General features: G+C 34.3%; 3 protein-coding genes across 8 annotated transcripts; all 3 read right to left on the reverse strand.

Annotated features, from left to right (window-relative positions):
• Positions 1-8,624: 8,624 nt before the first annotated feature.
• Positions 8,625-59,419, reverse strand: LOC128234611 (centrosomal protein of 164 kDa-like). 5 transcript variants are annotated; one of them, XM_052948948.1, is made up of 37 exons: positions 59,385-59,419; positions 58,424-58,556; positions 57,934-58,045; positions 57,224-57,357; positions 56,503-56,564; positions 55,992-56,144; positions 55,596-55,610; positions 52,991-53,125; positions 52,551-52,625; positions 52,331-52,381; positions 51,738-51,818; positions 51,143-51,258; positions 49,404-49,430; positions 47,679-47,796; positions 45,428-45,525; positions 44,646-44,765; positions 43,699-43,816; positions 42,899-43,075; positions 42,327-42,446; positions 41,808-41,930; positions 38,078-38,221; positions 37,047-37,112; positions 33,809-33,892; positions 33,487-33,555; positions 33,054-33,247; positions 32,502-32,692; positions 31,780-31,835; positions 29,140-29,222; positions 28,596-28,749; positions 27,691-27,855; positions 25,119-25,260; positions 23,829-24,044; positions 22,388-22,505; positions 20,949-21,037; positions 20,157-20,232; positions 15,751-15,966; positions 8,625-14,090 (listed from the first exon to the last, which is right to left on the reverse strand). In XM_052948948.1, the coding sequence occupies exons 2-37, from the start codon at positions 58,488-58,490 to the stop codon at positions 13,961-13,963; spliced, it is 4,095 nt and encodes a 1,364-aa protein (XP_052804908.1). In that variant the 5' UTR covers positions 58,491-58,556; positions 59,385-59,419; the 3' UTR covers positions 8,625-13,960. The 5 variants fall into 5 exon arrangements, with proteins under 5 accessions (XP_052804908.1, XP_052804909.1, XP_052804910.1 ...); XM_052948949.1 differs by lacking the exon at positions 55,596-55,610; XM_052948950.1 differs by lacking the exon at positions 49,404-49,430.
• A 5,334-nt stretch (positions 59,420-64,753) lies between these two features.
• Positions 64,754-78,028, reverse strand: LOC128234612 (WD repeat, SAM and U-box domain-containing protein 1-like). Its single transcript, XM_052948954.1, has 11 exons — positions 77,983-78,028; positions 77,032-77,158; positions 76,542-76,653; positions 74,355-74,488; positions 74,002-74,049; positions 73,497-73,558; positions 72,150-72,243; positions 70,977-71,171; positions 70,677-70,757; positions 67,641-67,712; positions 64,754-67,054 (listed from the first exon to the last, which is right to left on the reverse strand). The coding sequence occupies exons 2-11, from the start codon at positions 77,090-77,092 to the stop codon at positions 66,906-66,908; spliced, it is 1,008 nt and encodes a 335-aa protein (XP_052804914.1). The 5' UTR covers positions 77,093-77,158; positions 77,983-78,028; the 3' UTR covers positions 64,754-66,905.
• A 4,978-nt stretch (positions 78,029-83,006) lies between these two features.
• Positions 83,007-107,083, reverse strand: LOC128234613 (WD repeat, SAM and U-box domain-containing protein 1-like). 2 transcript variants are annotated; one of them, XM_052948956.1, is made up of 11 exons: positions 107,036-107,068; positions 105,086-105,142; positions 98,385-98,503; positions 97,915-98,026; positions 91,040-91,173; positions 90,257-90,318; positions 88,915-89,008; positions 87,723-87,917; positions 87,242-87,322; positions 85,795-85,866; positions 83,007-85,217 (listed from the first exon to the last, which is right to left on the reverse strand). In XM_052948956.1, exons 3-11 carry the CDS (start codon positions 98,449-98,451, stop codon positions 85,069-85,071), a joined length of 966 nt encoding a protein of 321 aa, XP_052804916.1. In that variant the 5' UTR covers positions 98,452-98,503; positions 105,086-105,142; positions 107,036-107,068; the 3' UTR covers positions 83,007-85,068. The 2 variants fall into 2 exon arrangements, with proteins under 2 accessions (XP_052804916.1, XP_052804915.1); XM_052948955.1 differs by lacking the exon at positions 105,086-105,142 and having other exon boundaries at positions 107,036-107,083.
• Between the last annotated feature and the right edge of the window lie 31,901 nt (positions 107,084-138,984).

Here is a 138,984-nt window from a genome sequence, read left to right on the forward strand (position 1 = left end):
TCCAATTATTTGTGACAATATTTTTCGCATTAGTTATAGTTCAGAACAGTCATAGCAGCTACTCAGTCAAGTTAAATATTGTTCGTTCGAACAACATTCACTTGTCTATGTCCGATGGAGCTTGCTCTTATCTTCCAAGTGAAACGTATCGTAATAATGCTTGTTTTGCGAAACAATTAACGGATTTTTTATTTTCCACGGTTATACTAGCTTGGTTGTACACTATTATTTTATTGTCCAGAGATATTCACCCAAATCCTGGTCCTAGTTCAAGTCACAATTCATCCACAGTCAGTTTGAATGGTGAAAGTTCTCTTAATATTTCGAATTTCTTGTGTAGTCCAAACTACCTGTCCCTTATACACTACAATATTCAAAGTCTTTTACCGAAACTGGATTTACTTACGACTGAGTTAGCCTCCTTCGATATTCTTACCTTTTCGGAAACGTGGTTAGCTTATTCAATATTAGACGACCAAATTCTTATTCCTGGATTTTCGCGACCGGCCCGGCGAAATCGTTGCGGTGATTCGTATGGTGGTGTTGCCGCTTATATCAAAGAAGATATCAATTTTAAAAGAAGAAACGATATAGAACTAAATGATATCGAGTGTCTTTGGTTGGAAATTAAGATCCGCACAACAAAGCGTGTTCTGCTTGGTGTCTTCTATCGTCCTCCTAATTCGGGTAACAATTACTTTAATAACATTGAAAACTCAACAGGCTTGGCGAGAGAACGCGGTATTGATGATGTTATTGTAACAGGTGATTTCAATCTTAACATTCAAGTTAATAATTCAGGGCGTAAGATTCATTCTCTGTCACAGCAGTTTGGCTTTGAGCACTGTATCTCAGAATCAACACATTTTACTGAGCATTCGTCCTCAATTATTGACCTTTATTCGTCTCTAACTCAAACTCTCTTGTCCATAGTGGCGTTGGTGAGCCTTTTCTCGAGCAAAACATTCGATTTCATTGCCCTATATTTGGAATTTTTAGATACCAAAAATCAGTACAGAAGTTCTCTCGTCGTAAAGTATGGAAATATGATAATGGCAATTGTGTACAACTGTTAGAAATGCTAATATAGATCTGTTTACCTCTAATCTAACACAAACTATTACTGATTTTGCCAGCAGTTGTATTCCAAGCAAGGTAGTAAATATTTATCCAAATGAACCTCCTTGGATGAACGCTAGCATTAAATTAAAAATCCGGCAGCGAAAGCGTGCCTTTAGAAAAGCTAAATACAAATAATCCGACACATTGGACTAGGTTCCGCAGCTTGCGAAACGAAGTAGTTGCTATCGTTCGTAGTTCTAAATCACTTTATTTTGATAAACTTGCTTCGAATCTCAAATCCAGTGAGCTCAGTTCAAAGGACTGGTGGAAAACTTTAAAATCATTTATCACTCCGACAACATCAATGGGCATTCCGTCACTAGTCAATCCACTTGATGGTGAGCTTGTTACGGATGAAAAATATAAGGCGGATATTCTCAATGACTTTTTGTCCGCCAAACATACGTTGACGACTCTAGTCAAGCTGTTCCCCCACAATTAGAGCTGAACAAGGAAAACTAGAATCCTTAATCATTTTACCATCTGAGGTTGAGGATGCAATTAATTGTCTCAAGACAGGTAAAGCATCGGGCCCAGATGACATTAATAATCGTATCCTACGTGAAGAATCTGTCCAACTTAGTAAACCTTTATGTGAATTGTTTAATGTTTCGCTTAATTCTTCGGTTATGCCATTAGAATGGAAATGTTCAAATGTCTGCGCCGCCTTCAAAAAAGGTGATCCTTCCAACCCCTCTAACTATCGCCCAATCTCTCTTCTTAATACAATGGAAAAGGTCTTTGAAAGAATTGTATTTAAACATGTATTCAATTTTCTTCGTGATTCACACTTCTTTACCAGTTTCCAATCAGGTTTTATGCCCGGTGACTCTACTGTTAACCAGTTAACTTATCTATATAATACATTTTGTCAAGCTCTCGACGATGGACTTGAAATAAGAGTTGTCTTTTTCGATATAAGTCAAGCGTTTGATAAGTTTGGCATCGTGGTCTAATGTACAAACTTGAACAAGCAGGACTTTCTGGTCGCATACTGTCTTAGTTTTCCAATAACTTAGGAAATAGGTCTCAGCGCGTTGTAATTCCAGGAGCTACTTCCTCATTATCTGAGATTAAAGCTGGAGTCACACAGGGATCAATTCTAGGTCCTCTTTTGTTCCTCGTATACATCATGATATTGTTAAGGAGGTTGATTCAAATATAAACCTTTTTGCGGATGATACGAGTCTCTTTGTTATTGTCGATTCCCCTCAGTCTACAGCCTTAAAACTACAGAATGATATTAACAAAATATCTCTCTGGGCCGACAAATGGCTCGTTAAGTTCAACCCATCAAAATCAGAATCAATGGTCATATCTCGTAAAAGAAATAAACCCATTCACCCACCAGTGAATATGTTTGACACAGCTATTCCTTCTGTTAAAACTCACAAACATTTCTCTCTCTGATGATTGCAGTTGGCATGCTCATATTAACTACATCAAAGATAAAGCCTGGTCCGGAGTTAATATAATGAAACGTCTTCGTTATCTACTTGATAGGCGGTCTCTGGATGTAATATTTCTTTCCTTTATTAGGCCTATCTTGGAGTATGCAGATGCTATCTGAGATAATTGTACACAATACGAAAAAGACGAACTGGATAAAATACAAAACGAATGTGCACGTATAGTTACTGGTTGTACTAGACTTGTTTCTCTGCATTTACTACAAATTGAATCTGGTTGGGAAACTTTAAGTACTAGACGCAAGAAACACAAACTTCTTCTCTTTAAAATGAAAAATGGTTATACGCCAGATTACTTGTCGGTTTTGGTTCCCCAGACAGTAGGACAAGCTTCATCAAGGACACTTAGAAATTCATCCAATATATCTAGTTTCCGAGCCCGCACATCTTTGTATATGAATTCATTCCTTCCTTCTACAATATCTGCATGGAATTCTCTTCCAGTTGACGCAAAGGCTATAAACAATATTGTTGGTTTTAAATCATACCTCTATTCTGATAAGCCCAAAACACTTAGAATATTTTATTACGGGAAACGCCGGCTTCAGGTCCTGCACACTCGCCTACGCAACGATTGTAGTTCCCTGAATCACCATCTCTATGTTAAAAATATTGTTCCCTCACCATTTTGCATGTGTGGAAGACAGGAGACTACAAACCACTATCTCTTTATTTGTCCTCTCTTTACTGAACAAAGGCAAAATACGTTTAATACTGTTCAATCTCTCACTGAGGTTACCCTCCGCTGCTTACTATATGGTGATGACACAATGACTGAAGAGCAAAATAGTACTATGTTTGATGCAGTTCATCGTTTTATTTATTTGTCAAAAAGATTTGAAAGCCAGTGATCGACTCAAACCACCAACACTAACACATCTTTTACTTAGCCTCTCCTTCTTTTCTTCTTCGTTCTTTCTCATACTATATATTTTTCTAATTCAATACAGTTTTTCTAGTTTTTTCTACAATAAAGGTTATTGCATTTAATGTCTATCATTCAATTGCCTAAATTTTAAACATTATTTAATATGAGCTTGTATATTAATATGATTATAACTCCATCACTAGTATCCGCCTCAAATGCTAATTGTAATTTATCATAACAGGGAAAGGAACCCTATTAGTTTATTTCTACCGTTCCAATCCTGAAATTTGATTATGTATTTGTATTGAAATGTTGATAAAATTTCACGGTGGAGAACCCACGTGACTTATTTGGTAAAGTGCACGGCAACAAATGTCAAAAGTAAAGTACACGGACATTTTAGGATGATAAAGTACACGGTCATTTTAGTTTATGTTTGAAAGTAGAGTGCGGTTTACAAACTAATAGTTATATAAGCATTTTCTATTCGTGAAGTCAGAATGTATAGTGTTTAGTTTTTATTTAAGTTGTATCAATAAATTTTGCATTATAACGCACACCTAAATAACTAAATATTTAGCAATTATATTTAATGAGGAGTTGAAAGATAGTCTATGGGATAATTTAAGAGAAAGTCAGCCATTATAATTTCGATTACTTTTTAATATGCAGGTCAATAAATCATACATACATTTCTTCAAAAATCAGATAGTTTTACTTATAAATTATAATCTGGACTGACGGCGAATAAAACATCTCTGTAGTTAGCGGCCCGTTTGTGGTGATAATAAATTTCATGAATGTTCCTATTTTGATGTGATATAAAACAATAAAATAGGCACATCACAATTAGTATATATATATTTCCACATTTAAAGCATATTGCTCATACATTTCAGGTATCGCTGAATCTTTTATTTGGTTCAGTCTGAACAATTATTATCTGATTTACATCAGTAAAACTGCGGTCGTTCGAACAATACAGACAGGAACTCATTGTAAAGATGGAGGCTCGGAGTTAGATGGGAAACAGCAAGGAGGAAGGAGAGCACACTATATTACCAACTTACAGGCTAGGACTAAGACTATAACATCTAGATTTAGAGCTGAGCATGGAACATTATAATGTTCTAGACTAAAGGCTTAAATGTGATTACAAAATAATTGTGTTTCAAAGCTTGCTGAATTATATAAGATACATGCAGTTTATAGGGCATCAATGGGAAAATGACAACAATGCATCTCTAAACCTTGTGAAAATGTTTTATGCTCAATCCGTTTTCATACTAATTTTACACAGCGTTTTTTTCAGTACTGTAAGACAAACGAACATTTTGAAAGAGCACCATTTGGTAACAGTACGTTTTACTATTTATCTTAATAAAATGTTAAACTCATCAAAACGTTATTTTAACTCGGCAACATACTGAAATGCAGTTGATGTCCTGATTAGGTGTGTTTCGCCTTAACGTGCCTGCTTGAATGCAGAGCAACACTGTAGACATTTGTGACGTGTTATTCCCCTGTGTCTAGTAGAAATCTGGTCACTGATATTGGTCGTGTCACCCAATTTGAACCCACACACATCACAGGTTAGCTTCAATTGGCCGCTTTCGCGTCTTTCGTATATCTTTAAGACTTGCAAGAGCAGTTTTGCCACAATATTTGCAAACGTGCAACTTTGTCTCGCCGTGATTGCTGCACCTATAAAAAAGACATGTACTGTCACAAGTTAGCGATAAATGCTGGCAATGTTAGTACTTGAATATAATTTATAAAAAACACTATATTACTGCCACGCAGTGAGTGTTTGATCGTGTAATCAGCACCATAAAACTAATAAAACCCTGTCAACTGAAACATGGACCACATTATTATGTGAAAAACGCAACCCCTAAAAAACGTTGAAACACAGTCAGACGACGGCAAATCTTAACTTCTACACGAGGGGAGTCATAATAAAAGTATAACTGTTAGTATATTCTTATTTCTCTGCGAAAAAATAAAGCTAAAAACTAACCTGTGTCTGTGTAAACACTTTCCCGCAAAAACGATGGCAATTGACCAGAATGCCTTCTATCGTAGTCTGCTAGATGTTTTTTTTATTTTGAAATGCCATTCCGCATTCTTTGTATAAAGTCGGAGTCGTCATATTCTGAAATGAAGCAAATATCACATACTTATATGTCTTTCAAATCAGTTAGCAATCGAAGACATTAAAAGTACAAGAACACTTTTCTTTCTCAAAATTGACAAAATGAAGAGCTATTATGCAGTTATGTGTTACTGTTTACCATGTATAATGAATACAAACACGTTCTACATATACGATACGAAAAAGAAGTTGAACACCCTTTACAAAAACTTCAAGCCCTTTATATGTCAATTGGGAATATATTGTTAAAATACGGGACTGAACTTCAGTGTGATAACACATGTTTCCATGATTCATGAAAATGAGTCCATCATTTAGGCGACTCCGTCGGTCTAAATGTTAAAACGCGTTCATTCTTCCATTGCCATTCCATTACAATGCGTCTTTTTAAACATGGAGCAATGTTCAATAATGAATTTGAAGAATAGAAATAATAAATATATTTATAATAACTCGTTTAAGCATCAGTCAGTGAAATAATGAGTTTATACACCGAAGGTTGTAAACGACCGTATACTTTATCAAACCTAAAATGTCCGTGTACTTTATCAATTTGGTTTTAGTTCATTTTCGCCTTTGAAATAACTATAAGAAGTTCAATAATACACGCTGAAAACTTTGAAATACATACACTTTGCTTAAAATAAGATTTTTGTATAAATTATTTACGGCTAACATGAAATAAAGCGATAGATTTGTCAAAAGCCGTGTACTTTGCCTTAGATTTCAACCCTGAGAAATCAGTTGGTCAAGATTTTCAGGAAAACTTTAGGATATTAGAGAAAGTTCTTTATTACCGTGGATAGAGCTCTTAAATGCGGGGTTTATGGTCTTAAATCACAAAAATTCTGCAAATATTAAGAAAGTTATCTTTAAAAACCTTACCTGAATCGAGACTTGTTGACATTTTTTGCCGTGCACTTTACCAAATAAGTCACGTGGGTTCTCCACCGTGAATTTGCTCAATAAAATATGTTTTGACTGTAATACAAAACTCATATACCAGCAGCATTGTTGTTCGAAAATGGTCATTACAATGCTGTGACAAATAATCCCAATTCTTGACGAATGGTTCTCCTGAAACCAGTGCGTTTTTTTTTGATTGTCTGGGTGAATATAAATCAGTCCAAGTATGCTGAGAACAAAAGGTTAAGTCAGTAAGGTTATAATGGTAATTGTTTTGAGAGGGAATCGAGAGACTCCAGCTAGCAATTGACGGCAATATCATTAATTTTCATGATTTCATCTCATGATTATCTCATAATTTTATCTATTGGTGAGTAATAACAAGATTTGTTCACTTTCTCCTTACTATTGTATGATGGTAACATTGTAAACAATTAAATATTTCTAGGCTGTGTTTCCCAAACCATTCTAAATCGAATGATTAAGTTTATGTTGTATATATATTTATATTTTCTACTTATCCTTGAGGATTAATTACAGTGATGTTTAACAGTATTATTTCGAGGTGAATTCAACAACATAGAAATAAGGTATCTGGCCCCAATTTCTCGAAACTTCTTAAGCTTAACAGGCTTAAGTAGCTTATTTCAATAAGTCAAAGTACATACTGAAATTGATTTTTTATAAATGAAAAAATGGTAAATTTTGATTATCATAAACATAACTCCTCTCTTAAGTATAAAAACTCTTAAAGAAGTAAATATTATACAAATTATAGGAAAACAAAAATAGTGAATTAGCTCAATCCTGTTATAAGGGACTTAAGAAGTTTCGAGAAATTGGGGCCTGGTATAAGAAAAAGGATTGAGTTTCGGAGTATATTTTGAAATTCCATATAAAATGTCCATAAGTTTATATTGAATAGACATGCAACCTTGTATAAGCACATGCAAGTTTGACCCTTATGCATACATGACCCCGATGCAACCTTGACCCTAAGGTAACCATAATCCTGATCAAAGCCTTACCCTGATGCAATCTTTACCCGATACCCTGATGCAACATTAACCCTGATACAACATTAACCCTGATGCAACCTTGATCTATATGTAACCATGATCCTGGTGCAAAATTAACCCTTATGTTATCATGACCCTGATCAAACACTAACCCTGATGAAACATTAATATGGATTTTACATTGACCCTGATGCAACCATTACCCCAGTACAACCTTCAAGCTGATATAACCTTTACCTGTGCTGATGGAACCTTAACCCTTATGCAACCTTGACCCAGATGCAACCTTGACCCTGATGCAAAAATCACCCTGATGCAACCTTGACCCTGATGTAACAATGACCCTTATACAACCTTGACCCTGATGCAATCTTTACCCAAAGGATGTATAAATCATACAGATATGGAGAACATGTTTTTTTAATATATTATCATAATTGCTTCAAAATATTGAACATTTGGGTAGGGTGTGGAATAGCATGATTGAACAGGGCAGGGTATTTTAAAGTCCTAGGACAATATGTTCCATACCAGTTTTGGAAGAGACATGTATCCTATCAGCAAATGGAACTTTCATCCTGATGCAACCTTATTCCTGGTGCGAACTTGACCCTGATGCAGCCAGGAACCTGAGGCAAACCTTACCTTGATGAAACTATGACCCTGATACAACCTTGACCCTGATGCAACCTTGACCATGATGGAACATATACATTGAGCATATTGCAAATTATCTAGACATGGTGATTTTTTTCACCATATTTTACTTAGAAAGTGTGTCGTTCCAATACCATAGAGAGGACGGACATAAGAATTGTATACGGATACAAACAGATCGGTCAAACAGCAAATTTGGTAATCAATTTTCTGAGGAAAGAAATACATTTCTTCAAATGAGATTGTCAGTTTAGGTCTGGGGATGGTATTCAATTATATTGGTCAAATTATGTGACATTTATGACCAATAAGTCAATAATGTATGCCATAAAAAATGAGTTTGTTGCATTTTGAATACCTCCCTAGATTTTATTTACAGCACAGAAAATGAGTAACGTTCATACAGCGAAATATATAACAACAAAAGGTGAAAATAAGTATTTATTTTGCATAGTAGTTTGATTTTATTCTATTTTTTCTAATTACATTTATATACAATAACATATCAACATATTCATCATCAGCTGTACAATTTATCAAAAATCAATCATTCTGTTTCAAATAAAAAATAAAAGAAAAATAAGACATAAAAATATCTCAATAGGCCATGTTTGACATGTTGTTTGAGGTCTAAAATATACAGGAAAAAAATGTAAAATAACTTAAGGTATACGATGCACAAATAAAATCATCATTATATTATGCCACTGGTTGCTTTTGTAAAACAAATGACTGAAAAAAAAACATTGATAAAGTTACATCAATTTGTATAAAAAAATTAACTGAAATTTGGACGTGAAATGACCTATTCTGCTAACTTCCAAAGTCAAAGATATTGTTTGTAACGTTATTTTCAATTGAACTTTCACAACTTCTTTTTCCTTTCAAGTGCTATCAATTTTTTTTGGACTTCCAGACAGCCAAGATTTGTACATTAGATGATGCATTTGTATGAAATAATGAACACACATGTGTGAAAATAAGTGTTTTCATTATTCTCATGCTTGTAAAAAAAAAACTATTTATCATTACTATTAAAAGGAACAATTTCACATAGGCCTAATATCATTTTTTTTATTGTTTTTCTGATATGCACTATAATTTTGCAAAAGATAACAGTAGACAATGAAATGTCATGCAACATTTAAGGATGTGATTGACCTGGCAGCTAAAGGGCTGAAACCATTTTAGCGATGGGTTTAGGGGGTTCTTTGAGCCCCAAATGTCTCTTTAGAAGCCCTCTCAAGGCTCTCTTGACTTCATATTTGAAGCAAACTTGAATGTCAAAACTGACATGAAATAAAGTATCAACCAAATATTTACTCTTTTTTTTTTTAATCTTGAAATACAATCTTTTTTTTTTTGGGGGGGGGGGGGGTCTGGAGCCATTATTAATAAAAGTATTAATATCACCTTGGCAACCTATGAGGGCTTTTTAATATATTTAGTTTCAGGAAATCATCAAACAGATCATAAATTTTACTAATTAATCTAAAAATTCTCCTTGATTACTTTGTACACAATTTAATTATGCTCTGATATTTTGCTAGGAAGGTATTATTAATTAGTCTAAGGTAAACACAATGAAAGATAAAAAAGCCTCTAAAATGTCAATGAATATTTTAATATATAACTAATTTTTTGAATAGTTCATATTTCTTTATGGTATAGCAGTCAAAGGGAGTTGGGAGTACAATTAATTTCACTGCAGAAAAAGAACAAAAATAAAATCTGGGAAGAATGAATATTAGATTGAAAAGAAAAAAGACAGAATTACTTGAATTTCAAACAAAGGGACAACAAGGGGATAGTTTTATATGAACAGCACTTACAAGAACCGTTAGAAAATCTTCATTTGGCATTTGCACTCTATATACATATTTACAGGCATATATACAAAACGTAACACTTAAGCTTTGAATTTCTGGCTTCAATTTATCCAAAGTAATATGCTTCTTTTATTATATGAATGTTGTGCGATATCTAAGTGTGGTCAACACTTAAATAAATAATCAGTAGAAGGTAAAGTTTAAATGGTAGAAAATAAGGATGATAAAAGAAACATCTACATTTCTTGCATTTACTATAGGGTTTCATCTAGAATAATAGACAATAAGTATGTTTTGATAGGTAAATTATTAAGATACAAGCAGCCTTTAAAATGCTGTGATATTTTAGAAAATTTGATAGATACTGTCCAACACAATCAAATGCCAACATTCACCTGCTTTTATCAGTTAACTATTGTCAAAAACTTGATACAACTAAGGCCAATAACTAGATATAACTAAGGCCAATAACTCCACTTTACTGAGGCCAATAACTAGATATAACTAAGGCCAATAACTCCACTTTACTGAGGCCAATAACTAGATATAACTAAGGCCAATAACTCCACTTTACTGAGGCCAATAACTAGATATAACTAAGGCCAATAACTCCACTTTACTGAGGCCAATAAATAGATATAACTAAGGCCAATAACTCCACTTTACTGAGGCCAATAAATAGATATAACTAAGGCCAATAACTCCACTTTACTGAGGCCAATAAATAGATATAACTAAGGCCAATAACTCCACTTTACTGAGGCCAATAAATAGATATAACTAAGGCCAATAACTCCACTTTACTGAGGCCAATAAATAGATATAACTAAGGCCAATAACTCCACTTTACTGAGGCCAATAACTCAAGTTATCTAAGGTAACTAAGGCCAAAGACTCAAAATAACTGAGGACATTAACTCCTGTTAACTGAGGCCAAAAACCCAAGTTTACTGAGGACAATAATTCCAGTTAACAAAGGCCAATTACTCCAGTTAACAGAGGCCAACAACTGCATTTATCTAAGGACAATAGCTATTTAGCCATGGAAAATAATGCTACCTAACAGCCAATAACTCCAGTTAACTGAGGCCAATACTTCCAGTAAACTGAGGCCAACAACTGCAGTTAACTAAGGTCAAGAACTCCTGTAAATGAACTGCAATAACCCCAGAATTTTGAACTATATTAATGGATCTTGCTAACTCTTAAACTGGTACCCATTGTTATTGCCTGTATTCATGGTATCATGTATATATTCTTACAGTCCTTACACCTTGATATGTAGAAAATTGTCAGTTATTATTCCTGTATGCGGCCTACATGACCAAACTCAATCACTTCTTTTACAAAATGTGTCAAACGGTAAATCTGTTATCATTCATATTTTGAATTTTATGGAAGTAATTACGGAGCTAGCTACGCTTGCTTGTGATTTATTCCATAAAACTCAAAATATTTTGAGTTATGGCAAAAAAGACCATGACCTCACCCCTGAAGATGTCAGCAAGTCTAGGAAAACATCTCAATTTTGTTTATCTTGTAAAATCAGACCAGCAAAAAAGTAGCACATAAAACATAAATATAGGATCTGACACGAGTTGTCATTTAATACAAGATTTTATTAAATATGTTCATGAAATTTGTTAGTAAGCGAATCTCTGGCGAGCTTACTAACAACTTTCATGGACGAGTTTAATAAAATTCTTGAATTAAATGACAACGAGTGTCAGATCTTTTTTATCACATGCTTAAAACGGAGTCTTTATTACCAATTAAGTTCCACTTTCTGAACCGATTGTTTGACAACCAAAGTACTCAGAGTAGAATGTCAACGATGCGCCATATAAATAGTTCCAAATTAAAATGACAAAAGTAACTAGCAAATTAATAAATAATTATCATGCCCATTTAAAGTAAAGAATTTCAAAAATGATACGCTAAATCATAAATTGATATTTAGATTATGAGAATTAAAAAGTCATGGACGGTAATTTGTAAAAGTGTGACAATGAGATTCATATAAAAATACAAAGAAATGCAATCATAGTTGCGATATGTGCAATATTTACAACCTTTGAAAACTATTTCAGAGAGATAGATCCCCGAGATATGTTAACTTTATTTTATTGTCTTAAATGTAAGAATTAACCAGATTTTTTCACTCTTGATCTCAAAATTCATAAGAAAACTTAAAAATAGATATAACATATCAACATAAACATATCACATAAAGCTAAGAATTGAAGACCTCACAATTTTGTTTGTACAATATTGTTTAAGTCTAGACCTAACATAAAAATAACTGGCTTTTACAATTTACCCAAACAAAAATCACAGATTTACATCAAATGAATAAAATATCCTTGTCGATTATATCTGTTGCACAACAAACTTATATAAACTATTGTCTTCTAGTATAATTTACAATATAATAAATAGCCATAATATATGGCGTGATTTGACTGAACTACATGTACAAATTTGTCAAATTCCTCAAATGGCGCTTATACAAAAGAATACCGAAACGAAAGATATTAACTTCAGCACAAGACCATAATTATCTATTACAATATTGACAGTGAACATGACGCCAAACCAGTACAGTGGATTCAAAACTGAATATGTAAAATGTATATATTCATCATTAACTGTTTATTTTGCTGAACTCTTTTTGGCAAAATTGATGTTAATTTTAATTAACAAATCAATATGTTACATAATTCACTGTCTGGGAGCCTTTCAATGTTCTCACATCATCACAACCATTAATGAAGTTATAACACATTGTTACTTAGGCATTATTGCAGTGCAGCACCAAGTTCACACAGACAGTTCTGACTTATCCCAAGTGATATTTAACATATCTATTATGTGTTTTACAATGAGGTTTGCTGAGCTATCAGTGACAATGCATGCCTGAGTGTCAGAGTTTACCATCAGCACCAGAAACACTTTGATTTACACTTTTTCTTGCATTACTTAAACATTCAAATTTGTCAAATTTTAGGTTTATTACAAGCTTTCTCATGCGTCATTGTTCAATGATGTTTTGATGCGCAGTATTTGATATAACAGTTGACGTCAAAATAATCCTTAAAAATATTACATTCTTGCAAAGTTGCAATATTTTATATAATTCTGATTTTGATCCTTCTGTTATGAAATTTCATGACTTAAAATCATATACAACCACAACCACTCATCTTCCATGGGGGGTGGAAGAGCGATTTTTACAGCACTGGTCACATGACCAGAAAAAACATATATCTGGTATCTGAGAAAACATAACATTCAGATGTATTTGTCATAAGCAGTGTGTTGTTTACCAACACCATCAAAACAGGTGCCTGGGCCAGTATTCAATATTGGTCTTATCCTTAGACATGCCTCAGTGATTCCATTCAGCCTATTGGTCAGCTAAATATACAGGCCAATCAAAACACTCAGTTTCTAATATTAAATTAAAGTCAAACAAAGTTGCTTATTGAATACGCTCCCTCGCTGGACTGCTACAAAACCCACTGTATTGAGAAATATGACTTTACAAATAGCTTTTTTAGCACTGAGTGTGAACTAACACAAAGCTGGTTGTCATTCAGCCATTCTTTTTTATACTTGGTTAATAAATACTAGCACATGGTTGTATAATCCAATGGATTACTTTGACCACCTCTGACAAAAACAACCCCTAACATGAGACCTGGCAAAATGAATGTTCATCTCGCATCATGTTAATTCTACGCGCTAACCACCTTTAACGTGTCTATTCAACATCTGCTGTACCATTTTCTACAAACTAGTGTGTTTTATGCATATAAATGTGACATAAGCACTTCGCATGAAAACGATACCAATGCCAATTCAAAATCTGACATGCTTTAATCAGTAAAGCATTTAATAAATAGAAATAAAACAAATGACAAAGTGTTGTAATGCTAGAATTTTCGGACTCGTATTTCATCGTTTTCGTCCAATTCCAATCGAACTCCGCCTGTTCGTCGTGTCGGGGTTGAACATGATACAGGTTCCGATACTTTATTATCTGAGCCTCCGGGTAAACTTGTGCTAATCAAAGGTTAAGGAAAATATATGCATATGAAAAAAAGCAAAAACATACGGAAATTTACACCTTTTTTGATAAGTTTTAGCCTGAACTTGGATATCCAACAACAACTAATCATTATTGGGTGGGTACATTTTGGTATTGTAATAGAGCTAGATTTTTAATGATGTAATGTTCTTAGAATTAATGGATTAAAGCTTTTCTTTTTGATAGTACGTTCTTACAATTGTAATGAATTAGGGCTTTTTATGAGGTAAAAGTTATGTTTTTACAATGCCATGGATTAAGGCTTTTTATGAGGTAGAAGTAACGTTCTTACAATGCAATGGATTAGGGCTTTTTATGAGGTAGAAGTAACGTTCTTACAATGCAATGGATTAGGGCTTTTTATGAGGTAGAAGTAACGTTCTTACAATGCAATGGATTAGGGCTTTTTATGAGGTAGAAGTAACGTTCTTACAATGCAATGGATTAGGGCTTTTTATGAGGTAGAAGTAACGTTCTTACAATGCAATGGATTAGGGCTTTTTATGAGGTAGAAGTAACGTTCTTACAATGAAATGGATTAGGGCTTTTTATGAGGTAGAAGTAACGTTCTTAAAATGCAATGGTCTAAGGCTTTTTATGAGGTAGAAGTAACGTTCTTAAAATGCAATGGTCTAAGGCTTTTTATGAGGTAGAAGTAACGTTCTTACAATGCAATGGATTAGGGCTTTTTATGAGGTAGAAGTAACGTTCTTACAATGCAATGGATTAGGGCTTTTTATGAGGTAGAAGTAACGTTCTTACAATGCAATGGATTAGGGCTTTTTATGAGGTAGAAGAAACGTTCTTAAAATGCAATGGTCTAAGGCTTTTTATGAGGTAGAAGTAACGTTCTTACAATGCAATGGATTAGGGCTTTTTATGAGGTAGAAGTAACGTTCTTAAAATGCAATTGTCTAAGGCTTTTTATGAGGTAGAAGTAACGTTCTTACAATGCAATGGATTAGGGCTTTTTATGAGGTAGAAGTAACGTTCTTAAAATGCAATGGTCTAAGGCTTTTTATGAGGTAGAAGTAATGTTCTTACAATGTCATGGTCTAAGGGTTTTTATGAGGTAGAAGTAATGTTCTTACAATGTAATGGTCTAAGGGTTTTTATGAGGTAGAAGTAATGTTCTTACAATGTCATGGTCTAAGGCTTTTTATGAGGTAGAAGTAATGTTCTTACAATGTAATGGTCTAAGGCTTTTTATGAGGTAGAAGTAACATTCTTACAATGAAATGGATTAAGGCTTTTTATGAGGTAGAAGTAACGTTCTTACAATGTAATGGATTAAGGCTTTTTACGGGGTAGTAACATTTTACAATGTAATGGATTATGGCTCTTTTACTTGTTTTTATCAGTTATGGCTAAGTGTTTGCACAGCCATGACAAAAACAACAATCACCAAAAACACGAAGACTATGACAATAACTCAACTTTTTTTCTTCCAAAAAGCAGACAAGCTTAGAATGGCATTGCATCCATTCCTTATATATAAGACCACTCATATAATTTTCCTCTAACTCTTCCAACCCCTTGGTATTAAATTTGTTAATAAACCAATGCCTTCTCTAACAAGCTTGTATAACATTCAATAATCTTCCTCAGAAATAGTCATAATAATAATAAGGATACACAGATCCTGCATCAGATGCAGGGGCCTTTGAATAGGTTGGACCGAAACTCAAATCCTGCTGGAACTTCCTCAACCAGTCTTTCTGTTCCGCTAGACGTTCGTCCGTTGAAAACTTGGACTGGAAACCGTTCGTTGTTGACGTAAAGGGGGGTGGGGTGACTGAGTGGCCTGACGGACCGTCATACAGGCTGGAGCGGAAATTACGCAGCTGCTCTCTGAAAGACAATAAAATGATTTCAGTTTTGACACATTTACATTACGCTGTAGCGTAAAGTTGTCCAGTGTATTCTTAAAATTCTTACAATGAGACTATCCTTTGTTTTTTTAAGATATGATTGAGTGATGAATGGACATAAACTGCAGAGGCTCGCATAACATATTTGCTTTACTTAGCAGGTCAACTGCACTTATAGACTGATAGTTTATCATAGAACCTCAGGTTAGAAGATCATTAAGTACCAGGTCATGGCCATATATATGAATTGACTCAGTCACGTTTGCACAAAATACTTGGCTCATTTGATTGGCCTGTTGTAAAATTAATCTCTTGAAAACCATCTTTTAGTTTATCACACAAAGTCACAAAGTACTCAAGAGTAAATTATTTTCTCAGGTGGCAATTCCGAAAACATGACGTGAATTACCAATGTGGTTTATTTTCCCAGAATTTAGCTCTGAAGTAAATCTGCAACCACTCTTTTTAATGATATTTAATGGTTTTTTTATCACGTTATTGTCCTCTACATTAAGCATGTTTTTACTTTGTATTCAATAAATTTAAAAACCCTCAGGTGGTGATCATTAATAAGATTGAATATAAATTTTCCACATCAGTTGAATTTCCAGGAAAATGTTTCCCGATCAGAAATGTTAAAAAGTGTATATTTGTGTCAACTTTATATCCTCAGATTTTTAGTACAAATTGTTAAAACAAGAAGGTCATGAGGGCCCTAGATTGCTCGCCTGAGTTCAATAGCTCATTATTGCTTTCAAGCAAACACTAACAACAAAGTTGATGACTCTTCACTATTTATATAGTTGAGTCTTATACAATTATTTTTTTAGCTCAAAGGTGAAGAAAACTGCGAAATTATAGAAACACTTTCCAGGCCACTTCCTGGGGAGAAAATTCTCCTGGATGCTCAGACCAACAGACAGCTTAAATACTAGACCCCTTTCACTGATTAATTAAAGTTTCATGCTAAATAACTAAGCTGGTGAGATGGCTTTATCATCATTGGAATATGCTAATGTAATATACGAGGGGCTTTCAAAAAATGCGTAGAGACAGTACATAAAACATCTAATGGAGGTACAAATTATATAATTATTTATACACCAAAAGGAATCTTCAAAAAAAAAAATCTCTCAATATACAAATTTTCATACAGGTTCAATTTTGCTTGATGTAGTTATATTTTAAAAAAGGTTAGGTAGAGCAAGACAGAAAATTACAATGACGCCAGGCAACATTGTTTTAGTTTGTAATATAACGTTATTTCATTTTCAGTTTTCACTCATGGTCATTTTGATGGTGTTAAAAAAGCAAGATTTTCTATGACACCTTCAAACTTTGACATTAAACAAATATACAAGTTGTGTGGTCCTGTCACCTGTATGTAATCTTAGAGCACTTTGGAACAAAAAGTTTACAGAAATGATATTTTTATGAAAAATATACTACTGTTCTGTATACATTTCACCATCATGCATTTCTATCAAGCTTGATTCTTAGAAAATTTGGGTCAGATTTGTTTATCATTTTTATATTTTACCAAGAACGTATTAGAGCAGTCAGTCATAGTTTGGTGGCATTGTATGAATGTATATATGTATACCGGTAATCTAAAACATTTACATACAACCCCATTTTAGCCTTTTGTATTCAAACAATCTTCAAAATACCAAAGAGTCAATGCGTTTGACATTTTTCTTGCAGTTCATATAAAATAATAAAGAATTTGTATTCTCCCCAAATCTCATTAGAAAACTTTTTAAGGTATTAAAAAAGTCTGCATATTTAATTGATTGCCCTTGCACAAAACCAGCTATGTGGACATATTATCAATGGATCACAACATCTTGATCAGTTTGGTAGAGTGAAAGAATATTTCTGTGGGATTGTTTCAAAATTTGATCAAAAATCTCTAGTTTTTCACAATAGCCATAATGGGAAAACCAACCCTTATGCCTGTGTTGGCAATGTTTAACACAACGTATAAATAACAGAATGCAATCAGTTAAGGTAGATTAAAGCAACTGTTGGCATTATGGACAAGGGATGGATGACAAGCATCCATGAACCCATACCTTGGTACCTTCTGGTATTTATCCCACACATTCACCCCTAAAGCACTCACTGACACTTAGTGCACAGGTGAGCTAAAAATGACAAAAATGCACTGCTGAAAAATAAAATTCTTAGAAAATGCTTATAAAACTAATCTGTCATTAAAACCCACACACTTAGCTCCACACTTCCAAATTAAGAAGAACATCAATCAAAGTTATTTTTTTGTGTTTTGAAATGACAATGCCAGAATTTATGCTTCACATTATATTTATATTATGATTAAACATTATTTTTGTATATATTTGCACCACTTATTTCTTACCTCTTCTATAAAAAGCAAAAAGTTAATTTGGTAATTTAAGAATCACAAAGTATCCATAATTTTCTTAAATTGACTTTCCAATGACACTAATATTTCAGGCAAACTACTTAAATCATGCAATTTTAAATGACCTCATTTGTTAAACAATTAAACTGTGCATAAATAAAATAAATAATCAGTCACTCTTAACTTAAACCTATGAATAAGATACAATTCTACACGCTATAAATACTTAATAATTTTCTTGAACGATTTTGATGAAACAAAATTGCATAATCACCGTATTATTTTAGGAAATGAATTTGGTATTTTGTGGTTTACACACCATGTAATATAGACTGCGTAAATAACAGTTTAAAACTGTAGTAACTGATATGAAAATGTCTTCTGTTTTATTAAGCATAATTTGACACTGCATCTTGTTGGCATTTCTTGTAATCTAAACTAAATTGAGGTTGAATTTCATTTTCTCCCAAAATGTCCCCACAATAATAACAAAATAAAATTACTTAAAGTAAATTATCTTGAATTTAAATCTATTAGGAATGAGAATGATGTAACAATGTTAATTAAAGTTAGCAAATTTGTTAAAATAATCTATTTTTTTTTCTTAAAAACGTTGCAAAATCCATGCATTAATGGTATATTAAAATAAGAACAGTACTTATATTACCACAAGTGTTGTTGTTTTTTTTACCTTTTCTTTGTTTGATTATGTTAGCTGTACTTAAAAACCTAATCGCCTGGATGAACATTTTATACCTGTAATTTGTATTACATGTATTTACCTCTGTTCTCATATTGTATGTGTCGAGTGTAAAATAAAATAAAACTGGTAAAATAATAGAAAAATGTACTACATGTACACAGAACGTTCAAAATCCAAAATAGGTGAATGTAAGTCAAAATATGCAAGTACACAGAGTCATGCATGCATTCGAATGCCTGTTTGAATGCCAGGGCACTTCTTAAAATAGCACAAGCAAAATGAACAATTATTGTTTTTAGTGCAAAACTAATAAGATAAGCATGAAAAATAGTTAAAAGCTTGTTATAAATCTCATAAATATAATCTAGGAAGTTTAAAGGAAAAAATATTACTATTACAATGATTCTGAATTGTGAGAAAAAAAAATGACATAGGGGAAATAATACAACATAGACTTTGATTGAAAATATATCAAATGAATAACTGACAAGGTGCTGAAAAGCAAATAACAGAAGTATTAAATTTGCACGATGCCAATTTTAATGAACTTAAAATTCTTTTTTGTCCAAATGTGAAATACGTAGCCTTACTATGGAATCATGTTTTCTTACCGTAATGTGATTAAATCTCGTAGAGAGGGATATATTGTCAAAATCCTTTTTGCAGAGTAACAAAGAAGAGAATTAAAGTTTTCAATGAGTATTAATGTGAATAACTAAAAATACTGCTAATTTGGTATCTATAGATTCTGTCGGTGTTTTTGATTTTTTTCCACCATTTTTTCAAGGTTTTAAAGTCATGTTTAAAGTTTGCTTACAATTATATTCTTATGTTTTTAATGAGTGCTACTTCAAAAATTGATAAACAACAAAAAGTCGCAATCTTATGCGTAGTTTGATAAACACCTAAATACAAGTTTGTAGTCACTGCATAATTCAACATCTTTATTTGTAAAACAAGGCACATTTGTACCCTCTAAGAAAATCCCACTACTGTTATTACCTAAGTGTTAGAAATAATATTATACTAACTAGTATTCAACTAGCATATTTTGTTGAAGGGTAACTAAGGGTTACCTTACCTTACAGGGGTGTGGCCAAATGACGTTCCGCCCATGGGCACAAAACTTGTTGAGCTGCTTAAAGGAGGCTTTCGATCTGAAATCATACAAATTGAAAGATTGATTATTTATGAACTTTTGAATTATGTCCAACCCTGTTGTTTATATATATGCAATAGACCAGAGAAAATGTTATTAAGATTGTCATCCGGATTGATTTATCAATTACAACCAATTTTTCCACCATTAACTTTACCTCTTCACTATAATGCAGAATTTAAGGACATATAAAATTTGGGAGAGCTAGTTGTAAGATTATCATATTAGGTTTTGGAGCAAAGTGTTCAGACAGAATGTTATCCTGGTTAGAGCTGTCCTGGTTCTTAAACATGCACCAGAGTATAGCACTGTCAAACTGGACCCTAATTAAACATTCCTTATAGTGGACAATTATTTTTCTTTGGATTCATCCAAGTTGGTTAATGAGAACTGCCCATGTTTCATTGAAGGATCTTAGTCGCAACTTCAATAAACTAACATCTGTATAAATGTCACATTGGGGAACAAGTTCATATTCTTAATTTTTTAATATTTGAGATCGTTCCTAATACTGGCTAAAGTTCAATTCATGCCAATATGTAGCAAAACACACAAAAATATGACAATGAGATTAAATTTCAATTCAAGATTCAGATAGACTTAGACCTTTATTGAAACAAGCCCCTGGTTTCTATGCAGGAAGGGACTCGAAAGTGATTAATATCAACAATATCAACAAATTAGCTAAAATAGGTAACAATACTTAATGCCAACCTCCAAAATATTTTCTCCACTTCCGTTCTAGTGATTGTTCCGCATTCAAAACCAGGCTTGCATAGTCTACTTTATGTTGTGGATTATATCTGAAACAAATCAAGCAAAATCATACATGAAGAGCCACAAGATGTAGAATACATATTAATTTCACAACGTTTTGTTTATATAGCAGATAGGAAATAAATCACTGTAATGAGCTTTTAATGAAGAGGTATCAAAATCGAGACAGCTTATTGATCTAAAGCAGGAGTGTTTTAGGATCTTACCCAAGGGCCAACACCAGCGACTGATTGAAACATGCAATTAATAACTTCTGGTCTCGTTCTGATTATTCCTGATCTTTTTTAATAAATCATAATTTAAGGTCGATGAGTACAGAATTTACCCATTCTTTTTTCCCTCTGTAGTTATTGTCATTAATAATGGATGAAGTGGAGAGCTATCAGTATACAATCTTAGAATCCTCATAAAAGTTTCATGTAGGTGATGAAAAAAATAAGACAGAATTTTTGTTTAATTAAGGTTCAATTAATGATTGATTTGTATTATTTGTGTGTTCGTGCAGTTTGAAATCATGAGCATGTTATCTGTAGATTTTAAATAATAAAGAATTTCAGGTAAAATTAAGGAAAACAATCGGTTATTATGACATATTTAACATCTGGAAAAAAGGAACTAGAAACATCATTTTCTATTGGTCAAATAATGCCACACTTTTCAAATCAGAGTGCAGCAATGAAATAAATTATTATGTCATAACACTGAGCAGATCATGCAAAGCAACTGTCAGTTTTCTCTCCATGGAATAGCCATGGGATATGTAAATATTGCACTATAATGGCAGCAGTATGAATGGAAACTTCACTGCAACTGGTGGGGCTGGCTTGAGTCTGCTCTAGGTATCAACATTATGTATAATAATCTGTCAGATCCCATAGGCTACCCATTATTTCATTTAACCTGATATTAAATTTCATAAATGACGTGGCAGTCATGAAATAATGTCTTTTTTAATTTTAATATATAACTAAATTACCGTACCTAAAGTACCGTAATAACTTTTAAGATAGTCATAAATGAATAGTGTTTAAGGTAAAATGATCGGTAAACTGTCTTCATTATAATTTTAGTGATGTTTTAAGTTGTTGTCATAAGAAATCATCAAATAAGTATTTAATGATAAAATCATAATATCATATTCATCTCCATTAAATAAAAGATCTATGGTTTTGCTAAGGCTCATTTTTATCAATTTTAGATTTATTATTTTAATATTGTGCTAAATAGCCACGTGTGAGGATCCTCTTTATAGAGAGAAAAGTTATAATGGCGTCAACTGGTGGTAGGGATGGAGACTGAATTATATAATTACTACACATGTATAAATGATAGTATGATAATGCAGAAGATATATAACATTGAATCCAACTACTTACAGGTATGGGTTAGAGCCCATGTTTGAGGTGTTGTTGTTGTTGGGTCTCCATGCCTGGATGGGCAAGGAGCTAGCCAGGGTGCTGTGAAGGGAGGGGGCAGCTGGGAGATGGTTACCTCCTGAAATACAGATGCATATTGAAATTGCTATTCTCTAAAAATAATCCAAGGGGTTGTTGTTGTTTTAAACAGTATGTATGTAGAGGCTGAATAGGCAACAACCTGAATAGATATCAGCCTGAATGGGTAAAATTCTGAATAAATAACAGCCTCAATAACCAACAGCCTGAATAGGTAATGACCTGAATAGATATCAGCATGAATAGATAACAGACTGAATAAGTAACACCCTGAATGAAATCACCCTGAATAGGTAACAGCCTGAATAATAACACCCTGAATAGGTTACAGTCTGAATAAATAACACCCTGAATAGGTTACAGTCTGAATAAATAACACCCTGAATAGGTAACACCCTGAATATATAATACCCTGAATAGGTAACAGCCTGAATATATTACACCCTGAATAGGTAACAGCCTTAATAAATAACACCCTGAATATGTAACACCCTGAATAGATAATACCCTGAATAGGTAACAGCCTGAATATATTACACCCTGAATAAGTAACAGCCTTAATTAATAACACCCTGAATATGTAACACCCTGAATAGATAATACCCTGAATAGGTAACAGCCTGAATATATAAAACCCTGAAAAGGTATCACCCTGATAAAATAACAGCCTGAAAAGATAACAGTCTGAATAGATAACAGAACTTTTATTAGGCATAAACATTAACATGTCCGTAGCCAAATGCATATATATATATACATTCACTTTGAATAGGTAAAACCCTCAATAGATTATACCCTAAATATGTAACACCCTGAATATATAATACCCTGAATAGGTAACAATCTGAATAGATAATGCCCCGAATAAGTAACACCCTGAATAGATAATACCCCGAATAGGTAACAGCCTGAATGAATAACACCCTGAATAGGTAACACCCTGAATAGATAATACCCTGAATAGGTAATATCCTGAATAGATAATACCCTGAATAGGAAACAGCCTGAATAGATAATATCCTGAATAGGTAACACCCTTACTAAGTCAATGTCAGGTTTTGCTGCTTAGTGATGTGCCATCTAAACAGGTATGACCTGGACTTCACTTCCTTATAATATATAAGGTTTTGAGAAACATAACTGGTTTGTGTGATTTCTGATATATTCTTATACACAACCAAATCCATATTAGGTCAAATTTATTATTTGTTTCTGATTTCATTGCCATAAGTATAGGGTACAAAGGTCAGGATAGTATTAATTAGAAAAGTTGTGTCTTAATATCCTTTCCGCTCAGAAAAACAGTTGCCATATTGTCTGGGCACATTCACACAAACCACATTTTTACTCTGTTTTGCCTTACCGTTAGTATTTGATACAGGTGGTACAGGGGTACTGGAGGCACTGTTACTCCCCATGTGTTGTATCACTCTGGACAGTTCCATATTGATTCTCAACAGGGACTTAGCCAGTGGATCATTTTGGTCCAGTCCATTTCTGCCATCCATAGGGGGGACACGTCCAGTGGACTGGGCAGACACCATGGCACCTTGAGATGGCTCGATCTGCTTGTGTAATGCTGAAAAATAAGTGAAATAGTAACTGTTTTGTTAAAAAAATAGGTGAAATGGTGAGTGCTATGCTGAAAAATAGGTGAAATGGTGACTGCTATGCTGAGAAAAAGGTGAAAAGGTCTCTGTTTTGCTGAGAAGTAGGTGAAATAGTGGCTGTTATGTCGAGAAATAGGTAATATAGTGAGTGTTATGTTGAAAAATTGGTGAAAAGGTGTCTGTTATGCTGAGCTATAGCTGAAATAGTGACTGTTATATTGAGAAAAAGGTAAAATTATAACTGTTATGTCAAGAAATAGGTAATATAGTGACTGTTATGTTGAAAAATTGGTGAAAAGGTGTCTGTTATGCTGAGCTATAGCTGAAATGGTGACTGTTATGTTGAGAAATTGGTGAAATAGTGACTGTTATGTTGAAAAATAGGTGAAATGGTGACTGTTATGCTGAGAATGAGGTGAAGTAGTGACTTTATGTGAGGAAAAATAATAGGTGAAGTAGTGATCGTAATGTTGAAAAAATTGGTGATATAGTGAATGTGAAGCTGAGCAATAGTGACTCATTAAGCTTTTATGTTTAATGTAACTTGGAAATGTTTTGCTTTTAGTATTTTACAACGATTGTGAAGAAAGCTATGATAGCTTATACTAAGTCACTCTCGTTGGCACGATGTTACGCAACATTATGGTCTAGTGTTGTGGGGAAACCCGAGTACCCGAAGAAAATCCACTTGTCTGGCTTGGTGAACACTTACCAAACTCACATGCGCCAAGGCCGGGAATCGAACCCGTTTTGCTTTTACCCTTAATAATGAATGGATTGCACTTTAGGGCCACAGTTAATTAATACTTTGTTTGGTATTTCCCCAACCCCATTTTTAGGTGTGGGTAAGTAAGTCCTTTTATCGTTTTTCTTCTTAATTTTGTAATGAATGGGGAAATAATATATGAGCATCAGAGAAGCCAGAAATATTTGAGTAATTTCCACTGAAGTAATTTCCATTAGACTAGAACTCAGAACTGTGGCCATTATTAAGAAGCTCACATCAAAAATTATTTTGATGAATCTTAATCTCTCCAACGCACCTTGAAGGACGTTATCGAGGCTATTATCTGTGCTACTGATCCCGCTACTGGCCTCATCATCACTCAGATCAAGGTTTGGTATCTTCGCTGGCTTGTAGTTGTGCTCAAATGGGCTCCAGTCCAGGTCTGAGTCACTGTTGTACTGTAATAAAGACAGTGGCTCTCAGTCAATATCTTTTTGTAACACAAGAATATTTCCTCAAATCAAATCTACACGCCTGTTGTGAATGCAAAGGTCATTACGATCTTGACTTTAGAAGTACTGACTTCAAAATCAAAAGCTTAGGGGGGTCAACTACGAACATGATAAATGTTCACGCCAAGTTTTCTAAAGCAAGTCATTCCAAAGTTCTATCAATTTGATATGAAAGTGAGGACCCCACACTGTGGATATTGTCTACCTACAAAGTTATCCCTATGTGTCTACCATGCTTTGGGTTAACACAAAAAGCATCAACTATATGGCTTGGAGTTAAACATTTGGCTATTTAGGTATGAGACATTATTACATTATATTACAAATATATGGTAAGTAGTTTAGGATGTTTCGCTGCCTATGTAAACTACGGTTCATTTCTGAGTCAAACTTGTAAAATTTGTAAAATAGACAAGGGCTTTTCAGGCCTGTGTCAGATCAATGATATACAGATAAATGGTTAACAAGTAGTTTGGTATCTTGGCTGCTGTGTGCCGGAACTAAAATGAACTTCCATTTGCTGTTATACTGTAGCAATGAAATAGACGCTATTACCTAAGCCATCTTTCAATAGAATAACTACAGAACAAGAAAGCACCCAGGTGCCAAAGAATGATATAGAATGAACCTATAGAGTTTCATTATAAAAGTGAATAGAGGGCATAAAATGTCAAACCAAACCCCAGATGTACACCTTTCCTTGCTTGACCATACATGTATCATATACACAAGGTTTCATGAGTGTAAAGAAAATACTTCCAGAAATAATTATGCAACCAACTAGGTTATTCTCATTTTTAACAAAGTAAAGGGCCATAACTATGGTCAGACTGAATGGAATCCAATGGGAAAACTAGGAGAACATAGAACATTTCTAGTATTTCTGGACAGACATGCAGATGGACATACAAGAAGCAAATCGCATGACCCCCACCACCTCCCTCTTTAATATGGGTATATAAACATCAGTATTACATTAGTGGTTAAATTAACGTTATAACTCATTATAAATTTTAAATAAACATATATCTATTTTTCAAATGAAGTATTAACAAGCCTAATCTATTGTGTGAATGTAATTCAAGTTCCAGGTTAAGTAACATAGTAAAAAGTATTCAATAAGAAGATATAATATCAAATCGAATCTAAATCACGCTTTTAAATACTCATCTTTCATTAAAGTAAAAAATAATAAAACCCTTCTTAATGACCATATTTTTTTATGAAACCCATAAACAGCACTGATATTTTTTATTTTCATTCTTTAATCTGTGAAAATTGAGTCACTGATATATCTGCTGAATTTACACAGATGCTTCCAATAAGAACTGGTGAAAATGGATCCAATATATCATATTTTGTGACTTGTATCATTTCCTGACATTACAATATATATCACATTCCTACATTTCATCATAGTTCACAGTCATGTACTGGTGCGAGTGTAAAAAGTTTAGTAAGAAAAACTCTTTATAATGGATGAATACCAGGAATTTATGTTTGACATGCATAAGTTACAATAATTGACAGGTGATGACATTTTACTTATTTTATTTAACATGCACATGTTTAAGTTTACTTGGAACACAAGGTGGGCCAACTATATGACTCTGTGACAACTAACAAGAGTGTGGTTAAATGAGCACCAATGCATGGTACTTTGTTTTAGTCAAACATGGGGCATAACTCATTAGCTAATTAAGCCAGAGTTTAGGACCTTGCTGGTCTCTTGCAACATATGTACCAAGTTTCACATAAATATCTTTAACAGTTTTTGAATTAAGGCCAATTTTAAAGTTTTTGCACTATGACAACACAGATGACAAAATGGCTACAATGTCCCAATTGTTTTCTTCTAGAAACAAAGATTCTAAAATTCATTCTAAAAGTGACATCATGAGCTCTTTGCTTAACATTCACCATAACAACTTTTGAAACTAACACACTTACATACAGATATAGCAGTAATCACGGTGCCCATTCAGTCTGCTTTGGAAAACCTGAACAATATCCAGTAGACCTACATCAGGCTCTTGAGCCTGTCTAACCTAAAACCTGGGACAATGATGCAATTTTCGTGTTAGGGACCCCCATTTTCAACTTGCTGTTCATCCCTTGAACCCCTTAACTAAACTTTGAGTATAAACCTTTGCATTGGGACCCCATAACATTTCAAGAGACCCCTACTTTGGCAGTCATTAGAGTACTAGCAGCCCCAACTGAAAATCCCTAGGGAAAACCTTGCATTTGGTTTAACACCAACTTATATTTATATGAAATTTTACTTAAAAAAGCATGTGGGTACCAAACCTTTGTCTAATTCCCTAAGGCACCACTAATAATTCAAATACTTGCAAATATTGAATGAAAACTTACATCATTTGAGGCCCTGTTCTTCAGCCTATTAAGGTATCGCTCTTTCTCCTTGACAAGCCTGTTACCAGCGTTCATCTGGGTTGCAATACGGTCAAGCTCCATCGCTTCCTTCTCCAGGTTCTGTTTGACGTCGTCCAATACATGGGCACTTTCAGGGGACAGGGTCTGAAATAAAAGAATTATTAACAGAAGCACCCTAAGTGGATAGCAGCATTTGGCCATTTGTTGCAGCAATTGTAAGTGGCCTTGCAAATGCAAATATTGTCACTGGTACCATATGCACTAATTTCCCAACGATTTTAAACAGTTTTGAATTTATGGCCAATTAGTATACAGATTTTGCTTCATATTGACCGCTCAAGTTTTAACACTGTTTGTCAACTAAGCGACAATCTTTATGGCTATTTGTTAAACAATTATACCGACAACTAAAGAATAAACATCAAAAACTCATGCCACATCTTCAAAGATGAAGGATGATATAGACCAACATATACATGACGGTTAAATTAAAAATTTAAAACATAATAACACTTTATTTGACACTACATTATAATACTAAACATGGTAACAAAACAAGCTCAGTATTCTTAACGTCAAAGCATGTGAATTTCACAATAAATTTAAACAAGAGCTCCACCACAGGAAGCCAAACCTTGTCTATTTCTCTTTTGGTTAAAGATAGTATCTCAACAAATATTTTTAAGGGAGTTATAGGACTTAATAAAGACATGCGCTCTGTCAACCTAACTTCAAGTTAGTATCTTTATAAAATAATCCCTGTTTCTGCCAGCTGATGACAACAATGACGCCATTATCGATGATAAAAATGGCAATAACATCAAGCTGACAATGCCTCCACCATGTTTTCAGAAAAACTGACAAGCTTATTAATAAATTCCTACCCCTTGTTTTTGTCTGAGAATATCTTTCAACAATTCCTGTTTTGCTGCTTGCAAAGCTGCCTGGCGACGTTTGAGTGACTTGCGCTGTTTTCTCAGGAAGTCTTTTGAAGCTGATATGGCGTTTCGCTCCTTGGACACTTGTTCATAGAGTCCTCTGAAACAGGCAACACAACTTAACTCAAACTCAAATTTCGTAAGTTTAAACATTAGGGGCCAACGAGCCTACAACAAAATATTGTACAACCAAGCATTTCGGTAAAAAAGGAGAGAGCTTCAGTAAATAAATTGAACATTTTACTTGCAAAATCAAATAAACATTGCCTTAACAAACCAATAAAGCTTTTACTTATAAAATAGATATTCTAACTGCTCAGAAATATCAATTCTTAAATATCTAAATATTGAAACATGCAAGTCATATCAAAAATCAATGTATTATATTCGACATATTGTGTAGCATGAACCACTTCTATGAATGTACAGTCTCAATTATACTTTGGGTCATTTTATGCTTTGGAAAAATGTATCAATACAGCAAACCTACCCATGTTTGGGAGGCAGTATATCATCCATGCTGTCATCTGATAGTAGCTCATTCCACATATTCCTCTCTGACGCTGAGCCATCCTGAAAACAAAGCACACATTAAAATACAATGCACAGTTTAAAATAAAAAGAGTTCTTTAAAATACAAAGCACACTTTAAATTACAAAAAAAAACAACTTAAGTATAAAACAGTGCGATCTAATTTTTGTCAGCAGTCTTATATAACTGGTTTCCATGGATTTTCGCAAAAATTGGCTCGTTCCAAGACAAAAAATAAAAAAGTTGTTAAAACACTTAATCTCTGAGAGTGCAGCTTTAATATAAAGCATGTTAAAAATATAGGAATTTAACAAGTCAAAAATCATATTTGGCACTTTATAAACAGTATACATTAAAATGGTAAAATAACTAGAGATTGCTTTTTTGAAAAAGCGCTTGTCTCCCCTATTGTGTGGTCGTAGCTGAGAAAAAATAAATGATGGACATGAAATTTGTAACTTTGGACTGGAGACAAACCAACAGTGAAGTTTGGTTTATTCGATTATATTAAATAGTGAAGAGAAGAAAGTGTTGTTGATTAATCATGGAAAATGTAAACGAAGTTTGCATTGTATGAAGTTCCTGGGCGCAAGCGTTATTCAATTATTGATCGGAAACCATTTTTCAGCTCACAGTCATCGTGACCATGACCTTTTACCTACTGATCACAACATCAATAGGGATCATCTACATAACCAACTTGCATACCAAGTATTAAGTTCTTGGGTGCAAGTGTTCTTTAGTTACTGAGCGGTAACCATTTCTTCAACTCAAGGTCATGGCAACCTTGACCTTTGACCTACTGATCTCAAAATCAATAGGGGTCATCTACTAGTCATGACCGACTAGCGTACCAAGAATGAAGTTCCTGGGTACAAGCGTTCTTAAGTTATTGAGCAGAAACCATTTTTAAGCTTAAGGTCACCGCCAACGTATCATTTTTTACCTGAAGGTAACCTTGACCTTTGACCTTTTGATCTGAAAATCAATAGGGGTCATCTTCTAGTCATGAACAACTAGCTTACCAAGTATGAAGTTCCTGAAACCAAAGGATCTTTAGTTATTGAGCGGAAACTTTTTCTTCACTTCAAGGTCATGGCAACCTTGACCTTTGACCTAGTGATCTCAAAATCAATATGGGTCATCTTCTAGTCATGACCAACTAGCATACCAAGTATGAAATTCCTGGTTGCAAGCGTTCTCTAGTTATTGAGCGGAAACAGTTTCTTCACCTCAAGGTCACGGTGACCTTGACCATTGACCTACTGATCTCAAAATCAATAGGAGTCATCTACTAGTCATGAACAACTATGAAGTTCCTGGGTACAAGCTTTCTTTAGTTATTGAGCAGAAACCATTTTTAAGCTTAAGGTCACTGCCAACATAACATTTTTTACCTGAAGGTAACTTTGACCTTTGACCTTTTGATCTCAAAATCAATAGGAGTCATCTAATAGTCATGAACAACTAGCATACCAAGTATGAAGTTCCTGGACCCAAAGGATCTTTAGTTATTGAGTGGAAACCGTTTCTTCACCTCAAGGTCACGTTGACCCTGATCTTTGACCTAGTGACCCCAAATTCAATAGGGGTCATCTACTAGTCATGACCAACTAGCATACCAAGTATGAAGTTCCTGGGTCTAAGAGTTCTATAGTTATTGGGCGGAAACGAAGTGTGACGTACTGACTGACTGACTGACAGACTGATGGACTGACTGACGGACAGGGCAAAAACAATATGTCTCCCCATGAATGGGGGAGACATAAAGATATTACACGCAAATGATTTTTACATGGAAGGTCACCACGACCTTGACTATTGACCTTGTTACCCCCAAAACAATTGGGATCATCTAGACATCATGACCAACCTCACTTCAAAGTTTGGTGAACCTAGATCAAAGCATTCTCCTGATATTGCACGGAAATATTTTTTTACATTAGAGGTCACAGCGACGTTGACCTTTGACCTTGTGACCCCCCAAAATATAGGAGTTTTCTAAACCTCATGATCAACCTCCCTACCAAGTTTGGTGAACCTAGGTCAAACCATTCTCAAGATATTGAGCGGAAATGCTTTTTACATTGGGGGTCGCCGCGACCTTGACCTTTGACCTAGTGACCCCAAAAACAATAGGGATCTTCTACACCTCATGACCAACCTCCCTACCAAGTTTGGTGAACCTAGGTCAAACCGTTCTCAAGATTTTGAGCAGAAATGTTTTTTATATTGGGGGTCGCCGCGACCTTGACCTTTGACCTAGTGACCCCAAAAACAATAGGGATCCTCTACACCTCACGACCAACCTCCCTACCAAGTTTGGTGATCTTAGGTCATGCGGTTTTCCAGTTATCGATCGGAAACGAAGTGTGACGTACGGACGGACTGACGGACTACCGGACAGGGCAAAAACAATATGTCTCCCCCAGAGAGGGGGAGACATAATAAGTGTTTTTATGGATGTTATATGATTATCAAATAGTTGTATTAACTTATGGCAATCATGCAAATGGACATTACTCAATTAGCCCAGTAAAATAGGAAAACCATGATCACTGCCAATGTAGAGGTAGATTATTATATATATGTAGTTACCTCGTCCTCCACAGGTCGGTGTTTAACTCTTGCACGCCTTTTATGTCTCAACAAATCTAAAATGTAGAAAATGTATAATGTAGTTGCAAAAGGTTCAAGTGGAAACAATCTCTTTGAAATTGAGTGTATGGAAAAGCAAACTGTTTCCTTGTATAAACAAATTTTCACCTGACTCAAGAAAGAATATGTCATTTGCATTCTTTTTGAAGACCATACTGCTTACTGTACTTGGAATGTAATGGAAATGGAAAAGGAAAAAAAAGAAATTCAGCTATCCTACACTCAAAATTTGGTATACAACAGAAGAAATCAAGGACAAGTGAACCTTGTCTAATATCATCCTCGGCACTTGATTCATCATCCTGTCAATTCTTATACAAGTCATTAGCATTAAACAAGCCCCACCATGTGGAATTAGGAATTTGCGCCATACTAGAAAGCATTTAACCCGTAGGTTTGTGCTAATTTCAACCACAATTCTACGATCAAGAATAGGGGGTAATTTCAATAAAGATTTAAATCATGAATTGAAATTATCTTTGTGTTATATTTTCGTTATTTTGCTACATATTTCAGTGAATTGAACTAAAGCCAATATTCAAATGAACACCAATTTGAGGACACAAAAACAAAACAGTGTATTGCAACTTGCACCAATACAGATTTAAGATTATTGAAGGTACGACATATCCCTTATTTGAAAATGCCCCCAGAAGCGTTACCTTGTCTGGTATCATCCTCGTCACTCTGTATATCATCCCGTCCCCGTCCATTTGTCATCACAGGTTTCCTCTCTGTAGCACTTCTAAGGCGCTCCTCTGCGATTGTCTTCTCCTCTTCAACGGCATCTATCAGCTTCTGCTGGATTCCCTCCAGTTCCTTGTCTTTACGACCCACTCGCTCATGTATGTCCCTGAAAAAGTCAGGTACATATCCTGATTTCTGATTAATACTTTTGAACTATATTAGAATTAATAATATATATATTAGAATTAAAAAATTTATGGAGATGTTTTATCACAGCTGTTATTCTGCTTCAACTCTGGTTGAAAACTTATAAAACCAATTTCCCACCAAATACTAAAATGCAACTGTGGAAAAAGCTTTCCTAAAACCAAAGTTAAAACCTTAAAATGAGGTTTAAGTACAAAGAACCAACTTTCCTTAGGCCATGAATGTTTTGTACATAAAATATTACCTTATTCCATGATTGTTTCTCAAGTACATGCAAAATGATAAGCAAACTCAAATGATAACACTTCCAAAGTACACACCTGAGTTTTTTAGTTGCTGTATCCCTGTTTAGTTTCATTTTGAGAAGCTCCGCCTCCAAGGTTCGCCTCTCAGCCTTGATATTTTCTAGTGCCTCGTTCTCAGTGCGGAGTTCCTCATTCAGCTGTTTACGCTCCGACTTCATTCGTTCCAGCTCATTTGCACTCAGTTTGACTGTTCTGTTTGCAAATGCCTCCTGTAAAGGTTGTATGAAAATACAAGAAAATAATTAAGCAACAAATCTTCAACAGAACATCAATGATTTAATTTAATAACATTGTTTGAATCAAACAATGAAGTCCTTCTTATTTTCCTGTACAAATGTGTAACATCACTATCTTCTTCAAAACCTTAGTTATCAACTCTGATTTTTTTGTTGGATCTCTATTTGAAATATTAATACAATGATTCCACAAAGTAATATTGTGCTCTTACATCTTGTTCCCCTTCAAATTTATCCCGGTCTTCTCTCAATCGTTTTCTCTTCTCTTCTAGTTTCCGCTCCTAGAAAGATGGATCATCATGATAAGTTAATAAACAAATTCCAGTTGTATTAACAACAAAATCAAATACTGTCCAAAGTCACAAACTAATTTTACAGGCATTCATTATGCCTCTTGATAAATAATGTTCCTTTGAAAAGTGGAAATATAAAAAAACGCCATTTTTTAATTTCTTTTCTATTGAAAACCATTGATGTGTTCCTTGTCCATGTGGACTTATTAAATCTTGTATTATCCTATTTTGCTTCACCCACCTGGTTCTCTAGGTTCCTCATGGACTTGTCAATCTCAGCCTTCCTTCTCTCAAACTCCGCCCTCTTCTCCTGTAGCTCCTCCTCCTGCAAACAAAATCAACCAATCAGATAATGCCTTGAAAAGCATGCAACTAATTAAATCATTTCTGCAGAATCAAACAACCAATCTGGTTCTGAAAAGAAAATATAACTGATCAGAATTCCCTTGAAACAACTTATCAAAATCCTCATTGAAAAGTGACCGATGAACAAAACAAACCTTAAAACAAATTTCATTTATAAGTTCATTAACAATCCTAAACTTTAGAACAAAATTGACACTTTTATTAAATAGTTTATTAATGTATAAAAAACATGAAATAAACAAAATAAAAAATGATGAACAGGACATAATTGTAACCTAAAATATATTTTGTTTTACTATTTCCGAGGCTTACAGGACAACCTTTTAACAAGAGATTAAAACAAGAGCTGTCACAGTATGTGACGAATGCCCCCGAATGTGACATTGACCTATGAACAAGGTCAGTACATGAAAAGTTAAAGATCAAACAAATGCATATGGTAAGTTATTTTAAATTGCCTCTGAACATAAAAAATACCACACATACTTGACAACCTACATTCTTATGTCCTTATATTCAGCATTCCATTGTGAATAAACACTAAGTGTATCTTTCGCCTTAGAGGTAGGGACATGGGTCTTGCACGTGACACCTCGTCTCGGTATGTCGAACACATGTGGCAATTTATTTTAAAATATGTCCATACAAGAAAAAGTTACAGCCCAGACATAACAACCAATACACTGTATACTTATATGCAGCACTCCATTGTGCTTAAACACCTAAGTGTGACCTTGACCTTAGAGGTAGGGACATGGTTTTTGCACGCGACACGTCGTCTTGGTATGTCGAACACATGTGGCAAGTTATTCTAAATTCTGTCCATACAAGGGAAAGTTACAGCCTGGACACGACAACCTATACTCTATGTCCTTATATGCAGCATTCCATTGTGAATAAACACTAAGTGTGACCTTGACCTAAGAGGTAGGGACACGGGTCTTGCACCCGACACGTCGTCTTGGTATGTCAAACACATGTGGCAAGTTATTTTATAATCTGTCCATACAAGGGAAAGTTACAGCCCAGACACGACAACCTATACTCTCTGTCGTTATATGCAGCATTCCATTGTGAATAAACTCTAAGTGTGACCTTGACCTAAGAAATAGGGACACGGGTCTTGCACAAGACACGTCGTCTTGGTATGCCGAACACATGTGGCAAGTTATTTTAAAATCTGTCCATACAAGGAAAAGTTACAGCCCGGACACCACAATCTATACTCTATGTCCTTATATGCAGCATTCCATTGTGAATAAACACCTAAATGTGACCTTGACCTTAGAGGTAGGGACACGGTTCTTGCACGCGACACGTCGTCTTGGTATGTTGAACACATGTGGCAAGTTATTTTAAAATCTGTCCATACAAGGGAAAGTTACAGCCCGGACACGACAACCTATACTCTATGTCCTTATATGCAGCATTCCATTGTGAATAAACACTAAGTGTGACCTTGACCTTAGAGGTAGGGACACGGGTTTTGCACGTGACACGTCGTCTTGGTATGCCAACAACATGTGGCAAGTTATTTTAAAATCTGTCCATACAAGGGAAAGTTACAGCCCGGACACGACAACCTATACTCTATATCCTTATATGCGGCATTCCATTGTGAATAAACACTAAGTGTGACCTTGACCTAAGAGGTAGGGACACGGTTCTTGCACAAGACACGTCGTCTTGGTATGTCGAACACATGTGGCAAGTTATTTTAAAATCTGTCCATACAAGGGAAAGTTACAGCCCGGACACGACAACCTATACTCTATGTCCTTATATGCAGCATTTCATTGTTAATAAACACTAAGTGTGACCTTGACCTAAGAGGTATGGACACGGGTCTTGCACGCGACACGTCGTCTTGGTATGCCGAACACATGTGGCAAGTTATTTTAAAATCTGTCCATACAAGGGAAAGTTACAGCCCGGACACAAGTTATTGAGACGGACGGACGGACGGACAGACGGACGGACAGAAGGATGGTGCGATTTTAATATGCCCACCTTCGGGGCAAAAAAACATTAATATCAAAATAAAGCAAAATGCAACATGATTCAAACAAACAAATGCTGTTTCAATAAAAAGTAAACACTTTCAACTAATATCATAACTATAGAACTATCCATGCATTTTTTCACCATAGCAACCAAAGTCAGAAGGTAAATGGTCTTCGTTCCACTGAAGTCCTCAGAATTCCTGTTTAGCTAAAGAGAATTATTAACGTGATGAATATTCTAATGACCGTTCATGATGATGATGATGATGATGACGACAACGAGGATGACGATGATGATGACGATGATGATGATGATGATGATGATGATGATGATGATGACAATGTTGATGATAATGATGATGAATGTTATGGTGTTACTGCTACAGCTGCTTTTGCTGCTGTTGCTAATTCTGATGACAACAAAATCAATGATGATGATAATAATATTAGAACATGACAACAACTGTTAAATATCTGTTAGTATAAACAAGTCAATGATGACAATATTTATATTTTGATTAATAATACTAAAAGCATCCTGGATATAAGTAAATTAGTAAGTTACGTTTACAAAAATCTGAACACACTCATATTTTCAGCAATAAAAAATTGTTAGTTTTAAAGCATATTCAACCATTACACAATGTTCATACATGAACCCCATGCATCAATATATATCCACCAAAGCATTGTGGGTTTTTTCATACATATACATTTATGTGAATACATCGTGATAGGCCATCCTTTCTGTTGCATCAAAAATGAATTATCCAGCATATTTTTACGGATGAAATTTCTATCACTACATGTATCGGTGTTCATTTCTTCTTAATCATATTTGCCACACACCTAGATTTCCATTGTTTTTCTATGAATATTTTTCTAAAAATAAGCCTCTTAACATTTTCAAAATTATATGAGTAATTCAAGAAAAGTACTGATCTCACAGGAGATAAAATGTATACTGGTACGTTAATAATAATAAAAATAATAATTTATATTAAATTGCTTTAAAGTTCAATGTCATAAAAACATACAACCATAAAATACCCTGATTTCGTAAGACTAGTTAGGATGGCCTTTTTTACAACATATACATGCGTATTTCACCTCTTTTTCTAGGTCTTTCATTGCAGACTCTTTCTTGGATTTTAACTCTTGTTCATACTGTTGAAGCTAATCAGTAAAGGTAATTAAAAGTCAGAGTGAATAACATTTAACACAAACCCAGTAGAGCTTTTTAGGATATGGATTTTTTTTAAATCAGCCATGGGATTAAGAACCTTTTACCATTCCTAGGTGATAACCAGTACTTATCATATCAAGCTCTGAGTGGGGATCGAACCCAGCACACTCTGATAAAGACTGTGATACCCTAACTACTCGGACGTTATAACCAAATAACAACATTATAATCATTTGTTTCTTTCACACTTATAATTATCTTCTCACTCAAGCTTAACTGAAAATTTACATTCTGATTCCAAACACCCCAAAAAGTATATTTTAGATACAAACAAACAAAAAATGCTGTGAAAACAAATTCAACATGAATTTAACCAAATGATTATGAATGTGATGAGAATGTTATCTTGCTGAAAAAACAAACCCTGCTTCATAATTTTACAAATTTTGATAGTAAAACATACAGGCCCAATCAAATCAACAGTTTTATGACAACACGATCTTATAACAAAATAGCGTTAAGTTAACTGAATGTGAAGAAATTTTGACAAACTAAATCAAAAGTTTAACTTGCAAAATAATTACCTTAACTAACCACTACTGTTAAAGCTCTCTGTTTTATGATAAGTATTCTTACTACTCAGGAATATTAATTTGAAAATATCATACATTGCCGTTTTTTTCTGTAAAAAAAGGTAAAACTCAACAAATACCACCAGATTAATGAGCCTTGCTTTATTTGTGTGCGTTGTCCCTGGCAACATGTGTACCAAGTTCCATGTCAAAATCTTCAATGTTTCTTTAGCCATGGCCAAGGCTTAAGTTATTTACGGTCGCCACCGCTAATGCCGAAGACAACAACAATGCCAAGACCATGATAATACTTAAAACTTTTGATTCTTCAGAAAGCCAGCCAATAATGCAAATTCCATGAAACAGTGTAAACTATATCCCACCTCTTCCTCCAGCTGGTCGGAGAGAGTCTCTTTCTTCCTGGCGTGTTCTCGTTTTATCTCATCCATGTCCTTGTCTTGTTGTTTCTGCAGGCGACGTCTCTCAGCGTCCATATTCTGTTCTAGCAGACGCTTTTCTTCACGTTCCTGAAACCCATAATAACGTGAGTTTCCCAACAAATTAACTGCATGTATTTCTATTTGAGAACTTCGAACAGTCTTGAAAAGATACTCCAGATTCTAAAGTCATAAAAAACACGGGATAATATAGAATTCTAAGTAAGGGCTGTTCCAGGAAAAAAGGCCTGGGGGGGCAAGAACGACAGTCCAAAAATGGGGCACCACCAACACAATTTTAACTGCTTTTACACCCCCCACCAACAGAATTAAAATAGGTAATAGACCCACCAGCACCACATTTAGATTAAACTCAACACCACCCTACAACACAATTGAAATTAGTATTTGTTCATGTCATTCAGTAAAACTCTCAAGTCTTCTTTTTTATTTTACGCCTCAGTTTTGCTCTCAACCCCACTTCAGGTATTAATTCCTTCAACAAAATGTGATCTTCCATCACAGAAAGCAATGCTTCGCCATCAATCAGATTTTCTGAAATGAGATAAATACATGAATTGATTAATGTTCTCTAGAAAATGGTTGGGCAATTGTGCCTTAATGTTGGATATGAGACTTCACAATATAACATTATTGTACATGTACTTGCCTATTTGGACAGACAACTTGGGATTTGTACTCGCTCGAATCAATTTTGACTTGCATGAATAATGCAATATAATTTGTAAAATACCGGAAGATGCATCTTGTGCAAAAATTTTGATCAGGTAAAATGTTTTAAAAGGATTTTTCTCATATTTTTCACTTGCCCTTTTGACAGACAAGAGAAACTTAAATTGACTATTACACCAGAAGTTTTACTTGTCTCGGGCTTCATGCAAGTGGGTAATTCCTTCAACAAAATGCTGTATGTACTAAGTGGTGGTTTATGTACAATGAAACTCTCTGGATTTTTGTATTTTTTATTAAAGGGCAAAATACCAATTTGTATTACTAGACTTCCGTATCAAGCATGAACCTTAGAACGCTGATATTCATTTTCATTATATTGGTTTCATCTCTGTCATACCTTAACACTAAGCTCTTATGCAGCAGGTTAATAATTATGCAATTCAACACAGTATAAATTTTCATTCTTGTCTTGGATATGCAACTTCTGTCAGATTTATTACTACTCATTACTAGCCGGAGCCAGATTTCAACTTAAACTTGAGCAGCAGCGTCTGCAAATTTTAAAGATTGTGATTGAATTCTATTGTGTGACAGTTGTTAGAAATCTTGACTAGGCAGCCAAGTCTATCCCTCTTCACAGAGACAACCTGGCATAAGGCAAAGTCCAGGCCTATGAAAGGTCATTAAACTTAAAATGAGATCAGAATTTTTCTTTGTGCGTCTTTCTAAAAGTAAATATTTGGTAAAGCACTTCTTTATCTATTTTGCAATAAGCATGGTAAGATTAGCATAAACATTGTGCTAATGCAGTTACATGTATATTCCAAAAGATAAAATCAACACGCCCAAGCCCAATTTAATTTTTGACTCTCTGGCTTAGAGTAGCTTTGTCTGGCAGTATAGAAAAAATAATACATGGTACCATATAGAAAATGAATCAAATGTTAATGCAGCGCTCATGCATACACGAAAAACTTCATATCAAGGTAGCACAAAATGGTATTTTTGGTCTAGTAAAACATATTTTTGGTCCGGTCAAATGCATTCAGGCAACTTTAACAGAAACTTCTAAAAAAACAGACACATCTCTCTCAAACAATTCCAGATTCATTAAAAATGCTTTCTAAGTTTAAAGAGTGTGGCTGTAGACAAACTTGTTAACAGAAAATGCAGTCATGACAGTGCAGTATAGTATAAATTATATACAGTAACTTAAGTCAGTAAGTGATTGATGTGCAAAGAGGGATCTAAGAAGTTAATTACGAGTGTGATGGTATGATTTACATGTGAGAACTCTGAATTGATTGCCAAGTTCATGCACCTAGGTCCAAGTTGAAAAAAATCTATACCAATACATTTGAGTTAATACATCTTTGAACAGAAAAAAGAACTAAAGATACTGAATGACAGAAAAAAAGCAGGTTAAAAAGCATTCCATCACCACTGAAAGACAGAAAAAAAACAGGTTTAAAAGCATTCCATCACCATTTCTAATCTAGGGTACAACACAGTTATTACCTGTCAGACTAATTTTCTTCTACATGTAAGTGTCAGAGCTGTAAAGAAGTAAACGGTAAATATTTCAGCACTATATAGCAGCCGCCTTTTAAGCTATCAGAATAACCAACAAGTAGTAAATGTTGGATGGTTTTTGACACAAGTGACCTTTACCTTAGTTATGGGAGGTTTGGGATCTCGGTTATCAGAACTTAACTAATGCTGTCCTCTTAAATTAATATACAGTTAGTGAATTGGTTCCGACACTGAATCTATTCCGGTACACTTAATCACATTATTTATTGTACAAACGAAAATTGTTTAACTTGAAGATTTTTGGGTTATGATTTATTGAAATAAAGTATTTATGTTGTTATGCATCATTTTTCACTTGTTTGTTTATATTTGTGATTAAGTGTCCCGGAATAGATTCAGTGCCGGAACCGATTCACTAACTGTAATTTATCACAAAAGCTCGATAAATATACAAAGTAACGCGTCTTACCCATGTTAAAATGAAACTGATATGAAAAAATCATGTTTTTGAAGCGTAATTAGTGACTTTGTTTTTGCTGTCCCGTTTGTTTACATTTTCCCCGCCTATACGTATGCGGCCATCTTCCCTTTTGGTGACGTAATGATTGTCTAAAAATAGCCATAATCATAACTTGGTCAACATTTGTACAGAAAATGCGGTGATATATATATTTGCCATTTACTTTTGCGGCAACGTGACATGATTGTATCTGTATACCTTCAAAGGTCGTGGTTAGCGAGCTTAGGTTACGCTCCATCAAAAACTGGCGCACGTCTGAAACACTCATAGCCTCCATGGTGTTACCGTAAGAATAGCCGCGTCGTGAGAATAGCATTCGGACTCGTTTATTTCGTACCAAAATGCCGTTTTCGATCGCGCAAAGTACGCATAAAATGTCATTTTAAAACAAATTTATACCTCATTTTTGGGCTCTTACGAAGAAAAGACCCACCAACAACACAATTAAAATACGAATTTGCCCCCCAAACAACGGAATTGGAATTTGAAATTTACCCACCTACAAGACAATTTCAACACTAGTTGCACCCCCCACCCACTGAATTTTAATTCGGTTTCGTTCCGACCCCCCCAGGCCTTTTTTCCTGGAACAGCCCTAACACAATAAACTATAGAAGTGTTTTTTTAGCATCTACAGTTACACTAAAATTAGACTATATAGCTAGCCAAGCTTTGCTCCAAACTTAGTTCAGCTGGTGTGAACGGCTTTGCTCCACCCACATAAGTTTATTGACATTTGTAACATATGTAACATTCTATAAATAATTTGAACATTTATAAGTAATGAACATTTAAGATTTCACATGACACCATCTACTTCAAGGTTATGACGACATTCATCTTTTATAAACAACATACAAGGCTAAAATGAGATAATTATCACTATGTTTCACACAAAGAGGAGTATCTGATTTATTTGCAATCCCCCACCTTTTCAGCATACTCGTCACGTAGTTTTCTCAGCTGGGAGGAGTGTTCGTCCTGTATTTTCTTCAGTTCCTTCTGATGCTGGTCACGTAACTCCTTCTTTCTCTCACTTAGCACCTCATCAATCTGTGAATCAAAGGTAATTTAAAATAAAATAAAAATTAAATAAAAATTAACGAAATGAACATTTAGCATTTAAAGCTTGTCCGGTATCTTAAGAATTGATGAACATCACCTTACTCATTCTTTCACATAGCAACTCATCAAGTGGAAAACAAGTGCTAAAATCATAACAGAAAGCAAAGAAATAAATGGAGAGTACCTTTAAAGGAGCTTAATTCAAATATGTGTGCCTGTCTATCAATGACAATACCTTCCAGCAAATGCTCATTTGACATGTCAAACACAGCAAACAATGCAATGATAAAGTTACAGTTATGTTGACTGTGAAATTTCATCATTATTAGTATGTCTTTTTCCTTCAGCTTTAAAAAATAAACAATGACTGTACTGCCCACATACCCCTTTCTCCATGTCGTTGATGGCCTCCTGCCTTTTCTTGGCCGACTCCAGCTCTTGTTCCATCATAGCCTTCTCCTGATCCTGAATATGTTCTAACTCAACCTTTACACGCTTCAACTCCTGAAGACAGAAATATCATAACATTAATACAAGCTGCTGATAAATATGTTCCAGCTTCTCATTCATTTATTTCACCTCCTGAATACAGAAATGTCATAAAGTTAATGCAAGCTGTGTTGAATATGATCCACTTTCTCATTCACTGTTTTCATTTCCTGAATACAGAAATATCATAAAGTTAATACTAGCTGTTCCTGAACACATTCCAGCTCCTCCTTCACTAGCTTCAGCCCAAGAATATAGAAATATTAGGCCTTCCATTTTCATATGCCAAAATAATTACAAAACCAATTTATTGCACCAACAACACTGCATGTGGATGCCAACTCTTAACACATGTCAATTTTTCTCAAAGTTTTCGAAGCTATGACACACATTATGTTGATGACATTCAGGCTATTCCAATACCATGTCATTATCTTGGAAAATCAGACAACCACAACCTATCCCACCTTCTCATGGTTTTCTGTGACACCATCCTTCATTTCCTGAATCTTCTCCCTCTGTTTCCTATCCGCCTCGTCCTTTATCCTGTCCAGCTCCAGTTTATATTTTGCTTGCATTGTTTCTATTGCGTGTTGCTTGTCCTGTTCTAGTCTCCTCTGTTCTGCTTCTGTTGCCTCATCAACCTGTTCACATGGAAATATAAAATTAATTTTATCAGGAATTTATTAAACATAACAATGCTTTTGATAGTATCTTTTATATCTTTATCTGTTAACCACACATGAAACTTGAGGTATAAACCCACATACATTTATATGTGTAAACCAACAGTAAAATTTAAGATGCAAATCACACAAATAATTTGAACTAAAAATGCATCCATTACACATTTAGAGGTGAAATTCATTGATAATGCCATTTGAAAAGCAAACCCATAAATAAAATTTGACGTCAAATTTGCACATACAATATGAGGGTGCAATCCTAATCAATTATTCAAATGCTTAAATTAATCTGAGCAGTGAATGTTTCGCATTTTACACACTGCTTGAAAATGTCACATTCATATAAGAAATAAAGACAATTTTAGATTAATACACATGAACACACATGGAAACTCACACAGTATATTAGCGATGTTGGATAAAGCCCCACACATGTTTTGAGTTCAAAAATCATACACAAACATTTAGAAATGCAAACCAACACAAACATCTCAAGATGGAGACCCACACATGCAATTTGAGGCACAAACCTCAGAAAATATTTCAAAATGTATCAAGGGAGATAACTCTCATGCACTCACCATTCTATGGAGCCTCTCCAGTGCTCTCCCCTTCTCCTCCTCCAGTTTGCTCTCCTCCTCTGCCTGCAGTGACCTGACCTCTGACCTTAACTTCTCAAGGGCATTCTCCATCTCTTTTCTGTCAAGGGAGATAATTTTAATTACTATTTTCCTATTTTATGAAAAAGAAGGGAGGTCACTCTGGTCACTTTCTTATTGATATGTTAACATGAAAAAGTTTATTCAGAATTTTATCCATGCATATTTAATGACTTAATAGATTGTTTATGTCAGTGAGTTCAACATTTATTACATATTAAATATTAGAGCAAAAGACAAAAACATGATATTTAAGACTTCAAATTAAATAAGACCCTGTATGTACTTCTCAGCAATGATTATATATCTTCAACTTTGAAAGCCTAAAAAACATATTTTTTTTATTTAATAATGTATCCAAATATACATTTACATAATTATGTGTAATCATGGTACTTCATGCATTTCCCTTTCTTGAATACATAACAACATGCATCTCTTTTAAACCAAAATAGAATTCCGCAAATTGGATGTGCCGCCTGCCGGAAGACACATTTTTTTAAGTAAAGGTCACCATGACCTTGACCTTTGACTATGACCCAAAAACAAATATGGTTCAATTACAAACCATGGACAATGTGCATACAAAGTTTTAAAATTACAACAAGTCAGTCAAGTTATTAATTGGAAATGGAAGTGAAACCACAAAGTAGATGACGACTCTGGACAAAGTCATCCAAATGTGTCTGCCATGTTTCGTAGGTGACACAAAAATTGAACTAATGTTAAAAAAAAATTGAACTAATGTTATTCTAGCATATGAATAGGCCACAATTAAATGCTTCAAATGTCATTTTACAGTCATTTATATGCGTATAATTTTACCAGCACTGCTTAAATTATTTTGTCACCAACAAACATGAAATTACCGCAGATCTTCTTCCTGCTGTTTCTGTTTTTCAGCAAGCTCCTCCCTATACCTTTCAATGTTTTCACCGTGTTCATTTTCCAAGAGTTGTGTCCCTTTCTCCCCCTCCTGTGGTGAAGAGCTGTGCACAAGGGAGGCAATTAGAGAAAAGCATTCACTACAAGCAGTTAATATATTGGATGCAGAAATCTCACAAGCCAGTCTGGTGCATATGATATAATATGATATTTAGAGCATTTCAAACATGATCAGACAACACAAATTTATACTATGATGTCATAGGATTTTGCGAGCTTCTAAAATGGTTGCCTACTTAAACTAAATCGCTAAACAACATCGCTGCCAGCTTCAATATACATGTTCTTTAATGCCATATTTTTTTCTTGTGTTTCATTTACAAACCAAAGAAAGCCTAATCATATTAATTAATATTTTAGCATTAAAAAATCCAACAAATTTAGAAAACACAAATAATGTTCTAGAGATCATTCTAAATTAAGATGCAGGATACAAAATGTTTTAATTACAGATAATTTAGCGTCCTATATGAAGCTCTACATTCATGCAATGATCTTGTCTACATTGCTCAAATATATTTTGAGTAAATATGTTCCTATACATAATATGATAAATGCATGCACAGCACTCAAAGTGTATAAAATATTTTTCAGTATGGAGGGTACATACATCGTAGCTTTCAAACTAATGTTTTGGTGATTGGTATAACTGCAATTAACAGCAAAATTCACTTCAAATCCTGGTGCAACTTCTACAAACACTTACTTGACTGTCGCTGTTTTATTTTTTCTCAGTTTTGCTTCCTCCTCCTCAATTTCTCTTTTAATTTGGTTTTTCAATTTCTGTAGTCTGCTGTCTTTGTCCTAAAAAATTGTACAATGCTTGAGAGTGTCTCCTTTGTTTGTGTCTATACATTATCTCCCAAATCAGAATTATAACAAGTAGAGAGAGCTTAACTGTTCAGTAACCAGCATGGACATAAATTACAAAGATATTCACTTATACTATAAGCTAGTTATTGAACATTGTCTTTGACAACATGATAAAACAAGAGCTGTCACAGTATGTGACAAATGCCCCCGAATGTGACATTGACCTACGAACAAGGTCAGTACATGAAAAGTTGATCTTGCCTTTACGTGTCAAATACATATGGCAAGTTATTTTAAATTGCCTCTGAACATAAAAAAAAAACACCCATACTTGACAACCTACACTGTTATGTCCTTATATTCAGAATTCCCTTGTGGATCTTTCACCTCAGAGGTAGGGACATGGATCTTGCACACGACACATCGTCTTGGTATGTGGAACACATGTAGCAAGTGATTTTAAAATCTGTCCATACAAGAGAAAGTTACAGCCCGGACACGACAACCTATACCCTATGTCCTTGTATGCAGCACTCCATTGTGAATAAACACTAAGTGTGACATTGACTTGGTATGTGGAACACATGTGGCAAGTTATTTTAAAATCTGTCCATACAAGGGAAAGTTACAGCCCAGACACGACAACCTATACTCTATGTCCTTATATGCAGCACTCCATTGTGAATAAACACTATGTGTGACCTTGACCTTTGAGGCAGGGACACGGGTCTTCCAAGCGAGACTTCGTCTTGGTATGTCGAACACATGTGGCAAGTCATTTTAAAATCTGTCCATACAAGAGAAAGTTACAGCCCGGACACGACAACCTAAACTCTATGTCCTTATATGCAGCACTCCATTGTGAATAAACACTAAGTGTGACCTTGACCTTTGAGGTAGGGACTTGGGTCTTGCACGCGACACGTCGTCTTGGTATGTGGAACACATGTGGCAAGTTATTTTAAAATCTATCCATACAAGGGAAGTTACAGCCCGGACACGACAACCTATAATCTATGTCCTTATATGCAGCACTCCATTGTAAATAAACACTAAGTGTGACCTTGACCTTTGAGGTAGGGACACGGGTCTTGCACGCGACACGTCGTCTTGGTATGTGGAACACATGTGGCAAGTTATTTTAAAATCTGTCCATACAAGAGAAAGTTACAGCCCGGACACGACAACCTATACTCTATGTCCTTATATGCAGCACTCCATTGTGAATAAACACTAAGTGTGACCTTGACCTTTGAGGTAGGGACACGGGTTTTGCACGCCACACGTCGTCTTGGTATGTGGAACACATGTGGCAAGTTATTTTAAAATCTGTCCATAAAAGGGAAAGTTACAGAGCCAGACGGACGGACGGACGGACGGTGCGATTTTAATATGCCCACCTTCGGGGCCTAAAAATGGTTACATTACCGACTACAAACACAATTGAAATTACACACCAAGGCTTCTAACTATTACAAAACAGACTCTTGTCTGTACCAAATGCCTAAATTTTTAAATTAGAAAGAACATAAAAGCATCGCAAACATATGCCAAGCAATTTGTCTTAGCTGGTCAAGGGATATAACTGTAAAATGATTTTAGCCAGAGTGATGGGCCTAACTACATAAATGCACATTATCATTCAAAACATGTGTACTGATCTTCATGAGAATATCTATAAACATTTGTACATAATGACCAATTGTGTAAGTTTATGTATGACATCAACACAGACCTCATTAAGGTCTCTAAATACGACGTAAAATTGAAGTTGTGAAATACTCAAAGCACAAAATAGACCATTTTTAGGTGTGCTAGGGCAACACTGGATTTTTAAATAAGTTGATTGCAGGTGGTTTATTGAGATTTATTAGTGAAGTGAGGATTTATATTTTGATTCAATATTTTTCACTCTTTCGAATTTTAGCCCATCCTCATGTCGAAATTAAACATCAGGGTGAACAAATTCAACATAATTTCTGAAATAACGCTTTGTTTGCATAACATGTAGTGCACGTTTCTAAATAAAATACAAATGAATGAAGTTGTCATTTTATATCTTTTTTAGGCATAGAATAAAAGTGAATGCATCTGTCTTGAAATTTTGAAATTATATTAAGTTTGGCCTGTATCTATCTACACACCTCTAGCAGTTCTAGTTTTGCCTGCTCCAGTTCCCGCTCCATTCTGTGTCTCAACTCAATCAGGGCGCGCTCATTTGCCGTCTTGATTTTCTGCACCTCTTCTTTTAACTCTTCCGGTCTAATGGAACAAACAAAATGATACAAAAAATGAAATAGATGAAAAATGGCCCTAAAAGTATCTCTGCAAATTAAAAACAAAAAATCCTTAAGTTTTATATACAAACTACCAACTACATATATACACAGATGAAAATAATTCCTTTTATGAAAGACCTATGTTTTTAAAGTCTAACTTTATTAATGCGTTCAGATTACCTTTTTAATAATTTGTTCCAAAATTGAGTTTTGCTTTCAATTTTCCTGTTACTATTCACACATAAGATTTAAAAGGGATTTTTCCACTTTAAATAAGGTCAAACATCAAAAAAATTAATTGTGTGTGCAATGTGAACAAAATGCTTATAACTATGATATAAGGGCTCTATTGCTAATAAATATTTAAAGATGTGACAGAGAATGTTTCATTTGTGAAAAACCATTAGAAATGCATAAAGAAATGGCAACAACATTAATTTCTTCCAAACCCAAACAGACCATAGGGGAAATAACTATGAATGCGTTTAACACAAGTATATCTGTTAACCATTTGTGGTTCTATCAGCTGCAGCCATATTCATAAAACTTCTTAGTAAAAAATATCAACTTAGTGAAAATTTCCCATTTTTAATAATGAATATTTAAAAATCCTTCTTTTTTAGTCTATTTTATTCATATGAAGTAATTATTTGGCCTCTTTATTGCTTTTTTCATATTTTTCATATTTTTGGTGTACCAACATTGTAAGATGTCTTTAAATTCAACTAAGGAAAAAAACATCTTTCCTCTAAGTTGAATATTATCACTAAGATGCTTTATGAATATGGACGGTCCCTGAAAATGGAACTATGCACAGGTAACAAAATTAGAAATTTATTGTATACAGCTGGCATAAAAAAGGAATTTTCTTAAAAAATATTAATACTAGAGTATAAGAAAATGACTAGTTAAATAACAGTATTTTAACCCTTTGCATGCTGGGTAAATTGTCGTCTGCTCAAAAATGTCGTCTGGTTTATTCTAAATTTCTTTCAATTTACTTAAAACTTATATTGACTGAGTGGCAAACAGCTTGGAACCTGACCAGGTGCCGAGTTTCTCGGTGTCTGGTCTGGTTCCAAGCTGTTTGCAAAGCCTTTAAAATCGCCATCAGCAGCCTAAGGGTTAAGTTGTCAGGTGTCAGAAAAGTGCAAGATAATCACTGACTTTATAAAAAAAATTGGGTTGGCGGGGATTGGGTCTAGATTAAAAAGAGTTGAGAATCAGTATTCCTTGGTCTAAGAGTATACTGAATTCCACACAACAACAGAGCTACACTACCTTCTACACCATGCACACCAAACACCAACTGTCATCCATGAAATACTTTGGTCATCAAAGTTTACAAATAGGATTGCTTTGGTTTCCTTTCATAACATTACATTACATACATTTCTTTTTAAAGTTTTATTCTTATAGTATAAAGTAGAGGATGAGAGGAGGAGAAAAAATCAATGAGTACAATGTACCCAAGCAAAACTAAAATCAGTACTTCTGGCACAAAACTACTTGCTTTCTAAATAATGACCAAACTATTTTGGGGATATTCACGCCAAAAAGCCAAGCACCAACAGAGCAAGAGCAACCTACTGTTGACTTCCATCAGTGTACAGACGCCTGGGGAAACATGCAAATAAATATTTAAATAACAAGTGCTCCCTAATGTATCAAATCAAATGAACATTAAGAAATAATGATAATCATGGTTTGCCAAGCCCCAGTCACACATAGCCTACGACCAACTCACAACCAATTCTTTTAAAGGTTCTAGGTAGTATTTACAGTTTCAAACGTTTTTTAGACCAATTTATTCGCTTAGAGGTCTTCGATGTTGCAAGTGAGACCTTTTGACAGCAAAAGAGGACTTGGAAACATTTTCTTTGGTATTCATTCAGTCAAGATGCATTTTGGGTCAGAAAATAAATGCCAGCTAATTGGCAATTGGTTGCCAACCATTGATAATCAGTCATAACCAATCAGCAACTTGCCGACATTACATTTAAAAGATATACACTAAACTATCAGCTATCAAAGCGAAGATCATGCCAAATTCTATGTTGGGAAAGGGCAGGGGTAAGCAGCCCTTGTCTAGAGTGAAAGTGTTCTGCCTGGCACAGTAGCTAGGAAGACGAAGTAAACCTCTACCCTCTGTCACATAAGTCGAAAAAAAGATTTGATTCCTTAAAAAGCTTTTTGTATAATGAGATATTTGTACGAGTTGTCCTAAAAATTAATATGTTGACAGCAAACCATACTATCATCCACCTCACAAACTAGTCTTTGATTGTCATCTAATAGTCAACAAGTCACACATCAGTTGCCTACTGGTTGCCAACAATTGTAGGAGCAGTTGGTGATGGTGGGACGAAGATCACTAACTGGTTGTACGATGAATTGTCAACCAGTCGCCAGATTCTGGTTGTCGGAGGTGGCTAGTAAGTCTTAAGCTATATGTGACTGGGACTTCATTTAGAATAATTATTACAATAAAAGATTGCTTTTAACTTGCAGGGTCAGTTTTTAACAAGCAAAAAAACTGAAAGGTACGATAGTGACATCGTGATGATTTGTTATATAAGGCAACCAGGCAGCAACATTCAACATCATCACCAATGGCCTAATGCTTATTATTTACATCAGAGAAAAATCTACAGTACGGAATTGATTTTAAATTCTAAAATAGATTATGTTTGTGATATAAAAACACCCTTTCCTCTACATCTTTCCGCATAAAACTTCAGCATATTTTCGTTTGCATGCAGTTTAGTATCATACAATACACTAGTAAGAGACTGTACACAATACTCTTGCAAACTATAAAAACACTTAACATTCTGGCCCTGATTTCTCGAAACTTCTTAAGCTAAACATACTTTAGTAGCTTATTTTGTTTTCAATATTTTAACTTTCACCTAATTTTGATAAAAAAAATTAAAAAAATCTTGATTATCAGACAGATAACTTCAATAAACAGTCCAAAAACTTCCAAAATAGTAAATATGTAACAAATTATAGAGAAACAAAAATAGTGAGCTGAGCATAATCGTTTTATAACAGACTTAAGAGGTTTCGAGAAATCGACCCCTGGCCTACAGATACATACACACACTTCTCAGAGTAATTCACTTGCAATTTGTTAATCAATTAAAATAATTTGTAAATACCAAATCCATTTCCAGATTTTCACCAATAATCCAAAATACTTCAATAGAAAGTTTTCTATTGTTATATTTTTTTCCTCATACATAGTTATCTCTATTCAAGAAATACTAGCACTTAATAGACCTAAATCTACCCTTCATCAGTACACTTAATGAGGTATGACCTACTTTTCTGCAGCACTAGCAGCCTTCTCTGCGCGCAGTTTCCTGTCCTCTTGAAGCGGGCTGATGCGGTTTTCCTCCCCGCGTGCTGTTGACATCACTGAGAGTGTAACATCAAAATCCTACAATTTCAACAAATATGTAAGCTGTGTTTAGAAACAAGAGTGTCATAGAAGGAACACAAGGAAAAAGGGGCATAACGCAACAATCATTAAAGGATGAGTTATGGGCCTTGTTATACATATGTTTATATTGTCTCTCGCAACATGTATACCAAGTTTCATTTGAATATCTTAAATGATTTTTTGAAGCTATGACAATACCTCGAATTTCATTCCTCGAAAAACTGATAAAACAAAAACATAAAACAAAATTGAAAATTTGATATTTTGAGTAAATATATACAAAAAATTATTCAATCCAACAGCAAATGACATAAAGCAATATTGAAAAACAAATACATCAGGAAATCTGTGTTTTTTCTAGCATTGCTTTAGGAAGTTTTTAGTCAATATCTCAAATTATGTTCTATAAATCAATAATGTATTTGTTTTCCAAGCAAAAGAAACACATTTTTTCAAGAAATGTAACATAGCCATACCTTTTCCAGGGAATCCCTGATGCCAGGGGTATTTTCTATGTCCATAATTCTCTCAGATAAGTTTTTGTCTATACCAAAATCCTGAAATTAAGACATGCATAGTTATATATGGTCAAAACAACTGTTGGTTAATGTGGATAATCTGACAAATGTCATAATCAAATTGAAATGGACTACAAAAATCAATCACCCAAACAGAAATAATCAAAAGCCATACTAAATATTGCTATAAAAATAACATTAACATTTATTACAACAACGTCTTCCATAGAGCTCTTTTTCAAAATTAGCCAGAACTATACTTGTATGACAAAAGATTACTCAACAAATAAATCATATGTAATTTATAGTTTAAATACATTTATTAAATTATTTATTTTTAGTTTTTAAGTGGAATAAAAACATTTGTAGATAAAAATATTATTGAGAATCATTTTGATTACCAACAATTATTTTATTACGTCTGATCCATACGCTTCAATACACGTGCTCTTATTCATAGCATGAAAAATAGCTTGAATAAGCAATTATGAAAACAAGCATGATCATTACAATTTAAAGAGAAAAAAAACACTACATGTTGCATGACTTACAATATCTTTTCCATAGTCTTCATCACTGTCAGTAGTTTCTTGTTCCGAGTTCTGAAACATACAAACAATGAAAATTAGTCATTCAAAATTAAACAAAGTTGTCATTATTTGTTAATGAGATGTTGACTATATTTATCAATGCCAGAAGGTTATGATAATACCAGAATACCATATTAACAGACAAGTTAAAAAAAGTCAGACCAAGTGGAGGTTAGGTTACCTCATAACCAATGGCGACAGGTTCAGGCCCCTCGCCATCCACACTGTGTCGTCTGCTGCCTGGTCGCTCTTCATGCTGTAATCACAGAATATATGTTATTGACAATATATGCAAATGTTTTGGAGGGGAGTAACAAGCCGGAATCAGGGCAGATGTTTTCCTTTGAATTCAATAAACTTATTATTACCTACACTTTCAACACTGATATGTAGATTTGCAGTGCTGCTTGTGAGACTTCTGCTTATTTTGACACTCCCTTAAACTATTATTAGTAACATTTATGACATCCTACACTATTTATAGTAACCTACATCATCATCATACTCTGTGGAGTAGACCAGCAGTGACATGCTGCTTGTAAGATTTATGCTAATGATGACACTCCCTAATGCTATTAATAGTAACATTTATGACATCATTCACTATTTAAAGTAACTTACATCATCATCATACTCTGTGGAGTAGACTGGCAGTGACATGCTGCTTGTGAGATTTGTGCTTATATTGACACTGCCTCCGAGACCATGGCCAGACTTGTTCAGTGAACCAGTGGTTGTGTTGAGACTGGATCGCATCTGAAACATTAAAATTTAATGAAGAATAGTAGAACATATATATATATAATATTCTCAGAAAACATCATGTAACCCCCCAAACTTTAAGAACGTTAATATATACAACTAAAAACAATCTTATGCAAGCTATGGTCTTACATAATTGACTTCATCCACTTTTATATAAAGGTCCATGAAGTAGATTTTTGTCTTTAAAAAAGAAAACATTGTAAAGCTCCCCTGTTTCCACAGTCCAGCTTCATTCCTGAACTGACATATTTTATTGGTAATATCTTTTGATATTTCCAAACTGTGCTTTGACATTTTACAAAATGAAAATGATATTATATTTTATTTGATTAAGTATAGGTTAGTGTTTGGTAATAACAACATTAATTTGATAAATGCATATAAATAAACATTTAACCAGCTTAGAGTTTAAAATTATGTTTTGTCTTCTGGCCCAGCCTCTGTTTAAATCAATTGATCGATCTACCTGATTAAAATAAATAACACCTCATTGCTAACTTTCCAAAATCTAAGTAGTACGGCAAATTTGAACAATACTTCTATCCAAGTGGACAAAATATAATTTTGACCTAACACATTTTTTTATTAATTTCATTTCAACAAAATTCCTACTAATACATGTGCTGAATAAAAGTGTTTTACTCAATCATGCAACTATGCTATTTATTCCATGAAAATCATCTAAATATTTGCTATATATATCAATAGTATTAAAGTGCAATATAAAATATGGCAATGCAAATTCACAAACCTAAACACCAATATGTACAATTCATGCAAGGCAAACTGAACAAAGCATGTGTTGTCTTTAGAGTCTTTAGAGAACAATAATTTTGAAACTCATGGATATAATTAAAAATATTAAAATATAATTTCAATCACAGGATCTAATGATAATATACAGTGCATCTTTCCTCTAAATCTTAAATAACATTTTTTGTACTTTAAGTATGTGTTTTATGATCTTAATATAAAGTTAATTCATAAGTTAATTAGTTCATATAAATAAACACAAAATCTCTTTGACTGAAGAGATAGACAAACATCAATTATAAACTTGCAGCATTAAAAATAAATTGTTTTTCTTTTTTTTTATCATTCCATTTAACAAATTAACTTGTCATTTTAACTTATTACATAGATATATTTACACCTTAACTTCCATTCCTTTAGTAAATGGCCTTTCGGCAGTTGTGAATATTTTCCGATGAATACAACATCTTCGGATATCTTCTAATATGTCGAATCATGAATCATTTCATTTTAATATAAATTGAAAAGGGTTTATCTTGTTATTGTTTGTGTCAGCAGGCCATGAAAAACTTTAATCAACAGGTTAAAGAGTGTTAATTTATGATGTATCATTGTCATAAGCATTTCAATTTAATGTTAAACAGCGTTTTGAAGTGATTTTTTTCCTGCGTTATTGTGACGTCATATGATAACTTGTTCCTGGTTTTAGTCGGGCCATTCTATTTACAGGATGGGTGAGAAAGAATTACTATTAGTTTTTTTTTTAAATGAAATTAAGTCTTTTTTTAACAATTCTGGAAAGAAATAATGAACTATTGGTGTAAATATAAGCAATGAATTGCGCGATTAATGTCATTATCGGGGTATGAATGCAGTTGGGCTGGTTGGTACAGTTGGGTACACCACACATTTTAAAGAGCTCAACTGTAGGAAAAAGGATCAAAGTTCATTTTCTATGCTTTTATAGCAAACATGCCCACAGCACAATAAATATTTTGAAACTATTACATTTTCAGCTATATAATTAACAACACAATTCAAACTGTATTTGCAAACATGCATTTATGCCAATATGGGTATTTAGGCTTGCTCAAAAAAGTAATGTGACCCAAAATGTGCTATTTATTGCTTTTCGAAGTAGCATATTGAAAAATGTAACATTTTAAGACATACACATAATAATATTAAGAACTGTTGATAAATATGACTGAATGTTTACCTTTTTCTTGCAGCAAAATGAAACTGTATATTATATGCTTTCTGCTGATTTATAGGAAATTACCAGTGAAATAAAATTAATATTTCATCTTTTTCTCTTTTTTTTTTTAGCTCGTTCTCATGTCTAAATCAAACTTAAGCACACACAGGGCTGTAACACAAATTCAACATCATTTCAGAAATAATGTTCTGTTCACAGACAATTTGTCACATTTTTCCGTAAACAACTAGTTATTAAATGTCATTTAATATCCCTTTTAAGCATATAATAAAAAAAATTGTTCGTTTCAGTGCAAGATCACAAAATAATTCACCATGTGAACACAAATGCTTGTGGCTATGCCACCTGTGAAATATTGCTTTTGGTGATCACTCTGTGAAATATAATGCAATCTTACAATGAAACAAACAATTAACTTCTTTTACTCAGTTTGGTAACTTGAATCACATTGCTTAAGAATATATTTCTATCACCTAAGAATTTACTTACTGATGGAGGAGTGGCCTAACAATTGTATTACATACAATTAATACTAATAAATAACTATGAGAATATAATTACAAGAGCAAGAACAATCAGTTGTGTTTTCTCAAAATAAATATATATAAAAAAGAAAAATATTTATAACAGTGTCAAGTAAAAGATACACAAACTTGATAAGAATTTTCAAAACCTAAACAGGTCTAAATTAAGTCACAAAAGAAAAGAAAACAAGTAATAAATAAATAAAAATCAATAGAAATTAATCAAATAAACACATGAAAAAAATATAAACGAACAAATTTAGTAAGGATTAAAAAAAAATGCCTGAAAAAAATATAGAGTTGATATAAACATTACATGTGTCTACATTAAAATGAAAAAAAAACTAAAAACTATACCCACCATTCCACTAGCACCTATTGACCCCTTAAGTGGCCCAAGCTGACCCACAGACTGGACAAGTGGTCCCCCTGACAGTTTTCCCTGCTCCCTGGGCAACTGTTTATGCATGGCAGGAGTTCCCAGGCTCTGTTCTGCTTTAAGGGGGCCCAGTTGCTGAAGTGGTAAAATAAAGGATCAAAATGGAAGGACTTTGAATAAAATAAATCAATCTTCAAACTTCTCCACAATTTTAACATTTATATAATCCCGGAAGTTTGTTTCCACTCAATTGACTAAATAACTATAAAATCATGGTGCTGGCTTCTCTGTGTATTTGATATCCCCATAATTTGGCCTGCAATGTATTTCAAATTTCAAATAAGCAAAAAAAATCAGAGCTTGAATTCTTCTCACAAAAAGCAGACTTCACAAGGCCTGTCTCAATAGTGAATTTCATGAAAATCAACCGAAAGGCATATATGACAACAGTCATTATAATTGAATGTCATATCCTAAGTTATTGATACTTCACCTTTTCAGGGGTAAGTTTGTCTTTCTTCTTCTTAGTTTCAGCGGGTTTCTTCTTTGCTGGACCTGAAATAAAAAAAACATTTTTCAAACTGGGAAATATAAAAAGTAGTGAATCAAGAAACTGGGACTTGTTTCATTAAAGTTGTAACTTCAAAACTCTTAAAACTGTACGAACATCACAGATGGCAACAAGTTGCTTTCGTTTTTCATTTTCTCAGTATTGTTTTCACCTTGAATACTCGCTAAAAATCACTTCCAACAAATGTATAACAAACTAACAAAAAAAAGATACTTAGGAAATTTCATATTCAGCTGAAAAATTTCATAATGGGACACCGTTGAATTAACATCTATCATATTATAAATGAAGTCACCATCATGAATTACCATCATTATATATTTTTGATTCATACCTAGTAAGAACTTTTGAGGGGACATCATAAATGAATAGATGTTGAAAATGTGATGTTATAAGCATTCAGCACTGTTTATCAAGTATTTAGATCAAATTATATATGTATAAAGATTGTGGTCTTATTAAAAAACTCATTTACTAAAAATAATAAAAACAAGCCATGGTTCATTTTCATCAATCTTAAAAAACAATTGTTTTATAAATTCTGCCTGATCATGTAATACCCTTTATTAAGAAAAACTTTGTGTTCAATAAATAACATTTTCTTTTAACAAAAGCCTTTTATTATCCCAGATGTGAGACCTACCCTGCTGTCTGGCCTGTTGTGGTTTGCGCCTCTCTTCCATCACCATTTTCTTGTAGAACTCATCACATGGGTGGTCCCAAATACTCTCTCCAGTTGCAAAGTTGAAGTAGTAGATATCACCATTTGGATCTTGGCTGAAAATGAACACTTATGGTAATAATAATTGTCTACGTAATTTTCAATACAATTATTAATGTTCATGGCAAGTCAAGATGTCCACTAATTATCTGACCTTGTATAACATAACTAACTGTAAAAAAAACAACCTTTGATATTGTTTTTGATTAAATAAAAAAACATGCAATTTGATACTTTTGCATCTGTTGGAGACATGAAATGACTTCTTACTGCAAGCAGGGTCATCTGTTTTTACTTTTTCTAAGAAAAAGGTGCATTACTTAACAATTATTAATGAAGGAGTTACTGGCCTTGTCACACGTATACCAATTATCTCTGGCAACATGTGGATTAAGTTTACCTTTAACATATCTTATATTGTTTTAGCTACAGCCAAGGTAAAAATTTCTGCTACCCCAAGGCTATCACAAAACATTTACATTTTTTTCTTCAAAAAACAACAACAACATGAATTAGCTAAAAATGAGCAACACTTTTAGACATATATATCTTGATATTTTTCCCAAAAATACTTGAAAATTGGGACTGTTTTTTGTATACTAACTGATTGATTATATGATTATATCTCTCACCAAGGTTTCCAGTTTTCAGGCAATGGGGCATTGATTCCTTCTCTGGCGATCCACATCAAATTATGCTCCCTGTCTGGGTCAATGCCAATACACAGGGCATACTCAAGCACCTCTGTGAAGAAAATTTAAAAATACTGTTTAAATACTTTGATAAAAGTGTAAAAACCTGATAATGATATGCATGTAAAATATGCGCATCAAGACCAAAATTTGGGTGAAAAAAGATCACACCAAAAATAAGAAATGGTTACAAAAAACAACAGATATAATTATGCTCTAAGGATAGTCAAGACCATTTTATACAACTTATGCAAGACAGGATGATATTTGTGAATCAATCAAAAAGTTATAAAATTATTGATGAAAAGATAAAAATCTTATTTCTTTGGTCCATAAGAAAAGAAAGATTCATTAGATATTAAGAAACATCTCTATTTCTTTTAAATAAATATTGACTTTTAGTAGCATTAATATTTAAACACTGTATTACCATCCTCGGGAGGAACATAACACTCATCATATTCCTCCTCAAGGACCATCTGGTCGTTGATCATCATCTTGGCAGATGGTTTGTGGTCCTCCTTGTCACCTCAGGATTCTACGGAAAACATCCAAAATGGCATCTGTAATGATCGAGTAGTATATTTAAAGTAAATTAAAACAAATAATATTAACAAGTTTTCTTTTTTTCTGTAATTACTGTTACTTTTTTACACCTGTTGATCTTTTTTGACTATGACAATTCATTTCAGAGACGTTCATGAAATTATACACATTATTTTTTTAAGAATACATGCTGAATCTCAATAATTCAAATGGTTAACTAGTCTGATGTGCAAACGCAATCAAATAAATTAAAAAGAATAATTAAAATGATGCAAAAACAATCAAATATATTAAAAAGAATAATTAAAAAATGATCCAATGTACTCTTAGCCAAATGCTAAAAATAAATCACTGTCTGGTACATAACTCTTTGATCAAAATATTTTGATTCATTAAAATTACTACATAACATAAACTTATAGAGCGCATATATACATACATGCATAATTGTTAGTGGAGAATACATGCCTTGCTCGCTAAAAAAAACATAACGACAAAAAATATTGATGCAAGGGCTAATTTTGGTTTTGGGAAAAATTGCAGCAAACTATACAAGTACACTGTTTTTGTTAACATACTTTATGTTCTATAATTAATTAAATAGTGATAACGTTCCATCAAACTTGTGTGCAAATGTAAACAATGCTTTAAAATCAAACCCAAATGTTTTGTCCGGGCATGTCACAAAAAAGTTCTATGCGGTTTGCGATCTATTCACACATGACAGATCGAAAACATGACTTAAATATGAAACATATGCATTAAATAAATCGAACACATATGAAAATGGATTACATTTTATTAAAAATGAAGGATAAAACAGAGTTTTTCAACTTGTATCTCACCTGTCAACAAGAATGCATCGCCATTTTGGTCAAAGGTACCCTAGGCAAATTAAATAGACAAAAGAAAAGAAGGTCACACACCACCTAAATTTTAAAACTGTTGCAACGTTTTAGGTCCTAGAGCTACTGGACCTGGGACCAACCAGGTTCCTATCTTAGTCCTTTATCTAATACAAAGAAAACAATTTCCATATTAAAGCTGAAAAACATAGAGAGAGAGGGGTTAAAGATCTTTTTATTTAAATATTTCTAAAACATTCTATTTTTTTTATCAATTTCAATAAAATTTGAAATATAAACCGATAATGAAACATATTCCATTAAAGGTTCAATAAAAAAACATTGGATTTGCCATTCTGGGGGACAAATGCTTTCTCGGGCCATATAGCCACCAGAAAGTTCTTCAAATAAGCACATAACTATGTGCAGTTTTACATCCCTCGTCTGTTGCTACTTGAATGAAATGTTGTCTTAAAGTAGACAATTGATAAACTTTATTTTTGACTACAGTGTGTACTCTTCATCTATGCTCTGCGCTGCCCGTTTGTTTATTTTACTGTATTGGTCAGAATTATTGAACATAGGTTTGGGTGGAGTACGACCATCCGTGCGTGCATAGCTGTAGTATGTCGCACGACAACCCTTTCTCCTGTGATAGTGGGCTTCATCTGCTACTAGATTACCATTTGCATGTTGCATTCTTATCCGATCGATAATTCTTTTATTATTGATATCTAGAGCAGTTTTTAACTCTTCATGATATATGGTTTTATGGTCTGTAGAAATAAAACGTTCAACATATACGATCAACTTTGCGAATAACCTTGTAATGATCACGACGATTTGCAGTTAGGGTCATATTAACTATCACAAATAAAACAATGATCCTTCCAGCCAAACCTATCACTGCTAGATCTTGTTTAAAATTGTGTTCCAATATTTATCTTGTTAGCCATTATCAAAACCTTACGTAAATCCAGCCGATGGTTCTGAAGTAAATATATTAAAATTGAGACAATATGACATATATGTGCTTTGATGCATTTATGGAGGCTGTTCAGACAGTTTGATTAATAGTGCTAAATCAAACATATATTACGATATTTTTGCAAAATGTGTATTGGCATATATGAAGTGGTCCACAGTATTTAAAATGCATAATCTTATGTAATTTTTCCATAAATTTAAATGTTTCGGAATTTGAAAATGATAAAAAGCGAGTACAAACTGAACGTCATTTTCAGCAGTGTTAATACTTCTCACAAGTTTCCATCGATCAATTTCATCACATATATACACTAAACAAAATTCTTAACCGGCCACTTAGTAAAGTAACCTTCTTGAAAAGTGCATTAAGTATAATCAATATACAGTTCAGTATTCGATATCCGCCATCTCGTGGAAATATTCTTTGAAAAATTCAGCTAAATCGAAGCATAAGCGGCAGAGAAAACACAGTTCATATGCGGTTAGTCCTAAATCCAAAAGTCACAAGGAAAAGAAATAACTATGCAAATTCCACAGGGAATCAAAATTTTCATTGTTTTTGTATTTTTAGCAATCTTTTGACTCAGGCTTTGTTTCACATAGATGGTTATGTTAAAGTTGAACATTCATTTGAACTAATTAAGCCGTTGATGACTGTGTTTCAGTCTCACATATGATGTAATACCATTTTAAAGTGACTAAGGGTGGTATTTTTTTTTCTTCCTTTACACGCTATGTTAGATTTTGTGACTTTTATGATTGAGGGTGTTGTCATTTGAGACACTGTAGGAATTTTGTTTAGTGTATGTTAATCTGTCGGGCTCTGTTTCTACGTTGTCTCGAATCGTAGCAGTTTTCCGCTTTCTTACACTGTCCGTCTTTTTGGGAAGCGCGAATTGTGCATATTTAGCGTGTAAACGTCATGTGATGAATGTCGATAAATATACCGGTGCTATTTTTGAACTTACTGGAACTTGTAGATTTCAATGCAAAAATACGCATAATCTGCACAAGATAAATTTGCCGTACGCGATGTGCTACATCAGTAAGTAAAATTTAATGCGTTGTACACAACGTTTTTCTTCTTGCAATTGAATCATCTGGTGTCTTAGGTCTCTTTAATTCTAAAATAAATGTTAACCATTTTAATTTGCCTTATCTTGGATTACATATTTATATAAACAATTTGGCGAAAGGATGATTGTCTAAAATAATTCGTTGAAACTCATTTGGAAACGTGTTAACACATAAAAGTCGTTGGTGAAAGAAAAGATTGGGGCAGAGAGAAGTTTAGCCCTTAAAACCATACATGTGTTACATAGGAATGGACCTGCCTTATATTTCAACCACAACTGAACATTCATCAGATGACCACAGACCGGACATCAGGAAGAAGAGCGTCCCGTACCGGGTGAACTGAACATCACACTGGTACAAGTGCAGCTGCACCCATTGCTGCGAGGCTTATAGCTTAATTGTGTTAAAACACTGATTCTAAAAGTGAAAGAAAAGATATGGGCAAAGAGGAGATTAGCCCTTCAAACCATAAAAATGGCCCTGCCTTATATTTCAATCACAACTGAACATTGTTCAGATGACCACAAACTGGACATCAGGAGGAGCGTCCCGTACAGGGTGTACTCAGCATAAGAGTGGTACTGAATGCAGCTGCGGGGATTATAGCTCTCATGTGGAGGTCCAGCCTTGTCCGACATGGACGGACACCCAGTAACTGATTGCGCTCGCTGCTGATAGGTTGTGTTCACCAGGGCAATTATTGGTAGCAAGTTAAAGGGAAACAATACAAATAAAAACAAAAGATAGAAAGCATATTATTCTTACAATGGCATTTTTTTTTTATTTGATACTGAATGGGCTACAAATAACGTTTCACTATTTATTGTGATGAAGGTCAATACGAACACATTATTTCAAAACTGTTTCATAACCCTGGTTTTATCCACAGATGTGTTCATGGCAAAAACATTAACGAAAGTTATTACATGGGCAGCCACATTAAATGTAAGCGAATTTTGCCTATGGTCACTTTTGCAACAGTCTAATATTACACAGAGTATCTCTATTCTCAAACACCTTTATAATAATGTAAGTTCTATTCCGTTTTGACAATTAATATATTATATCGAATATTCAGATCTTTCCAATTTCAAAAAGGATAAACATACCTGTCTGTGGCCATATAGCATTGTTATTATTGCCAGTATCCTCATTCTGACTGTTTTTTGGAGATTAGAATTTAAACCGTCCAATTTTTTTAAAAGCCATTAGATTTAAATTTCAATCAGACATTTAAACCCCGAAGTCGAACCTCTGAAGATAGAAGTCACGGCAGCAAACAACGCACTACAACCTTCCTTTTTGAATTTACTCTACGTTCAAATCGCTCATCTTCTACCAAAATGGATTCTTTACCTCGTTTAACAATTTATCTTATCGTGCGAGTTTTTGTCATTTGCTGGTTAACTGCATTTACGTCGGCAGTGTACCGAGCCGGCTACTTTATTGAGGCTGGAGCGCTAGTGGACAAGCGTTGGGTCGCCGGAAGACACATCGTTCGCAACCGGACCTGATGTTCCCCGCTTTTTGTTCGAGTCGTTGTTCACCTTCTCCAGGATTCCTATCATGCCAGGTTGGACCTCCTCTATTATGTGTTTGCGGAGGTCTTCGACGCTGCAGAACGCCGGAACGTCGACGTGTGTTGGTGCTGCATGAATTCATTAATTTGTTAATGGACTTTCCATCTGATCACTCTCTCGGATGAATGCCATTTACAATGCATTGCACACAAATCCAATGGGGAACTTCGGTTGGCCCACGGCCAGACACCTACCAGCATCTCATGTTCCGCCGCCGACAAAAGTAACCCCTATATTTCGCCAAGTCAGGCGACACAAACACAGAAATTAGGGTGAGTGAACAGGGGGACATTTTAGGACAGCGTGACGACAAGTCAGTCACAATCTGATCTCACTGTCACTCAGGTTGTCGAGGACACAAGCTTAAAACTAGGGACACACAATGTTAACAACTGTAATCAGGCAACTGTTTTGAATGACGCAGGTTCGATAGAAAAAAAATCACAATCATGTCTTGTTCAGACAGATGAAAAGGAGTGGCTCGAGGCAACCATTGAACATGATGGGAATGAAGCCGTCTGTTCTCTGGAAGCTGGACCATCCAACCAAAATGTGGATACTAAGGATAAAACTGGAGATCTCATTGAATTGCAGAAACAATGTCCTTATTTCAAACACATTTATGAATATTTGGCTGACCAAGTAGTTCCTGAGAAGATTAGGACATCCGTACAGATTGAAAAAGAACACTATCATCTTTTGGATGAAATTTTGATTTATTTGTACCAAGACAGTGCAAAGAAAAAACCTACAGATAAACGTTTTTATTCACCAAATTGCATTACCACAAAAGCTGAGGTTGGACATCTTGGAACAGTATCATGACAATAATGGACATTTTGGTCATAAAAAGTTTTTTGGAGCTATTCAATCAAAGTCCTATTGGCCACATTTGCATCAGCACATTTCAAATTAGATCAGTTCTTGTAATATGTGTCAAAGGACCAAAAGGGATTCACATGCTTTTCCTACCCCGTTAAAACCACTTCCTGAGATTTACACAGTTTCTCGCCACAAAACTGCTAACTATAATCCTTAAGCAAATGGTTGTGTCGTAAGGCATAACGCTTCTGTTATCAAAACCATCAGTATGTATGTTCAAGAAAATCAGCGAAATGTGACAGGTATTGTTAAACATTGAAACTGAAGTGATTGAAGCCACTTACCCGGCCGAAACTTTAAAGACTTAACAATTGAAGCGAACCTTTTATGTACATTTCTTACAATTTAAAAATGTTTTACTTTCTTCTCTTTAATGTCAGGCAATCGTTGGACAAACAAACATTTATACACAGAATTAGGCTAGTGGTGTGCTAACAATGCTTTGCGCGCTGTGATGTCATTATGATCAGAGTTCTTTTGAAAACATTTAGGATAAAAAAAAATCAAACTTTGCTTTAAACTTTCAAAATAGATATAATAACGAAAATAATCATAGGACATAGATAGCGCATTTTTTTCTTGAGAACTAATGACAACTACTTCACTTAAATGCAACCATAGAAACCATGAATCATCAAACTTTACTTTGTGTTCATGTAAAGATTCTGTGTCAGGTAAAAACAGCAAATATAAGTTAGATGAATAATTGCTATGTTAATTATGCCTTTCATTTCAATAACATACTTTTGTTATGACATCATGTTTGTGATGTCACATCGCGGCTCATATGTCTCTGGTGTTTGCTCTTGTATAATTTGGTACATGAAAAACGAAGATGTTCACATTTATTATAAATTATAGTTTAATATGATATTCTCTTCTATACTAAGTAAAAACAGCACAAGAGATTCAGGTGACATCTTCTAAATGCAGATATCCGACAAAATTGATATTTCTGAAAAGTAATACCGGTAATATAATATCTATTTCGAAAGGTCGAAAGGTCAATTTAGGAAAAGTTTTTTTTCGATTATCCAAGAAAACTTTTGATTTGATTGGTGACACTTACTCAATATTTACCTTAAATTCTGCAGCTTATGATATGGCCGTTTAATCTATAGTAAAACATAATTCGGGATATAAATTGATCAACAGATATAACAAAATGTAACATAATAACAATACAATAACAACCATAACATAAAGAAAGCAGAGAAAAACAATTGAAGAACAACTTATAAAGTTATATAAACTATCAAACAACTTATAAAGTTATTCAAACTATCATATATGAATTTTCTAAGCAAACTAATTGATAGGATGGCACCTTAGTTAATATATCATAAAGACGGATTTATGATAAAAAATGATTAAAAGATATCACAAAATGCAACAAAATAATAACACAATAATAACAACCATAACATTAATATTTTGCAGAGAAAACAATTGAAGATCAACTTCTGTAAGTATAAAGTTATAAATATAAATAATTTTAAGATACTTTAACAATACTGTATAACAAGAGTGCAGTGGAGCGAATGCGAACGCTCTTCTGTTTTTCAAGGGGCATAACTTCTGTCAGAATTATAGGCCCTCCATTACAACTCGATATTGTCACTGGCAACATGAAAACCAAGCTTTGTTTGAGAAAGCTGATTTATTTTTATAATAATAATAATAACTTTATTTTATGAAGATCACACATTAAGGCACATCAGTATCTTGTGTACAATGTGTTTTTCAATGATGACAAAATAGATCATACAAATACAGGATTAAACAATTAAATCAAAATAATCATCAATCATTAAACATACATGTATACCAAGCTTACAATAATCAGCAATTCTTATAATGGAACAGTCATTCATAATAATTAGAGTTAGGGCCAATGTCAAAGGTTTTGCATCACAATGCCAACAACAACACCATGGCTATCACAATACCTCAAACTTTTCTTTCTTGGAACAATAGAGGAGCTAAATATCACATAGTTTTTCATTCAAATTCATATCAATAACATTGCATTTCATTTATTCTGTAGACATGGGCTATATGTGTAGATAAATACACCACTATTGTAACAAGGCATATATATACCAAATGCTTATTTATATATGTTTTGCCCAATTATGTAAATGATTATCAAAAGTAACAACATCAATATGGAAATAAATGTATAAGTAATAGAAACTGCAAAAATGTTTAAACAACCAACAAGGCAAGCGGTCCAAAAAAAGACAACATCAAAACTTCTGAGCAACATATACCTATTCATTTCTATGAAAAAAATGCTAACACAAAAGTACATGTATTTGAGAGATTGCAGAAGTTCTTTCAAATGTAGAAAACTGATGGCAATAATCATCACATTTTAATTATGAAGCGCCTTCAAGACCTTGGAGCAAAATGTAAATGAGGTCACTGTACAAACATCAAATGCTTGGTTTCATTGAGAATCAACATGGATATTTTTCATGAAAATGAACATGATACCAAGAACAAACGTCGCACACAAGACAATACTACGGATTAAGATCACGCTGTGTAAGTGTCTATGGTGTTTACTCTAATATCTCCACCAATGGGATCACTAGAAAGATTCTGAAGAATGTCAGCCAAAGGTTTCTTTAGTGTAGTAATAAGTCTACTATAGTCTACTAATTGGTTTTATTAGGTAGAATAGAGGCCTTATTGCACCAACACTCAAGTAGTATTTTTCCTTTGCGTAACAATTAAATATGTAGCCGGGCTTTGCCAGGCAACGCTGATTTAATAGATAAGTAAATAAAAATAAACAATAAAATAAATTACTATAATTGCAAAGACTTCTTTTTGGTGTAAGCTCCTTGTTCTTGATTCATGAGTATTAGGTTATCAGGCGTAAAACTTTAATAGGGATTGAGATATCGCTGTATAAGTGTTCTTAAACTTCTGTTTGGAGTAAGCTCGTTGTTAACAAGTACAGAAATTGTCATTGGACTGACGTATGCTAGGGATTGAGATATTGCTGTATAAGTGTCCTTAGACTTCTGTTTGGTATAAGCTCCTTGTTCACAAGGACAGAGTTGGTCATCGGACTTCGGTCATTGTCCCTCTTTAACCAATTAGTTATCGCTGTACGCTCGTATGAATAGCCGTCTGAAAGGAACAGTTTACAAGTCATATGATTATGATCTCGACTGAATTTATACAGTTCTACCTATATATCATGCTTATACTGTTTCAGACTCACTTGGGTATGAAGAAAATAAACAAGTATTTCAAGTTTTGAGCTACCGTAAATAACTGTGTATAGGACGCTAGCATAGATAGGACGAAGGCAAAAAAAATATGAGAAATATGCGGGAAAAAATAATAATACAACTAATACAGTAGATAAGACGCAGTGCAAAATCAGCAGCCACCATATTTGATTTGACGAATTTTAGTGATTAAGAGTATATCTTTTTTGAAGCATTTTAATAGTGTTTTTTTATAGGTTGATTTGTTTATTTTTTACAATTCTGAATGGTTAAGGAAATTCAGCTTTTCAAAATGCTTTACAGAGCTGGGCATTTCAGTCAAAGATGCTGATTGTTCGTTATTATATACTAGTATAAATCTAAATTTATATAAATATTTTGCATCCACAATTTCTTTTACCATCTGTGACTGATACTGCAACCTATGGGAAGACTGTGACTATTTAAGTTATCCTAACAATCCACCTTGTTTTTAACAATACCTGAGCAAATGACGGGGTCCTTCATAATCTCCCTGGTAATGGGACACAAGTACTCATCTGGTACACCCTCATCTGTAGAAATACACAGATGTTACATGTGTGGTCATTTAATTCAAAATATATTAAATAAAATTTCTAAAATTGATAAAAATGAGCTTTGTATTGAATAACCATGAATGTGATATTCTATTTATATCATAAATACTCATTTATTTATTTTTAGCTTTTCATAACATAAAATATCACTAAATAGCAGGCAAATTTAACAATGCCAATTCAAAATTTATTACACAAGTCATATCACAAAAATGTATAATGACATTATTTATGATATGAAAACTGTATGAAAGGGAATAATATCAAATAAATAATATTGGTGTTTGCCGACATAACGTCTCAGTAATTGTGAGAATTTAACATCTTAGGATCTCCTATGACAAGAGTTAAACACTTTTCAATTATAACGCGTTCATTTTCAACATATGTTAAGAAAGATTCTAACTAACAAGGCCTTTCTTCTGACATTTTTCTGATTAGGTAAGTTTTCTGGTGCATGATAAGATGCTCTAGCACTGACAATGCCTTACCCAGGACAGTTTTCTGGTGGATGATAAGATTCTCTAGCACTGACAATGCCTTACCTAGGACAGTTTTCTGATGCATGATAAGATGTTCTAGAACTGACAATGCCTTACCCAGGACAGTTTTCTGGAGCATGATAAGATGCTCTAGCACTGACAATGCCTTACCTAGGACAGTTTTCTGATGCATGATAAGATGTTCTAGCACTGACAATGCCTTACCTAGAACAGTTTTCTGGTGCATGATAAGATGTTCTAGCACGGACAATGCCTTACCTAGGACAGTTTTCTGGTTCATGATAAGATGCTCTAGCACTGACAATGCCTTACCTATGACAGTTTTCTGGTGCATGATAAGATGCTTTAGCACTAACAATGCCTTCCTTACCTAGGACAGTTTTCTGGTGCAGGATAAGATGCTCTAGCACTAACAATGCCTTACCTAGGACAATTTTCTGGTGCATGATAGGATGCTCTAGCACTAACAATGCCTTACCTAGGACAGTTTTCTGGTGCATGATAAGATGCACTAGCACTAACAATGCCTTACCTAGGACAGTTTTCTGGAGCATGATAAGATGCTCTAGCACTAACAATGCCTTACCTAGGACAGTTTTCTGGTGCATGATAGGATGCTCTAGCACTAACAATGCCTTACCTAGGACAGTTTTCTGGAGCATGATAAGATGCTCTAGCACTAACAATGCCTTACCTAGCACAGTTTTCTGGAGCATGATAAGATGTTCTAGCACTAACAATGCCTTACCTAGGACAGTTTTCTGGTGCATGATAGGATGCTCTAGCACTAACAATGCCTTACCTAGGACAGTTTTCTGGTGCATGATAAGATGTTCTAGCACTAACAATGCCTTACCTAGGACAGTTTTCTGGAGCATGATAAGATGCTCTAGCACTGACAATGCCTTACCTATGACAGTTTTCTGGAGCATGATAAGATGTTCTAGCACTAACAATGCCTTACCTAGGACAGTTTTCTGTACGATGGAATGTTCTAGCACTAACAATGCCTTACCTATGACAGTTTTCTGGTGCATGATAAGATGTTCTAGCACTGACAATGCCTTACCTAGAACAGTTTTCTGGTGCATGATAAGATGTTCTAGCACTGACAATGCCTTACCTAGGACAGTTTTCTGGTGCATGATAAGATGCTCTAGCACTATGGTAAGGAATTGTTAGTGCTAGAACAATTTATCATGATAAGATGTTCTAGCACTAACAATGCCTTACCTAGGACAGTTTTCTGGAGCATGATAAATTGTTCTAGCACTAACAATTCCTTACCTAACAATGCCTTACCTAGGACAGTTTTCTGGTGCATGATAAAATGTTCTAGCACTGACAATGCCTTACCCAGGACAGTTTTCTGGTTCATGATAAGATGTTCTAGCACTAACAATGCCTTACCTAGGACAGTTTTCTGGTGCATGATAAGATGTTCTAGCACTAACAATGCCTTACCTATGACAGTTTTCTGGTTCATGATAAGATGCTCTAGCACTAACAATGCCTTACCTAGGACAGTTTTCTGGTTCATGATAAGATGCTCTAGCACTGACAATGCCTTACCTATGACAGTTTTCTGGTGCATGATAAGATGCTTTAGCACTAACAATGCCTTCCTTACCTAGGACAGTTTTCTGGTGCAGGATAAGATGCTCTAGCACTAACAATGCCTTACCTAGGACAATTTTCTGGTGCATGATAGGATGCTCTAGCACTAACAATGCCTTACCTAGGACAGTTTTCTGGTGCATGATAAGATGCACTAGCACTAACAATGCCTTACCTAGGACAGTTTTCTGGAGCATGATAAGATGCTCTAGCACTAACAATGCCTTACCTAGGACAGTTTTCTGGAGCATGATAAGATGCTCTAGCACTAACAATGCCTTACCTAGGACAGTTTTCTGGAGCATGATAAGATGCTCTAGCACTAACAATGCCTTACCTAGGACAGTTTTCTGGAGCATGATAAGATGTTCTAGCACTAACAATGCCTTACCTAGGACAGTTTTCTGGAGCATGATAAGATGCTCTAGCACTAACAATGCCTTACCTAGGACAGTTTTCTGGTGCATGATAGGATGCTCTAGCACTAACAATGCCTTACCTAGGACAGTTTTCTGGAGCATGATAAGATGCTCTAGCACTGACAATGCCTTACCTATGACAGTTTTCTGGAGCATGATAAGATGTTCTAGCACTAACAATGCCTTACCTAGGACAGTTTTCTGTACGATGGAATGTTCTAGCACTAACAATGCCTTACCTATGACAGTTTTCTGGTGCATGATAAGATGTTCTAGCACTAACAATGCCTTACCTAGGACAGTTTTCTGATGCATGATAAGATGTTCTAGCACTAACAATGTCTTACCTAGGACAGTTTTCTGGTGCATGATAAGATGCTCTAGCATTAACAATGCCTTACCTAGGACAGTTTTCTGGACGATTGGATGTTCAAGCAGATGAGCTCTTGATCTGAGAATCTTGTTCCGATGTCCCAAGGAATCTGGAGTAAGTCAAACCTTTTCAGAATTTGTAAACGAATGCAAATGAAATATAAAAGAACTGATGCTAAAAAAAAAATCAGCTTGATTGATTGACTAAGACTTGCTATTTAAATTTGCATTGTCATCAACAGTGTGCTAAAATTTCATGGCAATTATTTTTAAAGGCTTCTAAATTATAGCAGTTTTTGTGCTGACTTTAAATAAGCCATGACACTCACCTATTCCAAGAGAATTTTTCAGACACTTTTTGGTCAAGGTTGATAGTTCCTGCCCATCTATATCTTGTTTCCGGAATGTTTCACAATACTGTTGTAGTCCAATCTCTGAGAGCCACTGAGCAACATCGTCCACGCTCATCTCCTGGACGTCAACAGTCACCCTGACATTTTGACTTGCGTTCTGATGTGGCGATTCTGCACAGACCAGGTTAATTGTTGAATAAAATGTTGCAAAACAAACTACATAACTTCTGACATATAATGTATTTGTTACAAGACTTTTGATTATGGATCTAAAATAATCAGATTATAAAATTTAAGAAACACATACAATTATTTTTATTATTATTTTATTGTCATCTTTCTACTTAAGCAGGAGAGACAAACAACTCACATTTGCTGTGCCAAGTTTAAGGGGCTGTACTCCGTATGATAAATAGTAGAAAAAGAAAATTGTCGAAAACTGACATAAACTTGGCATCGATGTGTACAATGTATTGAAACTTACTAACTGAAATACCACATGTTTTACAATTGATTTAAATTTAGCAGTTATTTGTATTTTTCATTAAAAAAGATTACTGGGTATGTCCACCAGGTAGAATTCATTCCTAATGCATGATTGGCTAGTCGGTGTTATCACTTGACATTACCGAGGTAGGTGTATAGCTTAATTATGTCACCCAGTTAGAGTAAGCCTTCGTAGCTCAGTGGATACGACGCTGGACTGCAATTTTGGCGACAAGGGTTCGAACCCGGTCCCCGACACAATTTTTTTTTTACATTTTGGTACTTTTTTTTTACAATTATGATATCAAAGCGTAACAAATTCTATTACCTGTAGATAATTGTCCTGAGATTTGTTACAGAAAAAAACTTTTTTTGGTGCCAATCTGGTGAACAGTCCCTTTAACAATTCAAATTAGCGTTAAAGAATCTCTTTAACTGGAAAACACTTTTTTGTAAAGTAGAGGGTTACATGCAAGTATAAACACAAAACCTTAATTTCCAGCAGTCAGCAGCTATTTGTACTTGTACTTGTTGAAAATGCCTGAGGCGGGCTTAAGGAATACTAAAAAGATTTAGCATCCTGTTAACACACAACTTCATTTCAACATAAAATATTTTGCTATTCTACATGCAATCAGTTTTGACCATACAAGAGCTACTCACTGGTTCCAGCTGCTCCAGCGGTGGCATCACCAGCACCAGTTTTTCTGGCAGCTTGGTCGATATCAACCTGGGCAACACTGGTCTGGAAGCTTGTCTGTAACATTAATGCATCTATAGAACTTGTTTCTTTTGTTAGTTTTTCAATAACCATAATGTGTTCATCTTTATATATTAAATGATGTGGTCTGAAATTTCAAACAAAGTGACGTGAACTGTACGTGTAAAGGAGAGAAACTGACGCGACATCACTTCTGATGCATGCATTTTGTATCTTGATTGATAATGGCATTCAATGAAATACTCAGGAGTCAGGACATTCTGCAGACCAGTGAAAGTAGTCCTGTAAAAATTACACACAAATATCAACAGTTCACACACACTAGTCCACTTATAATAATGGATGCTTGTGCAAGAGAAATACAAAGGGAATTAATTTTAAGTATATTCTGAGGACTGTGTCTTACAAAAATGGAGTGGACTGGCAGTGACATGCTGCTTGTGAGATTTGTGCCTATGATAACACTGCCTCCGAGACTGTGACCAGCCTTGTTCAGTGAACCAGTTGTTGTGTTGGTAAAGCATATATATAATATTCTCATAACTATGTATTCTCATAAAACATTGGTAACCCACAAAATACTAGGCCTGTAAGTCAATTTGTAGGTCATTGAATGCATTCTCTGTTCAGGTCCATTATTTTTAGCATACAATCTGATTAGCTACATTGTTCTTAAAATCAATTAACCTTTACTGAATACCACCCATAAAGTGTATGCACTTCAGAAGAAAACTTTGTTAAACTTGCCCCTGTTCTCATACCCAGCTTGATTCCTGAACTGACATATTCTACCTGTTAACTTCATTTGATATTGCAATACTATGATTTGACATTTGACATAATGATTATGAGATTATATTCAATCATTTAATAGGTGTAAATTAATCAATTGTTTGATTGGCCATTAAGTATTTAAAAAATTGCAGTGCATCTGTGTATGAAAACATTTGATCAGTGCAATTGACCATGTTTTCATATACAAATGAACTGCAGTAGTGAATCATTGAATCATTAGATAATGCTTGTGACGTATTTCTACTTAATTGTTTGAGGCATAATACAATCATGATGCTAACTTCTCCATATATTAATTGATTTCTACATTATTTGGCTTGCATTGTGAATACTTAAAAAAAACAATTTCGTTGCTTGAACTCTTCTGACTAAAAACTAAATAAACTTCACTAGGCCTGTCTCCTAAAATGTGAACTTCATGCACATCAACCAATAGTCTTTCAAACAACAGTCATTATAATTGATAGTCTTATCCACAGTAATTGATACCATACTTTATCAGGGGTAAGTTTGTCTTTCTTCTTTTTAGTGTCAGCTGGTTTCTTCTTTGCTGGACCTGAAATAAAAACACTTTTTAACTGGAAAAAGGCACTTATAAAGGACCTGGGATCTGTTTCATTGAAGGATATAAGTCGTAACTTCAAGACATCTTAAAACTGTACAATCAACACAGATGGCAAATATATTACAAACTAACCCAAAAACCACAAAGACAATTTCATTTACAGCTAAGGGACTACACACCAGATGATAACATTGCAAGAAAAAAAGAAAATTGGCAAAAAAAATATATTGATATCGCTGTGTAATACACATTGAATCTTACTTACTGATGTATCACATCACTTATGACACATAAATCTTCCACAGATTTTGCTTATTTTTCCAATTCGGAATTTACTGAGTTTGTCTACTACATAAATCCCAGTAAATTTAAAAATAGCATTGGTATATTTATCTGTACTAATCATGTGACTTTCACATGCTAAATATACTCACTATAAACTGGGAAACCATTATGCGCTATTTTTAAATGGGCAAACTCAGCTGAAAAAGCGACAAAATATTCTTTTAATCATGTATAAAAATGTAATATCAGCCTTATACCAACTTGTATTGATAATATAAGGCTAGTTTTGAGGAAAAAATAATTTTTGTTGATTTTGAGACCATCTTGTGTTTAGTCCCCGGCTTTAGTGTCAGCCATGGCTCATCTTTATAAATCTTACACAACAATAGATTTATGAATTCCATCTGATCACGTTATATCCTTTATAAAGAAAAACCTTGTGTTCTATAAATATTAAAATGATTAATTTTAACAAGAGCCTTGTTATAGATGTGAGACCTACCCTGCTGTCTGGCCTGTTGTGGTTTGCGCCTCTCTTCCATCACCATTTTCTTGTAGAACACATCACATGGGTGGTCCCAAATACTCTCTCCAGTTGCAAAGTTGAAGAAGTAGATATCACCATTTGGATCTTGACTGAAAATGAACACTTATGGTAATAATAATTGTCTACGTAATGTTCAATACAATTATTAATGTTCATGGCAAGTCAAGATGTCCACTAATTATCTGACCTTGTATAACATAACTAACTGTAAAAAAAAATAACCTTTGATATTGTTTTTGATTAAAACAAAAAACATGCAATTTGATACTTTTGCATCTGTTGGAGACATGAAATGACTTCTTACTGCAAGCAGGGTCATCTGTTTTTACTTTTTCTAAGAAAAAGGTGCATTACTCAGTCTGTACGAAAGTCATTATCACATTGCAGGACACGAGGTCCTGCAATACTGTCTGCATTGCAGGACAGGACCAGTTTTTGCAGGTCCGAAAATTTTATGTACATTTTAGTCATTCTCGTAATATAAAACCAGAGTGATGATGCTATGCGTACCATACCGTTAGATTTATCATTATCAAACCTCTGATGAATGAGGTCTGATTTTCAAGAGTCAAAATCAGATCTTTAGGAGTCATTGTCCGTTTTATTTCTAAATTCTTGGTCGTTCTTCATAAATAATAGTTATTATCTGTTATAAGATGGCATTGCAAGGTAATGATTCTCTATACTTGGTTTAATAGCTTCCGAATACAATTTCTATTTTCTATAAAGATCAGCGTTATTAATCCACTTTCAATTCTAGAAAAAATTAAAGGAATAAGAAATATAATCTTATAGAATACCTTGTTGTCTTATTTCCTTCTCAGTCTCTTGGGTGGTAAACAAATTCCAAGAGTCAAAACTTGGAAATATATGTTCTGACTCCTATGAACCATGTTCAGTGAAACAGGAATTATGCATGTATTACTCGTTATGTAACCCTATGCATCCTTGTCAGACTCCTATATGCACCATCGATTGTTTTATAGTTGCAACAACATATTTGTACTTTCGGTTTCACTTTCAAGTTTTTCATATTTTTTCCTAAGGTAAACAAAAACATTCAACGTTCCTATTGTCAATATTGCAACATTGTTTTTTTTATTTTTCATTAATCGCATAACAATAAAACTCTTTTGTTATAGATCTTTACACTGACAACGATTTACGCAGTTCTTCTTTCACTTTCATTAAAATTGACAGGAAGTAAGCGTGCACCTGTTTCCCGCGCTTTTTAGACCATGTGCTACGAAAAATCTTTATTCCTTTCTGTTACACATTAAGAACGAATACAAATTTCATTAATTTCATGTAAGACAAGATATATAAAAACAAAATATATTTTAACATTGTTGTTTTTTCAAACCATCGTACTTAGCGAAAAAGCCGAAGATATCCGTTAATTTGCATAATGGGCGGAGTTTATAGTTACGTCATTAGTTTGAGTTGGTAACGGTCAGATTCCAGATTGAAAATCACTTGTCACTTCGGCAGTTAATTGCTTTTGACTTTATTTGATTAAACAAACATTTAGAGCTTGCCTTGCTGCTCCTTTCAAATGATACCGACTCTTACACTGAAATTATCCTGGGTTAAAACTGACGCATTGCACAAATTAATGATACGTCAATTTCGGGTCATTTACGAGTTCTGTGCGTCAAAACCCGGGTCAATTGAAAGCCCTGAATTTATGTTGTAAACATAGGTTAGTTAATTAAATTAACAAGAAACACTTTTGACACATCATTAATAAACAACAGATTTTTCCCTAAAATTATTGCCGGACACGCGGGCCTACAATATACATGCGAATGCCGGACCTCGCCATTTATTACCGGCGGGAGCCGAGGTCCGACGAACTTTCGTACAGACTGATTACTTAACAATTATTAATGAAGGCGTTGTGGATTAAGTTTAGCTTTAACATCTCTTATATTGTTTTAGCTACAGCCAAGGTAAAAACTCTGCTATCCCAAGGCTATCACAAAACATTTACTTTTTTTCTTCAAAAAACAACAACATGAATTAGCTAAAAATGAGCAACACTTTTAGACATATATATCTTGATATTTTCCCCAAAAAAACTTGAAAATTGGGACTGTTTTTTGTATACTAAATGATTGATTATATGATTATATCTCTCACCAAGGTTTCCAGTTTTCAGGCAAAGGGGCATTGATTCCTTCTCTGGCGATCCACATCAAATTATGCTCCCTGTCTGGGTCAATGCCAATACACAGGGCATACTCAAGCACCTCTGTGAAGAAAATTTAAAAATACTGTTTAAATACTTTGATAAAAGTGTAAAAACCTGATAATGATATGCATGTAAAAAATGCGCATCAAGACCAAAATTTGGGTGAAATAAGATCACACCAAAATAAAAAATGCTCACAGAAAACCCCCCGATATAATTATGCTCCAAGGATAGGCAAGACCATTTTATACAACTTATACAAGACAGGATGATATTTGTGAATCAATCAAAAAGTTATAAAATTATTGATGAAAAGATAAAGATCTTATTTCTTTGGTCCATAAGAAAAGAAAGATTCATTAGATATTAAGAAACATCTCTATTTCTTTTAAATAAATATTGACTTTTAGTAGCATTAATATTTAAACACTGTATTACCATCCTCCGGATGAACATAACACTCATCCTCCTTAAGGACCATCTGGTCGTTCATCATCATCTTGGCAGATGGTTTGTGGTCCTCCTTGTCACCTCAGGATTCTACGGAAAACATCCAAAATGGCATCTGTAATGATCGAGTAGTATATTTAAAGTAAATTAAAACAAATAATATTAACAAGTTTTCTTTTTTTTCTGTAATTACCGTTACTTTTTTACACCTGTTGATCTTGACTATGACAATTCATTTCAGAGACGTTCATGAAATTATACACATTATTTTTTTAAGAATACATGCTGAATCTCAATAATTCAAATGGTTAACTAGTCTGATGTGCAAACGCAATCAAATAAATTAAAAAGAATAATTAAAATGATGCAAAACAATCAAATAAATTAAAAAGAATAAATAAAAAATTATCCAATGTACTCTTAGCCAAATGCTAAAAATAAATCACTGTCTGGTACATAACTCTTTGATCAAAATATTTTGATTCATTAAAATTACTACATAACATAAACTTATATAACACATTTATACATACATGCACAATTGTTAGTAGAGAATACATGCCTTGCTCGCTTAAAAAAACATAACAACAAAAAATATTGGTGCAAGGGCTAATTTAGGTTTTGGGAAAAATTGCCGCAAACTATACAAGAACACTGTTTTTGTTAACATACTTAATGTTCTATAATTATTTAAATAGTGATAACGTTCGTTCAAACCTGTGTACAAATGTAAACAATGCTTTAAAATCAAACCCAAATGTTTTGTCCGGGCATGTCACAAAAAAGTTATATGCAGTTTGCGATCTATTCACACATGACCGCTCGAAAACATGACTTAAATATGAAACATATGCATTAAATTAATCGAACACATATGAAAACGGATTACATTTTATGAAAAATGAAGGATAAAACAGAGTTTTTCAACTTGTATCTCACCTGTCAACAAGAATGCATCGCCATTTTGGTCAAAGGTACCCTAGGCAAATTAAATAGAAAAAAGAAAAGAAGGTCACACACCACCTAAACCAACAGTTGCAACGTTTTAGGTCCTAGAGCTACTGGACCTGGGACCAACCAGGTTCCTATTTTAGTCCTTTATCTAATACAAAGAAAACAATTACAAACAGTTTCCATATTAAAGCTGAAAAACATAGAGAGAGAGGGGTTAAAGATCTTCTTATTTAAATATTTCTAAAACATTTTCATTTTTTTATCAATTTTAATAAAATTTGAAATATAAACCGATTATGAAGCATATTCCATTAAAGGTTCAATAAAAAACATTGGATTTGCCATTCTGGGGGACAAATGCTTTCTCGGGCCATATAGCCACCAGAAAGTTCTTCAAATAAGCACAAAACTATGTGCAGTTTTACACCCCTCGTCTGTTGCTACTTGCATGAAATGTTGTCTTAAAGTAGACAATCGATAAACTTTATTTTTGACTACAGTGCGTACTCTTCATCTATGCTCTGCGCTGCCCGTTTGTATATTTTACTGTATTGGTCAGAATTATTGAACACAGGTTTGGGTGGAGTACGACCATCCGTGCGTGCATAGCTGTAGTATGTCGCACGACAACCCTTTCTCCTGTGATAGTGGGCTTCATCTGCTACTAGATTACCATTTGCGTGTTGCATTCTTATCCGATCGATAATTCTTTTATTATTGATATCTAGAGCAGTTTTTAACTCTTCATGATATATGGTTTTATGGTCTGTAGAAATAAAACTTTCAACATATACGATCAACTTTGCGAATAACCTTGTAATGACGATTTGCAGTTAGGGTCATATTAACTATCACAATTAAAACAATGATCCTTCCAGCCAAACCTATCACTGCTAGATCTTGTTTAAAAATGTGTTCCAATATTTATCTTGTTAGCCATTATCAAAACCTTGCGTAAATCCAACCGATGGTTCTGAAATAAATATATTTAAATTGAGACAATATGACATATGTGCTTTGATGCATTTATGGAGGCTGTTCAGACAGTTTGATTAATAGTGCTAAATCAAACATATATTACGATATTTTTGCAAAATGTGTATTGGCATATATGAAGTGGTCCACAGTATTTAAAATGCATAATCTTATGTAATTTTTCCATAAATTTAAATGTTTCGGAATTTGAAAATGATAAAAAGCGGGTACAAACTGAACGTCATTTTCAGCAGTGGTAATACTTTTCACAAGTTTCCATCGATCAATTTCATCACATGTATATGTTAATCTGTCGGGTTCAATCGTAACAACTCGGCCATCTCCGGCAAGCTTCGAGATAGGCCATATATCTTGATACTAGCCGAGGAGTTCCGATTGCTGTCGGACTCTGTGACTACGTTGTCTCGAATCGTAGCAGTTTTCCGCTTCCTTACACTGTCTGTCTTTTTGGGAAGCGCGAATTGTGCATATTTAGCATGTAAACGTCGTGTGATGAATGTCGATAAATATACCGGTGCTATTTTTTGAACTTACTGGGACTTGTAGATTTCAATGCAAAAATACGCATAATCTGCACAAGATAAATTTGCCGTACGCGATGTGCTACATCAGTAAGTAAAAATTAATGCGTTGTACACAACGTTTTTCTTCTTGCAATTGAATCATCTGGTGTCTTAGGTCTCTTTAATTCTAAAATAAATGTTAACCATTTTAATTTGCCTTATCTTGGATTACATATTTATATAAACAATTTGGCGAAAGGATGATTGTCTAAAATAATTCGTTGAAACTCATTTGGAAACGTGTTAACACATAAAAGTCGTTGGTGAAAGAAAAGATTGGGGCAGAGAGAAGTTTAGCCCTTAAAACCATACATGTGTTACATAGGAATGGACCTGCCTTATATTTCAAACACAACTGAACATTCATCAGATGACCACAGACCGGACATCAGGAAGAAGAGCGTCCCGTACCGGGTGAACTGAACATCACACTGGTACAAGTGCAGCTGCACCCATTGCTGCGGGGCTTATAGCTTAATTGTGTTAAAACACTGATTCTAAAAGTGAAAGAAAAGATATGGGCAAAGAGGAGATTAGCCCTTCAAACCATAAAAATGGCCCTGCCTTATATTTCAATCACAACTGAACATTGTTCAGATGACCACAAACTGGACATCAGGAGGAGCGTCCCGTACAGGGTGTACTCAGCATAAGAGTGGTACTGAATGCAGCTGCGGGGATTATAGCTCTCATGTGGAGGTCCAGCCTTGTCCGACATGGACGGACACCCAGTAACTGATTGCGCTCGCTGCTGATAGGTTGTGTTCACCAGGGCAATTATTGGTAGCAAGTTAAAGGGAAACAATACAAATAAAAACAAAAGATAGAAAGCATATTATTCTTACAATGGCATTTTTTTTTATTTGATACTGAATGGGCTACAAATAACGTTTCACTATTTATTGTGATGAAGGTCAATACGAACACATGATATTATCATTATTTCAAAACTGTTTCATAACCCTGGTTTTATCCACAGATGTGTTCATGACAAAAACATTAACGAAAGTTATTACACGGGCAGCCACATTAAATGTAAGCGAATTTTGCCTATGGTCACTTTTGCAACAGTCTAATATTACACAGAGTATCTCTATTCTCAAACACCTTTATAATAATGTAAGTTCTATTCCGTTTTGACAATTAATATATTATATCGAATATTCAGATCTTTCCAATTTCAAAAAGGATAAACATACCTGTCTGTGGCCATATAGCATTGTTATTATTGCCAGTATCCTCATTCTGACTGTTTTTTGGAGATTTAAATTTAAACCGTCCAAATTTTTTAAAAGCCATTAGATTTAAATTTCAATCAGACATTTAAACCCCGAAGTCGAACCTCTGAAGATAGAAGTCACGGCAGCAAACAACGCACTACAACCTTCCTTTTTGAATTTACTTTACGTTCAAATCGCTCATCTTCTACCAAAATGGATTCTTTACCTCGCTTAACAATTTATCTTATCGTGCGAGTTTTTGTCATTTGCTGGATAACTGCATTTACGTCGGCAGTGTACCGAGCCGGCTACTTTATTGAGGCTGGAGCGCTAGTGGACAAGCGTTGGGTCGCCGGAAGACACATCGTTCGCAACCGGACCTGATGTTTTTCGAGTCTTTGTTCACCTTCTCCAGGATTCCTATCATGCCAGGTTGGACCTCCTCTATTATGTGTTTGCGGAGGTCTTCGACGCTGCAGAACGCCGGAACGTCGACGTGTGTTGGTGCTGCATGGAATCATTAATTTGTTAATGGACTTTCCATCTGATCACTCTCTCGGATGAATGCCATTTACAATGCATTGCACACAAATCCAATGGGGAACTTCGGTTGGCCCACGGCCAGACACCTACCAGCATCTCATGTTCCGCCGCCGACAAAAGTAACCCCTATATTTCGCCAAGTCAGGCGACACAAACACAGAAATTAGGGTGAGTGAACAGGGGGACATTTTAGGACAGCGTGACGACAAGTCAGTCACAATCTGATATCACTGTCACTCAGGTTGTCGAGGACACAAGCTTAAAACTAGGGACACACAATGTTAACAACTGTAATCAGGCAACTGTTTTGAATGACGCAGGTTCGATAGAAAAAAAAATCACAATCATGTCTTGTTCAGACAGATGAAAAGGAGTGGCTCGAGGCAACCATTGAACATGATGGGAATGAAGCCGTCTGTTCTCTGGAAGCTGGACCATCCAACCAAAATGTGGATACTAAGGATAAAACTAGAGATCTCATTGAATTGCAGAAACAATGTCCTTATTTCAAACACATTTATGAATATTTGGCTGACCAAGTAGTTCCCGAGAAGATTAGGACATCCGTACAGATTGAAAAAGAACACTATCATCTTTTGGATGAAATTTTGATTAATTTGTACCAAGACAGTGCAAAGAAAAAACCTACAGATAAACGTTTTTATTCACCAAATTGCATTACCACAAAAGCTGAGGTTGGACATCTTGGAACAGTATCATGACAATAATGGACATTTTGGTCATAAAAAGTTTTTTGGAGCTATTCAATCAAAGTCCTATTGGCCACATTTGCATCAGCACATTTCAAATTAGATCAGTTCTTGTAATATGTGTCAAAGGACCAAAAGGGATTCACATGCTTTTCCTACCCCGTTAAAACCACTTCCTGAGATTTACACAGTTTCTCGCCACAAAACTGCTAACTATAATCCTTAAGCAAATGGTTGTGTCGTAAGGCATAACGCTTCTGTTATCAAAACCATCAGTATGTATGTTCAAGAAAATCAGCGAAATGTGACAGGTATTGTTAAACATTGAAACTGAAGTGATTGAAGCCACTTACCCGGCCGAAACTTTAAAGACTTAACAATTGAAGCGAACCTTTTATGTACATTTCTTACAATTTAAAAATGTTTTACTTTCTTCTCTTTAATGTCAGGCAATCGTTGGACAAACAAACATTTATACACAGAATTAGGCTAGTGGTGTGCTAACAATGCTTTGCGCGCTGTGATGTCATTATGATCAGAGTTCTTTTGAAAACATTTAGGATAAAAAAAAATCAAACTTTGCTTTAAACTTTCAAAATAGATATAATAACGAAAATAATCATAGGACATAGATAGCGCATTTTTTTCTTGAGAACTAATGACAACTACTTCACTTAAATGCAACCATAGAAACCATGAATCATCAAACTTTACTTTGTGTTCATGTAAAGATTCTGTGTCAGGTAAAAACAGCAAATATAAGTTAGATGAATAATTGCTATGTTAATTATGCCTTTCATTTCAATAACATACTTTTGTTATGACATCATGTTTGTGATGTCACATCGCGGCTCATATGTCTCTGGTGTTTGCTCTTGTATAATTTGGTACATGAAAAACGAAGATGTTCATATTTATTATAAATTATAGTTTAATATGATATTCTCTTCTATATAAAGTAAAAACAGCACAAGAGATTCTGGTGACATCTTCTAAATGCAGATATCCGACAAAATTGATATTTCTGAAAAGTAATACCGGTAATATAATATCTATTTCGAAAGGTCGAAAGGTCAATTTAGGAAAAGTTTTTTTTCGATTATCCAAGAAAACTTTTGATTTGATTGGTGACACTTACTCAATATTTACCTTAAATTCTGCAGCTTATGATATGGCCGTTTAATCTATAGTAAAACATAATTCGGGATATAAATTGATCAACAGATATAACAAAATGTAACATAATAACAATACAATAACAACCACAACATAAAGAAAGCAGAGAAAAACAATTGAAGAACAACTTATAAAGTTATATAAACTATCAAACAACTTATAAAGTTATTCAAACTATCATATATGAATTTTCTAAGCATACTAATTGATAGGATGGCACCTTAGTTAATATATCATAAAGACGGATTTATGATAAAAAATGATTAAAAGATATCACAAAATGCAACAAAATAATAACACAATAATAACAACCATAACATTAATATTTTGCAGAGAAAACAATTGAAGATCAACTTCTGTAAGTATAAAGTTATAAATATAAATAATTTTAAGATACTTTAACAATACTGTATAACAAGAGTGCAGTGGAGCGAATGCGAACGCTCTTCTGTTTTTCAAGGGGCATAACTTCTGTCAGAATTATAGGCCCTCCATTACAACTCGATATTGTCACTGGCAACATGAAAACCAAGCTTTGTTTGAGAAAGCTGATTTATTTTTATAATAATAATAATAACTTTATTTTATGAAGATCACACATTAAGGCACATCAGTATCTTGTGTACAATGTGTTTTTCAATGATGACAAAATAGATCATACAAATACAGGATTAAACAATTAAATCAAAATAATCATCAATCATTAAACATACATGTATACCAAGCTTACAATAATCAGCAATTCTTATAATGCAACAGTCATTCATAATAATTAGAGTTAGGGCCAATGTCAAAGGTTTTGCATCACAACGCCAACAACAACATGGCTATCACAATACCTCAAACTTTTCTTTCTTGAAACAATAGAGGAGCTAAATATCACATAGTTTTTCATTCAAATTCATATCAATAACATTGCATTTCATTTATTCTGTAGACATGGGCTATATGTGTAGATAAATACACCACTATTGTAACAAGGCATATATATACCATATGCTTATTTATATATGTTTTACCCAATTATGTAAATGATTATCAAAAGTAACAACATCAATATGGAAATAAATGTATAAGTGATAGAAACTGCAAAAATGTTTAAACAACCAACAAGGCGAGCTGTCCAAAAAAAGACAACATCAAAACTTCTGAGCAACATACATGTATTCATTTCTATGAAAAAATGCTAACACAAAAGTACATGTATTTGAGAGATTGCAGAAGTTCTTTCAAATGTAGAAAACTGATGGCAATAATCATCACATTTTAATTATGAAGCGCCTTCAAGACCTTGGAGCAAAATGTAAATGAGGTCACTGTACAAACATCAAATGCTTGGTTTCATTGAGAATCAACATGGATATTTTTCATGAAAATGAACATGATACCAAGAACAAACGTCGCACACAAGATAATACTAGCGATTAAGATCTTGCTGTGCAAGTGTCTATGGTGTTTACTCTAATATCTCCACCAATGGGATCACTAGAAAGATTCTGAAGAATAATGCCAGCCAAAGGTTTCTTTAGTGTAGTAATAAGTCTACTTATTGGTTTTATTAGGTAGAATAGAGGCATTTTGCACCAACACTAAAGTAGTATTTTTCCTTTGTGTAACAATTATAATAGGTAGCTGGGCTTTGCCAGGCAAAGCCGATTTAATAGATAAGTAAAATAATAAACAATTACTATTACAAAGACTTCGATTTGGTGTTAGCTTCTTGTTCTTTATTCATGAGTATTAGGTTATCAGGCATAAAATTTAAAAAGGAATTGAGATATTGCTGTATAAGTGTTCTTAGACTTCTGTTTGGAGTAAGCTCCTTGTTAACAAGTACAGAGTTTGTCTTTAGACTGACGTATGCTAGGGATTGAGATATTGCTGTATCAGTGTCCTTAGACTTCTGTTTGGTATAAGCTCCTTGTTCACAAGGACAGAGTTGGTCATTGGACTTCGGTCATTGTCCCTCTCTAACCAATTAGTTATCGCTGTACGCTCGTATGAATAGCCGTCTGAAAGGAACAGTTTACAAGTCATATGATTATGATCTTGACTGAATTTATACAGTTCTACCTATATATCATGCTTATACTGTTTCAGACTCACTTGGGTATGAAGAAAATAAACAAGTATTTCAAGTTTTGAGCTACCGTAAATAACTGTGTATAGGACGCTAGCATAGATAGGACAAAGGCAAAAGAAATATGCGGGAAAAAAATTAATACAGTAGAAAAGACGCAGTGAAAAATGTCAAAATCAGCAGCCACCATACTTGATTTGACGAATTTTAGTGATTAAGAGTATATCTTTTTTGAAGCATTTTAATAGTGTTTTTTTATATGTTGATTTGTTTATTTTTTTACAATTCTGAATGGTTAAGGAAATTCAGCTTTTCAAAATGCTTTTCAGAGCTGGGCATTTCAGTCAAAGATGCTGATTGTCTATTATTATATACTAGTATAAATCTAAATCTATATAAATATTTTGCATCCATAATTTCTTTTCACCATCTGTGACTGATACTGCCACCTATGGGAAGACTGTGACTATTTAAGTTATCCTAACAATCCACCTTGTTTTTAACAATACCTGAGCAAATGACGGGGTCCTTCATAATCTCCCTGGTAATGGGACACAAGTACTCATCTGGTACACCCTCATCTGTTAGAATACACAGATGTTACATGTGTGGTCATTTAATTCAAAATTTATTAAATAAAATTTCTAAAATTGATAAAAATGAGCTTTGTATTGAATAACCACGAATGTGATATTCTATCTATATCACAAATACTCATTTAATTATTTATAGCTTTTCATAACATAAAACATCGCTAAATAGCAGGCAAATTAACAATGACAAGTCCAAATTTACTACATTAGTCATATCACAAAAATGTATAATGACATTAGTTATGATATGAAAACTGTTACTGTTTTTCAGCTTAAATAATATTGGTGTGTGCTTACATACCGGGTAACGTCTCAGTAATTGTGAGAATATAAGTATCTTCCATGGCCGAGAGTGTAAGATAGGTTCATTCCGACCCGAGCGTAGGGTGTTTTGCGGAAACGAGGTTTACCGAGTTTCCGCAAAACACCCTGCGCAAGGGTCGGGATGAACCTATCTTACACGAGTGGCTATGGTAGATGCTTTTTCTCCCACCTCAGTTAAACAAAATTAAGTAAAAATGTATTTTTTTGCTGGAACTCTTTTGTGCTTAGTGATAATAATTGCGTACGGAAATGCGATAATTCGTGGTTGTCATGGATATTCGCGCAGTGATTCAGAGTATGTAAATGGTCTGATCGGTCTTTAAATAGTTCTAAAAAGAGTGAAGCATTATTTCTTGAAAGGTGCGTGAAAACTGTTTTCTGGTGACATTTGAAGCGAGAGATAATTAACTAGCGTTCTAAATATTACCACAAGACAAGGTTTCCATAATGCGCTACAGACGACAGTCTTCAACAAGGGAGGTAATTACAATGTGGTGACCATTAAAAGAAGTTCCATACGGGCATTTTATCTTCGCCCTTGGGCAAGATAAGAATTTCTAGCATGGTTAAATTATTGGATCTACTTATCTGAGGTGGGAGAATTTAACATATAAGGATCTCCTATGACAACACTTTTCAATTATAACACGTTCATTTAAAAACAAATTCTAACTAACAAAACCTTACCTAGGACAGTTTTCTGGTGCACAGTTTTCTGGTGCATGATGGGATGTTCTAGCACCAACAATGCCTTCTAGGACAGTTTTCTGGTGCATGATGGGATGTTCTAGCACCAACAATGCCTTACCTAGGACAGTTTTCTGGTGCACAGTTTTCTGGTGCATGATGGGATGTTCTAGCACCAACAATGCCTTACCTAGGACAGTTTTCTGGTGCATGATGGGATGTTCTAGCACCAACAATGCCTTACCTAGGACAGTTTTCTGGTGCATGATGGGATGTTCTAGCACCAACAATGCCTTACCTAGGACAGTTTTCTGGTGCATGATAGGATGTTCAAGCACCAACAATGCCTTACCTAGGGCAGTTTTCTGGACGATGGGATGTTCTAGCAGATGAGCTCTTGACCTGAGAATCTTGTTCCGATGTCCCAAGGAATCTGGAGTAAGTCAAACCTTTTCAGAATTTGTAAACGAATGCAAATGAAATATAAAAGAACTGATGCTAAATAAATATTTCAGCTAGATTGATTGACTAGATAAATATTTCAGCTAGATTGATTGACTAGATAAATATTTTAGCTAGATTGATTGACTAGATAAATATTTCAGCTAGATTGATTGACTAGATAAATATTTCAGCTAGATTGATTGACTAGATAAATATTTCAGCTAGATTGATTGACTAGATAAATATTTCAGCTAGATTGATTGACTAAGACTTGCTATTTAAATTTGCATTGTCATCAACAGCGTGCTAAAATTTCATGGCAATTATTTTGAAAGGCTTCTAAATTATAGCAGTTTTTGTGCTGACTTTAAATAAGCCATGATACTCACCTATTCCAAGACAATTTTTCAGACACTTTTTGGTCAAGGTTGATAGTTCCTGCCCATCTATATCTTGTTTCCGGAATGTTTCACAATACTGTTGTAGTCCAATCTCTGAGAGCCACTGAGCAACATCGTCCACGCTCATCTCCTGGACGTCAACACTCACCGTGACATTTTGACTTGCGTTCTGCTGTGGCGATTCTGCACAGACCAGGTTAATTGTTTATTAAAATGGAACAAGCCAAGATATTATATCTTATTATAACTGTTGCAAAACAAACTATATAACTTCTGACATATAATGTATTTGTCACTAGACTATTGAGTATGGATCTAAAATAATCAGATTATAAAATTTAAGCAACACATACAATTATTAATTTTATTGTCAGCTTTCTTCTTGAGCAGGAGAGACAAACAACTCACAATTGCTGTGCCAAGTTAAAGGGGCTGTACTCCATATGATAAAATAGTGAGACAAAAAGAAAATTGTCAAAAACTGACATAAACTTATCATCGATGTGTACAATGCATTGAAACTTACTAACTGAAATACCACATATTTTACAATTGATTTAAGTTTAGCAGTTATTTGTATTTTTCCATTAAAAAAGATTACTGGGTATGTCTACCAGGTAGAATTCATTCCAAATGCATGATTGGCTCGTCGGTGTAATCACTTGATATTACCGAGGTAAGTTTATAGCTTAATTATGTCACCCAATTAGAGTAAGCCATCGTAGCTCAGTGGATACGATGCTAGACTGCAATTTTGGCGACATGGGTTCGAACCCGGTCCCCGACACAATTTTTTTTTTACATTTTGGTACTTTTTTTTATAATTATGATATCAAAGTGTAACACATTCTATTAGATAATTGTCCTGAGATTTGTTACAGAAAAAACTGTTTTGGTGCCAATCTGGTGTACAGTCCCTTTAACAATTCAAATTAGCGTTAAAGAATCTCTTTTACTGGAAAACACTTTTTTGTAAAGTAGAGGATTACATGCAAGTATAAACACAAAACCTTAATTTCCAGCAGTCAGCAGCTATTTGTACTTGTACTTGTTGAAAAAGCCTGAGGCGGGCTTAAGGAATACTTAAAAGATTTAGCATCCCAACACACAACTTCATTTCAACATAAAATATTTTGCTATTCTACATGCAATCAGTTTTGACCATACAAGAGCTACTCACTGGTTCCAGCTGCTCCAGCGGTGGCATCACCAGCACCAGTTTTTCTGGCAGCTTGGTGGATATCAACCTGGGCAACACTGGTCTGGAAGCTTGTCTGTAACATTAATGCATCTATAGAACTTGTTTCTTTTGTTAGTTGTTCAATAACCATAATGTGTTCACCATTAAATATTAAATGAGGTGGTCTTAAATTTCAAACAAAGTGACGTGAACTGCACGTGTAAAGGAGAGAAACTCAGACTTGACGTCACTTCTGATGTATGCATATTGTATCTTGATTGATAATGGCATTCAACAAAAATGTTCAGGACATACTGCAGACCAGTGAAAGTGGTCCTGTAAAGTTTACACACCAAATAACAACACTTAACAAATGCTAGTTCACTTATAATGGATGCTTGTGCAAGAGAAATACAAAGGGAATTAATTTTAAGTATATTCTGAGGACTGTGTCTTACAAAAATGGAGTGGACTGGCAGTGACATGCTGCTTGTGAGATTTGTGCCTATGATGACACTGCCTCCGAGACTGTGACCAGACTTGTTCAGTGAACCAGTTGTTGTGTTGGTAGAGCATATATATAATATTCTCATAAATATATATTCTCATAAAAAAATGGTAACCCACAAAATACTAGGCCTGTAAGTCAACTTGTAGGTCATTGAATGCATTCTCTGTTCAGGTCCATTATTTTTAGCATGCAATCTGATTAGCTACATTGTTCTTAAAATCAATTAACCTTTACTGAATACCACCCATAAAGGGTATGCACTTCAGAAGAAAACTTTGTTAAACTTGCCCCTGTTTTCATACCCAGCTTGATTCCTGAAATGACAGATTCTACCTGTTAACTTCTTTTGATATTGCAATACTATGATTTGACATTTGACATAATGATTATGAGATTATATTCAATCATTTAATAGGTGTAAATTAATCAATTGTTTGATTGGCCATTAAATATTTCAAAAATTGCGTGCATCTGTGTATGAAAACATTTGATCAGTGCAATTGACCATGTTTTCATATACAAATGAACTGCAGTAGTGAATCATTGAATCATTAGATAATGCTTGTGACGTATTTCTACTTAATTGTTTGAGGCATTATACAATCATGATGCTAACTTCTCCATATATTAATTGATTTCTACATTATTTGGCTGTCATTTTGAATATTTAAAAAAAACAATTTCATTGCTTAAACTCTTTTCACTAAAAAACTCAATAAACTTCACTATGCCTGTCTCCTCAAATGTGACCTTCATGCACATCAACCAATAGTCATTTCAAACAACAGTCATTATAATTGAATGTCTTATCCATAGTAATTGATACCATACTTTATCAGGGGTTAGTTTGTCTTTCTTCTTTTTAGTGTCAGCTGGGTTTTTCTTTGCTGGACCTGAAATAAAAACACTTTTTAACTGAAACCGGGCACTTATAAAGGACCTTGGATCTGTTTCATTAAAGGATATAAGTCGTAACTTCAAGACATCTTAAAACTGTACAATCATCACAGATGGCAATATATTACAAACTAACCCAAAAACCACAAATACAATTTCATTTACAGCTAAAGGACTAGACACCAGATGATAACATTTCAAGAAAAAAAGAAAATTGGCAAAAAAATATAACATTGATATCGCTGTGTAATACATATTGAATCTTACTTACTGATGTATCCCATCGCTATGCCACATGAAACTTTCACAGTTTTTGCATATTTTTCCAATTCGGAATTTACTGGGTTTGTCTACTCAATAAATCCCAGTAAATTTAAAAATAGCATCGGTATATTTATCTGTACTAATCATGTGACTTTCACATGCTAAATATCTCACTATAAACTGGAAAAACATTATGCGCTATTTTCAAATGGGCAAACTCAGCTGAAAAAGCGACAAAATATTCTTTTAATCATGTATAAAAATGTATTATCAGCCTTATACCGACTTGTATTGGTAATACTAGGCTGGTTTTGAGGAAAAAATAATTTTTGTTGATTTTGAGACCATCTAGTGTCTAGTCCCCGGGTTTAGTGTCAGCCATGGCTCATCTTTATAAATCTTACACAACAATAGATTTATGAATTCCAGCCTTGTTATAGATGTGAGACCTACCCTGCTGGCTGGCCTGTTGTGGTTTGCGCCTCTCTTCAATCACCATTTTCTTGTAGACCTCATCACATGGGTGGTCCCAAATACTCTCTCCAGTTGAAAAGTTGAAGTAGTAGAAGTCCTTATTTGGATCTTGACTAAAAATAAACACTTAAAAATAATTGTGTATGTAATGTACTATTTAATCATTAATGTTCATGGCTTATCAAGTTCCCCACTACATATTCGCCCTTATCTCCATGAAGTCACCTGCCTTAGTTATGTAGTATAACATAACTAATATAAAATAACCTTTGAAATTGTTTTGATTAAAACAAAAAAACACATGCACTTTGATCGTTTGCATCTGCTTGAAACATAAGATGACTTTTTACTGCAAGCAGATGCCAATGCACATCTGTTTTTACTTTCTCATTGAACAAAGGGGCATTACTTAACAATTATAAAAGAAGGAGTTACTGGCCTTGTCACACTTATACGAATCATCTCTGGCAACATTTGGAATAAGTTTCGTATGAACATCTTGAACTTTTTTGAGTTACAGCAAAGGTAAGAATATTTGCTGCCACAACGACACCAATGGCTATTACAATAACATTACATTTTTTCTTTAAAAACAACAAACTACCTAAAATTGAGTAACATTTTTAGACATGTGTATCTCGATATTTTCCCAAAACAAGAGGGCCCTGAAGGCCCTGTATCGCTCACCTGATCCAATTCAAGTGTGAAATAAGTGTTTTCAGGGCGAGGTCAATGGTGACAAAACTCTTCTCTATCAGCCTTAGACCACAATTTTAAAGGATCATCTTCATTTCAGCTACTTTAGATCATATAAGTTAAAGTAAGATGGTGAATTGGTTATATCCTTTCGAATACCGCTACTGTTCATCGACGCGCTACCGTAGCTGCCTAATGTAGACCAATTTTTCAAGGGTGCTGGTTACCGCTACTGTTTTAATGTAGGAATACTCTAGACGACTGAAACGTACCGAAAAAGTAGGTACTTCCAGTTCCACAGCCGCAAAATGCACATTTTCCACAATTTTGTGGTAAGTTTTTCATTAAAATAAGAAGGATTGTGAATTTTAAAAACAGCATTAATACGCTATGGTACTTTGTCTTAGAAACAGTTACTACACTACGGAATTTCTTTCAAATATAATAATCATGCAAAAATAAGCAACGGTATTTCTTTAAAAATAGTCATTCAACATTATTCGCCTCTGGCTTTTGTAAATTTGCTTTTATAAAATAGCATGCTTATGCTTTTCCTCTTGTATCAGAAGTACGCTGTGGTATCACTGTTAAATTTAAGAAATGAGCAAAACTGCACAGTGGTATTACTGTGATATTTGTTTTAAGGACTGTGTGTTAACTTCGATAAGGTAGACATTTCATGTGTGAATTAAACTAAATCAGTCACTGAAGAGCACTTTGGTAGCGTTCTTGAATCTAGAAGTATACAAAACTACGCAGCGGTATTTCCTGTATAAACATAATACGTAATCAACATAACACAACCCATTTCAAAGGCGACGTTGCCTTTGAAGGTCATTAAACGCTAGTTACGCTTCCTTTTAAAACTGTTGAAATATATGCTATAACTTTCTTATAAATCCAACCGGACATATATTACGTGATTTCTATAAAGTTATCATGGAAACCATAGTGACTGCAAATGTATCAACATAACATCCATTACAAAATAGCTGTCACAGTTGCCATGAAAACCACTGCAATAGACAATTAACCAACCGGACAAATATCACAAGGTCGCATCAAGGTTACATTGGAACCACAGTGACTCCTGTTATGAGAGATGTTTGGGAAAGGAGCATGTCTTAATAAAACATGCTTCAATACATATCTGTCGATGAAGCAATGATCAAATGTCACGGTCACCATTCAAGAATCGTTGGTGCTCCGTGTGTCATGGGGTATCTCAGGAATTACCAGGCGTACTAAAGTCGAAAGATAGAAGTAGGGTTTTCTCAAACAGTTGTAGAGAACTAAAGAGAAAACATCACAGGATGATCATGTTGTATTTGCCGACAAGTTTAAAACATCAGTTCCTCTGGCGTTTGGAAAAAAATCTATACATTCGTGTCACGCATTAAACACCGGAAGGACATATTGGTCAATATATTGGTCAATCGCAAAATCAGTCCACGAAAAGAGATGGCAAAGTTAGGATGCTCAGAAGAGGGAAACACATGGCATGAAATATTTCGGACCGGAAGCTTATGTCCACTGTATAGGAATAATCAAAACATGTGTGAAACCCGATGACATGTTTAAATCTATAATAAATAGCCGACAGAACAAGGTTTTGACGGAAGAAGTAAATACGAAAGGAAAGTGGGAAAAACATGCATCAAAGTTATTTTTAATTAAAAAAGGACATGGGTGTTGTAGACAGTCAACATTTACAATGTACCAACACTAAGTGCTTTTTTGTGGACATAATTTGTGCGGTTTGCCGTGGACATCTCGCCTGTGATTCATCATGTATAAAGCGTCAACCCTCCGGCTACCTATAAGCTGTTTGAGAGAATGGTAATACTTTTTTTACAGTATATTACAAACATGCTGTAGAATGTTAAATAGTAACCATAATCAGGTTTAATAACATATTGATCGTTGCATGTACCAAAATGAAACATGAACAACATCTTTTAAAATCAATCAGCTGTTTAATGTTTTATGTTTCTGATATTAGGTTGCAGAACAACTTATCGGCGGGAATAGCACACGTATAAGGAAATCCAAACAAACAAGCGACATTTTTTAACTTGACCTCTTTGGCAATGTGCAGTGAAGAGTCAGCTTGCACGAGTACAATTCTAATGTTTATAAAATAAAACTCAAATGAAATGTTATTTTATTTAAGGAAATGTTTTATATCGTATCGTGGCATTACCTCTAGGAAAGGCCGAATGGAGGTCAAGTCCAACAAGACTATGGCTCCAGAAACACAGAGGAACGGAAAAAAACAACTCATGTATGTAAAACATTTTCAATAATATATGGGGTTTTTATAATCGCATTTTGAAATTACCCTTACATCGATACAATGAACGGCCTCTGAAGTTCATGAAAATGCATACATTAAATTATTTCTACTGTTTAATGGCACATCTTGAATTTCAGAGTCTAGTACAAGAAAGTGCCATTTAGATCAATCATGTATTAAAATAAATTTTCAATATAGTATTGATGAAATAATCATAATAAAATGTTGTTCAGGTGTCAACCTTTTGTTCCTGAAGAGACGAATAATGTTTGTTTTAATGTTTTTATAGAATTAAACATGTCATGCTTAAAATGTGGACATATTTTTCGAAATTACATATATACAATGCAATTGTCGCTAACAACGTGTCTTTATAACAAATATTCATCAATATGTGATTTCTTTTTACAGACCGATGATATTGCATTGCACCAGGAACTCCACTAGACTCTGTTGCTGTTTCATTAATCGCATGCTGTGATTATACTGGTGTTGTTTCCCGTGACAAATCTTGCGATATTTTTAGCAATATAATAGTTACAGTCAAATACTTTGATTTATGTTTTGGTCTATGTTTTTCTATTATATAATTATGTACATGTGTTCTTTGTTGATTGGAGAAAAAATATTATCATTATTGATTTTCGTCATGTTTGATTTTATCCCTATGTATTCCTCAAGTTCCTGTGATGTATATAATTGCTCTATACATTTTATAACCTTGAACTATGAATTAATTGTGAATCCGTATTTGGATTTTAGTCCTATAAGTATACATTTATATAGGAAATGAATGAACATGTGTGTAAAATATCATGATAGAGAATTGTTATTTTAATTCCATTCTGATTTATTTAATAAAAAAATATATTGTTTTGTAATCGCTTTATGCATGTGTAAATACTAAAATAAACAAAAATATGTATAATATAATGAAAACTACAGGGACAAGCCCATTAGTTGAACAGTAAATAATAAGCCCTGTTAAGGGGTACACATCAAGGACCCAAACAACAATGAACTAGACACACAAACATTGTTACACCACTTCTTAAATCATAAGTTTCACTTTTTGTTTTATTACTGAATTTTACATAGAATGACACATAATGTGATGTCTGCATTAAAATTAAGCATGGCTAAAATAGCGTATTTATACATACATAGTTTAGTTACACATGGCATTCCAGAGAGTGTTTATGTGGATTTTTTTTTAATTTACTCAGATTCAAGCACACACATGCATACTATGATTGAAATAATAAAAACATTTCGCAACGTTGCCTTACAAACATCTTTTTAAGCATTGTACTTTTGAAATATTTTGGAAAACCTTTTTCTACTACTGTAGTACAAAAATGCTGTTTTAGAAATATCAAATACTAGCCATAGCGTATTTATGAGGAAAACAACAGACATAAATATCGAGTTACTACAAAAGTTAAAACTGCCATAGTGTATCTATGCATGCACACGTGGTATAATCATAACATTTAACGTCTCCGGCAATTTTGAAATACATATACCTGAAATGTTTGTACTAGAACTACCAGAGTGTATTAATGCATAATATTATCCTTTATGTACTTTAACAACTTGTTCAAAGAAGTAATTCCTATCTACATAACTCGCCTATAGTAGTTTTATAAACATTAAAAAGTAGCCAACACCGAAGATGAAAATTACCACAACCTACATATCACAGGATTACCATTGCGCTGTTTTGCATGTGCGTTTACCTACTGATGATTGTCTTCAATCAAATTACTACAAAACGCGTCTACGGTTATTCCTACATTTGTTCAAAATTTATCATATCTGTAGTGTATTAATGAGAGTTTTGTATTTTTCCGAAGTCAACCAGAGCGTAGTTATGCCGAAATGTCATATATATTAATAAGTGAATATTTTAATTGCCGTTACATAATAAAAACAATAAAATGCATTTTATTGTATAAATGTGTCTATTAAAGGGTTTAACTAAAAGGAAAAATATACATTTTCTCTAGAACATTACCTAATTAGGGATAATGTATATGTCACTTATTCGTGAAATGCAAATTTGATTTATAAGAGTGTTATGTTATATAATTTTATGTACTATATAATGTTTGTATTTAATTTCTTTAATTGTGTTATCAATTTATACTGTTACGAAATTGATAAACATTTTACCTAATTGCTAACGCATTTTAATCGGGAGATTTAAGTCTCTGCTTTTAGCATAACATGTACAAGATTATAAAAATAAGCGGTATTCCCACGCTGTACGATAGCGGTAATCAGAAGCCGAAAATTTGAGTACGGTTTACACTGCTGTGGTAGTTCGCCGGTGTATGATAGAGGTAATGGGGACACCCGAATTTAGGGTCTGCATTAGGCGGCTATGGTAGCGGAAAGGATATGGGCTTTACCACATACCAATTCAGGTTATATGGTGCCAAACAGGACTAAAGATTTGGGTTTCACATCTCATTCACATCCAAATATAATCATGAGGTATGGAATCAAAACATTAATACCTGCTGGAATTAAAAAATATATTACTTAGATCCTTCCTAGTGACCAAGTATTTTTTTTAATATCACGGATAATTTTTTTAATATCACTGATGACCCAGTTGCAAACCTTACCTTACTGTAATAAGTACATTCTGACCAGGTTTCATATAGATAAAGTTGAAAATATGGCCTCAACAGTATTTTAACAATGTTTTCTATGATTTGACTTCGTGACCTAGTTTTTGAACTCAGATTACCCAGTTTCAAACTTGACATAGACTTCATAAAGACAAACATTCTGACATAGTTTCATGATGATTAAAGAGAGAATGACACCTCTACAGTGTTTACAAAGTTTTTTTTATGATTTGACCTAGTGGCCTGGTTTTTGACCTCTGATTACCCAGTTTCAAACTCTACCTAAAGATCATCAAGAATAACATTCTGATCAAGTTCCATGAACATATGGTCATAAATGTGGCCTCAAGAGTGTTAACATGCTTTTCCTATTATTTGACCTGGTGACCTAGTTTTTGACCACACATGGCCCAGATTCAAACCTGGCTTAGAGCTAATCAATATAAACATTCTGACAAAGTTTCATGAACATACAATCATAAATGCGACCTCTAGAGTGTTAACAAGCTTTTCCTATGATTTGACCTAATGACCTAGTTTTTGACCACACATGACCCGGATTCAAACTTGACTTAGAGATTTTTAATATAAACATTCTGACCAGCTTTCATGAAGATACAGTTATAAATGTGACCTCTAGTGTTAACAAGCTTTTCCTTAAATTTGACCTGGTGACCTAGTTTTTGACCGCACATGACCCAGATTCTAACTTCGCCTCATGCTAATCAATATAAACATTCTGACTAAGTTTCATGAACATACAGTCATAAATGTGACCTCTAGAGTGCTAACAAGCTTTTCCTATGTTTTGACCTGGTGACCTAGTTTTTGATCACACATGACCCAGATTCGAACTTGACCTAGAGATCATTAATATTAACATTCTGACCAACTTTCATGAAGATACAGTTATAAATGTGACCTCTAGTGTTAACAAGCTTTTCCTTAAATTTGACCTCATGACCTAGTTTTTTAACCCCAGATGACCCAATACCAAACTCGTCCAAGATTGTATTGAGGGTAACATTCTGACCAAGTTTTCATTAAGATTGTGCCAAAATTGCGACCTCTAGAGTGTTAACAGTCAAATTGTTGACGACGACGACGGACACAGGGCGATCACAATAGCTTACCTTCAGTTTGTGCTCAGGTGAGCTAAAAACAACAATTTGGACTGTTTTTGTGTATTTACTGGTTGGATATTGTATGATAATATGTCTCACCAAGGTTTCCAGTGTTCAGGCAAAGGGGCAGTGATTCCTTCTCTGGCGATCCACATCAAGTTATGCTCCCTGTCTGGGTCAATGCCAATACACAGGGCATACTCAAGCACGTCTGTGAAGAAGATTAAAATAATACTGTTAAAAAACTTTGTTAATGGGGAGAAACCTGATAAGGATATACATAAACTATATCATTGACAAGACCAAAATTTGGGAAATAAGATCATGCCAAAATTAGAAATGATCCCCAGAAAACAATATAATTTTACCCCATGAATAGTCTAGACCATTTAGTACAACTTAAAGACAGGATGAGATTTGTGAATCAATAAAAAAGTTATACATTTCATGAACTGATGAAATTCTTATTTCTTTGGTCCATAAGAAAAAAATGAATCATTCAGAAATATCTCTATTTTTTAAAATAAATATTGACTTTTAGTAGCAATAATATTTAAATACTTTATTACCATCCTCGGGAGGAACATAACACTCATCATATTCCTCCTCAAGGACCATCTGGTCGTTGATCATCATCTTGGCAGATAATTTGTGTTCCTTCTTGTCACCTCAGGATTCTACGGAAAACCTTCAAAAATATTTGGATTCATTTAAATTACTACATGACATAAACATGTTTTGTTTGTCATCTTAGTAAATAAGGAGCAAGTTTATATATACATGTATTGTCAGTATTGTATATGCCTTGCTCCCCGATAAAAAAAAAATATGAAAAAAATAGTGGTGTAAGGGCCAATTTAGGCTTTACGAAAATTTGTTTCAAACTTTAAAATTACACTGATTATGTTAATGTACTTAATGTTCTATAATAAATAAGCAAATATATAGTGCTAATGTTCTTTCGAATCTGCGTGCAAATGTAAACAATGCTTTAAAATCAAAGATAATTGTCTAGGCATGTCACAAAATAGTTCATATAAACAGCTTCTTCAGAGTCTTTGACGATTTTTGTTTTGGCGACTCTATGTGTCCTTATCCCACTTGTTATTTTCCTAGCAAAAATGAAAGATCCCAGCTCTTAGTATATTGAGCGGAAAGACCTGCTAGATCGTTCCAAAATGGCGATGCTTTGTTGACAGAAGTCAATCTCGAATTAGTCTGAACATGAAACACTTAAAGTGACTCGCTCATGGTTTGTAAAATGCACTTTTTTTTTAATTACGAAATAAAGTGTGGCACATCATACCGAGTGTTAAAACAAAAAAACAAAAGCTGGAACCCTTCTTTGAAGACCATAATTTTCATTATCGTTTATAACGAGATTGAAGATTAATTATGGCTGTGGTGTTGCGTGATTGGTTGATTGACATTTTCACTGATGTTATCAATGTATCATTAACAGGCCAACATATCAGGGTTCGAATTTAACTTTTTATGCCACTTGCTAAAAAAAACAAGAGATTTAAAACTTACTTGCTAAATTGTCAATACTACTTGCTTTTTAATTTCTTTTATCAAACTGCATGACTTTCAACATTATTTCTATTTAAAACTAGTTAAAATTAAACCTCATGTGATGGATGCTGTGTTTAATTTGACAATTTATGTACAACAAGGTAAGAGACCATTATTTCCCACTAACTTTTATAAACACTTCAACTTAATGACAGTATACCAAATGGTCAATAATTGTCCTTTTAAATAAATGGCAAAGCAATAAAAAGGTATAGAATAGAACATTACTGTTTTGTACACTGATAACAATGTCATTCACCCATGTCCAACTGTATTTCTTTCACTTTTATTGAAATTGACAGAAAGCACACGTCACGGGCACCTGTTTCCTGTGCTTTTAAGACTATTTGATGAAAAATGTTTCTTTTCTGTTACGCATTACAAACTTAAAAGATTTATCTTTTGATTTTAGCTGATAAATAAAACATATTTGAACAAAATGAATAAAATATATAAATTTGTTTTATAGCATTTTTGTTTTCTACATTCTCATCATCCAGAGGTTTGATAATGATAAATTTTACGGTACGCATAGCACCATCACTCTGGAGCACAAGAATGGTTTTCGAAAGCCATTGTAGTAAGCGAAAACTGCTGAAGGTATCCATTAATTTGCATAATGGCTGGAGCTATTTACATCATTGACTTTGACTGCTGCTAATTGACACAGTTACTCGTCAGAGCCAGTTCGATAATCACTTCTCACTTTGGGAGTTGTTTGCTCGTTACATGTGTTTACATAAATAAACATTAATTGAAAAAAAAAACATTCATCACATGGCTTGCGGCTCTACATCGCAGAGCATTTATAATCACTCTTTGATCAACGTGAATTTCAGCCATTCTGACTTGATTTGATCTTTTTAAATATCTGCATGATTTGTCACCAGACATTCTCATTGTTCTTGGAGTATGATGTCACATGTGCAAACAGGGTTTACGAAAAAACGGGACTGGTGCTTGAGCGATTTAATAATGCAGAAGAATTCAAAAGTGTGTATCACTGAAACAATTGTGGGAGGTTTTGTCAACTTACCAATCGAAAAAAGTGACTCTCTTGAAACATTGATTGTGGGCATGAAATTCTACTCCCATTTTCTAAATTTGACTCAAATTTAGTGAGTTAGTGAAAGCTAAATTTGAACCCAGAACATATACACCACTTTGTTAAAGTCCCGGTGGCCAGCTGTTTTTATAACTTTTTCTTGACTTAACCGGCGCTAGTTCACACCCCATTAAAACCAAAATACTTTTTAATGCTACAACTGTATTTTTTTTCTGCAATTTCGTTATCATAGAGTAAAACTAGAGCTATCACTGAAGGTGATTAATACCCCCGAACGCCGCCTCTCATTATGATTTATCATTGTATAAAGTTTTATGCTATTCCATCTAGAAGTTTTCAAGTAAGTGTGCGGACAAAAGTTTGACAAAAAAAAAAAGGACAAAGGCAATAACTCTGTAATTTGCTAAAAAAGTGTAGTGGTTCATGTACACTGAACTCCTTCTCATTGTGCTGTACCATTGTATAAAGTTTTATTACATTCTATCCGGTAGTTTTCAAGTTATGCTCCGGACAAGAAAAAAGTAAGAAAGGGCAATTACTCCGTAATTGACTGAAATATAATTGCGGTTCCTGTACACTACACTTCCTCTCATTATGATCTATCACCGTATGAAGATTTATTAAATTCCATCCAATAGTTTTCAAGTTATGCTCCGGACAAGAAAAAGTAGCAAAGGGCAGTAACTCTATAATTAGCTGAAATAGAATTGCGGTTCCTGTACACTGCACTCCCTTTCATTATGATCTATCACTGTATGAAGTTTGATTAAATTCCATCCAACAGTTTTCAAGTTATGCTCCGGACAAGAAAAAAGTAACAAAGGGCAGTAACTCTGCAATTAGCTGAAATAGAATTGCTGTTCCTGTACACTGTACTTCCTCTCATTATGATCTATCACTGTATGAAGTTTTATTAAAATCCATCCAATAGTTTTCAAGTTATGCTCCGGACAAGAAAAAAGTAACAAAGGGCAGTAACTCTGTAATAAGCTGGAATAGATTTGCACTTCATGTACACTGCACTCTCTCTCATTAGGATCTATCACTGTATGAAGTTTCATTAAATTCCATCTAATAGTTTTCAAGTTGTGCTCCGGACAAGAAAAAGTAACAAAGGGCAGTAACTCTGTAATTAGCTGAAATAGAATTGCGGTTCCTGTACACTGCACTCCCTCTCATTATGATCTATGGCTGTATGAAGTTTCATTAAATTCCATCCAATAGTTTTCAAGTAATGTTCCGGACAAGAAAAAAGGAACAAAGGGCAGTAAATCTGTAAACGGCTCAAAAACGGCTGAAATTGAATTGTTGTTCCTGTACACTGCACTTCCTCTCATTATGATCTATCACTGTATGAAGTTTGATTAAATTCCATCCAATAGTTTTCAAGTTATGCTCCGGACAAGAAAAAAGTAACAAAGAGAAGTAACTCTGTAATAAGCTGAAATAGAGTTATGGTTCTTGTGCACTGCACTTCCTCTCATTGTGCTTTACCATTGTATGAAGTTTTAATAAATTCCATCTAGTAGTTTGCAAGTTAATGTCTGGAAAAAAAATTGACAGCAAAAAAACAAATAAAGGGCAATAACTCAGTAATAAGCTGAAGTAGAGTTATGGTTCTTGAACATTGCACTTCCTCTCATTGTGCTTTACTATTGTATGAAGTTTCAATGAATTCCATCCAGTATTTTTCAAGTTATACTCTGGACAAAAAAAAGTAACAAAGAGCAATAACTCAGTAATAAGCAAGAATAGAGTTATGGTTATTGTACACTGCACTTCCTCTCATTATGCTTTATCATTGTATGAAGTTTAATCCAATTCCATCCAGTAGTTTTTAAGTTATGCTCCGGACAAGGAAATTGCAACAGACAGACCGATGGACGGACGGACCGACCGACGGACCGACCACAGGGTGACTCCAATATACCCCCTTCAAACTTCGTTTGTCGGGGGTATAATAATGATAAAATAAGTGTTTTCAGATGCATTACCGGAAACTCTTATTTTTGGTCCAAAAACATAAGCGAGTCACTTTAATTGTAATAAGAGAAAGGTATTGGCACAGACCTAAAAACTGGTTTATAGGTCCTTGGTATTGGCTAAAAATAATTTGTGTAACAATATTGTGGAGATACAGTGGAAGAATATATTTTATAATGGAATGAATCAAAATGAATATTTAAATGTTAAAAAAAGTTCCAAAAAAGCGCATTATTGTGGCCATTCACAAAAGTGATCTATGCGATTCGCGGCTCTGGTCTTATATAACATAACCTTTCCATTTTGTAACCTCTAAATCTTGGTTATTTCGTAACCATCATGAAATAAATTGGTCATATGGTAACCATCAATTAACGAGGTGATAAATGGTATACTTAGCACCTTGTTAAGTGTATTGTTCGATACTAAATGTATATGGCACAGCCACCAAGACACCAATTATTAGACATAACTCAAATTCTCGCTTCAATAACAAGCCAATAATTAGCATAACTCATTTGAGTTACATTCCATTCTGCATACTTTCAAACCGAATTCCGACAAAAACAGCCTAAAACTAGAGATTGCTTTTTTGAAAAAGCGCATGTCTCCCCCATTGTGTGGTCGTAGGTGAGAAATAATCAATGATGGACATGAAATTTGTACTTTTGGACTGGAGACGAACAAACATAGGGGTCATCTACTGGTCATGACCAACCTGCATACAAAGTATGAAGTTCCTGGGTCCAAGTATGAAGTTCCTGGGTCCAAGCTTTCATAAGTTATTGAGCCAAAAGAAGTGTGACGTACGTACTGGTGACAAAGAAATTGACCTTGACCTACTGACCTCAAAATCAATAGTGGTCATCTTATAATCAAGACCAACTAGCAAACCAAGTATGAAGTTCCTGGGCCGAAGTTGTGTTTAGTAAATCAGCGGAAACTGTTATTTTACCTCAAGGTCACCTTCACCTTTGACCTACTGACCTGAAAATCAATACGGGTCATCTACTAGTCATGATCAACTGGCATACCAGGTATTAAGTTCCTGGGTGGAAGCATTCTTTAGTTATTGAGCGGAAACCATTTTTTACCTCACAGTATTGTGACCTTCATCTTTGACCTTCTGATCCCAAAATCAATAGGGGCCATCAACTAGTCATGACTAACTGGCATACCTAGTATGAAGTTCCTGGGTGTAAACGTTCTTGAGTTATTGAGCAGAAACCGGTTCTTCACCTCAAGGTCAGTGACCTTGACCTTTGACCAACTGATCGCAAAATCAACTAGACATCATGACCAACCTCACTTCAAAGTTTGGTGAACCTAGATCAAAGCATTCTCCTGATATTGCACGGAAATATTTTTTTACATTAGAGGTCACAGCGACGTTGACCTTTGACCTTGTGACCCCCCAAAATATAGGAGTTTTCTAAACCTCATGATCAACCTCCCTACCAAGTTTGGTGAACCTAGGTCAAACCATTCTCAAGATATTGAGCGGAAATGTTTTTTACATTGGGGGTCGCCGCGACCTTGACCTTTGACCTAGTGACCCCAAAAACAATAGGGATCTTCTTCACCTCATGACCAACCTCCCTACCAAGTTTGGTGAACCTAGGTCAAACCGTTCTCAAGATTTTGAGCAGAAATGTTTTTTATATTGGGGGTCGCCGCGACCTTGACCTTTGACCTAGTGACCCCAAAAACAATAGGGATCCTCTACACCTCACGACCAACCTCCCTACCAAGTTTGGTGAACCTAGGTCAAACCGTTCTCAAGATTTTGAGCAGAAATGTTTTTTATATTGGGGGTCGCCGCGACCTTGACCTTTGACCTAGTGACCCCAAAAACAATAGGGATCCTCTACACCTCACGACCAACCTCCCTACCAAGTTTGGTGATCCTAGGTCATGCGGTTTTCCAGTTATCGATCGGAAACGAAGTGTGACGTACGGACGGACTGACGGACTACCGGACAGGGCAAAAACAATATGTCTCCCCCAGAGAGGGGGAGACATAATTTACCATTTAGTTAGTATATATATACAGTGGTCGAAATTAGCACAAGCTCGCAAGCCCTGCACTGGTAAAATGTCTTTCGGGCTTGCTCAAATTTTGAATTTTATATAGCAGGGCTTGTTACAAAATTTGATGCCAAGCATTAGTATAAGCATTCGGGCTTGTTCATCAAAAAGTCTAATTTCGATGACTGTATATATATATAAATAAATATAATGTGAACATGTGCAAAAATTCATCAATTCCAAACGGACCTAATCAATAGAACATAGTTCTTAAAATAATGGAGATAATCAAATAATTTTTACACTTCTAATATTTAAAGGTAAAACTCCCATCTACAAGAAAAGATAACTTTTATGCTATTAAGATTGACCTTTACGGCATATTCAAACAAAATGCACCGACCAGAAACTGAAATTTGCCATTATGAAAGAACCAGGATACTGCCAGTACCACTTTTTCACCCACCCAGTTTAAACCTGTCAAAACGAAATATTTTACACAAATTAGTATGGCGTTTTATTGTGTCATCTCTTTTGACAGATATCAGCTGTTTTCTGCCTTAAAATGTAAGTAGTATGTGGAATTTGACCCAAATAAACATTGTTTACACTTCTAACCTTGTTAGTTGCACGCGGGGAAGACGTCATCACGCGGGCGCTTACTTGCATGAGGCCCTGTAAGAATTTTTTAATATTCCTTATACCTTGCACTATCAGACGACAATATTGATTTGTCATTATAAAGTATAAAGCCGGTGATAAATTATTCAAATACCATAAATTGCTGTTTTTAAGTTCAATTTTCGAAAAGGCAAATGGTAAAACCTCAAAACGGTAGTTATCGCCAAATTTTTCGTCTAAGGGAAGCAACTCAAATTTGAATTAATCATTACATTCTTGTACTGACATGCGTTGTCCCTCTTCCGAAGTCTATAAATATGCATACAATAGGTAGGTAATGTTTCAAGAAGGAATCCCAGCAGCTTCTTAAATTTTCTGCTAAGAGAAGAATTACAGAGTAGGTGTTGTATCAGTTTACACATACATTTACAGTATGTAATAGTAAATATTAATATATGTTATATTTATTGATCAATTGTCGTTTTAAACGGTGGCTAGACTGGTCAAATAAAAAAAAAATGTTTGAAGATATAGTTTAGAGAGAATATGAAAAACATCGTAAGAATAGCGAATAAATGGGGTGGGCGAATAATTGGTACAGTAGGGTGCTTATTTTAGCCAAATTATAGGGGTACTTTGCGCATGGGAATAATCGGAATCCCTAACTATTTTCAAAACCAAATTACACAGTTTTTGTCGGAAGAGCCAACCTATCTGAGTGTAAAGTTTTATCGTAATAGCTATCTTGTGTCAAAAGTAACGTAAGAAAAACCTCCATTTCCGGCCGAAAAGCTAACCAGTATATTTATATATAAAAATATATATATATACTTTTTCATGAAAAATTGTGAAATAATTTTTTAAATGATAAATATTCACTATCTTGACCAAAAAAAAATAATTAAAAAAAATAAAATATATATATATATATATAATTTATTATATATAACTGTATCCAGGCAATGTGACGAACACCTGTGGTTTACATCATATGAGCCTACGGATACAATATGACAATTGGTTTCTTGACGGTTATAAATTGACTGACAGAATGGTTGCGAAATGACCAACATTGAGCGGTTACGAAATGGAAAGGTTACGAAAAGATCTAGTCCAAATAATTCTACGTTGACGGATTTTTTTTAGATTTTTGATATGGCAAATCCTTCACGTACAAATTGTTTAGTATCAAAAGTGGGTAGTTGTTCTGATCAGGATTCCGGGTTAAAGCATATAGCGTCTATAAAATATCATAAAAACAAGAAATATTACCAGATAATGTTATTTTATATTAGTTCCGTACACAAAAAATAAATATCCAACTTATAATTATGAGTTTGACGGCTTTTCTTCATTTCATTCTGTCAAAACATAACGATATATACATGAAGGGCACCTGCAAGGCTTCAGAACACAGTTTTAAATCGCTCGGAACATTTCGGTCATGGCCGAGTTGTTTCGATTGTATAACGAGGTCTATCTCTAAGCTTTGTCGGAGGAGGCTGAATTATTACGATTGTATCGAGTTGTTCCCCTTCGCATAATTGTTGTCTGTGTCAGTCAACTTTCGTTTTATTGGAAAGGTAAACAACTTGTTTTAATGCATTAAATGCTTGTTTAGTGCAAAATAACATTTCACTTACATGGTAAAATATGAATATAACTCTTTATGATCAATTTCAACCATAAAATACATCAATTAAAACAATTTCAATATTTTTAAAACACCCCCGTTTTTTGCACATTCCCGTTTAGACTTTAGGGATTGGAAGAATCCCGTATAACACGTCTATTATTTTAGACTACGAAAAGACCATAATTCTGATTTGCGATCTATTCACACATGACAGCTCGAAAAACATGACTTAAATAAATCGAACACATATCAAAGTGGATTACATTTTATTCAAAATGAGGGTAAACAGTGTTTTTCAACTTATATCTCACCTGTCAACAATATAAACAAACAGTATACAAGAGTTCATCGCCATTTTGGTCAATGGTACCCTATGGAAATTTAATAGAAAAAAGAAAAGAAGGTCACACACTACCTATATTTTACCCTTGCTGCGATTTCGGTCCTAGAGCTCTGGGACCTAGCTGGGATCAATAATAAGAACATTATCAGCTGGGAATCATATACACGTAGTCCTATTTTTTTTTATTTCAAATGAAATTATAACAATCAGTTTCCATATTCAAGCTAAAAAAATATAGAGAGAATGCATATTCCAATATGTGTACAGTAAAAAATACAAGTGATTAGTGATTCGATCCTGTTCTCGAAAACTGGATTTAATTTCGACTACGGTATATTTTTATATTAAAATTTCTTTAACTTCTTTTTATAAAATAACGTAGTTATAAGTTTATTCATGAGCTCTGAAATTGGATCTCAGCTCTGTGACTTAGTATTTTTTTTATCATTTTCGTTATATATTTGAAATATAAATCTCTTATGGGGCATATTCCAATATGCATACAAGAAAATCGACAAAAATAAAAAAGTAGATTTCTGTTCTCCAAAATTGGAATACACTTCGATTTCCGTATATATTTTTTAATTTCTATAACTGCGTCACTTTTTTTTTTATTAATTTCATTAAAATTTGAAATATAAACCCTCCATGAAGCATATTCAAATATGTGTACAATAAAGAAATATTTGTAAAAAAAACGGAGATAATATTGGATTTCTGTCTCCAACTTGAATTGGGTTTCACTTCAATTTCCGTATAAATACTATTAAAGTTTCTATCAAGTCGACGTTTTTTATCAATTTCATTGAAATTTGAAATATAAACCTCTTATGAAGCATATTCCAATATGCATACAATAAAAACAAACAATTGTCAAAAATAAGGAAATTATTAGTGGAATCCTGTTCTCCAACGGTTGGATTTAACTTGAAAGCCACTGGATTGCTGTTGTTTTTTCACCAACCCAATTATAAAGCTAAATTGTTTAAATACATCATTATCAGGATCCATGTGCATTTTATTTTGGACTCATAAAACTGTACCGTTTCTTTTAAGACGCCACTAGAGTATTCCTGTGATCGACACCATTGTTGCTATCAGTCAATCTAGGAGGTAGGGCTAAGTGAATGTCAGGATGTAACTCTCAAAATGTTCTCGAGTTAATGTGCGCAAGTGAACAGCACGGAATCTGAAACACGGGACCCCATTTGTAGTCCTTCGGCCTGGGAAATTGTTCGTATTTCAGATGACGAAAACGTGAAAGCATTAATTTTGATGATTCAGCTGAGTTTGCAAGACTTGGACCGCCAAGTACCCAACAAGGCGTATTGCACACCGAAACGGGGCCATATAAACGTTGAGTATTGAATTGGACAGAAACAACATAGAGTGCAAAAAAGTGTCCATAAGATGCAGCTATTATAATGGATAGACAATTAAAACTCATTGTACAATACAAATAAGGTTATTTGAATGTAAGATAACCCGTCGGCTGTCGAAGTACACATATGCATGTAGTAGTGGCTCAAAATTGAAATTCAAGCTCATTTCTCAAATCGTGAGCGAGACGAATCGGCCCCTTGCCAAATCGCACCATAAGATGTTTCGGCCTTGCCATTTCGTCCCCTTAATTGAAATGACTCGAGACGTTTCGGCCTCTTACTGATTTTTAACAGAGACATTTCGGCCCCTTAATTTAAAAAAATAAATATTTTGAATATAAAGAAAAAAAACTGTCAAATTTTATTTCAAAAGAAGTTGTAAATGAGATCTGTAAATTCACAAATATTCATGAAATACATAGATAAGATTGATAAAAAAATCATTCAAATCTAAATTTAAATTTAAACCCTTATTTTGAATATAAAATGTTAAAAAATGTGTATTTTGTTATAACGTTTAAATATTATTTGATAAATGAAGACTTGTCTTTCAACAATGCGTTCTGTGTGGGTGTTGTGGGTGTGAAAAAGACATTCAAAGACGTGTGAATGAGTACATGTCTTTAATTTGTTAATGTTTTTACAGTTGATTAAAAAGATTTGAGTAATATAAACAACGTCTTAATTCAAGTATATATATATTAAATCGTTTTTAAAGACAGGTAACGTGTCGCTGTCAAAAAAAATAATTATATATACAAATTCAACCTTTGATCAATTGATGCATTGCTTATTCGAGCAACCTTTGGAAAACAATATCATAAACATGCTATATATCCTATAAAAATAATATATTCTTTGCATATTCCTTCAAAAAAATATGCATTAATAAATGTAGTAAAGCATTATTAATTTTGTTTTTTTACAAAAATACTAGCCATCGAGAATATACAATTTTTGACTGTCGCCTAAAAGTAAAGTGCCGGATGTTCATGAAAAAAGTTAAAACTTTGGGAGAAGTGTAAATGAAAGGTTGTTCTGTATATGTCGCCAAAAGATTCAATATGATATATAATGTAACTTGCTTGCTTAGCTCAGTCGGTAGACCCTGTTCGAATTAAAGAGGTAAATTCAGTAGATATCGGTTAACTTAATCCTTTAGTCCTATTGACAACGTTAAGAGGCTAGTTTGGTAACCATGTTATATGTAGCCATCTCCTAAATCCTTTATAAGCAAAAACAACAAAATCTATGCCATTTTTATAAAACCACATACATGTTGTTTATCCAATGACATGCTATAACGCCGGAAGCTTTTCATCATTTAATAACTCTTGTAACAAAAGAAGCATTGTGTGCAATCATGACGGGGTTGTTTAATTGCTTCAACCACCCGTTTGGTGTGTAAGCTTCTTTACACTAGCACTCGGGCCTTGCCCATTCGACAAGTGCTCAGAACAGAACGTTTATTTAACTTAAGCTTGTACAGCTCATCGTTATAAACGCAGTATGAAAAAATGAAAAAAATAGCATGCATGTGATAAAATATGTAATGCATGTAACAAATAAGTAATGCATATGGATATTTTGGTAACTATACCAACAATAAATATGGTATACACAAAACTAACACATTTATTTAACAGCAATATAATGTGAGAATGTCTTATAAAATATATCACATATTTATGTCTCTTATCTTAAAAGCCTTAATACAGAAAATAGCTAATTTTCTTAACAGAGGTTTTATATCAGAATTTAGTAATGATATACTAGTAAATTTAATCATACTGGGATTTCTAACATAATATCTAGGAATATAAGTCTGTCGGATATCATTATATATTGGGCAGACAAGAACAAAATGAAACTCGTCTTCTATATCGTTTAAATGGCACGGTGTGCATTTTCTGTCTTGTCTAGGGATATTGTTATGTCTACCTAGTTCAATATACAAATTATGCGAGGACAATATGAGTTTAGCTAAAACATTTCTATATTTTATATGATCCAGTAATACCATGTAGTTAGACAATTGAAATGCATGTTTAACTTCCTTGTATGAATACAATGATGACTGTGTCACCATGGAAGCTCGCCAACTAATTATGTATACATCTCCTAATCTATTTCTAAACATGGGGACAAATGAATTTATATTCGCAGACTCAAGGAATAACCACACATCCGCATAACCTACTGACTGAAGTATACTTCTTACTTTAGACATCCAGTTTATAGTCTGTGGATTATCACAAAGATCCCTGTATTGATCCTTTAATATTGCCCTGAGGATATAATTATCTCTTTTCTCTGTGTATAATTTAAGGAAATATTTAATAACGCGAATATTTCTCTCAATATATAGCGAAAATCTGCCTAGCTCATTATGTATACAAATAACAAGGGACCACTTCAATCCGCTGGCGACTTTTGGACCCCAAATTACTGGGTGTTGATGTTTTCACTTAAGCTCACGTTATGGTAACACCATAGAAGGAAGTGGAGACAACCGTTGAAGTATTAAAAAACCGAAATGAATGAGGTCACAGGAGCGGAATTTTATACGGGATAATGATGCCTAAATTGAAATTGATTCGACTACGATTTGTTTTTTTATTGAAATCCAAGTAACGGAAAAAAAGTCTAACCACAAGTTTAGAAAAGCCGTCGGTACACACCGAGCATCATGTTTGACAAACTTATTAACTATTCGACATAAGGCTTTGTTTTATTTGGCTGAAGAAGAGGTGTATCATTGTCATATTATTGAAAGGCAGAACAAATACTGTTTGTAATAAAGACTTATTGAGCACATCTCTCACAACTCTTTGCGAATACTTCTGTTCAGTAAATGCACAGTTGCGTTTATGTGAGTTTTCTTCGTGTTTCTTAACATTACGTTGACCATGAGATATCTGAATCAATTTGTTGAATAAATAACTGAGTCGGAAATAAAAAATGTATTTATATGTTATTATCAGTGTAAAAATGAAATTCTTATTTGATTTACAAGGAAAGGAGCTTTCATTTAAGCGACATACAATATACATTGATTTTTATTACTTCTACAGGAAGGATCGCTTAAGATCATTTTGTTATTTACATGAAGCTTACAAAGGCCATTTTTTCAAGCAACAAAAAAGGTAGAATTAGTAAAACAATATGCATTGGAAAACATAAAACAAAAATTTAAAACAATTCGCACTCGGGCATTAACGCATTTTGCAGGCTTTTGCAGATGGTAATGTGCCCAAAAAGGTATTGTATCCTTACCTTCTGCCTAGATGTTCTAGATCTTCATTTTTGAAGATTGAATTTGAGATTGACTCGTACTAAAAAATCAAACTGGTAGATATAATACACATCGTATATTAAAGAGTCTGGCTTAAATATTTCTAGTGAAAATGCGCTTTTGATATGCATTTATATTTCACAAAATGCTATCTTAGAATATCATTTCAACACTTAAAATGGTCGACAAATGGTAAAATAAAAGTAAAATATATTTAACGTATTTTTATTATAAAACTATTTGATCTCGCAAAGGTTTTACCAAAGCCTTAATGTCTTTGTCGGGTGTTAGTCATGATATTTTGGAGGTCGTTTTTTGCTTAAAATTGAATGTTCATTTTTACAAACTGCACTTCTTTGAAAGGTTGACTAAAATAGTCCATTTAAGAAGCGTGGTCTATTGGCGCTTTGACGTTCTGCTTATATAGGTTACTTTTAACAGCAGCCCAAAACACATTTGGATTGTTCCTGATTGTAACTAATTTTATCCTCATTTCACGTTGGTATGACAATGTTTTCGCCCTGCACAAGTTTTTAAACAACCGTTTCTTTATGAGATAATAATTTAAAACCTTAAGGAAGCTCATTTCTCATACTTCGTTTGCGCAGTCTGAATCCCACCACGGAGGCTGTATGGCCGGAAGTTGCCGCCTACCGCCCTTCTGTCGCATGCATTCGCCACTATTTTGTAAAATGTTCACAAATTGGTGTTGACTCTCAATAACGCCATAATCACTGGTGCTTTATATCTTAGTATTAAAGGCTGGGATGAATTTGTCAATGTATTGTGTTCGTAGAGATTCTTTCCACTTAAACGGGGTATAGCTGGACATATTTTGGTGTATAGCCTTAGTTGGCCCAGGTCCATCTCCTTCAGGTCAGCATTAAGTCTTACACAACAAGTAAGGGGGAAGTGGTCGGAAATGTCTAAAAACTAGACACCGAAGTCCGTAATAAATTCAAATAGATTCGACGATGCAAGAAAATAATCTAAGTACTACACTTTTCCATTATTAGCAGTACACGTACATTTACCAACTAAATCTCTCGAAAGCCGGCCGTTTAGAATGTGTACATCGCTTCCACAATCTTGAATACTCGTTTTAACATTACATTTCTTAACAGATTTTGTTCATTTTTACTGCACTTTTGTTGGCATTTGCCTCAGATGCATTTACAAAAGTTTGACTTTGACCTTGTCATTATATCAATGTAAAAACGGAGAATATTGTGCGTTTATACCCCTTCCTTGTGGAACATATATATTTGCTCATGTCCGTACGTACGCAGGTCCTGAAAATTATGTGACTAGCAACCATTAAAACTATAACAGATTTTCATTTCAGCATTGGGTTAGGCATACCTTTGTTGATGTTTACATGTGAATCCTTCTGTATTTGACATACAAACGTTCAAATTATAGGCAGTTATATCGTTTTTCATTAAGTCATCGACTCTTAAATACTCTACGCCAAACGCAGCGTTACAAACCTGGATCATTTGCGCATCCCACTATCACATCATGGTGTACATTCATGCTTGGTAAAGGCAGAGCACGGACGGACGCACGTACACACACAAGCTGGCAAAATTTCGCACACACGCACATACACGGAACCGACATTGTGATAGCTATGTCGAGATCACCGAAAGCGAGCTCGACAAAAATCATTACAAAATTACACTATTTCCATCATTTAACATGCCACTGACGGTGAAATGTTATGTCCCGCTTTTTGAACTTTTGAAACATAGGTTGATGATAATTTCTCGCAGCATTGCAAACTTGGTTCATATGCGCATCTCACCACCTCATCATGTTGTACATTTATGTTTGGTAAAGAAAGAGCACGGACGGACGCACGTACATACACACGCTGAAACCCGGAACCGCCATTGTGATAACTATGTTGAGATCACCGCAAACGAGCTCGACAATTACCATAAAAAATCTCTTAACCATATTTACTATTATTTAACCTGACACTAACGGTGATATGTTATGTCCCGTTTTTAAAATATTTGGAACATAGGTTGATGACATTTTCTAGAAACTTGTAATTAGTACGCTTATATTGTTTGACAATATGTTTATAGGATGCAGAGGTGCTATTGAAATGAATGCAATGTAAATAGGGTCTTCAAATTCAAGCCGAGTTTAGGGCATATTTCTATTGAAGATTGTTTCTTGAAATAAAAAAAAATGTAAACGTTATTTATGTTTGAAAGTCGTTTAAGGAATGATTAAAATTGTTGTTCAATTATGCCGTATGTAGGCTCCTATGTATGCGCGCCCCCGATCGTTCAAACTGTTAATGAACAGATATAGGATATCACTACGAAGTCGTGACGTCACAAAATCTATGTTTATAAACAAAGCTGATTAGACCATAAAGAAACTTCATTATTTCATATAGTCCGCTATTCTACGATCATCATTATCAAATTACCATTTAACCCTTGGACAAAACACAAACACAATTAAAATGAGTTTGATTAAATGAACCATACAAGTACTAGGCCTCAACTAAACATTTAGTGAACTCCACCTACTGATTTCCTCCCAAGTTGAAACCTTGGGACAAACAAGGCCTTAACTGAACATTTATTTAAACACTGAAAATAGTAGCTATCACGAATATTTTCTTTGGTCAAGATTTTATTTCTGCGTTGTTAAAGTAAAATTTATATTAACAAACAGAAATCGCTTTTTTCGATATTATTGCTATTTAGAAGTCAAAATCACGGACACGATTCGGTATTTCACACCTATGTATTAATCCTTGTTTCGAAGTCGGTCAACTCATAATTTCACACCATCGCTTTTATTGGATTGCGGTGATTAGCGCTGTCAAAGAATTACAGAACAGAACAGAACAAAAGTTTATTTCGACTTATGCAACAAAGCATCTCGTCAAACAAATATATACAAGTACCCAAATTTTTATGCATGTGACCATTGTTACAAGGTAGCCAATATCAATAACAATTTAAGAATAGCTTAAGAAATATAGAGAATGTTCATGTATAACAATATTGTGAATAATATTAAATATATATAAAAAGCTGTTTATCTAGTTAATTAGATACATTATGGAAATGCAGATGGTTAGTGGTTACAACAGTGATTATACGATTACGACTTAAACAATATCATTGATTAATAGGTTTCTTGTATTATTTGCCTGTACCAAAAATGTACATAAATTTACAATAGTTGTTTTGTTATTACTACTAACTAGTTGAGTAAATTTAAACATGCTGGGTTTAATATAAAAATCCTCAATTTCCTGTATATGACATAATAAACATAATCTTTCATTTCTTGGCAGTCTGTTTTGTCCGTACCTACTAGTTTCAATACGTAACATGTGCGCTGATATACGTAAATGAGTATGGTATTTTCTATGAGTTTTGTTATATAATAAATTAAGTTATTCAGCCATACCAAACTTACTGTGCAGATGCAAGTATAGAATATTAAGTTTCGCACTGTTGGCAATATCAGCACGCCACTATCGTAGAAAACTATCGATTAAACGTTTTTTTAAAGACTGGAGCAAATAGTTTGACATTATAGTTCCCCGGACTACACCAGACGTCTAAAAATCCATTCTCCTCAAGTAAACATTTAACGTTAGATGCCCAAGCTATGAGGCCTTGCTCGCTTAAATCAACTGATTAACGGTATAAAAAAATAAAATTTTATTAGACTGTTGTACTTTGAACCAATATTTAATAATTAGCACGTACCTGTTAATATATGCATGTATTGAATACCGCCCTTATTCTCCGCAAACAGCCGCTGTACATGTACTTTGCTTAATTCCTAGAAGCGATTTGCAAATTTTTAGGTGGATCCTTTCTATATTCTTCGATTTTGGAAACCCCTAGACAGAACTCGCATAGTTAAGGATCGAACCTACAAATGAGTCACACAAATGAAGTGCAACTTTTGGAGGTTCGTCATATTTGTAAATATTTTTGGTTAATACGTTCATAACCCTTAGGGCCTTTAACCGACTACATATTGATTATTTAAAACGAAAGTTCCCGTATAGTTAAATACTATGCCTAGATAGTTAAAGTTGTCAACTACTTCAAGTGGTACCGCACTATAGACCCTATATAGACTATATTCCATCGAGCACCCGTATGTAACAAACATCGATGCCAGATAATGAGCGATTTTATTTAAGGTTGTGAAGTTTACAAAATGACCTACGTCTACTGGTTGATGCCCTAGTAGGCATACATCTTAAATCACAGCATACTGGTTGTCGCCGGAGTAGGAACATAATAGCGCCTTCTAAACCTGAACTGAACACAGACAGACCTCAGCCAACTGGTTGTCGAAATTTTAGGATCATAAAAGGGACATTTTTAGTCTTGAACAAAACATGTACGAGCCTTTACCTTAATAAACAGTGGCCTACACCATGACCTGGCTCCCTATAAAACATGTCCTGGGCCTGAGCAGAATATATAATGACCTCATACAACTGATTGTTGCCATAGTTTACTCATTGTAGGGAGATACTAGACTTGAACTAGACATATAGTGACCTCAGACTACTGGTTGTCGCACTAGTAGACACATGATTTAGACGTACTTGACCTGAAGTGAATATGCAGTGACCTCTGTCATGACCTAGTTCCCTGGCAGGCATTAATAAGGGTCAAATGTTAACAGGCCATACTGCTTATTGCCCTAGTAGCTATATTATTGGAACATACTGGGCCTGGCAAACATATAATGGCCTGCGCGTACCGGTTGTCGCCCTCCTAGGCACATCTTGTGAATCAGCCTACTGGTTGTCACCCTGTTCGGCACAAAATAAAGACATACCAGACCTGATTTGAACACATATTAGTATTGACCTCTGCCTACTGGTTGTCGCCCAGGTAGGCATACAATAAGGACATATGAGTCCTGAACTGAACAAAAATTGATATCCGCCTACTTGTTACCGCGCTAGAAGACACAGTATAGGGATATACTAGGCTTGAACTAAACAAGCTTTAATGATCGTAGGAACATACTAGGTTGAACTGATCATACTGAGTCATCCTCGTTATGGATGACGCCCATGCATGTGCATAAAAGAGACATACTAGTCCTGAACTGAATGTATAGTGACCTCCGGCATGACCTTGGACCCTAGCTTATACCAAGCCTAATCTGAACATATGGCGACCGCCGCGTACTGGTTGTCGCCCTAGAATACACATATAAGGGAAATACTAGACCTGAACTGAATGTACTTAGGACATAACCCGGTGCCTTAGTAGGCACCTATAGGGACATAAATATTCTGGGCATAGGCTGAAAATATAGTAACCTCCGCCAGCTGGTTGTCCATCGAGTAGGCACATATTATGAACGTATTAGGCCTGAGCTGAACCATTGAAGACCTCCGCCTGCTAGTTGTCGACCTAGTACTAGTAAGCACATAACAGGGACAATACTAGCCATGAGTTTTACACATAGTGACCTCTTCAAACTAATTGTCGACCATAGTAGGCACACTATAGGCACGTAGTCGGCGTGTCCCGAACATATAGTGACCTTTCCCTATTGATGTTCACCCAAATAGATACACTGGACTGTAGCTGAACATTGTATGACCTCCGCCTACTGGTTGACACCTCATGAAAGTGATAGGGACATACTGGGCCTAAGCTGAACATATATTGACTTCCGCACACTGGATGTCGATCTGGTAGGCATACAAATAGGGAGTTATAAATCCCTAAGCTATATATATATATATATATATATATATATATATATATATATATATATATATATATATATATATATATATATATATATATATATATATAGAAACATCCGCTTACTGGTTGTCGCCTTCCGTACCTAATGTTACATCCATAGGCAATACTATTGGAATACAGTCCAAACTAACGGTTAGCTTTATAGTACATAAAATATTATACTGTCAAAAGATATTGTATAATCACCGTATACAGCCGTTCATGTAGTTATATTCAGATGTAATGTGATCTAAGCTATGTGTTTTTTACATTTTGTTTCGAAATTATATACCAATTGAATGAATTACATGGTACTTAACATTAAATTTCTTTGACGCGTACCAATTAAGGCGTTTTCAATTATCTATACAGTCGAAACCCGTTGGCTCGATATTTCAGGGACCCGCCAAAATACTTCGAATACCCCGCGAATATCGAGCCAAGCGGTATTGCTTATTGTATGTGTATTTGTTTAGACGTTAAACAAGGTCTTGTTAACCTCGTTTGTTGTTTGCTACGTTATCTCCGCAAGAGTAATTGTTACCGTACACACATCACAGTTCACAACATGACGCATTTGATACTATGAAATCATTTGATTTTTTTTATATTTATTTACGCAATAAATAAACTTATCCATAGGAAAACAATAAACAAGCAATATTTATACTAAGTTAGGAATACGTACGAATAGATTATTTTGTACCGAGTCCTCTCTAGGTTGCTCGCCATTTGACATTTGTATTAATTCTTCCATTTGGAGAAACATTTAGCGCAATAGTTTTATGTGAAGACCACTGGCACAGGATTTTCAAACTCAATCATTTTTTTTAAAAATTAAAAAAAATCTTATAATTCCTTACTAAAATTATAATACCGAATATGTGAAAAAATATTGATTTTTTTTTAAATATGCACTTTGTACTGTATATTATACTAACATCAAGATTATAAATACGCGATTGCTCTAGCCTCTTTAGCCGTACATGTGTCAATTCAATGCCACCATGTTCTCGAGCAAATATTCCTTTTTTCGTCTACAGGCAATTGTTTTAGTAAGTCAATATCGACCAAAGCCCCACTATTCCAAAGGTTCCCTGTCATATCTATGTTTTCATTGGGTACGGTATGTGAGGGGCTACTGTCTAAAGTACCAGGTTGTGGCGTGGGTGACCTTTCCTCACCCGTCGACTGTGACTGACAGTCAAAGTGCTATAATTCATATTTGGAGAAGAGGTATGTTTTAGCACATATAAACCATACGTCCGTTGTTAAAGCCATCTAAATTCTAATTATAAAAAATAAAACTTGTAAAAAAACTGAGTTAAGAAAGTCTAACATATTATAAATCTGATTCAGTCTAATTTGTGTACTTTACAGAAATCAAATAAAGTATATGTGCTCTTAATAATATTTGCCACTGATGACTGGAGCTCCAAAGTTATTTTTACTATCTTAGCATCTGTCAAATGGAAGCATACCTACCCCACCCACTAAAAAATTATGACCCTTTTTATACCATTTTTATATTTTAATAAAATATATCAAGTATAAAAATAACACTTACACACAAATGAGTGGTAATAGTTCGCCCCTTATTCTGTCTTTGGTCTAAAATATCGCTTGGTTGTTTGAACATCTCCTTGGTCGGCCTTGATGGACTATTTTCTAATAACTCGTATTATTTCCGAGGTCAATTCCTGTTGGATACTGGCCGAGGTGTTTCGATTGTTCTTCTCCCTTAAACATTAAATACGTGCCATTATGGTTGAAAAACACATACAACACGTTTCTATTATGGGCGCCGGCATGATGGACTATCTTGACAGACTCGTATTATTTCGGAGGTCGAATCTATTGGATAATTGCCGAGGTGTTCCGATTGGATATTATATAATGTAATACTAAACGGAACAACTTGGCCATCTCCCCCATACGACGTTGTTTCATCGAGGGAAATGGCCAAGATGCTCAGATTTATTACATACTTGAATGACGTATCCGGAAATATCGGAAAGTATTGGTCATGTATTCCGCTGTATTAATTGGAAGTTGTTCGTAAGCTGAATATTAAAAAAATAATGTTCATTGATTGTAGTGTTTTAACGTGTAATTTGTATTACGAAGTTCAAATTGATTCCCAGTGAAGTTAAATATTGTATAAATAATCAAGATTTCTATAAGAGTAAAGTCCTTTGGTTAAACTGCTGAATTAAAATTACTACGCAATCCACTTGAAATGCAGTAAAATGAAAGAATCATGACACTGAAACCGTCCATATACTCCGAGGTTGTTTTCTTTGAAAAATTGCCGAGGTGTTCCGATTGACCCCTGATTAGCCGATGCGTTACCTACGTCAAAATGACGTCACGTCCGATAAACAACTTTTTAAAATCGTACGTTAAAAAAAGTAAAAAATAAAAAATAGAATGTCGGCGTCAAAAGATAAATAAAGGAAACGTACACGTCTTCAAAGCGCTTCTTTTTCTGGATGAATTGATACGAAAAACATTAAAAAGTATAAACTAACAGCTAAAATATGAATGAAAAATCGATTGTGACGGCTCCGGGACAACCGGAAGTGGGTTCAACGGCGGCATTTAATTTGAATGAAGCGAGATCGTTGTTAAAGAAACTCAAACAGGACGAAAAAAAGAAGGACAACGCGAATGTAGAAACAATCAAGGAGAACGCGGCAAAAGAAAAAGACAAAATTCAAGGTCAAAAGGTGAGAAAACAGTATGAACTTAACACAGAAAAGGCTCTTAAGAAGAAGTTAGATGCGGCGAATAGTACCACATTCTCAATCACTCAAACAGGCGGAGGAATAAGATTGCATATGAATGTGGGTATGTACGAACTTTTTAAACATACAGCTTATCAGTATTATACGTCAGACGAAATGAAAGCAGATTGCACTAACGTAACTGATAAAAAACAGAACATCGTTGAAACCCGGTATAGAGTAGTAGTTGATGACTTCGAGCATTATACAATTAACTTTTACCATACAACTAGTTCAATGCTTATAAATGGAAAAGGTGTACCGCAGTTTATGACAAAAGATATGTGTGAAATTTTGTCAAAACTTGAAAACAGGCTTAATGAAGAAGGCATCACGCTCGACGATTTTAATGAGAAAATACGACAGAAAATCATTACAGCATTGTCAGACGTTTCTGATGCAGAAAATACTTCGCAACATGCATCCCAAATTATCCAGAATAATACTGAATCGAACGACTCAATACTGAATGAACTTGATCCAGATGAACTTATAATACTGGAAGAAACTGGCGCGGATAACTCGTGTGACGAGAGTACATTAAACAAAACTGTAGACACATGTACGGAACCTAACAATGAAACACGTCTACTGAAAAATTTACAGGCAGACATGGCCGATCTGAAAGACATATTACTATGTCATATTGAGAATACAAACTCTAATTTTCAAAGATTGAGTGATGAAGTTATTAGTTTGAAAAGGCTAAATTCTCAAAGAGCGTCTAGTACTGACAGCAAAATTGAGTCTGTACAGCAAAATGTAAACAATTCTCAGCTAGACATAAACAAGTTCAATGGCATGTTACAGAAACGAATGCAGTCAATTATGGATATACTGAAATCTCGTCAAGGAAAATCAGAGAGTCGGCGTGAAATAAAAGGTCCCGAATTTACAATAGACAACAATAACGAGGCAAGTTGCAATGAAGATGTACAATTGCTTCCAAAGACAACATTGTTGATAGGAGATTCTATTCTCAAGAATGTAAATTCAAGAGGATTAGGAAATGTTGAAATTCGAATGATAAGAGGGCGTTAAGTTAACCATGTTGGTTTAAGGTTGGAAAAATGGGAAGTAGACGACTTGAGAAACGTTATTCTGTATATCGGTGGGAACGATGTATCTGATGGCCAGGATCTTCACGAAATGTATAAACAACTGAAAGATGGAATAGAATCAGTACAACGTAGAAATCCGTACTGCGAAATGTACGTTTGCACCATTTGTCCCCGAGCGGACTGTGAGGTAAGCCAGGCTAATAAAATGCTGGCAGCGCTGTGCGAAGAAACGGGAGCCAAACTTATTAATACATTTAATAAGTTTGTATTCGGTGACGGTTCCTCAATTCCGGAGTATTACAACCACGACGGTATTCATTTGAACAAAAAAGGAACAAGTGCTTTGGTTCGTGCAATTAACACGTCGGTGAAAATAATTCGAAGGTCAACAGATGCAGGAAGTTATCACTCCGAAATCGGCGGTGCAGTGCGAAACACACATAAACCCGAAGCAGCTTATAGGACGGGTCGTGAAAGAAAATCTGCGGGACAACGCGGTGAAAGAACAAGGAGGCACTCGGACAATATAAACAATAAATCCCCTCGGCAAAATGTTGCCGGCATTGACATAGAACGAGATAAACCCGTAGATCGTAATAAATGGTGTACACACTGCAGAATGCAGAACCACAATACCAGCGAGTGTGGACGAAGGCGGCATGCTGGAAATACACATTTCAGTTCTAGCTCTTACCGGAAATACTAGGAATCCGCCGACAAACACAATCAAAGTAATGAAACTGTTTTTCAAATTATTCCACGTAATACGTTTATAATGATACCATTACAATTATTGTATATATATAGTAAATTCTGTAATATTATGAACAAGTATAATGAAGGAATTTCAATCAGGAATCGCAATCAAAAATGTGCGAATACAAATGCATGTAACTCTGACTATTTGTTACAACCTACGGGTCAGCCTCAAAATATATATCCATTTATTTCATGTACGGTGAATACCCAAACTGATTTGATAAGAAATACAGGCTTTAATAATATTATTTCGACTTTGCCAATTAAACATGACAAAAAGAATCATAAAGGCTTACACATAGTCAGTTTAAATATTCAACACATTTCAAACAAGCGAGATGAGTTGAAATTTCATTTATTTCAGTCATTTCACATTGATATAATTGGTTTATGCGAAACGTTTTTGACACCCAGTGTACATGATAATGAATTAGTTATTCCTGGATATAGCTTCGTGCGCAAAGATCGCCTCGACAAAGGGGGCGGGGGTATAATTGTCTACATTTCAAATAAACTCTCATATGTTAGGCGATATGATTTAGAGTCTGACACTTTAGAATCCGTCTGGGTTCAAATCGCTTTACCCAGAAGTAAATCGTTTTTAGTAAACTTTGTATATAGACCTCCTGATTCTTCACAAAACTGGATAGATCTATTTGAAACTCAATACAACAAATAAGGAAGCAAGGATAGTGAAGTATATGCTCTAGGGGACTTTAACATCAATTATTTTCCAGACAAAACAAATAAATTCAATAATGCAAAATGGGAAAATTTTCTTTCAAAGTTTGGACTTTCTCAAATCATTGAAACGCCAACTAGGATTCATACAAATAGTTCGTCTATTATAGACCATATATATACAACAAGAAAAGATCTCATCTCAGATATTGCTGTATATAATTATACCATAAGCGACCACTTGCCTATCGCTTTCACGAGATCAGTAAAAAAGAAACAAGTGAAAAACAGTCACGATTCAATAACTTATCGATGTTATAAAGGCTTCGATGAAGATCTTTTTAAAGCAGATTTAGTTAACTCGAATCTGATCCTTATCGATTCAATAGCAGATCCAAACTTTGCTTTGGACATTTTTTATGATACAATTCATACTGCTCTTTCTGACCATACGACAATCAAGCAAAAGAGAATTAAACATGCGAGTCAACCGTTTTGGTTCTCGGATCAAATAAAACAAACAATTTTTTATTATTTTTTGCACAAAGATTTTGAAAATTACAAAAAAACACGAAGCAAAATTTCATCTATGATACGCAAAAGCAAGAAATCCTTCTATAACGATGCTATCAAAAATAATAAATCTTCAAAGTTTCTTTGGCAAAACCTGAATGATATCACAAATAACAACAAAGCACACCAATTTAGTATTCCAAATAAACTTATAATAAATGAAAAAGATATTGAGGGTACAGTGGAAATATTGGAAGCCTTAAATTCTCACTTCACCAATATATCTAATATAATTAAGAGAAAACCATTTGCTAAGGAACATTTTTCTACTCTGCAGAAATATCTGGATGAAAAATTGCGACATCATCAATTTAATGTGGAAAATATTACAGCCCTTGATGTAAAGCACATCATTGATAAACTTGACATTTCAAAGTCCACTGGTCCTGATGGAATAGGACCAAACATTTTACGCTATTGTGGCGATTACATAACATCTACAATAGCTTCCATCATCAATAACAGTATAGAAAGCGGTATATTTCCTGACAAATTGAAAGAAGCTTCTGTTGTCCCGATACACAAATCAGGAAATAAATACGAACCGGGAAACTATCGCCCTATATCCATTCTCAATACTTTATCAAAGATATTTGAACGACATATTGCGTCTCAGTTGCAAATGTTTTTTAAGAGAACGGATATTATACACAAAAATCAGTCGGGTTTCCGTCCAAATCACTCTTGTCAGACTGCATTAACCCATCTTATAGATACTTGGTTGAAGGGTATAGACAGTGGTGATTATGTAGGGGCCATTTATCTCGATCTCCGAAAAGCATTTGACTTAGTCGACCATGAAATACTCTTACACAAACTTAAACTTTATCACTTCACCGAAAGGTCTATGAAGTTATTTAGGTCCTATCTGACTAACAGGATGCAATTTGTGAAAGGGAACAACATAAATTCAGAGAAAATGAAAACTATGTCGGGTGTCCCTCAAGGATCAATACTCGGTCCCTTACTTTTTCTAATATACATCAATGATATGCCTTTAATTTCTTCCAATTCATGTATTGACTTATATGCAGATGATTCCACGTTATACAAAATAGGTCCAAGTATATTGAGCATTCAGTCAGATCTACAAAAAAGTCTTAATAGTGTGAGCTGTTGGTGTGAGACAAATAATATGTCAATCCATCCATCAAAAACCAAATGTATGATTCTATGTACTAATTATAAGGCAAAACATGCATTGCAACTTGAACTATCAATAGATGGATTGTCAGTAGAAAACGTGAAATGTCAAAAGGTCCTCGGGGTGCATGTTGATCAGACATTGTCATGGCATACACATGTTAAGACTGTAGTGAATAAGCTTAATTCAAAATTGGCACTTTTAAGAAGAATAGCATATTATTTAACAGACGAGATGAAATCATTGTATTATAATGCATATATCATGTCAAACATGGAGTACTGTTGTAGTGTCTGGGGACTTACACATTCCTCAGATACCACAAAAATCACTAACATTCAGAAAAGAGCGATTAAGCTAAAAATGAAGTCGGGAACTAGCCACTGTGGAAACATGTTCAAACAGTCTGGGTTGCTATCTTTTGAAGACAGGTGCTATTATCATCTCTCATTACTTGTTTTCAAAAGCATGAATTGTTTGACTCCTTCGTACTTCACAGAATTGTTAACATTTGCCAAAAATGAGCACTATAACTTGCGTTCTTCAGAAAACAAGGATCTTTTTGTTGTAAAACCTAGAACAAACTATATCAAAAATACATTTGCCTATAAAGCAATGAAAATTTGGAATAATCTTCCTACATACATAAAATGTCAAGATAAGCTACCAGCCTTTAAACATGCATTAAAAGGCTACTTATTGGCAAAATAATTTTATCACATGAACAAAAAATCTTGACACTTTATTTAAATCACATTATAATAAATAGTTCATTGTTTACATGAATTGTGTTAATGTACGTATATGACATTCTTGCAACAACTTGTAATGGATACTACCAAATATGTAAATATATTGATTGAATGTGGTTTTACTGAATATATCTACATTATTTACAGTATGAAATTATTGCAATTTATAATCATCATATTAAACTGAGTTGTGTTTGTCGAAGAAATGTATGATAGTGATAGTGTGAATGTATGTTTTGTATGTTGCTTAATATGTATAGTACATGTGTTTTTGTAATACTTTTTGTGTGAAGGCCATGCTGGAAATAAGTAGTATGTCTGTAATGATTGTACACTTAGTATGTAACCTTCGTTAAATAAAGTTGTTATTATTATTATTATTATTATTATTATTATTATTATGTCACAGATAGTACTGTCAATGGTCCATATTGCACTCAAATATAAAGCATTCAATTGAAAAAACATGCATAAATATACTTAACACTTAAAGGGACTACTGTTCCAAATATAATAATTATTTTCATACTTTAACTACGTCCCACCAGGACAGCACCCACTCGAATACAAATATAATGTATGCATACTTTAACAACGCCCCACCAGGACAGAACCCACTAGAATACAAATATAATGTATGCATAATTTAACTACGCTCCACCAGGACAGAACCCACTAGAATACAAATATAATGTATGCATAATTTAACTACGCTCCACCAGGACAGAACCCGCTAGAATACACATATAATGTATGCATTATTTAACTACGCCCCACCAGGACAGAACCCACTAGAATACAAATACAATATATGCATTCTTTAACTTTTCCCCACCAGGACAGAACCCACTAGAATACAAATATAATGTATGCATACTTTAACAACGCCCCAACAGGACAACACCCACTAGAATACAAATATAATGTATGCATAATTTAACAACGCCCCACCAGGACAACACCCAGTAGAATACAAATATAATGTATGCATACTTTAACAACGCCCCAACAGGACAACACCCAATAGAATACAAATATAAAGTATACTTACTTTAACAACGCCCCACCAGGACAGCACCCACTAGAATACATATACAACATAATTATGCATAATTTAACAACGCCCCCACCAAGACGGTACCCACTAGAATACAAATACAATATATGCATAATTTAACTACGCCCCACCAGGACATCACCAACTAGAGCAGTAGATATTTTGAGTAATCCGTGTTAGTGCAGCGCACACCCTCAATTAAAGCATCAGCACATATTATACTGTGTTTTGATTATATTGTATTCGAACAATGCTTTCTAGCCCCTGGACACGTGAATATTTAGGTATGAATGAATGAAGTGTCAGGTGGTCAGCATTGCATGTATATTGGTCAGGTGAAGGCAGGAGCGATACAAGACGGATGTGTCGTAATGTCTGTCCTCATGACAAACGTTTTTGTTTATAGGTTTTTGAGTGTGTTTTAAATGCATTATGATTCCTGATATTACGATTGGTGGGACTATATATATATGAATTGTGGAAGTGGAACTTATCTGCTTATGAACGTCCATTGCGTCACCATCGCAGGAAAAACACGCAGGATCGAACATAATCTCCCGCGTACAGGCACAAAAACTACCACCGCACCCCACGTCAACTTGCATCAACCCCACCACTGTACTGCTTTGTGACGCCATAATGGTTACAGGTAATTTCAATTTGCTCACATTTTAGTATTATGTAGTGTGTGTGTGGGTGGGGAGGGGGGGGGGGGGGGCGGGGAGGTTAGAACCAGAGCGCCGTGGCTAATGTTCCCAGGTTTACCTTAATTACAATTTGTTGAAAGCCAAATCTCTTTTGCATTTTAATACACGGCGAAAGTAAAACAAAACGTTTTGCACAATTATTAGATTAAAATAAAAAAATAAAAACAATATAAACGCATGTTTCACTAAAAAGGTCGTTTCATTGAGATTACCGATACTATTTTAGGAAAGGCTTATGAAATATAAAATGAAAATTATTATTATGAAAGGTAATGTAAAGGTACGAAAAATCTCAAGTACCCGTATGTGGTCCAGGATGAACTCTATATGGCTCAATACCACAGTTATCCGTTGACCTATCCGTTGGCTCAATACCACAGTTATCCGTTGACCTATCCGTTGACCAAGATCCTGATGTTGATACAAGGAAAATGAGTTCTTGTTTTCAAATATCAATAGGTTATTATCCCCCGCCGAATCGAAGGTTTCGGGAGCGGGATATTGTTTTGGCGTTGTTCGTCCGTCAGTCCGACCGTCCTTCCGTCCGGAACCTTATCTTGGTAGGCATTGATCAGAAAATGTTCAAACTTGATCAAATCTCGACCACTTGTAAAAGTGGGTCACATGGGGTCAAAACAAGGTCACTAGGTCAAATCTTTGGACCAAACTAGAGGAATTATACATGGTCAAGTATTCATGAATCCTTAGCAAAATGTTTCTTGGACGTATATAAAACTGGGTCACATATGATCGAAAATTAGGTCACTAAAATAGCTAAACGCTTTAATACTCACTCTGGCGTCGACATCGACTTCACGCCTTGCTTAAGGTTTTGCGTGCAAGTACTGATTACCTTTTTATCGACTACTTGATGTATAGTAATAACACTTTTTACAAGGATTCCCAACCATCACACCAACTTAAATAGGCAAATGAGATAACTATATCATGGATTTCACTTGTCAAAATGTGGATTTCACTTCGATTTCCGATCTTTTTTCAAAATAGGTCTATAACTTTTTTTATTTTTGGATCAATTTGAATAAAATTTGAAATATAAACCCATTATGAAGCCCTTTCAATTATCTGTTCTACAGAAAAATTAATTTGTTAAAAATAAATGAGTTATGAGTGGATTTCACGTCTGAAAAAGTGGATTTCACTTGTCAAAATGTGGATTTCACTTCGATTTCCGATCTTTTTTCAAAATATGTCTACAACTTTCTTATTTTTGGATCAATTTGGATAAAATTTGAAATATAAACCCATTATGAAGCCCTTTCAATTATTTGTTCTACAGAAAAATTAATTTGTTAAAAATAAATGAGTTATGAGTGGATTTCACGTCTGAAAAAGTGGATTTCACTTGTCAAAATGTGGATTTCACTTCGATTTCCGAAAAATTGCTCTAACTTCTTCATTTCTTGATATATTTCAATAAAATTTGAAATATAAACCCTTCATTAGGCACTTTCCAAAATGTATACAAAAACTAAAAATTACTAATTAATTAAACTGAGTTAAGAGTGGATTTCACTTCTCGAAAAATGGATTTCACCTCGATTTCCGATCTATTTTCGAAAAATTGCTCTAACTTCTTTATTTTTTGACCAATTTCAATAAAATTTGAAATATAAACCCTTGATGAGGCACTTTCTAATAAATATACAAAAAACAGAAAATTATTTATTAAAATTAATGAGTTATGAGTGGATTTCACTTATCGGAATCTGGATTAAATTATTTATTAAAATAACTGAGTTCTGAGTGGATTTCACGTTTTGAGTGGATTTCACGTGAAATCCACTTGATTCCTGTATCACCCCGCACCGTCTTCAATAGGGTTCATATCTCAGTAACCACTGAATGTATAATATTAAAGCTTTATACTACGTTTCCCAACTGCATTAAGTTAGTTGGATAACTCTATAATGCATTTAATGTATGGCCCTTTTTTTACTCAGAAATTCCGGATAATTACTGTCCATTTTTTTAAAAAAATAAGTACTATATTAATCTACATTATTTGTACTCTTTTTCACGTAGAAAAACTATATCGATCTATAATAATAATTACAGCCACAAGTCGAACATTGGTGGAAGTTATCATTATCATTATCATGCTTTAATACTTTTACATTGGGTCACCTTGATGCGTTTGCACTCTTTCGGAGCTCCTCGGCCATTTTTATCGAAAACAACCTCGGAGTTCGTAAATTTTTGAATTATATCATTAATGAACTATAGTGTTTTAGGGTTGTATTTATTGATCAAAGTTTAAATTGACTGCCAGTGAAGTATATTATTGCAAACACAATTAAGATTCCCAAGAGTTATGTTATAAAGTTTAACTGCTAAATAAAATTACTACGCGATCTACTTGCAGCGGACTTAAACGTACCGCTTCTTGAGTATGTAAACCGTTCAAATCATTCGGAGCTCCTCGGCCATTTTATCGAAAACAACCTCGGATGTATGCCGGTACATCTGTTGAAGTAGTTCGTAAAATTTTGAATTATATCATTAGTTAAATGTAGTGTTTTAGAGTTGTATTTATTGATCTAAGTTTAAATTTATTGTCATTGAATTGTATTACTGCAAACATAATGAAGAATCCCAAGAGTTAAGTCACAAAGTTTAACTGCTAAATAAAATTACTACGCGATCTACTTGCAGCGGACTTAAACGTACCTCTTTTTGAGTGTGTAAACCATCCATATACATCCGAGGTTGTTTTCGATCAAATGGCCGAGGAGTTCCGAATGCCGTTCAAATACATCCGAGGTTGTTTTCGATAAAAATGGCCGAGGATCTCCGAATGTGTTTGCACTGGGTTGGTTGAATTACCGGAAAACCGAAAAACGGAATTCCCGGAAATACTTTCATTTTCAGAAGTTTTTTCAATAGTGTTCATACTATATTGTGAGTGAAGGGGGGAGCATATCGTGAGTGAGGGGGTTTGGGATGGTTGGGGAAGCTGGAGGAGGTGGGTGGGTGAGGGGCTATGAAAAGGTATTAAATGTAATTTTAATTACCGGAAGACACATAATTTTCATTATTATATACAATACATTTTTTATGTGACCCAACGAATCTACTTTATTGTAATGCTAAAATTGTTGAAAATAGATATGAGGTGATCGGTTTCTAAGGTATACGACCAATGAATAAGTAAGTCATTCGGACGATATGTTTTCATATGAGAAAACACACACACTTTTATACAGAGATATAGTCTATAGGCCACATCTGAATTAAAACAAATATTATGTGAACATTTGATGGAAAGAAAAAGAACTAAAAACACAATTCCGTTATTTCAATACCGGTAAATCAAGGTATTTCTAACAATTAACGTAGTTTAAAAGTTTGTTCACAAAGGACATGATACTTATGATATATTTTTATATTAATATATGCGATGTTTTTAACGAGAATCGCAGTAGTTTATATCATGTATTCTTTTTCATATAAATATTGCTATCTACATCTGATTTAAGCTTTTTAAATACTTTCCAAAATGCATTAGCTATTCTATTTCTTCATATTTTTTTCATATATATAGTCTACGTTTCCGCTCAACCATACGCTTGTAGGTTACTTTGCAGTTTAACATAATTAGCCTGTAATCATCATTTTTGTTACAGTTAAATTAAAAGAAAGCATATTGTACAATGATTTTGCCTCACGGCACTCTTAAGTCAAACCAATCAGACTTTTTTTAAAATGACAATCTTGTGTGTGTGGGGGGGGGGGGGGGGGTATCTGGTCTGGTTGTGTTTTATGGCTGGGAAAGATAAACAAACACAATAATGTTTAAGTATACCCCAAATTACATAATAAATCATGCTGTTTTGATTTGATTTCAAAAACATAATCGACCAACAGTATTTCCTTCTGTTGATCACTATCCATTTCTGTAACAGGTATTATTTGAAGTATGCAGTGCAATTGCATTCAAATTAGTTTTATTTTAATACATTAATTGCTTTAGTAACAAGTGAAGGAGCGTGTTTGCTTTACCAGAATCACTATTTCTAGATGTATCATTCTTCAAGATGATTCAAAGTTTAATAAAACATCACTCATATTACAATTACATGACAAAATGCACATGGCCAAAAACACAATACAACATAATGATTGGACGAACACAGGGCATGACAAGCATAATAATACAGATATTTATTCAGTGTTTCTCATAATTAATACATTTTAAGTTATTGAAATTTGCTACATCTGTTCAAACATATAAACATTTATTCATGAACGAGAACATAGTGTAACATTCTAAAACTAAATTTATTTACAAGGCAATTCAGGAATTTACATATTTTTATAAATTTTGTATTATCTTTGGGATCGCTTTTCAAAATTTCTTTAAATTTTAAACAATCAGGATATTGGTATAATTTTTTCTCGATAAATCTTTTTTTATATTATGTTAAAACAACTCCATTCTAGTACGTAATGGAATTCTTCACCAATACTGTCACAATGTTTCTTTCATTTAGTTGTATATCATTCCAGTTTCCTACTTCAATTGGAAGTCGAGTATTCCTTGTTTTAAACTTTGCTCAATATTTAAAAAGAAATGCAGGTGTTTTTTTACTAAATATTCTTTAAATAGAAAGTTTTCTTAAACAGTCTATAGCTACAGCATGTTCATGATGAATTTAAAGTAGAATACCACTGGTGTATGTATAAATCATATAATTCCGTTTGAACGGATATTTTAAGCAATACTGTGTTTGGGAATTCATGATTACCCCACATATAAATTATACCACAGTTAACAAATATATTTATATAGCTTGGGATTGTTGAGGAGGGGGCGGGATCAATATAAAGGTCACTGTAACTAAAAATAGAAAAAAAATACTTTACGCCCAATAACTTGATGGTTAGTAATGAAATTTGATGTGTAGGTTTCTTATGTGTTGAGCAAGTTTGGGGATGCTTTCAAGGAGGCGGGGTCAAGGTGAAGGTTACTGTTAATAACATTTGAGATATGTTTTCCGTCCCATAACTTAAGTAAGAATTGATGGATAGTTATCATTTAGTTATTAATGTGATGAAAGTTGATGTGTAGGTACATAATGTGACAAGCCTAGCTTAGGATTGCTTTTGACGGGGTGAGACTAGGGTCTAAGTTACTGTAACTTAAAAAAGAAAAATGTGTTCGCCCAAGTACTTCAGGCAGCTACCTTTATTCGGGAATGATACTTACACATTCACATCTTTCCAAATTATTATTCTATTATTTAAACATAATATATTAAAGAATGTACATATCTGTTACATTGGTTTATAAAACTTAACATAAAAGGTAATGTTTGCTCACTCAAACTAAAATTAATATATTGGATACTCAACAACACTACTTAACTGAAAAACCCCTCTGTTCCCCTCAAAGTCTACTATTTACTCTACTGTACCTCTTATCCCACCTCAAATGTTACCCTTGTATAGCCTCCGTTGATACGGACGTTTGATAGCAGTCAATAGTTTGGTCATAGTTAGATGGTAATTTGGGATCATTAGATGCGATTTGGGGAATTTGGGGATCTCAAATTTCTATCTATAAAGCATTAAAGGTAAATTTGGGCATTTTCTGTTTTTAAAAAATTAAAATGCTACTGTTTCTGCTGAACAGGTAATATTTTGCTACTGTTTCTTTTATTTTGGTCAATTTTTATTCGAAACTGGTAGCCACATCCTCGAATTCAAATCTGCGCCTAGGCTTCAAACCTGTTGTCTGCTAGCCGGTGTTAATCAATCTCGTACGCAGTATTCTCCCTTGCCAAGCAGAATGGATATCTGCATATGACTGGAACTCAACTATTTACACTTTTTTAATTGTCCTTTCTTATCTCTTCTTTTATGGTAGTTTTAACCAAATTGCAATTATCCATTGGATTTCGTTAAAAGAAAATACATTATTTACAAATTATTAACATTTTATTTACCGAAATGATATTATTTTTTATGGTCACGGGATTTGAATGGTGTATGCTTAAAACACCTTAGCGAAGCACAAAGGAATATTCACATCCTTAATTTGCCTAAACCAGAGTTTTCACAGCACAATGGCCTATGTGGGGTTGAAATGTGTCCAAATGACTACCACCCTGGCATAGTGGCAATACCCAGGATTGTTTCACGTACACGCGCCAGTACCTCCAACATGAGCCATAACAGCATATTTAGCGATGCATAAGGCAATGTTCATGTGCTAAATGTGCCCAAACCAGAGTTTTCCCAGCATAATGGCCTATGTGGGGTTAAACAGGCTACATCGGCTACATAGGCTAACTTCACAGACATAGCTAGACATGGCATTTTTTTCCGATCTTAAGTGTCACCTGTTTACATTAAAATGTATAGGTGAATTCATTGTAGTTTAGAAACTATTTGTCATATACATAATAAATATCTTTATATGAACTAATGATATTAGTTTATTACCACATGCAAATAATTTGTTTAACATTTCCTTGTTTAAATATGATAGTTGTTGTATATCGAAAAATCACTATATTAAATTATAAGTATATCTTGAAATCAGTTCAATCTTTGACATAACTACCGGAACTGACCATCAAGAAGAAGAAGCAGGCATTCAAGATATTCACATTGCAAAGACGATTATGACAGATGAAAATTTTGACAAATGGAGACGATGATTATAGTGATGAGGATGAAGAGGGGGTGAGAAGAAGAAGAAGAAGAAGAAGAAGAAGAAGAAGAAGAAGAAGAAGAAGAAGAAGAAGAAGAAGAAGTGTATTGCTTACTAAGGCATTTAAGATATTCACATTGCCAAAAAGGCTGACGAATCGATTCGTTAATACTTTTCAAGTTTTGCCTATTGAAAGATAATTAATCTTATATACTCAGGTTGGCGGGATGGGGCTTCACTAGCACTGGAGTTCGCTTCCTCTGCTGCTGTGGACGACACATTCAACAAAGCTATGTTTCATTTTGCTCTCTTTTTTTAGAATCTGTTGAAAGTCCGAAAATCTGTTTCAATCAATAAGCCAAATTTTCTTTTTTTAAGAAATACACATAAATGAATAGACATTTTCTGTTGGTTTTGGAAATCTTACAGTGAACATGCTAAAAGGCACCAGCATTGTTCCCAAGATCTCTTAAACCGAACCCGTGTAGTAGAAAATGTTTATTTAGTTTTCGTGTATTTCAATAATTATAGTATTGTATATTGGATGGGGCTTCGTTTTTTTTCTGATTGGATATTATTAATAATATATTCAACACATGGGAAGGCTTAAGAACACCTGATTTTTTTTATTATTTTGGATAATACTAGTTTATAAGCACTTTTATGTATATGTTTAATATTTGTTTGTATTATTATTGTACCTGCTTTAATTATATATAACTTTCATATGGGAACATGTGGTGCTGCTTCTGTTCAAATGTTTCAGCGTCAGCTGTACCGGAAGGGTTCAACCTTCCACCCGAAGAGATGCCCCTTGCGGCGGAGTTGGCTACTGATGACAACCCACCAAAGAGGCGATGGCTCATAGCGGGACTGGATGAGGTAAGAATAGGTCTAGAAACCTTATTCATATATGCATTGGTAAAAAAGATAATGATAATAGTGATGAGTAAAATGCGTCCAGTTAGTGAGTGTTCAAGGGCTAAATATGTAAAAGAATACTTCTGCTGCTGCTGCTGCTGCTGCTGCTGCTGCTGCTGCTGCTGCTGCTGCTGCTGCTGCTGCTGCTGCTGATGATCAAGATCATGATGAAGAAGATGATTTCGACAGATGAAGATTATGACAGATGAAGACGATTATGACAGATGAAGACTTTGACAAATGGAGACGATGATTATAGTGATGAGGATGAAGAGGGGGTGAGAAGAAGAAGAAGAAGAAGAAGAAGAAGAAGAAGAAGAAGAAGAAGAAGAAGAAGAAGAAGAAGAAGAAGAAGAAATGTATTGCTTACTTAGGCATTTAAGATATTCACATTGCCAAAAAGGCTGACGAATCGATTCGTTAATACTTTTCAAGTTTTGCCTATTGAAAGATAATTAATCTTATATACTCAGGTTGGCGGGATGGGGCTTCACTAGCACTGGAGTTCGCTTCCTCTGCTGCTGTGGACGACACATTCAACAAAGCTATGTTTCATTTTGCTCTCTTTTTTTAGAATCTGTTGAAAGTCCGAAAATCTGTTTCAATCAATAAGCCAAATTTTCTTTTTTTAAGAAATACACATCAATGAATAGACATTTTCTGTTGGTTTTGGAAATCTTACAGTGAACATGCTAAAAGGCACCAGCATTGTTCCCAAGATCTCTTAAACCGAACCCGTGTAGTAGAAAATGTTTATTTAGTTTTCGTGTATTTCAATAATTATAGTATTGTATATTGGATGGGGCTTCGTTTTTTTCTGATTGGATATTATTAATAATAAATTCAACACATGGGAAGGCTTAAGAACACCTGATTTTTTTTATTATTTTGGATAATACTAGTTTATAAGCACTTTTATGTATATGTTTAATATTTGTTTGTATTATTATTGTACCTGCTTTAATTATATATAACTTTCATATGGGAACATGTGGTGCTGCTTCTGTTCAAATGTTTCAGCGTCAGCTGTACCGGAAGGGTTCAACCTTCCACCCGAAGAGATGCCCCTTGCAGCGGAGTTGGCTACTGATGACAACCCACCAAAGAGGCGATGGCTCATAGCGGGACTGGATGAGGTAAGAATAGGTCTAGAAACCTTATTCATATATGCATTGGTAAAAAAGATAATGATAATAGTGATGGGTAAAATGCGTCCAGTTAGTGAGTGTTCAAGGGCTAAATATGTAAAAGAATACTTCTGCTCCTGCTGCTCCTGCTGCTCCTGCTGCTTCTGCTGCTGCTGCTGCTGCTGCTGCTGATGATGATGGTGATGATCAAGATCATGATGAAGAAGATGATTTCGACAGATGAAGATCATGACAGATGAAGACGATTATGACAGATGAAGATTTTGACAAATGGAGACGATGATTATAGTGATGAGGATGAAGAGGGGGTGAGAAGAAGAAGAAGAAGAAGAAGAAGAAGAAGAAGAAGAAGAAGAAGAAGAAGAAGAAGAAGAAGAAGAAGAAGAAGAAGAAGAAGAAGAAGAAATGTATTGCTTACTTAGGCATTTAAGATATTCACATTGCCAAAAAGGCTGACGAATCGATTCGTTAATACTTTTCAAGTTTTGCCTATTGAAAGATAATTAATCTTATATACTCAGGTTGGCGGGATGGGGCTTCACTAGCACTGGAGTTCGCTTCCTCTGCTGCTGTGGACGACACATTCAACAAAGCTATGTTTCATTTTGCTCTCTTTTTTAGAATCTGTTGAAAGTCCGAAAATCTGTTTCAATCAATAAGCCAAATTTTCTTTTTTTAAGAAATACACATAAATGAATAGACATTTTCTGTTGGTTTTGGAAATCTTACAGTGAACATGCTAAAAGGCACCAGCATTGTTCCCAAGATCTCTTAAACCGAACCCGTGTAGTAGAAAATGTTTATTTAGTTTTCGTGTATTTCAATAATTATAGTATTGTATATTGGATGGGGCTTCGTTTTTTTCTGATTGGATATTATTAATAATATATTCAACACATGGGAAGGCTTAAGAACACCTGATTTTTTTTATTATTTTGGATAATACTAGTTTATAAGCACTTTTATGTATATGTTTAATATTTGTTTGTATTATTATTGTACCTGCTTTAATTATATATAACTTTCATATGGGAACATGTGGTGCTGCTTCTGTTCAAATGTTTCAGCGTCAGCTGTACCGGAAGGGTTCAACCTTCCACCCGAAGAGATGCCCCTTGCAGCGGAGTTGGCTACTGATGACAACCCACCAAAGAGGCGATGGCTCATAGCGGGACTGGATGAGGTAAGAATAGGTCTAGAAACTTTATTCATATATGCATTGTTAAAAAAGATAATGATAATAGTGATGAGTAAAATGCGTCCAGTTAGTGAGTGTTCAAGGGCTAAATATGTAAAAGAATGCTTCTGCTCCTGCTGCTTCTGCTGCTGCTGCTGCTGCTGATGATGATGATGATGATGATCAAGATCATGATGAAGAAGATGATTTCGACAGATGAAGATTATGACAGATGAAGACGATTATGACAGATGAAGATTTTGACAAATGGAGACGATGATTATAGTGATGAGGATGAAGAGGGGGTGAGACGAAGAAGAAGAAGAAGAAGAAGAAGAAGAAGAAGAAGAAGAAGAAGAAGAAGAAGAAGAAGAAATGTATTGCTTACTTAGGCATTTAAGATATTCACATTGCCAAAAAGGCTGACGAATCGATTCGTTAATACTTTTCAAGTTTTGCCTATTGAAAGATAATTAATCTTATATACTCAGGTTGGCGGGATGGGGCTTCACTAGCACTGGAGTTCGCTTCCTCTGCTGCTGTGGACGACACATTCAACAAAGCTATGTTTCATTTTGCTCTCTTTTTTAGAATCTGTTGAAAGTCCGAAAATCTGTTTCAATCAATAAGCCAAATTTTCTTTTTTTAAGAAATACACATAAATGAATAGACATTTTCTGTTGGTTTTGGAAATCTTACAGTGAACATGCTAAAAGGCACCAGCATTGTTCCCAAGATCTCTTAAACCGAACCCGTGTAGTAGAAAATGTTTATTTAGTTTTCGTGTATTTCAATAATTATAGTATTGTATATTGGATGGGGCTTCGTTTTTTTCTGATTGGATATTATTAATAATAAATTCAACACATGGGAAGGCTTAAGAACACCTGATTTTTTTTATTATTTTGGATAATACTAGTTTATAAGCACTTTTATGTATATGTTTAATATTTGTTTGTATTATTATTGAACCTGCTTTAATTATATATAACTTTCATATGGGAACATGTGGTGCTGCTTCTGTTCAAATGTTTCAGCGTCAGCTGTACCGGAAGGGTTCAACCTTCCACCCGAAGAGATGCCCCTTGCAGCGGAGTTGGCTACTGATGACAACCCACCAAAGAGGCGATGGCTCATAGCGGGACTGGATGAGGTAAGAATAGGTCTAGAAACCTTATTCATATATGCATTGGTAAAAAAGATAATGATAATAGTGATGAGTAAAATGCGTCCAGTTAGTGAGTGTTCAAGGGCTAAATATGTAAAAGAATGCTTCTGCTCCTGCTGCTTCTGCTGCTGCTGCTGCTGCTGCTGCTGCTGCTGATGATGATGATCAAGATCATGATGAAGAAGATGATTTCGACAGATGAAGATTATGACAGATGAAGACGATTATGACAGATGAAGATTTTGACAAATGGAGACGATGATTATAGTGATGAGGATGAAGAGGGGGTGAGAAGAAGAAGAAGAAGAAGAAGAAGAAGAAGAAGAAGAAGAAGAAGAAGAAGAAGAAGAAGAAGAAGAAATGTATTGCTTACTTAGGTATTTAAGATATTCACATTGCCAAAAAGGCTGACGAATCGATTCGTTAATACTTTTCAAGTTTTGCCTATTGAAAGATAATTAATCTTATATACTCAGGTTGGCGGGATGGGGCTTCACTAGCACTGGAGTTCGCTTCCTCTGCTGCTGTGGACGACACATTCAACAAAGCTATGTTTCATTTTGCTCTCTTTTTTTAGAATCTGTTGAAAGTCCGAAAATCTGTTTCAATCAATAAGCCAAATTTTCTTTTTTTAAGAAATACACATCAATGAATAGACATTTTCTGTTGGTTTTGGAAATCTTACAGTGAACATGCTAAAAGGCACCAGCATTGTTCCCAAGATCTCTTAAACCGAACCCGTGTAGTAGAAAATGTTTATTTAGTTTTCGTGTATTTCAATAATTATAGTATTGTATATTGGATGGGGCTTCGTTTTTTTCTGATTGGATATTATTAATAATATATTCAA

This window comes from Mya arenaria, chromosome 5, assembly GCF_026914265.1.
Source record: "Mya arenaria isolate MELC-2E11 chromosome 5, ASM2691426v1".
Taxonomy (NCBI): domain Eukaryota; kingdom Metazoa; phylum Mollusca; class Bivalvia; order Myida; family Myidae; genus Mya; species Mya arenaria.

Coding starts and splice junctions, on each gene's coding strand:
- LOC128234611 (XM_052948948.1), bottom strand. CDS start 58,490: ATGATGATCAACGACCAGATGGTCCTTGAGGAGGAATATGATGAGTGT. Junction 56,145..56,502: donor ACAAACTTACCCCTGAAAAG/GTGAAGTATCAA, acceptor TTACCACTTCAG/CAACTGGGCCCCCTTAAAGC. Junction 52,626..52,990: donor CCACAGAGTATGATGATGAT/GTAAGTTACTTT, acceptor CTGTGATTACAG/CATGAAGAGCGACCAGGCAG.
- LOC128234612 (XM_052948954.1), bottom strand. CDS start 77,092: ATGATGATGAACGACCAGATGGTCCTTAAGGAGGATGAGTGTTATGTT. Junction 74,050..74,354: donor ACAACAGGCCAGACAGCAGG/GTAGGTCTCACA, acceptor TCGCTTTTTCAG/CTGAGTTTGCCCATTTAAAA. Junction 67,055..67,640: donor GGACCCCGTCATTTGCTCAG/GTATTGTTAAAA, acceptor TGTTCCTTTCAG/ACGGCTATTCATACGAGCGT.
- LOC128234613 (XM_052948955.1), bottom strand. CDS start 98,451: ATGATGATCAACGACCAGATGGTCCTTGAGGAGGAATATGATGAGTGT. Junction 90,319..91,039: donor ACAACAGGCCAGCCAGCAGG/GTAGGTCTCACA, acceptor TTTTTATTTCAG/GTCCAGCAAAGAAAAACCCA. Junction 87,323..87,722: donor GAAAAATTGTCTTGGAATAG/GTGAGTATCATG, acceptor GACTTACTCCAG/ATTCCTTGGGACATCGGAAC.